This window comes from Pan paniscus, chromosome 5 (assembly GCF_029289425.2).
Source record: "Pan paniscus chromosome 5, NHGRI_mPanPan1-v2.0_pri, whole genome shotgun sequence".
NCBI classification, from domain to species: domain Eukaryota; kingdom Metazoa; phylum Chordata; class Mammalia; order Primates; family Hominidae; genus Pan; species Pan paniscus.
In genome coordinates, this window is record NC_073254.2 from 47694121 (window position 1) to 47832172 (window position 138052).

Genomic DNA, 138052 nt, shown 5'->3' on the forward strand with positions numbered 1-138052 from the left:
GGAACACCCACCTGCCATGACACCAGGCCTCATATGTGGAGAGGAATGAGATGAACACAGTGGGGAGGCAGGGAATCAGAGCCCCTGTGGCTGCATCACCACCCCCAATCTGCAGCGCTCTATGAGGGTGGCAGGGCAGTCTCTGAGACAGACTTCCTCCACCTGTGGGAGGCATAACAGAGCAGAGATCCACCCACTCCCAGCCAGGGTGACCTTCAGAGCAACCATAAGGGGTAGCTCGAGTGTCTCGCCTGAACCCACTCAAAGCTGGAATGGCCAGGTCCACTTCATTCTAGACCAAAGTGCCAAGTCCTGAGGGAGCTCCTAAGCCAGGAAGTTTTCTCTGGAGAAGAATCCATACTTCTCAGGGTCTTAAAAAATTTTGTTTTTTATATAAATAAGAGGTCCTGGGGCACTTTTCCATCTCCTGTCCTCCATCGGAGAAATTTCACTAGGCTGTCTCAGACGTGCTGTTGTCATGGATGGATTAGACTCCTTGGGACTTTCTTGAAGGGTCATTTTAAAGAGATAGCTTAGGCTGGGCATGATGGCTCATGGCTGTAATTCCAACACTGGGAAGCCAAGGTAGGTGGATTACTTGAGGCCAGGAGTTCAAGACCAGCCTGACCAAACCTGGCAAAACCCTGGCTATACAAAAAACACAAAAATTAGCAAGGCGTGGTGGCCCATGCCTGTAATCCCAGCTACTCAGGAGGTTAAGGCATGAGAATCAGTTGAACCTGGGAGGCGGAGTTTGCAGTGGCCGAGATCACGCCACTGCACTCCAGCCTGGGCGACAGAGTGAACCTCTATCTCAAAACAGAACAAAGAAAGAAAAAAATGCCCTTAAGAGTTCTTTTATAAAAATAAAAATAGAAAAAAAATGGATAACTTAATTTCCAGAGATCTCCATGACAACCCCCTACCATCAAATCCTAGTCCCCCAACTAATCCCACCCAACCCCCAGAGGCTACTGGGTTCTTCCTGCCTCAGTTGTTCACACTACATCCGGCACCCCTATTTGATGAGCCATCTTCCTGTGCCTACTCCTTGCTTCACCAGGCCCTGTTCTTACGAGTTTACTGTTACTCTTCATGTTACAGGGTAAGTGAGACCTTATTCTTGTATTAACTTGCCCCAGAGTATACTCTTTGGAACTCGGCAATATTTCTCCCTATGATGTACCAAGGAGGTTGATTACTGACACATGCTAGAAGAAATTAAATACCCTTAGTGGTCAAAGGGTTACTTGAGAGACTGCTAATCATTTCCACCCTTTCGGGAAATGTGTATGGAGTCTACCATGTGTCAGGAGTTGTTCTGGGACCTGGGTATCATAGTCATGTGGCATGGCCCCTGCCTTCGAAGGATTTGATGTAGGGGCGGTTTAGAATGAGCATCTCAATATTGAATCCAGCACCTAGTCCTATCCATTTTATCTGCTCTAATATATCTCAAGTCTGTCCACTCGCTTTCATCCCTCCACATCCCTGAGCTAGCCACCATGTGGACCATGTGGCCTTCTCTGAGTCATTGCGGTAGCTGAAGAGGCTGGGAATGGCCTTCTCTACAGTATGACACACACCTAAGAGGGATCCTTTAAAAATGCAAATCTGATTGTTTCAGTCAGCCTCCTTAAACCTATTCAGTGGTTTTCCATTGATCTTAGGTTAAAGACCCAAGTCCTTAACCTGACCTCTAAGGCCCTGCAAGGGGTGGCCCCTCCTCTCCAGCCTCATCTCCCACCACTCCCCCTCACTCGTGTGCTCCAGTTGCTGTCCACCTTGTGCTTCCTCCTGCACAGAGTCTCCAGGGAGGCTGGACCCTCTGTGGAAAGGCTCCTTCCTCTGTTCCTCTCCTCTTAGCTCCTCTTGATTCTTCAGGCCTCACCTTCTCAACAGCCTCAGGGAAGGCTTCCTGACCTTCTTTTCAGGGTCAAATTCCCCTGTTATGAGCGCTCACACTAAGGTGTACCTTTCCTCAGAGGCACTTGGCCCTGTTGGAGTTCTACATTTGTTGATGATTATGTACAGATTGATGTCTGTCTGCCCCATTGAATGTAAGCTCCCTGAGGGCAGGGACTATGACTGCAGATGCTCACTCTTGCCACTCCCTGGACCTAGCACTGGATACTTTATAAATAGTGGTTGAATAGATGCATTCATGGCAGGATCTGGGCAGGAGGCTAGATATTTCAGGATTTCAGAGGTGATGAATTAAGGCCATGATTCTCCCTCCTGTAGCTGCAGCCCAAGAATCCCATGTGCTATTACCTAACACTGTTACTTCCTCCTTAATTCCTGGCATCATTCAGCTCCACAGCCCTGCCTTCATCCCAGGCTCCCTCCATCTTGCCTGTGAGACCCTCTCCCTCTTTAACTTTTTAGTTCCCCTTTCTGGTTTTGCCTCATTGACTTCAGAAGCCAGCATGGAATAATGTCACAAGACCCAGGATCCAGAACTGGAGGCCAGGTGCAGTGGCTCACTGCTAAAATCCCAGAATTTTGGGAGGCCAAGGCAAGAGGATTGCTTGAGCTCAGAAGTTCAAGACCAGCCTGGGCAACATAGTGAGACCTCGTCTCTACAAAATATTTTTTCAACTTTTATTTTAAGTTCCGGAGTACAAGTGCAGGATGTGCAGGTTTGTTACATAGGTGAACATGTGCTATGATGGTTTGCTGCACCTGTCAACCCATCACCTAGGTATTAAACCCGGTATCCATTAGCTATTCTTCCTGATGCTCTCCCTCCTGCCACTTCCCCTTCTGACAGACTTCAGTGGGTTATTGTTCCCCCCACCCACATGTGTCCAGGTGTTTTCATCGTTCAGCTCCCACTTATAAGTGAGAACATGTGGTGTTTGGTTTTCTGTTCCTGTGTTAGTTTGCTGAAGATGGTGGCTTCCAGTTCCATCCACATCCCTGTAAAGGACATGATCTCATTCCCTTTTATGGCTGCATAGTATTCCATGGTGTACGCATACTACATTTTCTTTTCTTTTTTCTTTTTTCTTTTTTTTAAGGTGGTGTCTTGCTCTGTCACCCAGGCTGGAGAGCAGTGGCACAATCTCGGCTCACTGCAACCTCTGCCTCCTGGGTTCAACGATTCTTCTGCCTCAGCCTCCCAAGTAGCTGGGACTATAGGCGAGTGCCACCACGCCCTGTTAATTTTTGTATTTTTAGTAGAGACAGGATTTCACCATGTTGGCTAGGCTGGTCGTGAACTTCTGACCTTGTGATCTGCCCACCTCGGCCTCCCAAAGTTCTGGGATTACAGGCATGAGCCACCGTGCCTGGCATTTTTTTTTTTTTTTTTTTGAGATAGAGTCTCACTCTCTCACCCAGGCTGGAGCGCATTGGCACAATCTCAGCTCACTGCAACCTCTGCCTCCCGGGTTCAAGAAATTCTCCTGCCTCAGCCTCCTGAGTAGCTAGGATTACAGGCATTTGCCACCACACCTGGCTAATTTTTTTGTATTTTTAGTAGAGACGGGGTTTCACTATGTTGGTCAGGCTGGTCTCGAACTCCTGATCCACCTGCCTCAGGCTTCCAAAGTGCTGGGATTACAAGTGTGAGCCACCACGCCTGGCTGCATACTACATTTTCTTTATCTAGTCTTTCATTGATGGGCATTTGGGTTGACTCCATGTCTTTGCTATTGTGAATAGTGCTGTAGTGAACTACAAAATATTTAAAAATTAGCCAGGTGTGGTGGCTTGTGCCTGTAGTCCCAGCTACTTGGGAGGCTAAGGTGGTAAGGTTCGTTGAACCTGGGAGTTTGAGGCTGTAGTGCTCTATGATTGAGGCTGTGAATAACCACTGTATAGTGAGAACCTGTCTATTTCTTTTTTAATCTTTTTAATCTAGCTAACTAGGAATAGAAAGTAACTTCCAAAGTCAAGACAAGGATACCAGTTTTTACTGTTTCTATTCACCTTTCTGCCAAGAAGTCTGAAGTGACACAAGAAGAGAAAGAAGAAATAAAGCCATCACTATACATAGACTATTACTATACATAGATTGCTTACTATACAAAGAAAATTCACAAGAACCTACCAACTATTAGAAATAACAATTTCCTTGCCGGGGGCAAGAAGAATACACAAACATCAATACCTTACACCACAGCAATAAACAGATAAAAGATTTCATTTTAGGCCAGGCATCGTGGCTCACGCCTGTAATCCCAGCTCTTCGGGAGGCCAAGGCAGGCGGATCATGAGGTCAGCAGATCGAGACCGTCCTGGCTAATACAGTGAAACCCCGTCTCTACTAAAAATACAAAAAATTAGCTGGGCGAGTTGGCAGGCACCTGTAGTCCCAGCAACTGGGGAGGTTGAGGAAGGAGAATGGTGTGAACTCAGTAGGCAGAGCTTGCAGTGAGCTGAGATTGCGCCACTGCACTCCAGCCTGGGCGACAGAGCGAGACTCCGTCTCAAAAAAAAAAAAAAAAAAGAAAATACCATTTGTCATAACAAAAATCATAAGATACTTAGGAATAAATATAACAAAGTCTGTGTATGATATTTATGGAGAAAATTATAAAGTTTTATTAGAGAACATAAAGAAGATATAAAAGAATAGGAAGAGATCCCCTACTCACAAAGACGGAAGTTTGATATAAAGCTGATAATTTTTCTCAAATCTAAAAATTCAGTACAGTTCTAAGCAAAACTCCTATCAGATATTTTATGGAACTTGACAGACTGTTCTTAAAATTTTTTTTTTCTTTTTTTTTTGAGACGGAGTCTCACTCTGTTGCCCAGGCTGGAATGCAATGGCACGATCTCGGCTCACTGCAAGCTCCACTTCCCAGGTTCAAGTGATTCTCCTGGCTCAGCCTCCTGAGTAGCTGGGATTACAGGTGCGCACCACCACGCCCGGCTAATTTTTTTGTATTTTTAGTAGAGACGGGGTTTCACCATGTTGGTCAGGCTGGTCTCGAATTCCTGACCTCGTGATCTGCCCGCCTCGGCCTCCTCAAGTGCTGGGATTATAGGCATGAGCCACCACACCCGGCCTTAAAATTCTTATGGAAGAGTAAATGGCCAAGAAAAAACAAAACTTGAAGCAGAAGAATATGAGATCCCTTGCCTAACCATATGTCACAAGTTTACTGGTTGAAACCTAGAGTGATTAAAACAGTCTAGTCCTGGTATATGCACACATAAATAGACCACAGTACAGAACAAAACTTTTTTGAATCAGATCCTAATAGGGTTTGGATCTGTGTCCCTCCCCCTCCAAATCTCATGTCGAATTGTAATCCCCTTTGTTGGAGATGGGGTCTGGTGGGAGGTGATTGGATCATGGAGATGGATTTCCCACTGGGTGCAGTTCTCATGATAGTAAGTTATCATGAGACCCGGTTGTTTAAAAGTGTGTGGAGGCCAGGTGCAGTGGCTCTTGCCTATAATCCCAGCACTTTGGGAGGCTGAGGCAGGAGGATCACTTGAGCTCAGGAGGTCAAGACCAGCCTGGACAACATGCTGAGACATCATCTCTACAAAAATACAAAAATAGTAGCCGAGCATGGTGATGCATGCCTGTGGTCCCAGCTACTCAGAAGGCTGAGGTGGGAGGATCACTTGAGCCCAGAGGGTGGAGGTTACAGTGAACTGAGATTGTGCCACTGCATTCCAGCCTGGGTAACAGAGCAAGACTCTGTCTCAAAAAAAAAAAAAGTGTGTGGCACCTCTTCCCTCTCTTCCTCCTGCTCCAGCCACGTAAGACATGCCTGCTTCCCTTTCACCTTCCACCATGATTGTAAGTTTCCTGAGGCCTCCCCAGCCATGCTTCCTATACAGCCTGTGAAACTATGAGCCAATTAAACTTTATAAATTACCTGATTTCAGGTATTTATCTATAGCAGTGCAAGAATGGACTAATACAGACCCTCAAAGATATGAGACTTGGCATATAATGGAGGTGACATAAATCAGTGGGAAAGTTCAATGGTTTTGAGTTAACTGGCTATCCAAACAAACACACAAAAAATAAATTCTACATTACATCCTACCCAGAAGTAAATTTCAGGTAGCTAGAGTAAAAAGCAAAACTGAAAACTATTCAAAGAAAATATAAGATCACATATTGATGATATCAGAATAGAGAAGGATTTCTTATACAAAATTTTAAAAGTACAAAAGTACAAGCAGTTAACAAAATGAAGAACACTATATGATTATATCAATAGATGGGGGAAAGGCGTTTGACAAAATTTAACATCCTTTCATGATACAAATTCTTAGCAAATTAGGTATAGAAAAAGTGTATCTCAACACAATAAAGCCCATATATGACAAACCCACAGCTAACATCATACATAATCATGAAAAGTTAAAAGATTTTCCTCTAAGATCAGGAACAAGACAAGGATAACCATTCTCACCATTTCTATTCAATATAGTACTAGAAGTTCTAGTCAGAACAGATAGGCAAGAGAAAGAAATACAAGACATCCAAATTGGTCAATGTTGACCAGGTTGGCCTCGAACGCATAGCCTTGCCTCCCTGTGCACCAGGACAGCTGGCTTGAGCCACTGATGCTCCCTAGGCATCCAAATTGGAAAGAAAGAAGTTAAATTGTCACTTTGTAGATGACATGATCTTATATAGAGAAATCCCTAAAGATACCACCAAAAACACTATTAGAACTAATAAATTCAGTAAAGTTGCAGGATACAAAATCAATATTCAAAAGTCAGTAGCATTACTGTATACTAATAATGCACCAACCAAAAAAGAAATCAAGAAAGCAATCACATTTATAATAGCATCAAAAATATATATTTAGGAATAAATTTAATCAAAGAGGTGAGAAATCTGTACACTGAAAACCATAAAGCCTTGAAGAAAGAAATTAAAGACACAAATAAATGGAAAGATATTCCATGTTAATGGATTGGAAAGATTAATATTGTTAAAATGTCCACACTACCCCAAACTGTAGATTCCATCCAACCTCTATCAAAATTCCAATGACATTTTCACAGAAATAGAAAAAAAATCCTAAGATTCATATGGAACCACAAAAGACAAGGACCAAAATGGCCAAAGCAATCTTGAACAAAAGGAACAAAGCTAGAGCCATCACACTACCTAATTTCAGAAGCTGCCACAAAGCTATACTAATAAAAACAGCATGGTTCTGGAACAAAAACAGACATGTAAGACCAGAATAGAGGCCAAAAATAAATCCACACATTTTATGGCCAACTGATCCTTTACAAATATGCCAAGAACATACAATGGGGAAAGGACAGTCTCCTCAATAAACAGTCCTTGGGAAACTGGATATCCACATGTAGAAGAATAAAATTTGACCGTATCTCACCTCATATACAAAAATCAACTCAGGCCAGGCATAGTGGCTCACATCTGTAATCCCAGCACTTTGGGAGGCTAAGGCCAATGGGTTACTTGAGGCCAGGAGTTCGAAACCAGCCTGGCCAACATGGTGAAACCTACCAAAAACACAAAAACTAGCTAGGGGTGGTGGCACACACCTATAGTCCCAGCTACTCAGGAGGCTAAGGCACAAGAATTACTTGAATCTGAGAAGCAGAGGTTGCCAAGACCACGCCACTGCACTCCAGCCTGAAGGACAGAGAGAGACTGTCTCCAAAAAAAAAAAAAAAAAAAAACAAAACTACTCAAAATGAATTAAAGACTTAAACATAAGATCTGAAATGGCTGGGTGCGGTGGCTCACACCTATAATCCCAGCACTTTGGGAGGCCAAGGCAGGTGGATCATGAGGTCAAGAGATTGAGACCATCCTGGCCAACATGGTGAAGCCCCATCTCTACTAAAAATACAAAAATCAGCTGGGTGTGGTGGTGCACACCTGTAGTCCCAGCCACTCAGGAGGCTGAGGCAGGAGAATTGCTTTTCTCCTATATTTTCTTCTAGTATTTTTACAATTTCAGATCTTTTTTTTGAGATGGAGTCTCGCTCTGTTGCTGGGCTGGAGTGCAGTGGTGCGATCTTGGCTTCTTGACATTGGTCTGGGCAATAATTTTTTTGGACAAATGAGATTGCATCAAATGAAAGCTTCTGAACAGCAAAGGAAACAATCAACAGACAACCTATGGAAAGGGACAAAATATTTGTAAACCATACATCTGATAAGGGGTGAATATTTTTATAAGAAACTTAATAGCAAGAGTTGTTGAAAACCAAAAATCTGATTTTTTTCTTTAAGTTGGGGTCTCACCCTGTTGCTCAGGCTGGAATACAGTGCCGCAATAATAACTCACTGCAGCCTTCAACTCCCAGGCTCAAGCAATCCTCCCACCTCAGCTTCCCAAGTAGCTGGGACCACAGGCACACTCCACCGTGCCCTGCTAATTTTTAAAATTTTTTTGTAGAGACAGGGTTTCCCTATGTTGCCCAGATTTATCTTGAACTCCTAGGCTCAAGTGATCCTCCTGCCTTGGCCTCCCAAAGTGCTGGGATTACAGACATAAGCCACTGCATCCAGCCAAAAATCTGATTTTACAATGGGCAAATGATCTGAAAAAACATTCCTCAAAAGAAGACACATAAATGGCCAACAGGTATATGAAAAACAAATGCTCAATATTACTAATTATCAAAGAAATGAACATTTAAACCACAGTGAGATATCACCTCATACCTGCTAAGATGGCTCTGATAAAAAAAATAAAAATAAACCAAGAGATTACAAGTGGTGGCAAGGATGTGGAGAAAAAGGAACCCTCACAAACTGTTGGTAGGAATGTAAATTTGTACACCTATTTTGGAAAACAGAATGGAGCTTCCTCAAAAAATTAAAACTACCATGTGATCCAGTAGTTCCATTATCAGGTATATTTCGAAAGAAATGAACTCAGTATGTTGAAGAGATATCTGTATTCCCATGTTCACTGCACCATTATTCACAATAGCCAAGACATGGAATCAACCTAAGTGTCCATCAATGAATAAATAGAGAGATTATGGAACATATACACAATGGAATACTATTCAGTCTTTAAAAAGAAGGAAATTCTGTCATCTGTGACAACATGGATAAAACTAGAGGATAGTATGCTAAATGAAATAAACCAGGCACAGAAAGACAAATACCATGATTTCATTTACATGTGGAACCTAAAGAGTCAAACTCAGCCAGGCATGGTGGCACGTGCCTGTAGTCCCAACTACTCGGGAGGCTGAGGCAGGAGGATCTCTTGAATCCAAGAGTTTGAGGTTGCAGTGAGCTGTGATCAGACCTCTGGACTCCAACCCAGACAACAGAGTGAGACCCTGTCTCAAAATAAATAAAAAATAAATAAATAAAATAAAATTGCAGAAGCAGAGAATAGAATGGTGGCTGCACAGGGGCTAGGGGGCGGGGGGCGGGTGTGGGCAGGGATTGGAGAGCTTTAGTCAAAGGATACAAAATTTCAGTTAGGTAGAATAAATTCAGGAGATCTATTGTATAACATGATGACTAGAGTTAATAACAATGTATTGTATACTTGAAAATTGCTGGCCAGCTGCAGTGGCTTATGTCTGTAATCCCAGCACTTTGGGAGGCTGAGGTGGGTGGATCGCTTGAGACCAGTTCGACACCAGCTTGGGCAACATGGTGAGACCCCATCTCTAAAAAAAATACAAAAATTAGCTGGGCGCAGTGGCTCATGCCTGTAATCCTAGCATTTTGGGATGCCGATTGCTTGATTGCTTGACCCCAAGAATTCAAGACTAGCCTAGGTAACATAGTGAGACCCTGTCTCTACAAAAAATTGAAAAAATTAGCAGGATGTGGTGGCACGTGCCAGTAGTCCCAGCTACTTGGGAGGCTGAGAAGAGAAAATCACTTGAGCCTGGGAGGTCCAGGCTGCAGTGAGCTATAATCTTGCCACTGCACTCTAGCCTGGGCGACAGAGCAAGATCCTGTCTCGAAAAAAAAATAAAAATAAAAATAATTGCTAGGAGAGTACATTTCAAATATCACGTTTAAAATGATAGTATGTGAGATAACAGATACAGTAATTACTCTAGCCATTACACACACACACACACACATATATACACACATCATGTTGTTACACCATAGATACAATTTTTATTTGTCGACTATAAATAAATGCACAAGCAATAAAGGAAAATATTGACACATATGACCACATTAAAACATTTTTAAGCTTTTATAAGAAATCACGTAGGCCGGGCGCGATGGCTCAAGCCTGTAATCCCAGCACTTTGGGAGGCCGAGGCGGGTGGATCACAAGGTCAGGAGATTGAGACCATCCTGGCCAACATGGTGAAACCCCGTCTCTACCAAAAATACAAAAAAATTAGCCGGACGTGGTAGTGGGTGCCTGTAGTCCCAGCTACTCGGGAGGCTTAGGTAGGAGAATGGCGTGAACCCATGAGGCGGAGCTTGCAGTGAGCCGAGATTGCGCCACTGCACTCCAGCCTGGGCGACAGAGCAGGACTCCGTCTCAAAAAAAAAAAAAAAAGAAATCACGTAAAGTAAAAGACAAGCCACAGACCTGGAGAATATTCACAATCTACATAAACAACAAAGGATTATATCCAGGATTCATAAAGAAATTGCAGATCCATATGAAAAGGACAACGCAAGAGAATATGAGCAAAAGCTGTGAATAGGCGAGTCACAAAAGAGAAACCTAATGGTCAATAAACATAAGAAAAGATGCTCAGTTTAACCAGTAACGTAGAAATGCAAATCACAGCGTGAGTTACCATTTTACACCCACAAAATCACCAAAATTAAAATTACTCTAACACTGTTGACAAAAATGTGGGACAATAGGAATGCATATATTTTGTGTTGAAGTGTAAACAGATACAACAAATTTGAAGAGAATTTTGGCACCAGTTAATGCTGAAAATGAATATTCCCTATGACCCAGCAACCTTGCTTCTAGATCTATTCCTTAGAAAAACATTTCTACACATGCACAAAAAGGCGAGGATAAAAATGGTCATTGCAGTATCAGTTAATTGTCAAGAAGAAGTGGAAATAAGCTAACTGTTGTTAAGTAAAATGGATAAATAAAGTATGGTTTGTTCTTATAATGGGATACTATACGGCAGTTAAATGAATTATAGACATATTTAGCAATGTAATGAGTAAGAAACTTGCAAAAATGGATGTTGTATGATATTATTTGTGTGAGTTTTAAAATACACAAAACAGTGGTATATGTTTAGGAAAGCAAACATATTTTTTAAAAGTGCAAAGTACGCATGGGAATAATTCCCAACAACTTTAGAATGATAATTACTACAAGGAAGGAGAGAAATGGGATGGGCGTTAACCGAATTTGTAATCCATTTTTTTTATTTTTAATTTTAAAGAAAAGTGATACAAAGCAGGCGATGCAAAGGTGAGGATTTGCTTAACTGGGTTGCTGTGATCATAAAATGAGCCAATCAATGGGACAGTGCTGAATGAAAGTTGTTGCCAGTCTCTTTAGAAGGGTACAATGATGGTGGCTGTGCAGGTGGAGAGATGTGATTTCCTGACCTATTCTCTCCTCCGCCCTGTGTTGAGTCTCACGCCTCCTATTGGACGGTATAAATTGGTATAAATCTTTTTTTTTTTTTTTTTTTTTGAGACAGAGTCTCACTGTCACTCAGGCTGGAGCGCAGTGGCATGATCTCAGCTCACTGCAACCTCCGCCTCCAGATTAAAGCGATTCTCCTGCCTCAGCCTCCTGAATAGCTGGGATCACAGGCAGCCACCACCACGTCCAGCTAATTTTTGTATTTTTAGTAGAGACGGGGTTTCACCGTGTTAGTCAGGCTGGTCTCAAACTCCTGACCTCGTGATCCGCCCGCCTTGGCCTCCCAAAGTGCTGGGAACAGGCGTGAGTGACCACGCCCGGCTGATATAAATCTTAACAGCTACATGCCCCAATTTCCTCACCTACAAAATGTGTATATTCAAAGTGCTACCTAATAGCATTGTCGTGAGAGTAAATAAGTTGTGTGAAGTGCTTTAGAACACTTACCTGGCTTAGAGTAACTGCTCTAGGCTACTGTTTTTGTTGTTGATGCTGTTATTATGGTTGTTGTTAGGTATCACCTCCAGCTGCATATAAACTCTTTTTTAATCTCAACTTCTAAAAATCTTATAAGAACCTTACTTGGCAATGAAAGTGCCCCCAAACTGAGAAGACCCAGACTCTTCCTTCAATGATCTAGATCAATTTGCACCTCAAATTCCTGTAAGGGCCAGGCAAGTAATGTGCCAAGTGCCAAGGGAAGGCTATAACAGGCTGGAGAACACCCTCCCCTCCTGGAGGGGCAGCAGCTCCTGGTCCAGCGTGGCCGCATAGGAATTCAGAGCTGGCACTGCCGTGAGAAATTGAAAATCTCAATTTTTCTGTAAAATCACTCTTTTTATTTTTCCTTTTTTTTTTTTTGGCAGGATCTCACGTTGTCACCCAGGCTGGAGTACAGTGCCATGATCCCAGTTCACTGCAGCTTTGACCTCCCAGGTCCAAACAATCCTCCCATCTCAGCCTCCCAAATAGCTGGGACTACAGGTGTGTGCTGCCACACCTGGCTAATTTTGTATCATATACATATATATATAAACATACACATACACATATGTATATATACATGTATACATATGGGTTCAAGCATTCTTCTGCTAATTTTTTGTATTTTTAGTAGACATGGGGTTTAACCATGTTGGCCAGGCTGGTCTCGAACTCCTGACCTCAAGTGATCCACCCGCCTTGGCCTCCCAAAGTGCTGGGATTACAGGCATGAGCCATTGCACCCAGCTAATTTTTTTAGTTTTTGTAGAGAGATGGTCTCACTATGTTGTCCAGGCTGGTCTCAAATTTCTGAGCTCGAGTGATCCTCCCACCTCAGCCTCCCAAAGTGCTGGAATCTCAGCCATGAGACACAGCATCTGGACAAAATATAAATGATAATTAATACACATCAATATTTTAAATCAAACACATTTAGATAAAGCTGACTTTTTGCCTGCTTTTTTTTGAAATTTTGGGCTGGGCCCAGTGGCTCACAACTGAAATCCCAGTGTTTTGGGAGGTCAAGGTGGGCAGATCGCTTGAGCCCAGTGGTTTGAGACCCCCCTGGGCAACATGGTGAAATGCCATCTCTATAAAAAATAGAAAACTTAGCCAGGCATGGTGGCACACATATGTGGCCTCAGCTACTCTGGAGGCTGAGGTAGAAGGATTGCCTGAGCCTGGGAGGTTGAGGCTGTAGTGAGCCATGATTGTGCCACTGCACTCCAGCCTGGGTGACAGAGTGAGACCCTGTCTCAAAAAATATATATATATATATATTAATTTTTATTATGGATTGCTATGGCATAAATGTTTGTGCCCCCCTAAAATTCATAAATTGAAACCTAATCCCCAATGTGGTGATATTAAGAGATGGGGCCTTTAGAAGGTGATTAGGTCATGAGGGGCCTGTCCTCATGAATGGGATTAATGCCGTTATAAAAGAAGCCCAGGCTGGGTGCGGTGGCTCATGCCTGTAATCCTAGCACTTTGGGAGGCTCAGGCGGGCTAATCATTTAAGGTCAGTAGTTCAAGACAAGCCTGGTCAACATGGAGAAACCCCATCTCTACTAAAAACACAAAAATTAGCCGGTCATGGTGGCAGGCATTTGTAATCCCAGCTATTCAGGAGGCTGAGGCAAGAGAATCACTTGAACCCTGGAGGCAGAGCTTGCAGTAAACCGAGATCACGCCACTGCATTCTAGCCTAGGTGACACAGCGAGACCCTGTCTTAAAAAAAAGAGGCCCAAAGGAGCTTGTTTGCCCCTTCCACCCGTGAAGATGCAGCAAGAAGGCGCCATCTATGAAGCAAAGTGTGCCCTCACTGGCTACCAAATCTGCTGGCACCACCTGCTTGGACCTTCTAGCCTCCAGAACTGTAAGCAGTGTTTATTATTTATAAATTGCTCAGTGTAAGGTATTTTGTTATAGCAGTCTGAATGGACTAAGACAGATAGTTTTATAAAAATTAAACTACAGTTGGCATGTTGTATCTGTAGGTCCACACCTATGGATTCAACCAACTGAAGAATAAAAATATTTTAAAAATACATATGGCCAGTCCGGGCGCGGTGGCTCACGCCTGTAATCCCAGCACTTTGGGAGGTCAAGGCGGGTGGATCACAAAGTCAGGAGATCAAGACCATCCTGGCTAACGCGGTGAAACCCCATCTCTACTAAAAATGCAAAAAAATTAGCCAGGCATGGTGGCGGGCACCTGTAATCCCAGCTACTTGGAAGGCTGAGGTAGGAGAATGGCGTGAACCTGGGAGGCAGAGTTTGCAGTGAGCTGATATCCTGCCATAGCACTCCAGCCTGGGTGACACAGCAAGACTGTCAGAAAGAAAGAAGGAAGGAAGGAAGGAAGGAAGGAAGGAAGGGAGGGAAGGAAGGAAGGAAAGAAAGAAAAAATAATACAAATAAAAAATACAGTATAACATATATTTATACAGCATTTACATTGCGATAGGCACCATAGATAACCTAGGGATGATTTAAAGTATGTGGAAGAATGTGCATAGGTTATATGCAAATACTATGCCATTTTATACAAGGGGTTTGAACATCAGTGGGGGTTTTGGAATCAATCCCTGGTGAATACTGAGGATGATTGTATTCATAATCTCGTATTCAATGTCCATCTATTACAACATAGAGAATCAATATCATACTTCACAAGAGTTATATCTAGACCTACATGTATTCAATTTTTTTTTCAATAGGCTTTTGGGGAACAGGTGGTGTTCAGTTACATGAATAAGTTATTTAGTGGTGACTTCTGAGATTTTGGTGCCCCCATCACAGGAGGAGTGTACACTGTAAATGTGTAGTTTTTTATCCCTCACCACCCCTCCCACCGCATGCATATAAATTTAACAGTAATAAGGATTGTTTAATACAGCAACATGTTCCTCAGCTATCCTTTGCAACTGTTGCAAATGCAGCACAACATACATCCATACCTCTAAAACAAAGAGAAACAAGAAAAACCTCACTCAACACTATTGGGAAATGATACTTTGTCATGCTATTTGAGAGGTAATATTTAACAAGCTGGTTAAAGTGATTTCACTTACGTGTTTCCACTGCTTAAATCCTCCCTACACTCCAAAGCAGTACATGCTTCAGAATCCAGGCAGAGGCACAACCTCAGACTTTCACAGAATTGGCTATAGTCATCTTTTGTTTCCAGGATACAGGGCAAGAGATTACAGAAGTCACCATTCCCCAGGGCTTGAACGGCGTTAATTACAAGAGCAGATGTGTAAGATTTCAGGTTGTGCTGTTCCAGCACTGACAGCAGATCAGTGACAGAGGTGCCCAGGTGTCATGTAATAAATGTGTGTGATAGGTTGTTTGTGATAGGTGAATCCCCCTAAAGTATGTGGGCCAGGGCAGGGCCCCTGTGGTTCAGATCTGAGGATGATACTGCTTCTGTGGGAAGATCAAGACTTCTGTTTCAAATATGCTAAGTTAAGCCGGGCACCGTGGCTCATGCCTGTAATCCCAGCACTTTGGGAAGCTGAGGCGGGTGGATCACCTGAGGTCAGGAGTTTGAGACCAGCCTGGCCAACATGGTGAAACCCCGTCTCTACTGAAAATACAAAAAGTTTGCCGGGTGTCGTGGCGGATGCCTGTAATCCCAGCTACTCCGGAGGCTGAGGTAGGAGAATCACTTGAACCCAGGAGGCGGAGGTTGCAGTGAGCCAAGGTCTTGCCACTGCACCCCAGCCTGGCCAACAAGAGCGAAACTCTGTCTCCCAAAAAAAAAAAAAAAAAAAAGCTAAGTTAGTAATACCTTTGGGACATCCAAGTAGGGATGCCAGGCAGGAAGGTGGTCAAATCTGGAGATTTGAGGCAAGAGATAAATTTGAGAGTAACCAGCTGATGGGAACTGAAGCCACAGGACAGGTGTGATCCCCTAGAAGGAAAGGGTAGCATAAGAAGAGGAGGGTCCAGGACCGACCTCTCATGATGAACTCCAATATGACCAGGTGATTTCAGTCAAAGGTGGAGTGAGCCAGCTGAGGGGTGGAAGAGCAGCCGATGGAGGGATGGGAGGAAGCCAGAAGAGGCCAAATCCTGGAGGCCAAAAAACGACAGTGTTTCAAGAAAGAACTGGCCAGCAATGTCAGCTACTAGTGGCAGTTCAAGTAAGAAGAAAACGAAACAATGGACTTAATGACATAAAGTTCATTGCAAAAAAACATTTGAGTAGCAGCAAGGTAGAGATAAACACCAGCCTGAAAGGGTCAAGCAGTGAGTGGAAGTGAGAGAATTTTGCCCAGTTTTTTTATTATGAAAAATTTCAAACATACAGAAAACTTGAAAATATAATACAATATTGTTTGTATGTCCATCATTTTACTTAGATTTAACAATTGTTATTTATACATATATACAAATATTTATATATTATATATATACAAACATATATATATACACACATATATATATATGGTTCTTTTTTTTTTTTTCCAAGACAGGGTCTCACTTCATCGCACAGGGTGGAGTGCAGTGACCTGATCATAGCTCATCTCAGCTTCAAACTTTTGGGCTCAAGCGATCCTCCCACCTCAGCCTCTCAAGTAACTGGGGCCACAGGTGCATGGCACCATGCCCGGCTAATTTTTAAATTTTTTGTAGAGACAGGGTATCGCCTTGTTGCCCAGCTGGTCTCAAACTGGACTCAGGTGATCCTCTTGCTTTGGCCTCCCAAAGTTCTGGGATTACAGACATGAGCCACAGTGCCAAGGCCTACATATGTCTTTGTGGGCTTGTTTTTAGTTTTTTGTTTTGAGATGGAATTTCACTCTTGTTGCCCAAGCTGGAGTGCAATGGCGCGATCTCGGCTCTACGCAACCTCCGCCTACTGGGTTCAAGCGATTCTCCTGCCTCAGACTCCCGAGTAGCTGTGATTACAGGCATGCGCCACCACGCCAAGCTAATTTTGTATTTTTACTATAGATGGGGTTTCTCCATGTTGGTCAGGCAGGTCTTGAACTTCCGACCTCAGGTGATCCGCCTGCCTCAGCCTCCCAAAGTGCTCGGATTGATTACGGGCATGAGCCACTGTGCCCGGCCCTTTTTTTTTTTTAAACATAGAAATTGTTGAGTGACTACTAAAACATTCTTGGACCATATGAAAATATAGGAAAGCATGTGCTTCACACCTAAGTACCTCAGCATGCATCTCCCAAAAATAAGGAGATTCCATAACCACAATACGTAATCACAGCTAAGAAAATAATGATCATGGCCAGGCACGGTGGCTCACACCTGTAATCCCAGCATTTTGGGAGGCTGAGGCAGGAGCATCACAAGGTCAACAGATTGAGACCATCCTGGCCAATATGGTGAAACCCCGTCTCTACTAAAAATACAAAAATTAGCCGGGCGTGGTGGTTCATACCTATAATCCCAGCTACTTGGGAGGCTGAGGCAGGAGAATTGCTTGAACCCAGTAGGGACAGGTTGCAGTGAGCTGAGATTGCGCCACTGACCTCCAGCCTGGTGACAGAGCAAGACTCAGTCTCAAAAAAAAAACAAAACAAAATTAGAAAATAACGATCATTTCTTCACTTCATCTGATAGCAGAATATACTCAAATATTCCCCAGTTAGCCTCAAAATGTCTTATATATATATATTTATATATATATATCTTTCTTTTTAATTTCTTTCCTTCCTTTCTTCTCTTTTTCCTTCCTTCCTTCCTTCCTCTCTCTCTCTCCTCCCTTTCCTTCCTTCCTTTCCTTCTTTCTTTTTTGACTGGGTCTCACTGTCACCCAGGCTAGAGTGCAGCAGTGCAATCACAGCTCACTACAACCTCCACCTCCCAGGGTCAAGTGATCCTCCCACCTCAGCCTCCTAAGTAGCTGGAACTACTATTTAGGTGTGACCCACCACACCTGACTAATTTTTGTATTTTTTTTTTGTAAAGACAGGGGTTTTCTCTGTTGCCCAGGTGGGTCTTGAACTCCTGAGCTTAAGTAATCCACCTGCCTTGAACTCCTGAGCTCAAGCAAAGTGCTAGAATTACAGGCGTGAGCCACTGCATCCAGCCTATGCATATATTTCAAATCAGGATCAAATCAAGGTACATGCGCTGCATGCATTGTGTTCCTCTTGGAGGGGTGTGGATCTGGTGACAGATGGTTGAGGGAGCTCACCTCTGATGACTTTCGTTTTCTCTGTGACATAAGAGGGAGGTCATCAAGTGAGCATGAGGTGAGAGACAGAAGAGCCTCAGAGGTTCAAGGACCAGGGAGGTTTAACGTAGCCATTGACCAGAGTGATGTGGTTGGGCCACTAAACAATTCTGGGAGCCTCCTTAGAGTTCATGATCATGAGCGAGGAGTGGGAACCATTTCCTGATTGTGTGATTTCCCCCACCACCACCAACAGTTCTTGGCTATCAGAGTAAAATCCTGAAGAAAACAGATCACTGGGCTCATCCAGGGTTGGGGTTTTGCCACTTGGGTACAAAGGATGAAAATACAGAGGGGAAGGGGAGTTGGCGATATTGTCCAGAGAGGTGTTGAAATGAAGGGTTGTGGAGTTGAGCTGAATAGGGAGGGGCTCATAAGCTGGAAGAAGGAAGGCATCATTGATCCGAAGGTCCTAGGAGACTGAAAATTGGTTGCGAGGAGGGCAGACAGACTGATGGACAGACGGTTAGGAGGTGGGGGCCAAGAGCAGGCTGCTTGACTGATTCTCAAGGAGGGGCTCTTTCAGGTGATAAGGTCCAGGGTATGACAATGAGAATGTGTGGCCGAGTTGGAGAGGAGAAGATTCTTGGGGATTAAGTGGCCAGGTTATTGAGAGGTCAAGTAGGGAATGGATCCTCCAGGTGGACAATGAAGTCTCCCAGAGGGAGGACTCAATGCAAAGACAGACGGTCAGCTGGGCCAGCGTTCCCCTGAGTGAGGTGGAGGGGTCTGGCAGACAGTAGCAGTGAGAAAGGAAGAGGAAAGTTTAGCCTAATTGCAGTGCCTGGAAGGCCGCGGGTTATTTTAAGCTAGAGTTGGGGGCTGGGGGAGGAGTAGTCCGGAGGCAGCAGTCTGAAGCCAGGAGAGCACCCTCAGCTGTAAGAAAATCAACAGCTCTCATTTCAGAAGCCTGCAAAGGAGGTAGTGCCCTCAAGGGAGAGTTAAATTTCACTTAACGCCAGGAAGTGGAGGGAATGCTCCAAGGAGAAGCTAAGGGTATGAGGGGGGCTGCAGTTTATTAGAGGGCACAGGCAGGTTAGGGAGGGGGAAAGTGGAGGGCTGAGTCAGAGCCAGAAGGTACAGAGTGTCATGGAGACACAGTGCAATAGAGTAGGTGGGCTTGGGAGTTTATGTTTTCACTATGAAATGATAAAAACAAGGACAGGAGGCAGGCTGGATTTCACCCAGTTAGTTTCTTGGAAGCTGTAAAAAGTGGCATTTAAGAATGTAGCCTTGGCCAGGCACGATGGCTTATGCCTGTATCCCAGCACTTTGGAAGGCCAAGGCAGGCGGATCGCTTGAGGTCAGGAGTTTGAGACCAGCATGGCCAATATGGTGAAGCCCCGTCGCTATTAAAAATAGAAAAAACAGCCAGGAGTGGTGGCAGGTGCCTGTAATCCCAGCTACTCGAGAGGCTGAGGCAGAAGAATTGCTTGAACCCGGGAGGCGGAGGTTCCAGTGAGCCAAGATCACGCCACTGCACCACTCCAGCCTGGGGGACAGAGCAAGACTCGTCTCATTAAAAAAAAAAAAAAAAAAGAATGTAGCTTCAGGCGGGGTGCAATAGCTCACGCCTCTAATCCCAGCACTTTGGGAGGCCAGGAGTACAAGACCAGCCTAGCAAACATGGTGAAACCCCATCTCTACTAAAAAAATACAAACATTAGCCAGGTGTGGTGGTATGCACCTGTAATCCCAGCTACTTGGGAAGCTTAGGTAGGAGGATGACTTGAGCCCAGAAGGTGGAGGTTGCAGTGAGCCAAGATGGTGCCACCACACTCCAGCCTGAGCAACAAAGCCAGACCCTGTCTCAAAAAAAAAAAAAAAGAAAAGAAAAGAAAGAAAAGGAAGGAAGGAAGGAAGGAGAGAGAGAGAAAGAAAGAAAAGATAAAGAAATAAAGAATGAAAGAAAGGCAGGCAAGAAAGTGGCTTCTAAAGCAGAACTGGCTGCATTCCAATTCCAGCTTTGTCATGCACTAACTGTCCTGTCTATAACCTTGGCAAGGTCTCTGGGCATCAATTTCCTCTCTGTAAAATGGGGATAACACTAGTACCCACCTCATAGGGTTGCTGTGACAATTCAAAGATGCAATGTGTTAAATGTTGATATGGTTTGGATCTGTGTCCCCACCAAATCTCATGTAGTTCCAGTGTTGGAGGTGGAGCCTGGTGAGAGGTGGTTGGATTATGGGAGTGGATTCTCACGAATGGTTTAGCACCATCCTCCTGGTGCTGTTCTCATGATAGAGAGTTCTGGCAAGCTCTGGTTGTTTAAAAGTGTGCCGCACCTCCTCCCTCTCTCTCTTGGCTCCTGCCATGTGAGAAGGCTCGCTCCTCCTTTGCCTTCTGCCATAATTGTAAGTTTCTCGAGAGAAGGCAAGCAGACGCCAGAATCATGCTTCCTGTACAGCCCACAGAACCATGAGCCAATTAAACCTCTTTTTTTGTGAGATAGGGTCTTGCTCTGTCGCCCAGGCAGTGGCGCAATCACAGCTCACTGTAGCCTCTACCTTCTGGTCTGAAGCAATTCTCCCACCTCAGCTCCCCAAGTAGCTAGAACCACAAGCACATGCCACCATACCCAGCTAAGTTTTGAATTTTTTATAGAGACGGGTTTTTGCCATGTTGCCCAGGCTGGTCTCAAACTCTTGAGCTCAACTGATTGACCCTCCGGCCTCAGCCTCCCAAAGTGCTGCTAGGATTACAAGCATGAGCCACTGTGCCCAGCAAACATCTTTTCTTTTTTTTTTTTTCCGAGACGGAGTCTTGCTCTGTTACCCAGGCTGGAGTGCAGTGGCATGATCTTGGCTCACTGCAACCTCTGCCTCCCCGGATCAAGTGATTCTCCTGCTTCAGCCTCCCAAGTAGCTGGGATTACAGGTGCCGGCCACCACGCCTGGCTAATTTTTGTTTTCTTAGTAGAGATGGGGTTTCACCATATTGGCCAGGCTGGTCTCAAACTCCTGACCTCAAGTGATCCACCTGCCTCAGCCACCCAAAGTGCTGGGACTACAGGCATGAGCCACCGCGCCCGGCAACCTCTTTTCTTTATAAGTTACCCAGTTTCAGGTATTTCTTTATATCAGTGCGAGAAGGGACTAATGCAAATGTTTACAACAGTGCGCAAATATTTATAACAGTGCTTGGGCTGTCACCTCAGACACACTTGGTGGAGCCTTGCAGGCCCAGCAGAGTAGCCTCTTTGATTACCTGAACCCTGCCCCTGGCTAGGTAGGAAACATGAAGTGGATGATAATGATGACTTGATGAGCAGTTGTGAATGCATAAATTATATGGAGACACTAAGGACTGCAACAGACAAGAAGATCTCAGTGACAAACGGGTTATTTAGGGCAGCAGCCAACTGACTCCCACAATGAGTGGGATCTGGACAAGAAGGCGTGGTTTCCCAAGGCCACTGAACGTTTCAGCCAAGTGTGGCTTTTCTAATGGTGGGGCATCTAGCTCTCCTGCAAATGTACAAAATGTCAATGCTAGGAATGCAGAATTTCTGCAAAGAAAACCCCCCAAACCCACTGATCCTAAAAACAGGGGAGATAAAAGAAAAATGGAATGAGGATAATTTCATGTTGAAGAAGACAGAAATACAAATGTCTATATATCTGGTTTGCCTCCAGGAGAAATCCTCAGAAGACTTCAAAGTCAAGCTTTATGAAGATGATCAAAGAAATCTTAAAGGAGATGCGCTTTGCTGTTACTTGAAGAGGGAATCTGTGGGTCTTCCATTAAAGCTTTTGGATGAAAATGAAATTGGAGGCTGTAGGCCAGGTGCGGTGGCTCACGCCTGTAATCCAAGCACTTTGGGAAGCTGAGGCAGGTGGATCACCTGAGGCCAGGAGTTCGAGACCAGCCTGGCCAACATGGCAAAACACCGTCCCTACTAAAAATACAAACATTAGCCGGGCATGGTGGTGCATACCTGTAGTTCCAGCTACTCAGGAGGCTGAGGCAGCAGAATCACTTGAACCCTGGAGGCAGAGGCTGCAGTGAGCTGAGATCATGTCATTGCACTCCAGCCTGGGCAACAAGAGTGAAATTCCATCTCAAAAAAAAAAAAAAAAAAAAGAGGTTACAAGAAGAAGCTGTCACTACAACAAAAGCAGTTGGTCTGGGGATCTGCAAGGGAGCTGGGCCATCCAGAAGGTACCATAAGCAAGTTGTCATAATCAAACATATGTTTCATCCTATGGATATTTTTGGTTGTTTTGTTTGTTTTCTGAGCTAAGGTCTCACTATTGCTCAGGCTGGAGTGCAGTGGCATGATCACAGCTCACTGTGCAGCCTCAACCTCCTGGGCTCAAGGAATCCTCCTATCTCAGCTTCCCAAGTAGCTGGGACCACAGGTGTACACCACCATTCCTGGCTAATTTTTTAAAAAAAATTTTTGTAGGCCGGGCATGGTGGCTCACACCTGTAATCCCAGCACTTTGGGAGGCTGGGGCGGGTAGATCACGAGGTCAGGAGTTTGAGACCAGCCTGGCCAACGTGGTAAAACCCTGTCTCTACTAAAAATACAAAAATTAGCTGGGCATGGTGGTGGATGCCTGCAATCCCAGCTACTCGGGAGCTGAGGCAGAGAGTCGCTTGAACCCTGGAGGCGGAGTTTGCAGCGAGCCGAGATTGCACCACTGCACTCCAGCCTGGGCGACAGAGTGAGATTCCGTCTCAAAAAAAAAAAAATTTTTTTTGTAGAGAAGGTGTCTCACCATGTTTCCCAGGCCGGTCTTGAACTCCTGGGCTCAAGAGATCTGCCCCTTGGCCTCCCAAGGTGTTGTAATCATAGGCATGGGTCACTGCACCCGGCCTATCCTATGGATTTTAAGGATGATGGGTTGGTGCTAAATGAGCTCAGAGAACTTTCAGTGCTCAACATTGAGACCAATGAGGAATCTTTTGTTTGACAGACTCATGGATGGTGTGGACTCTGTGTTCTGGAGGAATGCAGAGGAAACGGATTATTATATTCAAGTCCTCCATGGAAGGTGGTTTGTTGACCCAGACATGGAATAAGATTACAGACTATTAGGTTCAGGGGACCTCAGGAAAAAGGAGGAAAATCTAAGGGGATGGGAGGCTTTCCTCAGTGCCTGTGAGGCCAACAGACACTTTCAATCTCCAATGTGTCTATGCTTCAGAAAGAGCAAGATGTTGGCTGTCCTTTCACTCTCTACCAGCTGAAATGTGGTCTCTTCCCATTATCTGCCATTCTGACCACTCTTCCCAAGTCACAGACACTTCTCAGATGCCAAACCCAAAAGGCATGGCTGAATTCATTTGCATCAACTCAGGCAATGAATTTGGGAGGAGAGTTCGCTTGTCAGAATGTAAGAACGTCACATTTTGCAGTTGGTAATGTGGAGTCTAGGGACCCTTGGAATCACTTCCCTAGCTGATCGCCAGCACACCCTCTTTCATTCATTCAATCACACTTTAGCTTAGGTGCAGCTGGGAAGGGACTTTGCGGATGTAATTAAAGTCACAAATTGGTTTATCTTGAGGTAATCCAAAGGGAGACTGTGCAGGAGAGGTCTGACTCAATCACATCCAAAGCCTTCAGTGGTGGCTGGAGAGGAGAAAACACATTTCTGCACTTAGGAACCTCCTTTCTCACCTCAATTCTAGCAGCTCAGATGAGGTGTCAGCTCCCTGCAGGCCCTGGATGAGTCCGTGGGGCCACAGAAAAAAGAACTGCAGAAAACTCAGGAATAAAAATGGAGACAGTGACACTTCCAAGTAAAACTACTAGAAGTCTTCAGAAAGTAAGGCAAAAAAAGGAAACTTGAGGACCAGAGAAGCTGCCAGGCCAGTTCATTAAGCCTTGGCTTGACCAGGAAATCCAGTGTTTTCTTGAAGGATGGAAAATCTGGAGATGAAGAATGGGAATCATGTACTGTCAAACGCAGTTGCCAAGGGGTTCAAGCCCAGGGGTGTGAAGAAGAGCTGAGACCTGCCTAGAGATGCCAAGATTGCAGGGCTCATCCTGGACTATTAATGAGACCATCCAGAGGCCAAGGAGCTTACAGGGCTCACCTTTGGGGATACTGGCCCAGCAGCGCTGCAGATCCCACCCTGAGTAGAGTGACATGAGAACTGGGCTGTGGGAGTTGAGGAGAAAAGGAAGTCTCAAAGGCTCTGTGTGTGTGTGTGTGTGTGTGTGTGTGTGTGTGTGTGTGTGTGTAAACTGGAAATGGTTAAACTCCCCTGTGTGCAGTGGCATACCAAGCAGGGTGGAGTGGGGGGAGGAGGCTACACTGCAAGGGATATTTTGTCACTAACATTTTTTTATAATTGCTGGTGCGCAGTATCAATAAAAAGTTGGCTTTAGGCTGGGCGCAGTGGCTCACACCTGTAATCCTAGCACTTTGGGTGGATGAGGTGGGCAGATCACCTGAGGTCAGGAGTTCAAGACCAGCCTGGCCAACGTGGTAAAACCCCGTCTCTACTAAAAACACAAAAATTAGCCTGGCATGGTGGTGTGTGCCTGTAATGCCAGCTACCTGGGAGGCTGAGGCAGGAGAATCACTGGAACCCGGGAGGCAGAGGCTGCAGTGAGCCAAGATGGTACCACTGCACTCCAGCCTGGGCCAAAGAGTCAGACTCCATCTGAAAAAAAAAAAAAAAAAAGTTGGTTTTAGAATTATTTTTAAATTCTCCACAGACAATACACCTTCTTATTACCTGCACCTGGAAAAACCATCCCCACTCCCTGCCCATGGTAAGCTGCAGCCTGTGTGTCCTATGTGGGTAAACAGTCCAGCTCTACCAGATTGTAAATGGGGTTGGGGGGTCGGGGCAGAGGGCATGGCGAGTAAGGATTATTTTTCGCATAATAACAGTTTTATGCAGCATGGTTTTGTACAAGAGAAGTGTTTTCTAAATATTTGGCAAATAAATGAATAATTGAATTTGAGTAATAATGAAGAAAATATGAGCAGAAATTTTACAAGCAGACCTTTAGTTTAAACAGGAAGAAAGCAAGCCAGGCATGGTGGCTCATGCCTGTAATCCCAGCACTTTGGGAGGCTGAGGTGGGTGGATCACCTGATGTCAGGAGTTCAAGACCAGCCTGGCCAACATGGTGAAACCCTATTTCTACTAAATATACAAAAAAATAGCTGGGCATGGTGGTGGATGCCTGCAATCCCACCTACTTGGGAGGCTGAGGCAGGAGAATCACTTGAACCCGGGAGGCGGAGGTTGCAGTGAGCCAAGATTGTGCCACTGCACTCCAGCCTGGGTGACAGGGCAAGACTCCGTCTCAAAAAAAAAAAAAAAAAAAAAAAAAAGAAGAAGAAGAAGGCATTCCTAATTACCCTGGTTGTAAGATAATACAAAACAGGAAATGACAGCATCATTAGAGATTTAAGGTTTCTTAACTTTTTACGTCTAGGACAGGTTTTGGAAGTCTGGTGAAGTCTGTGGAGTGTCAGAATAATCTTCAACTGCATAAAGTAAAATAAATGGGATTACAAAGGAAAACAATCATATTGAAGTACAGTTGTCAAAATGAAACAAAATGTGTAAGAAGAAGATCTAGTGGTGAGTCTAACCACTACCACTAACTACAAAGTAACCATGAGCATACATGACATTTTGAAATTTCTGCAACTACTGGAAGATGACACAAATGTGTAAATTCTATTAACAACAGTCACATGTACTACAAATACCGGTGTAGGTTTATTGCCTACATTTATCATTGGAGAAAATGCTAAATTTCAGTTAGAGATTAGTGAAAATGAAATGTAATTTTCTCCTATCTTTGTTTGCCCTTTGGGATCCTGGATGAAGAGCCCTGCATTACACTGGGCACAGTGGCTCATGCCTGCAATCCCAGCTACTAAGGAGGCTGAGGTAGGAGGATCGCTGGAGCCTAGGAAGTTGAGGCTACAGTGAGCCATGATCGTGCCACTCACTGCACTCCAGCCTCGGCAATAGAGCGAAACCCAGAAAGAAGAAAGAAAAGAAAAGAAAAGAGAGAGAGAAGGAAGGAAGGAAGGAGAAAGAAAGAGAAGAAAGAAGAAAGGAGAGAGGGAGGGAAGGAGGGAGGAAGGAAGGAAGGAAAGAAGGAAAGAAGGAAGGAAGGAAAGAAGGAAAGAAGGAAAGAAAAGAATGAAAGGCCAGGCATGGCAGCTTACTCCTGTAATCCCAGCACTTTGGGAGGCCAAGGCAGGTGGATCACCTGAGGTTGGGAGTTTGAGACGAGCCTGACCAACAAGGAGAAACCCCATCTCTACTAAAAATACAAAATTAGCTGGGCATGGTGGCGCATGCCTGTAATCCCAGCTACTCGGGAGGCTGAGGCACGAGAATTGCTTGGCCCAGGGAGGTGGCAGTTGTGGTGAGCTGAGATCGTGCCATTGCACTCTAGCCTGGGCAACAAGAGTGAAACTCCGTCTCAAAAAAAAAAAAAGAAAGAAAGAAAAGAAAAGAAAAGAAAAGAAAGAAAGAAAGAAAGAAAGAAAGAAAGAAAGAAAGAAAGAAAATAGCTCTGCATGAGAGCCAGTGATGTCTCAGAGTGGGAAGGAAGCCAGGTCAACATGTTGCCCCTACCAACAAGCCCTTAGGTTGACAGGAGGTGCCTCTCCCAGCTTTACATTCAGAGCCAACCTCCCCAGGAGGCTCTTTTCCATCCTAAGCCTTGTTTCAGGGATCAGGGAGTGGCAACTCTCCACATGCCTGCATGCTTCCATCTGAACCACTGTTGAAGGCTCTTCTACTATTCAAAGCCCCTAAGGATGTAACATTTGGAGAAAATATGCTAAAAAGACCTGGTACTCAGAGACAATTTTCTCCAAATGTTTGAATGGGAGCATCAAATGAGTCCCCAGCCTTGGAGGTTGGGTTCGTCTGGGGAGGAAAACTAATTGTCCTTTCAGCTCAGCTATATCATCATTCCCAAGGCAGACGTTCAGAAGATTCTTTTCTAGTTCATAGGGAAAATGACACTTAATCCTATGAGAGCCCCAAAGGCAGAGGACATGGGATGTGGTATCAGGAACCTGGAAGACATGCTTTTGCAATGGGGTACACAGCACTTAAGTGAGGGAAACCACCAGGAAGTGGTACTGGCCCTGGAATTCCCTTCATGTCACACAGGGACAGAGAGGAAACTAACAATTTCTAAGGACTTATTCCATACCAGGGGCTGCACATTCTGTGTCTTATATCTATTACAGACTGTTTCTTCATAAGGCAGGTGATTTGTTTTTCTTTTCTTCTTTTCTTTCTTTCTTTCTTTCTTTTTTTTTTTTTTTTTTTTTTTTGAGACAGGGTCTCCCTCTGTCACCTGGGCTGGAGTCTAGTGGTGCCATCTCGGCTCACTGCAACCTCTGCCTCCCCAAGCAATCCTCCTGCCTCTCAGCCTCCGGAGTAGCTGGGATTACTGGCATGCACCACCACACCCAGCTAATTTTTGTATTTTTGGTAGAGACAGAGTTTCGCCATGTTGCTCAGGCTAGTCTCGAACTCCTGTGCTCAAGTGATCTGCCCACCTCAGCCTCCCAAAGTGCTAGGATTACAGGCATGGACCACCATGCCCTGCCTGTTTTGTGATCTGCCCGCCTCGGCCTCCCAAAGTGCTGGGATTACAGGCATGAGCCACCACGCCTGGCTAGTGCCTGTATGTGTGTATGTATACATACATACATATATATATATATATATTTTTTTTTTTTTTTTTGAGACAGAATCTTGCTCTTTTGCCCAGACTGGAGTGAAATGGTGTGATCTTGGCTCACTGCCAACTTCTGCCCCCTGAGTTCAAGCAATTCTCCTGCCTCAGCCTCCCAAGTAGTTGGGATTACAGGCACCTGCCACCATGCCTGGCTAATTTTTGTATTTTTAGTAGGGACAGGGTTTTGCCATGTTGGCCAGGCTGGTCTCAAATTCCTGACCTCAGGTGATCCACCTGCCTCAGCCTCCCAAGTAGTTGGGATTACAGGCGCCTGCCACCATGCCTGGCTAATTTTTTTATTTTTAGTAGAGACACGGTTTTGCCATGTTGGCCAGGCTGGTCTCAAATTCCTGACCTCAGGTGATCCACCTGCCTCAGCCTCCCAAAGTGCTAGGATTACAGGCGTGAGCCACCGCACCCAGCCTTTTCATATTATATATATACTTTTTTTTTTTGAGACAGAGTTTCGCTCTTGTTGCCCAGGCTGGAGTGCAATGGCGCAATCTTGGCTCACCACAACCTCCTCTGGGTTAGGGCAATTCTCCTGCCTCAGCCTCTCGAGTAGCTGAGATTACAGGTATGTGCCACCATGCCTAGCTGATTTTTTATATTTTTAGTAGAGATGGGGTTTCTCCATGTTGGTCAGGCTGGTCTTGAACTCCAAAACCGCAGGTGATCCGCCCACCTCAGCCTCCCAAAGTGCTGGGATTACAGGCGTGAGCCACCGCGCAGGGCCTCTTTTCATATATTTTTAACTAAATTAATAAAACAGCTGGGGCAGTGGCTCATGCCTGTAATTCCAACACTTTGGGAGGCCGAGGTAGGAGATCACTTGAGCTCAGGAGTTCAAGACCAGCCTGGGCAACATGGTGAAACCTCATTTACCAAAAAATACAAAAATTAGCCAGGTGTGGTGGCACATGACTGTAGTCCCAGCTATCCCAGAGGCTGAGGTGGGAGGATTGCTTAAATTCATGAGGTCGAGGCTGCAGTAAACTGTGATCATGCCACTGCATTCCAGCCTGGGTAACTGAGCAAGACTCTGTCTCAAAAAAACTAAAAATTAGGCAGGCGTGGTGGCTCATGCCTGTAATCCCAGCACTTTGGGAGGCTGAGGCGGGCAGATCACATGAGGCCAGGAGTTCGAGACCAGCCCAGCCAACATGGCAAACATGTATTTCAGTGTCTACTGAAAATACAAAAATTAGCTGGATGTGGTGGTGCGTGCCAGTAATCCCAGCTACTCAGTAGGCTAAGCCAGGGGAATCGCTTGAACCCGGGAGGCAGAGGTTGCAGTAAGCCGAGATGGTGCCTCTGCACTCCAGCCTGGGCAACAGAGCGAGACCCTGTCTCAAAAACACAAACAAATAAAGAAAACTCCAAAAAACTGAAAAGTAAATAAATAAATAAAACAAAACAAAATGTGGAAGCAGTAGCAAAGGCTTGACCTTGCTCCAAAATCACAGGTTTTTTTTAAGCTGCGTTCTTATAAACTTCCAAATGAGATGAAGATAAACTTCTGCTGAGAGGGGCATGGTCATGACTTACAGTTTGGGCAGGACAAAGTATTTTCCATCACACACACACACACACACACACACACACACTCACCTTCACACATACAGTGTTATTTCTACTAAGTTGTACTTGATTCTTCTCCAGTGGCTCTGTCTGGAGTTTATTTAATGTTACTAGTTTGCCAATGAATAGACTAAGACAATAAGCAATTTTGCTTTTATTTCTTTATTTTAAAAAACTGCTTGTTAGTCTTATGAGAAAACAAAGTGAAGAATAAAGGTAACTACTGCATGTACCACAGTAGCGAGAGAAAAAAGAGTGTCAATTAATCTAATTGATATTCAGAGGATTGCGTGGCTATTAGTGATGGAGTCGGGATTTGGGCACGTGTACATTTGTTGGATTTTGCAGCCTGGCATCTATATCCCATTTGTCTGGTGGCAGGATCCCATTTTTGCGTTGGGGCCATTATCCTCCAACATTGGGTAGTCTATGGTACTATTCCTCAAGGGACCCTCCCCTTCCTCAGATGAGTGTGAGCACCTGACCCACCCTAAGCCTATTGGAGTTCTCTCTTTTTGATCCAAAGTAGAAGCACTGACCATTGGTGTCTGCTGCCTGGATGCTGGAACTATCCTGGCTTCTGTCCTTTCCAAAGACCGCCTGTTCAGCTTTTCCTTCAGTTCTGTAAATATTTTTTCAATAATTTACTATTACTTATTAATCTGCTGCTTCTCTACAACCGGCTGCCTCCTCAGCTCCATGACTCCCAGCCTGGAGTCATAGAACAAAAGCTGAATGTGGGCACAGAAGGTTCAGCCACTGAGTGCCTATATGGTTTTGAACTCATTATTTGAAATTCAAGCTCATTACCCGAAACAGGAAGAACACCTCCTCATAAGGCTGGTATGTGAATTCAGTTAGATGAAATATGTGCTCTCCGAGATCAAGGACTTTGATTTAGTCTCTGCTGAATCCGCAGTGCCTATCACAGAACACAGAGAAGAGCTTCAATAAATGTGTTGGTTTAATGACAACTGCTTCTGAAAACACTTTGTTAACGCTAGTACGTAACATGAATAGCTGTGTCCATTATGTCCAGGGTGAAGTCAGCCAATTTCGATTCTCCTCTCCTTAAAGTTTTGTCTTGCTTTCTCTTTCTTTCCTTGAATCTTCACACTAAATCTACTTTGTTTTTTAATTTTTTAAAAAGAGATAGGGTCTCACTCTGTCACCCAGGCTGGAGTGCAGTAGTGCAATCATAGCTCACTGCAATCTCTAACTCCTGTTCTCAAGCAATCCTCCTGCCTCAGCCTCACAACTAGCTGGGACCACAGGCATGGGCCACCATGCTTGGCTTTTTGCTTTTTTTTTTTTTTTTTTTTTCTGGTAGAGATGGGTCTCCCTATGTTGCCCAGGCTAGTCTCAAACTCCTGCGCTCAAGATCCTCTGGCCTCTGCCTTCCAAAAGGATTACAGGCATGAGTCACCACCCTGGGCCTCTGACTACTTTATTTTAAAGCCCAGCCAATTTATATCTTATTATTATTATTATTATTATTTTTGAGACAGAGTCTCACTGTCACCCAGGCTGGAGTGCAGTGGCCATCTCGGCTCATTACAACCTCCGCCTCCCAGGTTCAAGCGACTCTCCTGACTCAGCCACCCTAGTAGCTGGGATTATAGGCAGGCACCACCACGCCAGGCTAATTTTTGTATTTTTAGTAGAGATGGGTTTTCGCCATGTTGGCCAGGCTGGTCTAGAACTCCTGGCCTTAAGGGATCTTCCCGCCTCGGCTTCCCAAAGTTCTGGGATCCCAGGTGTCAGCCACCTTGCCAGGCTGCTTGATATCTTAAAATCAGAAAAGCCACCCATCTTAAGTGGAGGGTAGGTGGGTCCATATTTACAGGAATGGAAGAAAGGAGGATGTTCCCTCTCTTTTGTCCACGTTCAGCAGCTCTGAAATTAATGCCAAGGCGAGCAAACGCCCGCCCCCCACCCCCTGCCGCCCTCGCCTTATGCCGAGACTTTGCTGTTGAACACGAAGTAAACGTTTCCCAGAAAGCCCAGTTTAAGAAACAATTCAGGGCGAGGTGAGGGCACAAAGGTAGAGAAATAAGGGGAAATGATATTTCTTTAAAGAACAGAGATCCCTGAATAGCACCGGGGGCCGTTACAGCCCATGAGGACATCTCCGAGTCCTTCTATATGACACTAGGGACCCCCGTGCCATATACAGACACTGTTCTCAGAGATTAGAAGGGGGAAAGAGGATATTGCCACAGTTCTGTCCTTCGAAATGATTCCAGATGCTTCTGAGTCTGTGAGGCCCCTGTGTCCGTCATCAGCAAAACAAGTGAGGGAGAAGTTTGAGGAGTGATGACCCTAGCAGTTATGGGTTTAAGCCTGGGAATCTTAAGCCACAGAGCAGAGGATTTGGGGGCTGAAGAAAAAGACCCTCCGCAGCTTCAGCGCGAAGAGGGCGGCGGGGGCCGGGGTGGTGGGGGTGGAACCTCGCCGCCTTCCGAAGCAGGAGTAAGCTGCAGAGGCTGCGCGGGGGTTTGAGCGGAGCGAGAACAGCTCCTTCCCTTGATCATGCTGCCCTCCGGAGGTCAGTTTAGGTACCGCCGCTCCCTTTCACGCTGTTTTGTCTCTTCATTGTCTGTTCTGGATCATCCTGTCCAGAGAGACCGTTGGGTCAGAGGGTTCCTGTGGACCCCTGGGGCGAGCTTAATGTCCCCGAAAACTGCGTGCTTCAGTATCACTTGAATGCCCACCGGGTTCCAGAATCACGAGTCTCCAGAGCTGTCCCTTCGCCCCACGGCTCACATTCCAGGTCTGCCCCTCAGTGACTTCTGCAACAACACGCGCTTCTCGATCAGCTCTGAGGATTTGGGTTCTGCGACGGACAGGGGAAGGAAAGAAGGAAGGCTGTGAAGAACCGTGGTGCCTGCCTGCACAGCCCTCCTCGCGTGCGAGCATTAGTTGGCTAAAGTCGCCTGTCTCGACAGTCTCCCCTGCGGGGTATCTGGGGACCCTTTCTTTGGGAATCCACGCTCTTTGTCAGAGTAGCCAATGCCTCTCCTGTCCAAAATCTCATACCCTTGGCCCTTCTCCCGTCCTCGCGCTGAGGCTGGAGTCAGGTCAAATGTCAGAACATCTGGATGTCCCAAGAGTGACACCTGAGAGTGGGTGGGCAAGAAACCAGTAGCGGGAAGGGAAAGTGGAGGAGCAGAGGATTCCCGGGGCCGGCGTCTGGGGTGAGCTCGCGGCCCCTCAGAGCCTGGCACATCGCCGCCTGGCATCCGGCAGGCGTGAGGGAACGCATAGCGCAGCGAGTCAGGCGGGGTAAACCCGGAGCAACGCGGAGGCGGTGAGCTGGGCAAGGGCGAGGTCAGTTAAGGACGCAGTTCTGGCCCCGCCCTCAAGGCACGCCTGGCCAATCAGGAATCGCTGATTCACCAAGCCTCTCCTCCTGCGCTCGCCCTCTTCTGCACTTCGGTCTCAGGCGCAAACACGTTCAAAGTCGCTAGGCCAAAGCGCTGAGATACGGTTTCCCAAGCCAATTAGAGAGCGGCTCTCGGATATGGGGCGGAACCCTGAAAAGGCGAGAGCTGAGATGCCGCTCCGTTCTGCGTTACCACACCGCCCCCCAGCGTCCGCCAATTAGGAGAGCCCGGAGCCGGATCCACTCTCAGCCTCAGGAAGCAGCAGCCTCCGCTCCGCGGCGGGTGTGCTCGGCAGTCACAGACCCACTCAGGACACCTCCCGTTGCCGACGGGCTAGACCTGCATCCGAAGGGCCTAAGCGGGGAGTAACCGCTTTCTTTCCACCACTCTCCAGGGACCTGGGGAGGGAATGTTTAGGCCGTAGGGGTGGAGGACACAGGAAACATCCCCAAATTACCATTTTTCCTTAACTGCGCCTCTCTTCTTAGGCCTTAAAGGGGTCCCCGTGTCTCTCCAGTCTAGAGCCTAAGTTCAAACGAGGCGTATAGGCGAGGACAGCAGGAAGGCTCCAAGTCAAACAAATGGATGGTACGAATTTCGCCTGGTCTAGCCCTGCCCCAACGGTGTGGGTGTGGGTTGGGTGCTGCAGCCCCCGAGCAAGGGGCTGTCACAGCCACAACCAGAGGAGCTATGGAGCTGCTACGGAGGAGGGATTCCAGAGTCAGCTTGGGCTTGTCCCAAGGGAGCCCTCGGGACAGTGTCTGGGGCTGCGCGGCCTGGTTCTCAGCCCTTGCAGCATCTGCTATTTTAGCCAGGGGCCACCTTCCTCCAATGGCCTGGGAGTAGCTAGAGGTTAGAGGTTACACCCACCAGAAGGGATGTAAGCCCAGGAAGCAGTCAGAAAGGAAAGGTCATTCTAGAGATGGGGCCACCTGAAAAACCTTCAGGAGGAAGGAGAAAGGAAATGGGATAAGTGTCATGTCATATTAAATATTTATTTTCTGCAGACTGACTTCGGAGTAATTCTTGAGCCAGGAGGGGAGAGGTTAGTGTTCAAATTGCTGAGATCTTAGGTCAAAAAGCTACAGAAAAGAAATCACTTTGAAAAACACAATGACTCAGAGGCAGTCACCCCTTGCCAGCAATTCCAAGAGCTGAGGAGGCTTCATGCCTCAGGACATGGTGACTAGTTGAGTGAACCAGAGATTGAGGCAGTGGTTTTTACAGGGGAAGAAACAAGCCTTGGGTGTATGGGAGCAGGAAAGGAGGGTGACAGACTGGTGAAATGATAAAGGCCATTTTGGAAGCCCACAGGGAAGTGGTCTTGGGAAACCTGAAGACACTGGGATATTCAGAAGGCCAAGGGGATCCAGCTTATCCTGTTGGGCAAGGTGCTGGGAGTGAAGGCAGGTAAGCCATGTCAAGGGCCTGGGAAGCAAGGGGAAAACTGGAAGGGGGACCCCAGGTGAAGAAGGGTATGGAATGGGGTGCAGAAGTCCATGGAGATGACCGGCAGATCTCAGGGCGGTTTCTGGCACATCAGAAGTTGGGCTTATGCTTCTTGAGCTCCACCATAAGGTGGTGAATGTTGATGAGCTCAGCCCGGGCAGGGAGGGCTCGGAGCTGCGGCTGGGACAGCACCCGGTGGAAGCGATGATAGAGCTGGATCAGCTGGGTCAGCGCTCCCTGGTCAAAGAAAGTCATTGAGGGATCAAACCGTAAAATGGTGCTAATAGTGATGATTAAGAATCAGGTTAGGCGGCCAGGCGCAGTGGCTCACACTTGTAATCCCAGCACTGTGGGAGGCCATGGCGGGCAGATCACGAGGTCAGGAATTCGAGACCAGCCTGGCCAACACAGTGAAACCCCATCTCTACTACAAGTACGAAAATTAGCTGGTTGTGGTGGCAGGCGCCTGTAATCCCAGCTACTTGGGAGGCTGAGGCAGGAAAATCACTTGAACCTGGGAGGCAGAGGTTGCAGTGAGCCGAGATTGTGCCACTGCACTCCAGCCTGGACAACAGAGCTAGACTCTGTCTCAAAAAAAAAACAAAACAAACAAAAAAAAGAATCAGGTTAGGGCTCATACAGAACTTTGGGCACAGCTAATAACTGAAGACCAAGGGTCACTTAGATGATGCTGAGCCCAGCAAAAAGATGGGGAAAATAATTAATAATGGGGGATCTGAGTGGGGCCTGGGACTTGCAGGTCACCTGAATGATACTGGTGCCATTTCTGAAGTTGGTGAAACTCCGCATTACATCCTGACTCAGAGATTCCACTGATGATTTCCAGGAACTACCAAAGCCACGGATCAGCTGAGTTACCCGGGCTAATAGCAGGAGGAAACAGTGTCAGAGAGGGATCTGGCTGATCTTCAACTCCACTAAGTTCTCCCCAAGGTATAGCCATCCTTATCATCAAACCCTCTTTTCTGGTATTCTCTCAATCCAGTCTTTCATACTCTATTCCCCCACCATGTAATCTGCATCCTTTCATTTTTCTTTTCCACTTCCCTTACCACTGATCCCATCATTACCATATTTTCCTCATACCTTCTTCCCCTCGAAGTCGCTCAGCCTGTCCACGCTCAATCAAAGCCTCAGCCTCCTTCACAAATGCCACTAAACCCCCAAAAGGGGGAGACAGCAACTCTTCAATGAATTCCTGGAAAGACACAAACACATATACACAGGTGTCCTGGTGTCAGCAGATTTGCCCAATTCTGGCATCATGACTAATGTAGATCCATCTGAATGGCATCTTTCAGCTGCTGCAAAAGTTAAGGAAAATCCTCTATGGAGAAAAATATCCTCAATCCTAATTTTGGCCCATACAGTTCCCCTGGTTAAGATCAAACAATGAACTCAAAGATCACTAGACACAAAAGCAGGGCAGCTACCAAGAGAGTCAGCAGACACAATAAGCAATAGCTGCTGACCTTAAGAACTATCCGATACGGATAGCAGTTGTACTGTGTGCAATGTCTAAAGTTAAGGATAGGCCGGGCACAGTGGCTCACGCCTGTAATCCCAGCACTTTGGGAGGCTGAGGTGGGCAGATCACCTGAGGTCAGGAGTTCAAGACCAGCCTGGCCAACATGATGAAACCCCGTCTCTACTAAAAATACAAAAATTAGCTGGGCATGATGGTGGATGCCTATAATCCCAGCTACTCGGGAGACTGAGGCAAGAGAATCACTTGAACTTGGGAGGCGGAGGTTGCAGTGAGCAGAGATCGTGCCACTGCACTCCAGCTTGGATGACAGAGCAAGACTCCGTCTCAAAAAAAAAAAAAAAAAAAAGGATGTAAAAATGACCAATTAGTAAGAACTATTAGGAATGAACAGACTTGAAAAAAGGAAATTTTTTTAGATATGAAAAGCCAGTTTTAGAAAGTCAACAGATTAACAAGAATTATACAATGAATTAGAATTTATAACTGAAGAAAGGACTCAGAATGTAGCAGAGACAGAAGATGGAAAATTTTGAGATAGTAGGAGATACAGAAATCTAATTAATGTATCTAGGCACTGAAATTGATGGCTACTAACATCACAAAGAGAGCCAAGAAGACATTATGCGCTTCCTGATGGAAATACATACCACTACCTCTCAAATATCCCTGTAGAAAAAAAAAAACTAATTTAAATCTGACCAAGCCTTTCCATCTAATTACACACTATGAGAAATACACCAGACAGAGGAAGTTTGGCCACACCATGGAATGCAGTCAGCAAAATCTAAACTGTACATCATTCTAGATGACAAATGACTCAATAACTCAGTTTCTTCCAAAAATAAATTGCAGAGGAGATGGAAGGGAAATCTATAGACTAAAAAAAGACACATATATGGACTTTATATGGATCCTGATTTGAACCATAAAAATCATTTATGAAGGCCAGGCACAGTGGCTCATGCCTGTAATCCCAGCATTTTGGGAGGCTGAGGTGGGTAGATCACCTGAGGTCAGGAGTTTGAGACCAGCCTGGCCAACATGGTGAAATCCTGTCTCTACTAAAAATACAAAAATTAGCTGGGCGTGGTGGTGGGTGTCTATAATCCCAGCTACTCAGGAGACTAAGGCAGGAGAATTGCTTGAACCCGGGAGGCAGATGTTGGAGTGTGCCAAGATCGGGCCATTGCACTCCAGCCTGGAGGCAACAAGAGTGAAACTCTGTCTCAAAAAAAAAAAAAAAAAAAAAATCACTTATGAAATAACTGGGGAAATCTGAAGTTATTTTAAATAAGATAATTTTTTTAAGTGTGATAATGTATTGTAGTTTTTAAAACCATCTGTTACCAGGTGTGGTGGCACACACCTGTAGTCCCAGTTACTTAGGAGGCTGAGGTGGGAGGATCACTTGAGCCCAGGAGTTCGAGGCTGCAGGGAGTTATATCACGCTACTGCACTCCAGCCTGGGCACTACAGCAAGGCCCTATCTCAAAAATAATTTTCTTAATAAAAATAACATTCTGATACAGATGAAGTGATAATATTCATCTGTATATGTATAAGATTTAATTCAAAGTAACTGGGGGACACAGAAGGAGGATAAGCAATAGGTGTTGGTATAGATGAAACAAAACTGTCCGTGAACTGCTATACACTGAATATCACTGATGATGCCTGGGGGTTCACTATGCTTTTCTAATAGCATATTGAAATTTCCCATAATAAAATGTTAATTTTTGTTTAATGTAAAAGGGAGATTCAAACAAAAAAACTCAGAAAAGCAAACAACCCAGACAGAAAGATCTGGTAAGAAGAAAGTGAAATTATTATTCCATTTAAAAATAAATTATTAATACTAAAATTAGCCAGGTGTGGTGGTGCATGCCTGTAATCCCAGCTACTCAGGGAGACTGAGGCAGAAGAATCACTTGAACCGGGAGGCAGAGGTTGTAGTGAGCCAAGATCATGTCACTGCACTCCAGCCTGGGCGACAGAGCAGCAACTTGTCTCAATAAATAAATAAATAAATAAATAAATAAATAAATAATTGTATCTTTTCTATTCTTCCCTCAAAATATTCACTTATATCCACTGAGGGTGTCAAATAACTAATATGCTGCAAGGAAGGATCTTTCTATAATCAAGGCATCTTTGTGATGTGATTTTGGACAGAGATTAAATAACCAAATTCAACCTATTACAGTTGCCCAAATGCAGTCTCACACACACATATACAAACAATAATGTAGCAGTATACGGTGGGGCACAGGGAGTAGACTTGCCAAAGAAAAGTTGAACTAACAGTGATGACCCCTGCTAGGCAGGAGCCATAAATTATATAATGTGTTGTAAGCATGATATATACACCTGATTTTGAAGACTTCATCTTAGAATAAATTTTAAGTATATCTTTTTTTCTTTTTTTTTTTTTCGGAAACAGGGTCTTGCTCTGTCACCCACGCTGGAGTGCAGCGGCACAATCACAGCTCACTACAACCTCAACTTTCCTGGCTCAGTGATTATCCCACCTCAGCCTCCTGAGTAGCTGGGACTAACAGGCATGTGCCAACATGTCCCACTCATTTCTTTTTTATTTTTTGTAGAGATGGGGTTTCACCATGTTGTCCAGGCTAGTCTCAAACTCCTGGGCTCAAGCGATCCTCCCTGCCTTGGCCTGTGCTGGGATTACAGGTGTGAGCCACCGTGCTGGCCTCAGTACTATTTTTTATTGATTATATGTTGAAATAATAATCTTTTGGATGTAGTGGTTTAAAAAATTATTTCATCTGTTTCTCCTTACTTTTTAATGTAGCTTCTAGAAAATTTAAAATTATTTAAGTGGCTCACATTTGTTTCTCCTTTTTAATGTGGCTTCTAGAAAATTTAAAATTATTTAAGTGGCTCACATTTGTTTCTCCTTTTTAATGTAGCTTCTAGAAAATTTAAAATTATTTAAGTGGCTCACATTTGTTTCTCCTTACTTTTTAATGTGGCTTCTAGAAAATTTAAAATTATTTAAGTGGCTCACATTTGTGGCATGCATTATATTCCTATAGGAGTACTGGTCTGGACTTAGATGAACTTTAAGCTTTCTGTAACGCAAAAGAGAACATCTTGATAGCAGAGGAGTGACCAGAGGAAACAGTGCACTGGGCTTTAACAATCTTTCCTACGTAGTATGAAGCAGCAGCTGACCAAAAAGGACCAGAAGCATTGATGGCAGCTGGCGAGTCTCTATACCTGGCAAATCCAGTGACAAATCCCAGCTGCTCTCAGCAGAAACAACTGGTTTAAGTGCATCTTTGTGGGTGCCTTAATCTCCTGCAATGATCCCGCCTCAGCCTCCCAAGCAGCTAGAACTACAGGTGCATGCCACTACGCCTGGCTTTTTTTTTTTTTTTTTTTTTTTTTTTTAAAGAAATGGGGTCTTAGCCGGGCATGGTGGCTCACACCTGTAATCCCAGCACTTTGGGAGGCCAAGGCGGGCAGATCACGAGGTCAGATCAAGACCATCCTGGCTAACATGGTGAAACCCCCCGTCTCTACTAAAAATACAAAAAATTAGCCGGGCATGGTGCTGGGCACCTGTAGTCTCAGCTACTCGGGAGGCTGAGGCAGGAAGAATGGCATGAACCTGGGAGGCGGAGCTTGCAGTGAGCTGAGATCGCACCACTGCACCACTCCAGCCTGGGAGACAGAGGGAGACTCTGTCTAAAAAAAAAAAAAAAAAAGAAAAAGAAATGGAGTCTCACTATGTTGCCCAGGCTGATCCCCTCAAACTCCTGGGCTCAAGAGATTCTCCCATCTCAGCATCCCAAAGTGCTGGGATTACAGGCATGAGCCACAGCGCCAGCAACAATTCTTTCAAAATCAGGAATATGAAAAGGGTTCTCACTATCACCTTTCTGTTCAACTTCTAAACATCATCCTGGGAGTGTTAGCCAGTAGAATAAGAAATCAAAAACATAAGACGTTAAAGACAAAAGACTAGAAAAGATTTATTTATTCCTAGTAGAACTAAACATACGTATTATACCCACCTAAAAATATGGCAAACGACTTACAGTGTCTTTGTGCTGAAGATTTTAAAAGGTTATCAAAAGACATTAAAAGACTATCTTAAAAATTGGAGGAGGCAGCCAGGTGGAGTGGCTCACATCTGTAATCCCAGTTTAGTGAGACACTACAAAAAATTAAATTTTTAAATTTTGTATTCTCTACAGAAAAAAAAAAAAAGCCAAGTGTGGTGCTGTGTGCCTCTAGTCCTAGCTACTCGGGAGGCTGAGACAAGAGAAGCACTTGAACCCAGGAATTCAAGGCTGCAGTGAGCTATGATTGTGCCACTGCACTCCAACCTGAGTGACAGAGCAAAACCTGTCTCAAAAAAAAAAAAAAAAAAAAAAGGATAGGGAGCCCATGATCATGATCATGGATAGGAAGTTTCAATATCATAAAGTATCAGTTCTTCCAAATTAATCTGTAGACAATGTAATTCTAATCAAAATCCTTAAAGCCTTTTTAAAATGTGAAAACTTTTCGAGACCAGCCTAGCCAACACGGTGAAACCCCATCTCTACTAAAAATACAAAAATTAGCTGGGTATGGTGGCACATGCCTGTAATCCTAGCTACTCAGGAGGCTGAGGCAGGAGAATCACTTGAACCCAGGAGGCAGAGGTTGCAGTGCGCTGAGATTGTGGCCCTGCACTCCAGCCTGGGTGACAAGAGTGAGACTCTGTCTAAAAAAAAAAAAAAAAAAAAAAGAAAAGATTTTCTATAAATGGTTCTGGGCCAACCATCCACATAAAAAAAAGAAATAGATCCCTACCTCACATCACACACAAAAATTAATTCCAAGTAAATTTGAGACTTAAAGGTAACAAAAAAAATTCTCTCTATATATTTGTTTATTCTTTAATTTTATTATTATTTTTTGAGACAGGGTCTCACTCTGTTGCCCAGGCTGGAGTGCAGCAGCACAAACAGGGCTCACTGCAGCCTCGACCTCCCAGGCTCAAGTGATCCTCCCACCTCAGCTACCTGAGTAGCAGAGACTACAGGTGTGTGCCACTATGCTTGGCTAATATATTTTTTTAATTTTTTGTAGAGATGAGGTCTCACTATACTGCCTAGGCTGGTCTCAAACTCCTGGCTTCAAGCAATCTTCCTGCCTTGGCCTCCCAAAGTGCTGGAATTACAGGCTTTAGCCACTGCACCTGGCCAAAATTCTACAATATTAAGAAGAAAATGTAGCATAATATTTTTCTGGCCTTGGAGTAATAAGGAATTTCTTTTTTTTTTTTTTTAAACGGAGTCTCATCTATCACCAGTCTGGAGTGCAGTGGCATGATCTTGGCTCACTGCATCCTCCACCTCCCTGGTTCAAGTGATTCTCCTGCCTCAGCCTCATGAGTAGCTGGGACTACAGGTACACATCACCACGCCCAGCTAATTTTTTTGTATTTTTAGTAGAAACGAGGTTTCACCATGTTGGCCAGGATGGTCTTGATCCCGTGACCTCATAATCCACCCGCCTCGGCCTCCCAAAGTACTGGGATTACAGGCGTGAGCCATCACACCCAGCCCAGGAATTTCTTAAACAGGACAAAAATAATCAGACGTGGTAGATGGTGGCTGTAAGCCCAGCACTTTGAGAGGCTGATGCGGGAGGATCACTTGAGGCCAGGAGTTTGAGACCAGCCTGGGCAACATAGTGAGACTCTGTCTCTACAAAACAACAACAACAACAAAAATTAGCTGGGCATATGGCACACACCTGTAGTCCCAGTTACCTGGGAGGCTGAGGGAGGAGGGTTGCCTGAGCCCAGGAGGTTGAGGCTACAGTGAGCCATGATCACACTACTGCATTCCAGCTTGGGTGACAGAGCAAGACTGTTACTAAAAACAAAGACATAAAAATGAAGGACAGATAAATTCAATCATATTAAAATTACAAATTTCTTTCATCAAAAAGCAACATTAAAAAAACAAAGGCTGGACGCTGTGGCTCATGCCTGTAATCCCAGCATTTTGGGAGGCTGAGGCGGATGGATCACCTGAGGTCAGGCGTTCAAGACTGGCCTGGCCAACATGGCAAAACCCATCTCTACTAAATATACAAAAATTAGCCAGGCGTGGTAGCACGCGCCTGTAATCCCAGCTACTCAGGAGGCTGAGAAAGGATAAGTGCTTGAACCCGGGAGGCGGAGGTGCAGTGAGCTGAGATCACGCCATTGCACTCCAGCCTCGGCAACATGAGTGAAACTCCGTCTCAAAAAAAAAAAAAAAGGTGCAAGGATCTCTTGAGCCCAGGAGCCTGGGCAACACAGAAAGACCCTCATCTCACCAAAAAAAAAAAAAAAAAAAAAAAAAGTAAAAAGATACATACTAAAAGATAATCTGTAACCTATGTATAATCAACAAGATTAGTATGTAGAAGATGCAAAGAACTCTTATAAATAAAAAATACTAGCAGACTTATTTTTTTCTTTATTTTTTGAGAGAGTCACGCTCTGTAACTGAGGCTGGAGTGCAGTGGCATAATCTTGGCTCACTGCAACCTCCGCCTCCCAGGTTCAGCGCCCCTGAGGAGCTGGGACTACAGGCATGCGCCACTATGCCTGGTTAATTTTTGTACTTCTAGTAGAGACAGGGTTCTGCCATGCTGGCCAGGCTGGTCTTGAATTACTGGCCTCAACTGATCCATCCGCCTCAGCCTCCCAAAGTGCTGGGATTACAGGTGTACACCCTGCCCAGCCACAAGCCGATTTTTAAAAGGTCAAATGCTATGACAGCCATTTTACATGAAAAAAAAAAATTGTATAGTTGTGGTGACGCTCCTCACACAGAGCACCAGCTTCAGGGAGTCTGTCCCTTGCAGACCCCTGACCCGGCAACGGATGAATGAGGTACACTGACATGCAGATACTCTGCTTTGCCAGTCCAGCTTAGTGTGTCCAGGCTGTTTACAGACTCCCTGAAGAGTACTGTAAACAGTTGCAATGGCGGCCCTGACCAGCTAGTGAGACTCGCATTTATTCAGTAAAGATTAATTGACAAAGACTTGAGTCAACACCACTACGGGGTAACTGACATTGTGGACTTCCTGAGTAGTAAGCAGTTAAGCACCTGCGGTACATCAAAGGTTAGTCTTAAGACCATATGAGTAAACAAGCTACCTAGATAACTTCCCCACATTCCTTTGTTATTACTCTAATTTATTTAACTAAAGGTAAAGATCAGGTCGCCTTCAACCATATCTATTACCGAAGTTATGCAAACTCTTAGGCCTTCCAAGAGGGTTTGTGGCTATCGTAACTAATATTTTTCCCACCAGCCTGACTGAACCCCTACATATAGTTACTAAACATTTGAAATGATGCTCAATGTTATTAGTAATCAGGAAATTACAAATAAAACTCACTGAAATACAGGTTGAGTATCCCTAATCCAATAATCTGAAATCCAAAATGCTCCAAAATCCGGAATTTTTTGAGTATCAACATGATGCTCAAAGGTAATGCTCTTTGGAGCATTTCAGATTTCAGATTTTCAGACTACAGATGCTAACCAGTAAAAATAATGCAAGGAATCCAAAATCCAAAAAAAATCAAAATCTGAAACATTTCTGATCCCGAGCATCTTTAGCAGCATCCTTGGTCTCTAAAAAAAAAAAGAAAAAAAATGGCAAAGACCTGATAATACCACATGTTGGAGAAAATGTGGCTCAGTAGGAATTCTTACATATTGCTGGTGAGAAGGAACTACTTAGGAAAACAATTTATCATTGTCTCATAAAGATTAATACTGCATATCTTATAAGCAGCAAGACTACTGTCCTAGGTTTATACCCAAGAGAAACTTTTGATGAAGATAATCAATATCTATGTGTGCTAAAAGACATGATTATTCATAAAACAATGCTCACAGAAGCAAGAAACTGGAAACAATCCATTTATAGAATATGTTTAATCACACAAGTCATATATGGCAGTGAAAAGGAATGAGCTATAGCCATATGCAATAACATGACAATATTAGAAAAATCATGCATGAAAAAAATCCTGTGATTCTGGGGTTTTTTGTTTTGTTTTGCTGTTTGAGACAGGGTCTTGCTCTGTTGCCAAGGGTAGACTACAATGGCATGATCATGGCTCGCTGTAACCTCGAACTCCTGGATTTCAAAGTGGTCCTCTCGCCTTTGTCTCCCAAATAGCTAGAACTACAGGTGCATACCACCATGCCTGGCTTTTTTTTTTTCTTTTTAGCCTTGCTGTTTTCTTGCCTTGTCTCATCAGTGTTTATATCATTAAAAAATAAAACAACCCAGTGCAGTGGCTGTTTTGTTTTTTAATGATATAAACACTCACAAACACACCACACAATCCAAGAAGTAGCAGCTTGGCAAAAGTCACCATCAAACTATGAAATCCTACTGAAACCATCCCTGTGCTTCTCGTGCACAGGTACTCGTTGATCTATTGCATTTATTGTGTTCTTGCTTTTTTCCCCCTTTTTTTGTGTGTGTTCTTGCTGTTAAAAGTAAAGCTATATATATACCAAAACAAAAATTCGTTGTTTTCCAGTGTCATTAAAAACAGAATCTAGGCCGGGTGCAGTGGCTCATGCCTGTAATCCCAGCACTTTGGGAGGCTGAGGCGGGTGAATCACCTGAGGTCAGGAGTTTTAAGACCAGCCGGGCCAACATGGTGAAACCCCATCTCTACTAAAAATACAAAAATTAGCTGGACATGGTGGCACGTGCCTGCAGTCCCAGCTACTCAGAGGCTGAGGCAGGAGAATCACTTAACCTGGGAGGCGGACGTTGCAGTGAGCTGAGATCGTATCGCTGCACTCCAGTGTGGGAGTCAGAGTGAGACTCCGTCTTTAAAAAAAAAAAGAATCATAAGATTTTTCACTTGAGGGCAGTAATTCAAGACCAGCCCAGGCAACAGTTGTCTTTTGTAAAGACAACTGTCTTTACAAAATTAAAAAATTAGCTGGCACACACCTACAGTAAACTCATTTTTGATAAAAGTGCCAAGAACATACACTGGGGAAAAGATAGTCTCTTGGTCAGGCACGGCAGCTCACGCCTGTAATCCCAGCACTTGGGAGGCCAAGGTGGGAGGATCACTTGAAGTCAGGAGTTCAAGACAAGCCTGGCTAACATGGTGAAATCCCGTCTCTACTAAAAACACAAAAACTTGCCCGGCGTGGTGGCAGGCATCAGTAATCCCAACTATTCAGGAGGCTGAGGCAGGAGAATCACTTGAACCAAGGAGGCAGAGGTTGCAGTGAGCCAATACTGCACCACTGCACTCCAGCCTAGGTGACAGAGCAAGACTCCGTCTGAAAAAAAAAAAAAAAGAGAGATAGTCTCTTCAATAAATGGTGCTGGGAAAACTGGCTATCCATTACACAGAAGAATGAAACTATACCCCTATCTCTCGCCACATATGAAAACCAAATCAAATGGATTAAAGACTTAAATCTAAGACCAAATTATGAAACTACTACAAGAAAACACTGGGGAAAATCTCCAAGACACGGGTCTGGGCAAAAATTTCTTGAGCCATACCCCACAAGCACAGGCAACCAAAGCAAAAATGGCCAAATGGGATCACGTCAAGTTACAAAGCTTCTGCACAGCTGGGCACGGTGGCTCACGCCTGTAATCCCAGCACTTTGGGAGACAGAGCTGGGCAGATCACCTGAGGTCAGGAGTTTGAGACCAGCCTGACCAACATGGTGAAACCCCATCTCTACTAAAAATACAAAATTAGCCAGGCATGGTGGCACATGCCTGTAATCACAGCTACTCAGGAGGCTGAGGCAGGAAAATTGCTTGAACCTGGGAGGCGGAGGTTGTGGTAAGCTGAGATCGCACCATCGCACTCCAGCCTGGACAACAAGAACAAAACTCCATCTCAAAAAAAAAAAAAAAAAAAAAAAAAAAAAAAGCTTCTGCACAGCTAAAGAAACAATAAAGTGAAGAGACAAAGAATATTTGCAAATCCCATCTGCCAAGGGATTAATAACCAGAATATATAAGGGGCTCAAACAACTCTACATGACAAAGTCTAATAATCCTATTAAAAAATGGGCAAAAGATTTGAATAGATATTTTTCAAAAGAATACAAATGGCAAACAGACATATATGAAAAGGGGCTCACCATCACTATTATCAGAGAAATACAAATCAAAACTACAATGAGATCTCATCTCACTCCAGTCAGAATGGCTTTTATCCAAAAGATAGGCAATAACAATGCTGGCAAGGATGCGGAGAAAAGGGAACCCTTATACACTGTTGGTGGGAATGTAAATTAGTACAAACACTTTGGAGAACAGTTTGAAGGTTGCTCAAAAAACTAAAAGTAGAGCTACCATATGATTCAGCAATCCCACTGCTGGGTATATACCCAAAAGAAAGGAAATCAGTACATTGAAGAGATATCTGCACTCCCACGTTTGTTGCAGTATTGTTCACAATAGCTAAGATTTGGAAGCAACCTAAGTGTCCATCAACAGATGAATGGGTAAAGAAAATGTGGGATATATACACAATGGAGTACTACTCAGCCATAAAAAAGAATGAGACTCATTTGCAACAACATGCATAGAATTGGAAATCATTATATTAAGTGAAATAAGCCAGGCACAGAAAGACAAACGTCATGTGTTCTCACTGATTTGTGGAATCTAAAAATCAAAACAATTGAACTCATGTACTCATGTACGAAGAGAGTAGAAGGATGGCTACCAGAGGCTGGGAAGGCTAGTGGAAGGCTGGGGAGAAGGTGGGGATGATTAATGGGTACAAACAAAAATAGGAAGAATAAATAAGACCTACTATTTGACAGCACAACAGGGTGACTATAGTCAATTATAACTTAATTGTACATTTTAAAATAACTTAGAGTGTAATCGGATTGTTTATAACACAAAGGATAAATGCTTGAGAGGATAGATAAAGAAAAAAATAAAATTCATTCTAAAAATAAAAAATTAGCTAGGCGTGGTGGCTCGCACCTGTGGTCCCAGCTACCCAGGGGGCTAAGGTGGAAGGATCACTTAAGCCCAGGCTGTTGAGGCTGCAGTGAGCCATGTTCATGCCACTGCACTCCAGCCTGGGTGACAGAGTGACACTTTGCCTCAAAAAAAAAAAAAAAAAAAAAACCAAAGACAAAATAAAATAAAATAGACCAATAATGACAGTATGTTGTGAATCAAGAGTTACAGTAATTCCGCATACCTGAGGTCCATTATGCCACTCCCTACACACACACACACACACACACACAGAGCTGAAAACAGCACACAAGGCTGTCTCTTCCCTTTTCCCCACACCCCTACCTGTGTCCGAGCATTGAGCAGCTGCTGGAAGCTCTCAACCTCTTTGCTGTCATCTGTAGCCCGCTCCTAAGGGAAGACAAAGGGAAATGTCTAGTTTGGGGAAAGCAGTCCTTCACTTCAGGATGTCCCCTTCATTCCACACTTATTGTACTAAGCTGGACACTGTGCCAGACTCCAAGAGTAAAACACTGAACAAGACAGGCATCATCTCTGCCCTCACAGAGCTAACAGCAGTGAGGGAAACCGAATTTTCTGGGTAGGAAGGCAAGGAGAAGGAGCACCTATTACCATCAGCACACCCAGCATCATGTCATAGTTGTTGATCAGAAACACAAGCTGCTCCTTCCTTGAGGAGAACTCAGCTGCCACTCGGAGGACAAAATTCTCCACCTCCACCTGAAAAGGCAGAGAGGAAGAGGTGACACCAGAAAGCAAGGTCATCTGGGCCCCATCTGGCTCCTCCTCAGACTCCACCCACTGGCAGCAGCCCTGCTGCTGGGAAGTGTCTCCTGTCTGACCCTCACCTGCAGCTGTCCCAGCAATTGCATGGTCCGTTCATTAGGAATTGTCTGGTTGATGCTGACAAGAGCGGAGGAGAACTCTGCATAGCGGCGTGTGATCTAGGAGAGAGTGGGAAGGAAAATCACACCCACCTCCTGGCCCAACCAACACAACCTCCCAACTTCCTTAGCCAACCCACCTCCATGTGATGTGACTCTACCTTCAGTCCCTCCTACCCACAGTGCACCACTCACCATGAGTTTTACCACGCTCCCAGAACACCTGCTCATAGCGTGGCCCATGACACAACTGTGACCTTGGCCAACCCCCACAATGATGCTTAGAGCCCTGCCTTTCAAGAACCCTTTGTTACCCTTGCCCTCCCTCACATAGTGGGGCCGAGTATCCAACCCCCCTAGGCGCTGGGGGTCAGTGCTTCGGACGCTCTGAACATTCATCTCCAGGATCAGTTCAAACCGTGGCCATAGCAAGGCAAGCACCTGTTCCCAGTACCTGTAGGCTTAATCAGAATCAGAGGTCAGCCAGCAAGGAATGTTGGAGGGGGATGGGAGGGAGTGGGGCATCATTCAGTTTAATGGTCAATAGCTAGTTGTGGGGGTTGGGGGGCAGTGGTTGGAGAAAGGTGAGTCAAAAAGCAGCAGTACTGCCTCTGGAGCAAATGAATGGGAATAAAGGTTGATGATACCAGGTCAGTAGGAGTCTAAGGTCAGGGCAGAGTCATGCAAGACCAAGAGAGTTCGTGGCCTGTTGGGCATCAAGGACCAGAATTCAGTGACCTGTCCAGGGCAGGAACATCCCTCTTTGCTGCAATGTTACGGAACCGGAGAACAATGTGGATACAGAGAAAAACAGCAATGGCATCGTAGCAGTCAGCTAGATAGGAATCCAGGTGTTTCTGTGTGATTGGGGAACAAACAGAGGATTAAAAGAGAATGTCAGTTTGTTGTCCTCAGTGACTATGAACAAATGCATTTGTTTCTTTGGGGATGATGCACTGGACAGGACAGAAGGGAGAGACGTAAAATGGAACTGCCCCCTGCTTTCCTGTCCAGGATCTACGTTTTTGGCTTTTTTTTTGTTTTTTGAGATAGAGTTTCACTCTTGCCACCCAAGCTGGAATGCAGTGGCACAATCTCGGCTCACTGCAACCTCTGCCTGCCTCCCAGGTTCAAGCAATTCTCCTGCCTCAGCCTCCTGAGTAGCTGGAATTATAGGCGCCTGCCACCACGCCCGACTAATTTTTGTATTTTAGTAGAGATGGGGTTTCATCATGTTGGTCAAGCTGGTCTCGAACTCCTGACCTCAGGCGATCCGCCCACCTCAGCCTCCTAAAGTGCTGGGATTACAGGTGTGAGCCACTGCACCCGGTGTTTTCGGCTTTAGAGACAGGTTGTTGTTTTGTCACCTAGGCTGGATTGTAATGGTACAATCATAGTTCACTGCAGCCTCAAACATCTGGGCTCAAGTGATGTTCCCACCTCAGCCTGCCAAGCAACTGGGACCATGGGTGTGTACTACCATGCCTGGTTAAGTTTATTTTTAAATTTTTTTGTAGAGACAAGGTCTTGCCGCATTGCCCAGGCTGGTCTCGAACTCCTGGCCTCAAGCAATCTTCCTGCCTTGGTCTCCCAAAGTACTGGGATTGCAGGCATAAGCCACTGCACCTGGCCGCACCAGGATCTATGATCACAAGCCTATCACAGCAGAGTTCAGGGCTGAGCTTGGGTCAGGGGTTTGAGCACCAAGATTTGGGGGACCCTCAGTTTTCACGTGCTATTGCCTGATTGTGGGTCAGCAGTAGGGGTAGTCTCAGGGACCCTAAGCACTGAGGATTTCATGGGGGAGTAACACTGTGACAAGTCTAAGTAACAAGTTTTTTTTTTGAGATGGAGTCTCGCTCTGTCACCCAGGCTGGAGTGCAATGGCGCAATCTTGGCTCACTGCAATCTCCTCCTCCCAGGTTCAAGCAATCCTCCTGCCTCAGCCTCCCGAGTAGCTGGGATCACAGGCCACGCACACCTGGCTAATTTTTGTATTGTTAGTAGAGACAGGGTTTCATCATGTTGGTCAGGCTGGTCTCGAACTCCTGACCTTGTGATCCTCCCGCCTCAGCCTCCCAAAGTGCTGGGATTACAGGCGTAAGCCACTGCACCTGGCTATTTTTTTTTTTTTTTTTTGAGACAGGTCTCACTCTGGAGTGCATGGCTCACTGCAGCCTTGACCTCCTGGGCTCAAGCAATCCTTCCACCTCAGCATCTCTAGTAGCTGCGACCACAGGCACACATCAACACACACCGGGCTAATTTTTCATTTTTTGTAGAGATGAGGTTGTTGCCCAGGCTGGTCTCAAACTCCTGAGCTCAGGCAATCCTACTGCCTTGGACTCCCAAAGTGCTGGGATTATGGGTGTGCACTACCACGCCCAGCCAAGGCTTAGACATTTTAGAATGAGGCGATCCTGATTTCAGTTCTACCAGAGTCATGACCCCACTATGCTGCTGATGAAGACTGGGGACAAAGGTGTTGAACAGTACAGGAAACAGGAGTCTTACCAGGGTCATGCTGAGTGTACGGCCCATGACAGCATGGAACAGGTCGTGTGCAGCTGGGCCAGACACAACAAAAAATTCACAGATGAAAAGGTATTCGCGGCAGGAATTGTCTAGGAGGGCGTAGTGCTGGCTGCGGAAGAGGGCCTCAAATGGATACTGGGAGAGGAGGAGTAAAGAAGAAAAACAGAAGGGATGGACCCCAACACTGACTTCCCATGGATATGGCTGGAAAATCAGTAAACCTGAGTAATAAGAGCTAGGCAGACCCTTCGCATCTATCTAGGTCCAGGCTGTCTAAGAGCAAGCTGAATGGGCACTGAAAAGGTGGGGGAACATAGGGGTACAAAAAGGGCCTACACCCACCTGCTGTTGCTACTCCTGCATCCACCTCAACACCTGCCTCTGACTGTCATTCCCCTCATCCAGTCTCTCCCCTCTGCATGCCCTTAAGTCAATGGTTCCCAGCTCTTTTCACATCACAGCAGGCTGGAGTGATTGGAGAAGGCCACTCCCAAGTCTAAGGGGATTAAGACAGGGCCTGCAGGTTGGGAAGCTCTGCCCTGAGGTCTGGCCTTCTCTCCCCACCGTGCTCAGAGCCTCTTTCGTGACTGAAGCTTGTTCCTCCTCATACCCTCTGCTCTCCGCGCTGCGCTGTGTGAGGCACCAGGATGGGGGCCTCAAGTTCAGTGGGGGAGATGACAGAGCCGCGGGTTCCTAGGGTGAAAATGGTGTTCCTGCTGCGGAGCGATGGCTTTGAGAAGAATCGTAAGATGGGTCAGAGTCAGGGAAAACAATGAGACCATAACTGGGCCCAAAGACTCACTATCTGTGGGGACCCCAGACAGGCAGACGTGGCCTAGCCAGCCCTCTTTCCCAGTACTAGGGCCCCACGTGCTGACATCTGTGAATGGGCTTCAGGGTGTCTCTCCCTCCCTTGCAATCATATGCAAAACTATGTGTCAAAATAATGTGTGCATCTTTCTGGGGAGGGAGGCTATAGCTTTCATCACATTCTAAAAGGTTTCAGTCCCATAGGAAAAGGTAAGGAGCAGTGCATCGGTGGCTGGAGTCGAAAGTCCTCCCACTCTCAAGGCCTGGCATGAGGGTTCCCCAGTACTAGGATATCTTTCTTTGCTGTATCTTCCACACCCATTAGATCATCTTTCTCAGCGACTTCCTCATACTAAGGAAAGAGAAAAGAGAACTGATAACCGTCTCTTCCCACAACACAATAAAATATTCCTTGCCCAGGGATGTCCCCTCCTCCCAGTCCATGTGCCCAGGAATACCTCTCCCTCCTGACCTTACCTGCACCTTCATGAGCCGCCCCAGGTAAGAGCGGTAGTAAGACAGGTAAATCTTGCTCAGCGTCTCCACATATTCATCCCTGATCTCCTTTGCTGTTGCTCGTTCATTGCCCAGCAGAAACTGATAGAAGAACCTAGGGGGTCAGGAACATGTCAGTCTACCTGTCTCCCAAGAAACCAGATGCCCACACTAGGCTGCTCAAAAGCTCAAAGGCCATCCCATGCACTTCCTTGGGGTTGTGACCTGTACTTCAGCAGGGCCGTCTGGGGGATCTGATAGTTGGTCATGGGTTTCCTGAAGGAATAAATCTTCTGGAGGATAAACTCTCGGATCTTCGTCACTGCCTAGATGTGGGGAACCAAACACAGGGCATGAAGCTGCAACCCTTTTGCTGTATGAGAGGAACTGGGGGAAGCAACAAATGGTAAACATAGGCAGAAGGGTGGTGAATATCTCTTTGGTATTTCTCAAGATTTTCAGGGAAACCCAGAGAGGCAAGAATGGGGCTGCCCAGAAAAGGCATGGTGAAGTTCTTGGAGACAGGCTACAGTGAGCTCTGCCAAGGAAATCCATAGTGAAGATCTTGGGAAGGCTGCTTCCAGTAGCCTCCAGGGTATCCATCCCTACTTCCCACCTTGACCCGGAGCCGATCGAGCACGCCTCTGACATCTGCGCAGGCTGCTGTGCCTCTAGCTTCCTGCTCTCTGACTGCGGCTGCCTTGGCATCCAGCTCCTGTAGCTGCTCCAAGAACCTGGGCTCTGTCACTGGAGCCTCCAGAATTGCCCTGGTTAGCAGGGAGGGGTGGGATGAGTTACAAGGGAGACCCAGACATCCCTAAACCAGACCCAGACCACACTCCTTACCTCCAGCCCCTGTCATCTCTACCACCTTGCATTGTACCATATAGTCAGGACACATGTACAAAGTTTTCTATTCCTGGACCTCCCCACTATACACCTGATCTTACATCATTCTTAATCTTAATCTTTGATGCCTAATGCATACCTAAAGAAATGGTGGTTAACCTGGCTACTAATTTCTAAAAAGCACTTAACCTGGAGCCAGGAGACCCATATGGTAAATAGGGTGGGTCACCCCAGCCCATCCACCTGCTATGGACATTATAACCCTTCAAACTGGTAACTCACGTGACCAGAGCAGAAGGCACCACCAGACCATCAACAAGCTCCCCAAGTTTCCCCCGAACTGCCTGGCGATTTCGAAGTCGAATGTTCATGGCTCCTGACTGTTCCTGCAGTGTCCGGATCTCAGAGCTGATGGAGCTGAGGTCACTCTGAAAAGCTCCCAACATCTGCTCCATTCGCTGTAGGGAGGGTAGATGTTGCTGGAGTGCTATAGGGTTTGTAGGGGATAAGTGGGCCACCAAAGACTCTTGGTGAAGTCTTCAGTATTTATCAGTCCTTGAGGGTGGCAGATGATGAGACACCCCAGATTATCAGGAAATAACATTAAATATGGCAGTAATAACAAAAAAGGCTCCTGAAGTCATCTTGAAAATGACCCTAACCTGTCCCCATCTTGAGGCTGATGACCTAAAAATGGCACCAGAGTCCATGATCTGGTTCAGAGTAGCTATTAGGGGTCACAGATCATGATTACTAACCTCCAGGACAGCATCACAGGCTGTGATCTGGTTGTGTAGAGATGCTATATTCTCACTCTCTTGAATATCTGATCCACAAAAAGTCAAGGGGCCTCATGGTGAAGATGGGAGATCCTCAGATTTGTAGTACCTCTCCAATTTCTCTTTGAAGTGATAGAAACCTCAGAGATGTTGACCCCAGCTGGGACATCTGTACCACACGCCACAAAATCCCCATGTCAATAGCACCACCCCTTCCCTCTGCTGGAGGATACAATCCCGAATGGATTTCTGTTCAATCTGCTGTAGCTCCAGCTCAACTTGCTTTGAATAGTGACGGAGATCTACACCCTGGGAGAACATAAAGATGACAGGTCAGAAGGAAGTCTCAGTAAAGGGACACTGTAACAGAATCAGTGAAGGACTAAAGGGTCAGATACCAGGCTGATACAACAAAAGCAAGAGACTGTTGTTTTTCCTTTTGGGGTAGAATAGATAGAAGGGCAGATTAGTACAGGGGAAAGCCTCACCGTTTTAAGAGCTTCCTTTACTAACTCATCCTCCAGATTTGCCTGAATGTGAACTGGAAATAGAAGTTTATCATAAGGGTCCAGCTCCACAGCTCCCTCTCCCCACATTGAGTATCTGCACACCAATCCCTACCTTATTCCTTCCAGCCCCCATGCCTCTCAGATTACAGGTACTGCACCCACCCCATGCCATTGCTTACCATCCACTTCATCCAGGATGAATTCATCAGAAGTGATATCCAACTCCCCAAGTTGCAGTGGTTCCTGGAGCCCAGGACCACCCGCCTGGAAAGGGATAAGTTAATGGGAGTAGGGTGCGGTGAAAGACAGAAAGAAAAAATATAATTGGATATCCCCAGTCTTTCAAGTGAGAAGGAGCTGCTTTTACTGGGAGCCACAGGTACTGCTTTGAAAAATTCTAAGAGTCTCACGTTGTACCCACTCTCCTATTTTGTGCTGATGGGTAAGGAATACGACAAGGAGTGAGACGATCCAGTGAGACAGTGGAGGTAGCCCAGCATGGTGGTGGGCTCCTTGTAGTCCCAACTGCTTAGAAGCTGAGACGGGAAGATTGTTTGAGGAGATCAGGAGTTCAAGGTCAACCTGGGTAACACAGGGAAACCCGTCTCAAGAAAAATAAAAAAGGTAAAAGACAAGACAGTGCAGTGGAGGCCGGGCGCCGTGGCTCACGCCTGTAATTCCAGCACTTTGGGAGGCCGAGGTGGGAAGATCACGAGGTCAGGAGATCGAGACCATCCTGGCTAACACAGTGAAACCCCGTCTCTACTAAAAAATACAAAAAATTAGCCGGGCGTGGTGGCGGGCGCCTGTAGTCCCAGCTACTCGGGAGGTTGAGGCAGGAGAATGGCGTGAACCCGGAAGGTGGAGCTTGCAGTGAGCCAAGATCGCGCCACTGCACTCCAGCATGGGCGACAGAGCAAGACTCCGTCTCAAAAAAAAAAAAAAAAGGGCAGTGGAGATGACCGAATGAGGAAAGCTAGGAATTGCAGAGGATAGAGCAGAACTTGCACTTAAATTTAAGACCCTCAGACTCCTGCCATCTTGGGTGTTCTATCACACCTCTGGGGAACCCCAGGCTTTCTAGAAATGTCAAAACACATAGTGTTTACCTGCATGCCAGGTGCAATCTTACACATATTCATCTAATCCTAACGACGATGTATACAATAGGTTCTATCTTCCTCACCTTATAGGTGTGAGAAATGATGGCACAGAGAAGCTGGTTAACTTGCCCAAGGGCACACAGCGTGTAAGTGGCAGAGATAGAACTCAGGCAGTCTGGCTCCAGAGGCCATGTTCTTAACCTTTACACTATACTACTTCGTGACTCTACCCCAAAATGTGGAGTGAAGTTGAAATTTTGTGCCCCAGAACATGAGTTTCAGCCACTAGGGTCCCGCTCAGGGTCGGGTCTGATCACAGGGAAGGGTACGGGGAGCCAAACAGGTAATATCACGGGTAGCAGCCAAGTTCCCACCCTTGTGCCTAAACCCAGCTCAGGTCTTTCTGAAGCTAGGAGCACCGGAACTACGGAGGAGAAACAGCTCCGCGCTCTCACCAGCGGGCCCTCTTCCTCCTCCATATCTGAGGTCCCAGCCCGCAACACCAGTTCCCGGGCGGCAGCCGCCATGGTCGCAGCGGCGGCCATTCCCCGCAGCCTCACTTCCGGCAACTGTCAGTCCCGGCGAGTCCGTTCCCCGGAGTGGAGCTACAAGTCCCAAAGGGTCTTCCTCAGCGCGAAATCGTTCCCAGATATTTGAGTTAAGTTGTTTACTCCAGCTGTCCCCTTTCAGCTCTAACCACTTCACCCAACTGCAAATGGAAATATGGAAGTCTGAAACACAAACTAGCCCCGGAACCTTCGCTGTTCTCATACCTATGAACCTTACGAACTGTAAAGAAAGGCGCACCGGAAGTTGTGGTACCCAAGCCATACTCTCATAAATCCAGCCAGGTCGCGCTGAAACAGTTTCCGGAAGCACTTCTCCTAGATCGCACCGCCTCTTCCTCCTGGAAGCTATATAATGATATCGCGTCACTTCCGCTCTCTCTTCCACAGGAGGCCTACACGCCGCCGCTTGTGCTGCAGCCATGGTAAGACTGGAATCCGTGCCGTGATCCAGCGACATCGCAGCTCGGGCAAGGAAAGCCGGCTGTCAGGGTTCTGGAAACGTCCTGTCCTGAGGGCCTGCGACTTTCTGTATGGAGCCTTGGATCGCGTCCCTGGAAAGGGACACCAAAGATTTCCAATTCCGGAGAGCGGGCCCGAGGAAGGGTCACTGCTCGGGCGCACGAAAGCTGTCTAAGGCTTGGGCGTATATGGGGAACTCTGGCTTTTGCCACGCACTTTTGGGAATGGGCAGGAGACCTGCTTCCTCTCTCCAGAGGTTGCATTTTCCCAAGCTTGAACGCTTCATGTGCCTACTCTGCAGGACTGAGGAGTTTGCTCTGTGGTGTGAAAACCTAAGGAATGGGGGGCGGGTGTCTTGCCACTTGTGTGACAGGCTTAACCTTTTTGTATGAAGTTCGTTTGCCTTATCGGCCTTACTGTTTTACTGTGTCTGATTTCTTCCCCCGTACTTTTTCAACTAGTCTCTAGTGATCCCTGAAAAGTTCCAGCATATTTTGCGAGTACTCAACACCAACATCGATGGGCGGCGGAAAATAGCCTTTGCCATCACTGCCATTAAGGTAAGTGAAGTAGGGTAAGGAATAGGGAATGTAAATGAGAATTGGGTTGTGAAGACATAAGCAAAAATGAAGCAAGGTTGGGGAGACTTGAGTCTCATCCAGATCACCTTGACTGCTGGATTAAGAAAAGAAAGTGGTTTAGGGAGAGACTGACCCCTTTAGCATTTACCACAGAAAATAAGTGATTAAAGCCAAGAGAGTGGTCTAAGGTCAAGCCAAAACATTTCACCTGGGGAAGTGGGGAGGAGGTATGGTTGCTCACCCGAATTCGTTAAGATTTTCCTGAACCACGAGCTTGTGAGATTTCTTCTAGATTCGGTTTCTTTACCCATCCCACCATCATAACAGCAACCCTTCCTGCGAAATTTATATTCCCTGAGAATTGGAGGATTATTGGGCATCTTGAGGAATAAGTAGAAATACCAACAGATAAAAAGTGTGAAGAAGCCTGTAGATGGAGGGTGGAAGAAGTCTGAGTGGGACATTTACTCAGATGCCATAATTGACACTCCTTTCCTGTCGAAGTGTGAAGGAGTACATCCATCTTTCTTTGGCTTTTAAGAATCGAATCAATGAATGCAAGAATATTATTTCACTTGAGTATTTCTCTCCACAAACCTAATGAATTCCTGGCTTTCTAGATACATAACGTTCTTTTTTTTCCCTTAAGTCAGAATGTGTAGTTAGTTGTGGAAATAGCCTACCAGTATGTGTCCATGCGTGCAGGGCTAGGCCTGTCTTCTCGGCTTCTGTTGCATGGTAGGTACTTAGGCGACGTTAGGGAATGGATAGTAGTAGGGATACTGTTGGCTCTGTTGAGGAATTCGTAGAGGGAAATTCCTTCTGTTGGGTGCTCTGTGAAACTAATAAGGCAGTGTGAAATACTGTACTTATTTCAGAGACCGGCTGTGAGGCTTAAGTAGAGGTGCAGCATTCATAAGTGTAATAGAGAATAACCTTCATGGATGTATCTAACTAAAAATTCGAAATCTTATTTCATCTATCTCTCTTCCCACACCCATTTTGAAGTAAATCTTTTCACTTGTAAACATATAATTAAATTTGAGGCTTAGTGCAGTGGCTCACTTGGAGGCTGAAGTGGGCGGATCCCCTGAGGTCAGGAGTTCGAGACCAGCCTGGTCAACATGGTGAAACCTCATCACTTAATTAATAAATAAATTTGAAAGACCCTGCTCTCTTCTGAATCAACCTAATAATTTGACCCTTGGTCATGTTTATTTATTCCGAGACAGAGTCTCACCCCGTCACCCAGGCCGGAGTGCAATGGTGCAATCTTATTTCACTGCAACCTCAGCCTCCCAAGTAGCTGAGATTACAGGCACACGCCCAGCTAATTTTTGTATTTTTAGAAGAGATGGGGTTTCACCATGTTGGTCAGACTGGTCTTAAACTTCTGACCTCAGGTGATCCACCCACCTCAGCCTCCCAAAGTGCTGGGATTATAGGCGTGAGCCACTGCACCCAGCCACATTTATTTTTTGAGACTGTCGCCCAGGCTGGAGTGGCGGAATCACTGTTCACTGCAGCCTCGACCTCCAGGGCTCAAGTCAATCCTCCTACCTCAACTTTCCAAGTAGTTGGGGCTACAGGTGTGCACCACCACATCTGGCTAATCTGGATCTTGCTGTGTTGTCCAGGCTGGTCTTGAACTCCTGGGCTCAGTGATCCTCCAGCCTCAGCCTCCTAAAGTGCTGGGATTACAGGCATACAGGCATGAGCCACGGTGAAGCCAACCCTTGATCTCTTTCTTGCAGATAGGAACTGCCATTTGTTTTAGTTTCCTGGAGCCTACTGTAACAAGTTCATATAAACTAAGCAGAAAATTACTCTTGGCGCTGGAGGCACTTAAGAATCCTACCTTGCCTCTTCCTGTCTTCTGGTGGTTGTCAGTAATCCTTAGTGTTCCTTGGCTTGTAGCTGCATTACTCCAATCTGTTGCTGTCATCTCATGGTCCTCTTCGTGTGTCTCTCATGATTTGTCATTGGATCTAGAGCCCACCCTAATCAAAAATATAACGTCATTTTACCTAATTATTTCCGTAACGACCTTATTTCCAAATAGGGCCACATTCTGAGGTTCTAGTTGGACAAAATGAGGGGCAGGGCTCACTATTCAGTTCCTCCTTCACTCTCCAAATCACTTTGGTTCATGAGTTCAGATGGCATGGGTGCTAGTGCTGGTGTTGATGTGATGCTACCAATGTAAGCATTAGTTTCTTTTTATAATAACTTGGACAGTCAGTTCTGGGCACTGACAAAATTGAGTTTGTGATCTTGGAATACTTTGATTATGGGGATACAGTGATTTGCCTAAATAATTGTGACCCTTAGAGATTCTGAGGAACTGACAGCCCAATACCTTAACCAAAGCCTGTAACTCATAAGACCCTGGTTTACTGCATCAGCTTGGAGTGGCAGGCCCCTTGTTCTCCTAAATGCAAGAATCAGAAGGCACTTAGTGACAACTACATATGCTGAGCAATGGGGGGGAAAAAAGATACTGCCTGCTTTCAAAGGGTTGTCTGTAATACTAAATTCTGTGTTCATGATTCAGTCATACCCCTGAACAAAGTTACTTTTTTCTTTTTTTGAGACGGGGTCTCACTGTCGCCCAGGTTAGAGTGTGGTTGCGTGATCTTGGCTTGCTGCAACCTCCACCTCCCAGGTTCAAGCTATTCTGCTGCAGCCTCCCAAGTAGCTGGGATTACAGGCACCTGCCACCATGCTCAGCTACTTTTCTTGTATTTTTAGTAGAGACAGGGTTTCACCATGTTGGCCAGGCTGGTTTTGAACTTCTGCCCTCAATGTCATCTGCCCACTTGGGCCTCCCAAAGTGCTGGGATTACAGGCGTGAGCCACTGCGACCGGCCCAAAGTTAACCTTCTGTCGAACGGTTTATATCTGGAAAGGTGGGTGAGGAAAGGGTGACCTAGGGGATTGCAAAATAGATTATTGCAGATCCTACCTTTGTGAGCTTTTTGAATGAGGCTATAAAGGAATTTAAAAATCAGATTCAACACTAATTCCGAAACCCCTCACTTCATTCAGGGTGTGGGCCGAAGATATGCTCATGTGGTGTTGAGGAAAGCAGACATTGACCTCACCAAGAGGGCGGGAGAACTCACTGAGGATGAGGTGAGGACAAGGAAGGGGGCTGGGGGTGGGGTCAGCCTCAGAAAGGGGGCCATCTAGATCTGACCTTGGTCTGCCTGCCAGGTGGAACGTGTGATCACCATTATGCAGAATCCACGCCAGTACAAGATCCCAGACTGGTTCTTGAACAGACAGAAGGATGTAAAGGATGGGAAATACAGCCAGGTGTGTACTGAAATGAGGGCAGGATTAGAGGAAGGGTGGAGGGTCCTAACAGAATTGGGCATAGGAGGTCAGGGGATAAAACATCCCTTGCCCCCTCCTCTGAATCCAGGTCCTAGCCAATGGTCTGGACAACAAGCTCCGTGAAGACCTGGAGCGACTGAAGAAGATTCGGGCCCATAGAGGGCTGCGTCACTTCTGGGGGTGAGTGGGGGGTCTCATCTCCCTGCCTACCTCGACTCAGCATTCCTCCTACTCGCTCTTCTTTTTCCCCAACCTTTTGTTTCTGCTGTGCATGACCTGTGACCCTTCTCTTTTTACCTGCAGCCTTCGTGTCCGAGGCCAGCACACCAAGACCACTGGCCGCCGTGGCCGCACCGTGGGTGTGTCCAAGAAGAAATAAGTCTGTAGGCCTTGTCTGTTAATAAATAGTTTATATACCTATGGCTTCCTGTCCTTTCTGTCCATTCTAATAGGGAATGTTAAAGTGCTGGGTCCTTTTTCCATTTAGAGCTGCCCTACTCAGTTGCCACACAGTGCTATTAGTTTTAGCAGTGGTGATGCTGCAGACCCCCCAGTCTCCCTATATGTAGCTAGTGATGTCCCTCTCTGTAAAGAGAAATGTGAGGGGAAAACAGTTCAGCCTTGAGGGGCTGACCCAGACCAGTTTAGAGACCAACACCCTGGGGTTGGTGTGCAGCATCATTGTGGAGTGGGTTAGCTGAGCCTAGCTAGTTGCAGTTAAGGTGAGTTTGCAGGTCTTCGGTTTTTTTGTTTTTGTTTTTGTTTTTTTTAAGGGGTCATCTAGTCATAAGGGAAAATCCTTCGGGCTGTGACCGAAGCAACAAAGGCAAAAACGCGGACGTTGGTTATGAAGGGTGTGGTCTCCCTGGTGGAGTACGTGGGTGGGTTGGGATGGGGAGCGGCTGGACAGACCGGTCTCACTCCGTTTGGTGCCACTCCACCCGCCCGGGTTTCCTCGCCCTGCCGCGCTGCTCCGACGCCGCTTCCGGCGGGGATGGGAGCGCGCAACGCGGAAGCGGGCGGCAGACCGGCCGCCGGGGCGAGGCGGGGGAGGGGCCGTGAGTGCCGCAGTCGGCCAGCCATGGAGCGGAGCTTGCTGGCGGCGAGGCCGCGGCGACAAGGTAGCCACCCCCGCAGCATGCCTCGACCGCGGTCCGCAGCTGCACCGCCTCTCCCCGCCCCCCAGGGTGCGCTGGTCCCGGTCGCGCGCTCCGTCCTCCGCATCCCGGGCGTGGTCGGTTAAGTCCCCGGCCGTGACCCAGGCCCGGGGAGCTAGTCTCCGCCCTTCGCTCTTACGGATCCCCTCGGAGTACGCCGCACCATGCAGCTCAGGCTCTTCCGGCGCCTCCTTCTCGCCGCTTTGCTGCTGGTGATCGTCTGGACCCTCTTCGGGCCTTCGGGGCTGGGGGAGGAGCTGCTGAGCCTCTCACTAGCCTCCCTGCTCCCAGCCCCCGCCTCACCGGGGCCGCCCCTGGCCCTGCCCCGCCTCTTGATCCCCAACCAGGAAGCTTGCAGTGGTCCCGGGGCCCCTCCCTTCCTGCTCATCCTGGTGTGCACGGCTCCGGAGAACCTGAACCAGAGAAACGCCATTCGGGCTTCGTGGGGCGGGCTGCGCGAGGCCCGGGGGCTCAGGGTACAGACGCTATTCTTGCTGGGAGAGCCGAACGCACAGCACCCCGTGTGGGGTTCCCAGGGGAGTGACCTGGCCTCGGAGTCAGCAGCCCAGGGGGATATCTTGCAGGCCGCCTTCCAGGACTCCTACCGCAACCTCACCCTAAAGACCCTCAGCGGGCTGAACTGGGCTGAGAAACACTGCCCCATGGCCCGATACGTCCTCAAGACGGACGATGATGTGTATGTCAACGTCCCTGAACTGGTATCAGAGCTGGTCTTGCGAGGGGGCCGTTGGGGGCAATGGGAGAGAAGCACGGAACCCCAGAGAGAGGCTGAGCAGGAAGGAGGCCAGGTTTTGCACAGCGAGGAAGTGCCTCTTCTGTACCTGGGCCGGGTGCACTGGCGCGTGAACCCCTCTCGGACACCGGGGGGCAGGCACCGCGTATCAGAGGAGCAGTGGCCTCACACCTGGGGCCCCTTTCCACCCTATGCCTCAGGCACGGGGTATGTGCTGTCAGCGTCTGCTGTGCAGCTCATTCTCAAGGTGGCCAGCCGGGCACCCCTTCTCCCATTAGAGGATGTCTTTGTGGGGGTAAGTGCCCGACGAGGAGGCCTCGCCCCAACACAGTGTGTCAAGCTGGCTGGTGCCACCCACTACCCGCTAGACCGGTGCTGCTATGGGAAATTCCTGCTGACGTCCCACAGGCTGGACCCCTGGAAGATGCAGGAAGCCTGGAAGCTGGTGGGTGGCTCTGACGGGGAAAGGACTGCGCCCTTTTGCTCCTGGTTCCAGGGAGTCCTGGGCATCCTGCGGTGTCGAGCAATAGCCTGGCTTCAGAGCTGAGAGTGCCTGGGGCCACAGGAAAGGCAGGAACAGGACCTTCTCTCTCCCAGGCCCAACGCAGGGGCCCTCACTGGCTGCAGCTGATCTGTTTCCTTATACCAGATCCTCAGTCTCACTAAAGACAGCGATATGGGAGACACCCAGGGGCCTGGCCCGCCAGCCCAAAAGATGGTCATCGGGAAGAGAAAAAGAAAAAAATGCTGCAGTTGTTCTCTCAAGCTAGGGCAGAAGAGGGGTGTCAAGCTCCTCAATAAACTTGTCTCCACTTCTTCGAGTGCAGTGTGGTCTTCACCAGGACCCCCAGAACACCACAAACCTGGAGAGCCCAGAGGCTGCCAGACCCTGCTGCATGGGAAGGACATCTCCAGGGACATGGGAGAGAGGACAGCCTCTCTGAGGAGGAAGGCCCCTAAAAGGCAAAGCTAAGGCCACAGCAGCAACAAGGTATGGGGTGGGGGTAGAGGCAGGACACTGACCCCTCCGATCCTAGAATGGCCTCATGCTTGGCAAGGGGGAGGGGAACAGGTCCACAAGATGATCCAGACACATTATCCAAAAAATCGCTTTCCTCTTTAATACCAACCCACCCCAGGAGACAGCTGTCCACCCCCAGTTGGGGAAGGGGCCACACTGCCCCCACCTCCTTGTTCCAGGGAACACTCATTTCCCTACAGGTGATCTTGGGGAGAGACTGTTCCCAGGCAACCCTGGAGTCTGGCTCAGCGCACAAATCTGTCCAGGGCAGATGGCCGGGCCCCCGTGGGCTTGGCCTTCGCCTCCTTATGATGCTGCTGCTGAAGGCTCTGCCGGACCTTGTCCTGGGGACCGGAGACGGGGAGGACACAGGCACAGAGTGAGAAGTGGCAGGCTGACAAGGGCAGAGGCACAAGCAGGAGGGTGCAGCCTGTGGAAGGCCCGGCCCATCCCAATGCTCATTTACCCTGTGTTCCTCATCCATGACCTTCCTCTTCCTCTTCACCAGGCTTGCCGTGGAGCTGCGGCCCTTCTGCTTTGGCTTTGGCTGGAAGGGAGCCTTAGCCTGCGGGTCATAGCCCTGAGGGAGGGGACAGGAGTGATATCTGTTACAGCCTCGGAGTCAGGGAACTGGCAGCACCCACCTGCTGGCCGCACTTCTGGGGACAAGCCATGGTGGGGAGAGGATGTGTGGGAGAAGATGGGCCTGGGCATTCAGGGGCCTGCTCCATACCAGCCTCTCTATCTGCTCCTTCTTTCCCTGCTCCAGGGAGATGACATCCACCTCGGCCAGGGCTCGTGGGTCCAGACAAATAAGCTCTGCAGGTACCTGGGGGTGTCACAGAGGGACAGGACTCAGCAAGGAGCCACAGGAGGGTAGCACCAAAAAGAGAAGCCAGGGAGGCTGCTGAACCCCTCTACCCAAGACCCCCAGCATGAGACATCAGGAGAGCTTTCTCTACCTCCAACCCCAAACCACACCTTCCCCAGCAGCAGGGGCCTCACTCTCTGCAGCAGGGGAACCTCACCTCCAACAGGGGCAATCTCACCCTCTCCAGCAGGGGGGAACCTGACCCTCTCCAGGAGAGGGAATTTCACCCTCTCCAGCAGAGGGAAACCTGACCCTCTCCAGCAGGGGGAATCTCACCCTCTCCAGCAGAGGGAAACCTGACCCTCTCCAGCAGGGGGAATCTCACCCTCTCCAGCAGAGGGAAACCTGACCCTCTCCAGCAGGGGGAATCTCACCCTCTCCAGCAGAGGGAAACCTGACCCCGTCCAGGAGAGGGGAATCTCACCCTCTCCAGGAAGAGGAAACCTTACCTTCTCCAGCAGAGGGGAACCTGACCTTCTCCAGCAGGGGGGAACCTGACCTTCTCCAGAAAGGAGGAACCTCACCCTCTCCAGGACGGGGGAACCTGACCCTCTCCAGCAGTGGGGGGAATCTCACCCTCTCCAGCAGGGGGGCCTCACCTTCTCTAGCAGGGCCTTCACCTCCCACTCCTGGCGCTGCTTCCGGCTTCTGTATGGATTACTCTCCAGGCCATCGAAGTTGGGCTCACTGGCCCCTGAAGGGAGGGAGGGAGAAGCATGGAGCCATAAGGAAGAACCTCAGTCCAACAGCTCCAGCCCAACTAAGCCCCCAGTTCCTGGATGTCTCTGGCCCAAACTTCCACCCAGAGTTCATTCACTTCAAGCCCCATCCCCTGGCCCACTCACCAGGGACCAGCATGCTGGTGATGCCCCCAGTGTGCCCCACCCCCAGCACATCTTCAAAGGGGCAGAACTGAAGGCCATGCACAGGGCCTGAGAGCCGGTGGGTGAGGTAGGGCTGTTCAAGGGAGGGTGGGCTGGCCTTGCCCTGCCCTGCCCAGATGTTGACAACGTCACCCATTCCCGCCACCAGCAGTCCCCTCTGGGAGAAGGCCAGGTGCCCTGCTCCATGGGGCAGGGTCCGAGTGCTCAGAGGCTGGTACGTCCCTCGCAAGTCAAAGATCTTCAGCTGGTGGTCTAGGCCAGAGGTGGCCATGTACCTGGTGAGAGAAGAGGGATCAATTAATATGTCAGTAAATGGGTTTACCAAGCAAGCTGTGGCCAAGTCCAGGCATCAAGTCTGGCTGGGGAGAAAAAGATTAACAGTAATAACCACTGCCATCACCCTGAACACTCCGCAGGCATCCTCTCAGTTAAGCTGCACACAACTCTTACTATTTTTATTTCCCTTTAAGAGGTGAGGAAACTGAAGCTCAGGGAAAGGAAAGCTAGGTCAGTGAATGGTCAGGCCTGTCTCTTTAGCATCTGCCTCTAACCTGCTAACACCACACAGCCCTCTCAAGACACAGGCGTCAAAAGGAACACCCACACGACAGGCTGCACCTAAATGTGATGTCCCCCTGTACACACATGCAGCACACAGCCCAGCAAGGGGAAGGAGCATGTGCAGTGGTCAGAAAGGCTTCATGGGAAAGGTGGGATTTGAGCCATTCTAGATAATTCTCAAAAAATTACAGGAAGTAGATACACAGCAGGTTCAAATGCATTAACACCAGAGTGTTGAGACTGAGAGGGAAGCAGAGGTTTGTCAGCAGGATTGGTGGGAAACATGGTCAGGAAAATCAGGAGCAGACAATTTGTGAGGTTTCTTTAAAGTCAGACTGAGGACCCACAGCTCATGATCCCAACATTGCTCTCTGGCAGTGACAAATCACCAAGTGAAGGCTCCAAGGACTTGAGAAGACCTACTCAGGGAAGTGGGGAAGTAATGCACTGGAGGCCCTTGCCCTGCCCCTCTGTGTGCTTTCCCTGGAAGGAAGGAGGGAAGGTTGGTGACCAAATCCTCTCCAGGAATCATGTACTGCATAAGTTGTTTACTTTCAGAAGTTGGAGTTCCTTTTCTTTTTTTGAGACAGGGTCTCACTCTGTTGCCCAAGCTGGAGTGCAGTGGCATGACCCTGGCTCACTGCAGCCTCTGCCTCCCTGGTTCAAGTGATTCTCGTGCCTCAGCCTCCCAAGTAGCTGGGATTACAGGCATGTGCCACCACCGCTAATTTTTAGTAGAGCCAGGGTTTCGCCATGTTGACCACGCTGGTCTTGAACTCCTGGCCTCAAATGACCTGCCCACCTTGGCCTCCCAGAGTGCTGGGATTACAGGTGAGGTTGGAGTTTCTATGTTCAAGTTGTTCCTTAGAGAGGGAAGCTGAAGGGGGACCAGCCAGGTAGGGGATGTATGTTTGCCAAGAGGCCAAGGACTCTCTTTTTTGCCTTGGCTGTGAACCCAGGAGAAAGGAACTGAAGAGTTCTTATGAGTAGAGACTTGCACAGTGATGGAGCCCAAGAGAGGACCAGCTGGATACTTCCGACAAGATAATCAGCGCCCTGACTTTACCAAAGAGAAAGGCCATCAGTGCAAACCAGGAATTACCGAGCGCTCCTGGAACACAGGGTCACATCCTTTGGTGAACTAACAACTCAAGGATGCATGCTGGCTCTTCTCCCCTCCACACACCCATCTATGGGACCCCTGGGTAAAGACCAGCCCAGTGCCAAATGGGAGTCTACTGTACTACTAAACTTGCAAGCAGCAGTTCGGCTTTGAGAAGTCAACGCAATCCAATCATAATACAAGCTACCAGAACACCTCTTAAGAAAGATGGTCAGCCTCATCACTGGAGCCCCCGTGGCCTGACAAGCTCCTGAGGAGGACCAGAGAAAAGCAGGGATGGGCTGAAGATCACAAGGACCAGAGCTGTTCAGCATCAAGGTGTTGATTAAACTTCAGGCCTCAGCGAACTAGTGATTAAGCCCTAAGCACAGGAGTGGCTGACCCAGGTAGCCCACGGAGGGCAAGCTACAGCTTTGGCCCAGTGGCCCAGAGAGGGCAGAAACCCTTGGGCAGGCCTTCTGACTCTCCTAGAGCCCCGCTGGTATAGATATGGAGTAAAAAGGGCAGAACCAAATCACTCGTTCACAAAGATACAATTACAAAGGCCAGACACGGTGGCTCACGCCTATAATCCCAGCACTTTGGGAGGACAGGCGGGTGGATCACAAGGTCAGGAGTTCAAGACCAGCCTGGCCAACATGGTGAAATTCCATCTCTACTAAAAATACAAAAATTAGCCGGGTGTGGTGGCACACACCTGTAGTCCCAGCTTCTCAGGAGGCTGAGGCAGGAGAATCGCTTGAACCCAGGAGGTGGAGGTTGCAGTGAGCCGAGACCACACCATTGCACTCCAGCCTGGGTGACAGAGTGAGACTCCGTCTCAAAAAAAAAGATACAATTATGCAAAAACAGGGAGCGGGTGGTGGGGGGGGTGGTCCCAGCATCCTGGAGACTTTGAATAAGCTGGTGGCCAAGCTGGATGTGGTGGCTCATAGTAATTACTCTGTAATCCCAGTACTTTGGGAGGTTGAGGTAGGAGGACCGCTTGAGCCCAGGAGTTCAAGACAAGAGACCAGTCTGGGCTACATGGTGAAACCCCATCTCTACAAAAAATAGAAAAATTATCCAGGTGTGGTGGTGTGTACCTGAGTCAAATTCTGGGTGACAGGAAAATTCTGGGAGATGAGAGCAGGTCAAGAGAAACTTTAGGAGGCGGTGACCTATCCAGTGATGGACACATTGAGTCTGGGATGACAGAGGATAACTGTGTAGAAACTAATGGCATCACCTGAGCTAGGCGTGGTGGCTCGTGCCTGTAATCCCAGCACTTTGGGAGGCCGAGGTGGGCGGATCACCTGAGGTCAGGAGTTTGAGACCAGCCAAGCCAACATGGCAAAACCCCATCTCTACTAAAAATACAAAAATTAGCTGCATGCAGTGGCATGCACTTGTACTCCCAGCTACTCGGAGGCTGAGGCAGAACAATCACTTGAGCCTAGGAGGCGGAGGTTGTAATGAACCGAGATCGCGCCACTGCACTACAGCCTGGGTGACAGATCAAGACTCCGTCTCGAAAAATAGTAATAAAATAAATAAATGCATCACCTGGCCAGTCATTCTCAAAAACCATAGCCATGGCCGGGTGCAGTGGCTCACGCCTGTAATCCCAACACTTGCACTTTGGGAGGCCGAAGCAGGTGGATCACGATGTCAGGAGTTCAAGACCAGCCTGGCCAAGATGGTGAAACCCCATCTCTACTAAACATTAAAAAATTAACTGGGCGTGGTTTGTGGGCGCCTGTAATCCCAGCTACTCAGGAGGCTGAGGCAGGAGAATCGCTTGAACCCCGGGGTGCAGAGGTTGTGGTGAGCTGAGATTGTGCCACTGCACTCCAGCCTGGGTGACAGATCAAGACTCTGTCTCAAAAAAAAAAATAGCCACAAGTTTTTATACCTAAAGGATAACTGGAGCACCACACCAGGGCAGGCTCAACGATTCATCCTTTTATCTCCAGAACCTCAGCGCAGAGCCCTGCCCACAGCAGGTGCCCAGTGAATACCTGATGACAAAAGGAACCAGAGGAAAATACAAATCAGACAGAAAAGCTGTGGAAAATGCAGATACTCCCTCAGGAACAGCAGAAATCCAAAGCAGACACCACCTCCACCCCTCACATCAGCCAGACCTGGAGAGAACGATCATCTTGAATGACAATGATGAACACAGCGCTCCCTATTTTGCTAAGCGCTGTGCTAAACTATATGCCTTAACTCATCTTAATGTCTACAACAGCTTATATGAGGGCTTTAAACCAAGGCTTGGTAAACTACTGCCCATGGGCCAAACCTGGCCCATCATCTAGTTCTGTATAGCCCACAAGCCAAGAATGGTTTTTACATTTTTAAGTGGTTGAAAAAAAATCAAAAGAATATTTTGAGACTGTGAAAACTGTATGAAATTCAAATTCCAATATCCACAAATAAAGTTTTATTGGAACGGGGCCACACTATTTACTTACACTGTGGCTGCTTTTGCTCTACAACACACAGCCGAGTGGTCACGACAGCGACTACAGCATCCTGATTTGCACTGCTGCTTTGTACACTACAAGTCACAGTGACACAGTCGTTAAGTGCTTCACAGCATTTCAAGCACCTCACATATCATCTATCATTACCTAACTGTGTGAAAAGATGTTTTCAAAGATGAAATACTTGCAATCTCTACAGATCAGCATGAACATGAATATCTACAGTCAAATTTGACCATTTGGAACACTAACTTTGTACATCAATTAGGCAAAATGTTAACCTCAAAAAGAGAAATTCAGTTCTTCCCATTAGTAGATCTGTATTACACAAATATCATATTTGATTATTATTATTTTTTTTTTCTGAGACTGGGTCTCACTCTGTTGCCCATGCTAGAGTGCAGTGGCATGATCACAGCTCACTGCGGCCTTAACCTCCTGGGCTGAGGTGGGAGGATCACCTCAGCCTCCTGAGTAGCTGGGACTACAGGCATGCACCACCACACCCGGCTAATTTTTCTATCTTTTGTAGAGACAGAGTTTTGCCATGTCACCCAGGCTTGTTTCGAACTTCTGGGCTCAAGTGATCTGCCCACCTCAGCCTACCAAACTGTTAAGATTACAGGCATGAGCCACTGTGTCCAGTCTCGTATTATGTTTTGTTTGTTTGTTTGTTTTTGAGACGGAGTTTTGCTCTTGTTGCCCAGGTTGGAGTGCAATGGCGCAATCTTGGCTCACTGCAACCTCTGCCTCCCAGGTTCAAGCAATTCTCCTGCCTCAGCCTCCCAAGTTGCTGGGATTACAGGCCCCCGCCACGACACCCGGCTAATTTTGTGGATTTTTAGTAGAGACAGAGTTTCGCCATGTTGGCCAGGCTGGTCTCAAACTCCTGACCTCAGGCGATCCACCCGCCTTGGCCTCCAAAGTGCTGGGATTACAGGCGTGAGCCACTGCACCTGGCCATATTACGTTTAATTTTATAACTTAAAAATGTGTGGGCCAGGCACAGTGGCTCACGCCTGTAATCCCAACACTTTGGGAGGCCGAGGCGGGCAGATCACCTGAGGTCAGGAGTTCAAGACCAGCCTGGCCAACATAGTAAAACCCCGTCTCTACAAAAAAATACAAAATTAGCTGGGCATGATGGCAGGTGCCTGTAATCCCAGCTACTTGGGAGACTGAGGCAGGAGAATCGCTTGAATCTGGGAGGCGGAGGTTGCAGTGAGCCGAGATCACGCCACTGCACTCCAACCTGGGAGACAGAGCAAGACTACGTCTCTCTCAAAAGATTAAAAAAAAAAAAAGGTCAGGCGCAGTGACTCACGCCTATAATCCCAGCACTTTGGGAGGCTGAGGCGGGCAGATCACTTGAGGTCAGGAATTCGAGACCAGCCTGAACAACATGCTGAAATCCTGTCTCTACTAAAAATACAAAAATTAGCCAGGCGTTGTAGTAGGCGCCTGTAGTCCCAGATACTCGGGAGGCCAAGGCAGGAGAATCACTGAGAGGTGGAGGTTGCAGTGAGCTGAGATTGCGCCATTGCACTCCAGCCTGGGTGTCAGAGCGAGACTCCATCTCAAAAAAAAAAGTTGTGATAATTTGTTTTCTCTTGGTATTTAAATGCCTACATGGTACCCTTTGATTTTACCTCTTATCAGCAAATCATAAAATATTTACTATCTGACTCTTTACAGAAAAAGTTTGTGGACCCTTGAAATGGACACTCATATTTCCATTTTCGGGGTCAGGAAATTGTGGCACACAGAGGTTATGAAATATGCCTATACTTGCAAGGCCCATCCGTGGTAACACTGCGATTTAAACCTGGGCATCCTGGCTTTAGACTCTGTGCTCCTAAAGCACATTGCCTTCCACACCTTTCTGCCCACCTATGACTCCTAACACCTCACCCCACCAGTGACTTACGTGCCTGTAGAATCTACTGCCACAGCCCGGACCCCACCACGATGACAGAGAATCTTTGCCAGTGGCTCCTTCATAGCTGGACTCCATAAAGACACAGTACCTGGAAGAGAAGAAGAACCAAAGTTGCTAATACACACCTAAGCCTGAGGTTACTAAACATGGGAAAGATGGGAACTCAAGACCAAGAGATAACAAAAAAGGGAAATAAAAGGGTAACTAAGGGACTCATGAAGTACAAATATAGAAGAAAAGCAAGTCAGGATGGTCAGAGTCAAAACTAAGCCAGGTACTGACCATTGCTGTGTCCGAGATGGATGACGGCATTGTAAGGGTTCTGACTCATAACATCGAGCCGCCCAGCTCGAGCATTCAGAGCTGCCACAATCTTCCCCACTGACACATCCAGGTAGGTTAGAAACCCTGTTTCTGACTGAGAGAGAAAGACAGAGAGAATGACCCAGTCCTGATTGCCCTCTGTATTCCCTCTGCTGGGGTCCTAAAGGAGAGGTGGTCATCCCAAGGGCTTCCACCCAGTTCCTGAGCTCCATGGCCACTCACAGCTGTAGCCAGGAGGAAGTGGAAGGGCAGGAACTCAAGCCGTGTTACTCGGTCACAGCGGCGGATACAGTGGAGCTCAATGCCCTGATTGTCATAGATGTGGAGCCAGCGGTTCTGAGCAACAGCAAGCAGTGCCTCAGAATGGAGAAACCTGGGGGAGAGGAAGAGTGGTTCAATTGGGAAATGAGGTCACAGGCTATCATTCAATCAGGAATGGACTATCTCACCCCAACTGACCACTGACAGTGAGGCCACTGACCGGATGTCCCGCACCGCCTCCATGACGTTGATCTCGCACATAAGCTTCTTTGTTACCCAATCAAGGGCAGCCACATGACCTCGGCGCCCTCCAAAAGCCAGGTGTCTGTTGGAGGTGAGGGGCAGGCAGGGTGTTAAGGCAGGGGACCACCGACTCATACAACTTGAGGTCTGCCCCATGCCAGCCCCATCTCTCCAGGCGGGCAGACACATGTTGCTGTAGGTGCTTACCCTCACACCCAAGCAAATCGAAGGACCCTCCCCTCATCAGCAACCCAAACATACACTGGGAATGGCTGAAGTGGTTAAGGAAACACATCTTAGTTCAAGAGTCACTAGAATTCAACCTTACCTTCCAGTTCGAGAGTAGTTTAGTCTGTAGGGTCCAAACTGCCGCAGATTCAAGTCAAAGTGCTGGGAAAGAGAAGAGTGAAAAAAAAGAGTGCCCTGCAGTAACGCCTTCTTCTAGCCCCCATTCCTCTATTGTCCTGCACCACCAATCAATCCCTTGGCTCCTTTACCTCCTCAGGCTCACCTTGGCTGCACTTGCAATGTCCACAGCCTCCACAATGTCAGCCTGGCATATCTTTGCTGTGTCTTCCCCATCCTCCCCTTCCAGAAACCTGAAAGCAAGGGTTAGGATGGCAGTAAAGCTTCCCAATATGAAGCAAGTATACCAACATAAAAACGAGAAAAGACAGCCCCATAAGGCAGGGAATGGGGGTCCAGATTAGGGCCCACTCACCCAGGTTCTTCAGCAAGGAGCAGCTCAGAACGAGCAGCTTTGATACTTGTTTCCTCTTCCTCAGCTTCAGCCACCTCAAGTCGGCTTCGAGTTTTGGCTTTAGAATGTAGTAGCTATAACATTGTTGGTGGGGAGGAGTAGCAGAAGAACCACAGGATAAGTGGGGTCACAGGAGAGCTACCTGTCCCAGCCTCCATCCAACTCACCCAGACACTCCCTGCCTCCAGCACTTCCCAACTCTCCGGCTGGACCTCACCTTTCGGGATTTGTCAATGCGACAGAACTTCTGGACCACTTCCACAGGGACGGGGGCGGGGCCTGGGAATGGATCTTGGGCCTAGGGGAAAGGAGGACGCAATTAGTAGACAGCCTTGGATTGACCCCAACCCTCTCACTCTCAAGGCACGAGGCGACCTGCCTCGCCACCCATCAGGTCCCACGCTCACCCCGGACAAGCCGCTCTGGGACTCCGGGTTCTTCCATTCTCGGGGTTTCTTCGGGACCTGAGGCTTCTTAGAGATCCGAGACTTCTTTAAGATGTGAGCATTTTTTGGTCTCTGAGGACGGAGCTCCCGATTCTTCTTGTTACGAGGAGGCCCTGGAGAGGCTCCGGCTGTGGTCGGAACGGTCTCTTCCTCCCAGTATCGCCGCGGTTTCTACAGGCACATCAGGAACTCCGCACTCACGCCCCGCCCCCCGACCCCACAGCTAAAAACTTCCTTTCCCACCCAGGGAGGCCTCTACCTTTCTCTTGGTCTGAAGTTTGTCTTTCTTGGGCGGGACATCCTTGCCCGGCTTGGGGGCTGTCTCCATCTCGCCCACCCGAAAGGCGATCCACGTGCAAAACTCTTCTCAGAGGCCACACAGTCGGCTTGAAAACTCCCGGAAGCCCTCTGTCCTTCATCCAATCAGCAGCGTACCAGGTATGAAGCTCTCCAGGTGCCATCTTGAGTGAGGGCACGCTCTCCTTAGAGGGGCGGAACAGTTTTTGGCACCTTATCGCGAGCGGCAGCTTATGCAAGAGTGACTTAAAAAAGAAAGGCCGGTCCGGGGCCAGGGGCTAAGTAGCGGTGCGGTTTCTTTTTCTGGATTAGTTTCCCCATCTTGCCTAAAAATGTCCTAGTCTAGTCTTTTTAGCAGAACTCCACTCCCTAAACATGTCAGAACTACACTTCCCATCAAGGGTCAGAAAGAAACTTCCGGCACAGTCTTTTCCCAGCATTCCTTGTTTACTTCCGGGTTTATTACTACTGAAGGAAGAACGTGAGTAGGTTAGGATTTCGGTTGAGAGGCTTGGGGTCTTGCGTTTCGCCCACCATCTCCTGGGGACAGGGTGGAGTCGATATCCGGGACGGGGGGGAGGTTGCGGTGCCCCTCAGGGCTACCTCTCAAGAGTGCTATCATTTCCGCAGGCCAGATCAGAAAAGGGAGCTCAGGTACCTTCCAGAGAGTGAGACCCAGCGCCCTTGTCTCGCACCCAGTAGGCTTTCATCCCCGCCATGACGGAGCTGATCCAGAAGAAGCTACAGGGAGAAGTGGAGAAATATCAACAGCTACAGAAGGGTAAGGGAACAGGGTGGGTATGGCCTCGCCCAATGCACTTACAACCCAAAGCCATTACCGAGATAAGGTTTGTTGCCCCATCTGGGCCCTCGCGTGCAGAGACTTCCCCGCCTCAGTCTCAGTACTCTTCCCTATTCACTCACCCGCTGCCCCCATCCTTTTCTGCTTCCTCAGATCCATATCCACCTGACTAGGATTGTGGGGATAGGTGGCACATTTGATGTTTCTAAATTGCCTTTCCTCTCATCCCCAGACTTAAGTAAATCCATGTCGGGGAGGCAGAAACTTGAAGCACAACTAACAGAAAATAATATCGTGAAAGAGGTGAGGGACTGGGATTTGTGGGGCGAGGAGGGACCTGTACTAGCCATGGTTCTGATCACATATGTCCCATCCCTCCATCAGGAACTGGCCCTGCTGGATGGGTCCAACGTGGTCTTTAAACTTCTGGGTCCGGTGCTAGTCAAACAGGAGCTGGGGGAGGCTCGGGCCACAGTAGGGAAGAGGCTGGACTATATCACAGCTGAAATGTGAGTTTTTATTCCACCACCGTGTGCTGCACCCTGTGATGCAAGTGAACCATTGGAGTAGAGGTGTTGAACCGTTGCAGAACAGCTCTCCATAGTGGCCCCTAGTCCTCCAGTTCCTCCAACCCTTTCCTTCCCTTTTAACCCCCCTTCTTCTCCCTCCCCTGGATCTCAAGTTTTCCACCTATCTCTTTCTTGCGTTTAGCACTCTCCATAGTAAGTCCTACTAATTTCTCCCTTTCTGCTTGTCTCCCTTGTCTCTCCTTAGTAAGCGATACGAATCCCAGCTCCGGGATCTTGAGCGGCAGTCAGAGCAACAGAGGGAGACCCTTGCTCAGCTGCAGCAGGAGTTCCAGCGGGCCCAGGCAGCAAAGGCAGGGGCTCCTGGCAAGGCCTGACCCCATGGTGGGGGGAGGGGAGGGGAGGGGAGGGAATGAGGCAGCTCTAGGATCTATACTGTAGCTAATAAAATGTAAAAACACCTGGCTCTGTTTCCTGACCAGGCACTTCTGTCATATCCCCACAGCCCCTTCCACCTTAACACACACCACCTGTATTACCCCCTCAGGTTCAAACTCTTGAACTTGGAATCTCTTTGTGGCACAGTGTTCTTTCTTGAAAGTGAAATCCTAAATGTCTTCAAACCTACTTCTTGCCTGTATATACAACCCTTAACTCTCCCTCATCTTGGTTGGCATGATTCTTTTGGAAGGGCATTTGCAACATACCATATTGCTAGGAATGTCGGTTTAATTGAAAAAGAATACACAGTTCTCTAACCTGAGGCCCCAGGATGAAATGTGGTTACCCTCCTTCCCAGCAGCCCTGGCATCTCTATTAGTACTTTTCAGCCTCTGTCTTCCTAGAATTTGCTTGAATGTAGCTTAAACGGACTTAAAATCCCAGCACATAATGCTTTATGGTATTATAAGTCCTCCCAAGTTTATATGTTGTCCATAAAGTTGTTCTGCCATTTCCTTGTCCTAAAATTGTTTTATACACATTTGCAGCAAGGGACCAGTGGTAGAGAGGTTACTGGAGAGAAATTGTTCTGAGGAAACTTTTTTCACCAATACCTCATTTTTTGCTCTGTTCATGGGGACAGAAAACATTGTGCCCCTTCCTGTTCCATGGCATCTACCTTCAGCCAATTCCCCACCCCCACTCATAGCAGCCAGTTCATATGTACTGCAAGGACAGGGGAGTAGAATTCAGGTAGTGTTTTGGTTTATTATCTTAGTGTTGTCACAGTGATAGAAACCCCCAGAGTGGGAAGAAGAGCTCCTGCGAGGACCTACTTTTTGCCATTCCCCTCTGCCCTGGGGCTCAGAGCCTTGAAGCCTTTGCTTGGCCCTTGCATGTTAGGATATGGCCAAGAATCAGAAACTGATGCGTTTTTCCAGCACTACCTGTGTGCTGCACTCATGGAAGGTGGGAAGCTATACACAGGTATCCAACTTGGTTATCAGACACCAGTTCCCACAGGGCTGGATTTCTCAGCTGTCTGGTAAACCAGTGGCACTTCACTGCCCCAGGGTGGCTGGCTACCTTTCTGAATTTCTGTCTCAATGGGATATAACTGCCACCATTCAGGATGGCTACCCACATCTGGTATGAACACCATGACTTCTGTAAGCCAACGGGGCTTCCTCCTCAGAACAGTGCCCGTGCAATCTTCCTCCCTGTGGCCTTGATCCTGGGAAAGGAGCCCCCTCCTCCCTCACTCGGAGGAGTTCCTGAGGCAGACGGGCCACTGGTGACACCAGGTGTAGCAGTAGAGGACCTTCGCCGCTGCCGCAGGAGGAAATCGTGTGAAGCTCCATCCATGGCGTAGAATACATTAGCCGAGGCTGGGATAGTCAGCTCTGAAGGTTCAGGGGATGGATGTAAAGCACACACACATATGTTCCCCCCACAGCCGCCCAGATGTGGAAGTACTCCACTCTCCTCCCGAGTCTGCCTTTCCCTCATGGCCTCTGACCTCGCTCCCCTGGTAGCAGCTGTACCAGCTCATACTCTGAAGCCACTGCAGAGTCACGATTGTTTTTCTTAAGGACACGACTGATGACACTTGGAGCCTTGTCCTGGCTTGTCACCTGGCAGAACAGGAGACCAAAAGAGCAATCAATCAGCCATGATTTCCCATCCTTCTACCCTCAGCCACTGAACCCAACCACAAAATGTTACTTGTGTCCAAGGCTTTAAAATGAACAGGAAAACCCAATATGGTGGCTTCCTATACCCCATAAGCCAGCCCACATGGTGCCCAGTGAAACAGAGCTGCTTCCCTGTGGGGAAACTGCTGTTGATTCTGAAATTTTAACACGGCCACCAAAAGTTTAAGGTGTAGCAACTAATGCAAAATAGCCATCAAAATAAAACAAATTTCAGCTTCTATTGAAGACTAGAGTTTAGAAGATAAAATTAAAAATAAAACATAACTGCCAAAACCAAAGGTCAAAATTAAAACTACATTCAATTCCATTTGGCTGCCCAAACCTCAGACAACATTTATAGTCCAACAAGACACCATCCTTCACCCCAACTCCATCCCAAGGCTCCCTCACCAAAATGCTCTTATAGACACTGCCATCTTCCCCTAACTCCATCTGGACTCGGATGATACGGCAATCAGAGGCCCCTGGCCCAGATCCCCCTCCCCCATATCCAGTCCCCCCGGAGGCCTCTTCTGCACCCCCACTCAGCGGGGAGCCACAGGAGGCTGAGCGGCGGTGACCTCGAGAAGGCCTAGGGGAGGAGGCTGGTGGGGAGAGGTGGCTGGGGTCAGCTGGACTGTGCAGGGATGGACTGCTTTCCAAGGCAGAGTCTAGTGACGAGACAGATGGCCACTTCATGTGCTAGGAACAAACAACATGGGACTGGCATGAAGGCAGGGAGGTTTAAGGAAGAAACATTTACAGAGTGAGGGTCAGCGTCAAGGTCAGAGTCAGGAGCAGAGCTCACCTGGGCCAGCCGAGTCAGCAGAGGAGCAGGAGTTGTAGGCGCCTCATCTCCCCCAATACTGGGCCGGTCACAGGACACAAGCGGGGTAGGGACCCCAACAGAGCCCAAAACCCTGCAGTGGCAGGAGATTGGGAGGATCAGAGAAAAGTGGAAGTCCCAAGAAACCACCCCCCAGCCAGTGAATCTCTCACTCTGTCCACTGCGAGATGACCAATGTTGGCCGAAGCACCCGTGGGGCAGGAGGGTCACTGGAACCAGGTGGCTCCACCTCACAGGATACACGATGGCTGGGTTAGGGGGGCAATAGGCAGAGCTCAGGACATGACACCAATCCCCCACACCTGGCCAGAACCCTGGAGTCCCAACCTCACCCGCCAGTCACCTCTGAGCCTCTGTCAGTGGCCGGAGCCCCTGTAGCCACCTCTGGATATCATGGTCAGGTTGGAGGTTATAGCCACGACATTCATTCTGGAGCCGTCGCAACTCAGAAAGGACTGCAAACTCCTGGGAAGGAGCCCTCAAACTGCAGGAGCCAAAACTCAGGGACCCCTGACTTTTCCCCCTCCCCTTCCTGGAACATGGATAGGGAAGTCCAGCATCCAGCCCAGACACTCCGCTCACCTTCCTCCGCTTGTCAAAATTGATGTATCCATTCTGCGAGGAAAATGGGGACGGGGTGAAAGTTCCAACCCTACCTTCCAGGCCACAGAGAGAGAATATCCCCTCTCTTAAACACACACAGCCACATCCAACTTACAACCACTTCCCTCCAGCCTCTCTGACTCTTTGATCCCTCCCTGCCTTCCTCCTCAATCTGTCATGGCCTAAGCACTCCACTTGACCCTTTAAATTGAATTTCTCAGGTAGACAACGAGTCTGCTTTGCAGATGAGAGGACTGGATAGTATCCAATTCGACAGGATTCCTTATCCAGAGAGGATAAGGAACTTGTCCAAGGTCTCAGTATTTGTTTATTTAACAAACTCTAGCAATAGAGCAGGAGCCCATCACAAAACCTAGATGTGCTTACGTTTCAGGCACGTTCTAAGCACTTGACAAATACAAATTCATTTAACCCTTATAACAGATCAATGTAGATGCTATTTCTAGTTTCCCATTTACAGATCACTGAGGCGACTTGGCACAGAAACAGATCTGGCTCTGTCCCACACTCAGCTATTTGTGCCTTACAGCCCCTTGCAAGGGGCGGGGGGGTCTGTCCGACCCTGCAGCCCACTTGTTACATCATTGCAATGACACACACACACACCACTGACCTCCAACTCATCCTTGGAGGCTGCATCCAGCATCACAAGGTCCTTCAGGAAGGTGCCAAGGTATGGGACCACACCCTGAAGTCAGGGGTCAGGGTCAGAAGTGCCTGCCATTGACGTGAGGGCCCTCCATCCCTCCGCACTTGCCCTCCTCATTGCCTCAGAGAACAGATTTCATTCTCCTCACCCCTCTGTGCCTCCCTTACCCATCCTTCAGGCTGCTCCCCCAAAACATACTCCTCACCCCTTCATAATCACCACCCCCAAGCCCACCACCCCGCTAGTCACTCACCCCACCCCGGGAGCCAGACCTCGGGGCCTTCTTGGAGTGTGGCTCCAGAGAAGACTGCAGCTTCACCTCCTGGTGGTGACAAAATAAAAGAGACATGGGGGAGCAGTAGGGAACAAGGAGAGGTGGGAATGCCACAAACCAGGCTCTCACCTGCATGAGCAGCTCCCGACTCTGGGAATAATTATCCTCCTCGGAGAAAATCTGGCAGAGGCTGGAAAAGACTCTGAGGCTGTCCCTGGGGAAGGGAGAAAAGTGGCCCTGAGGACAGGCCTGGCTCTGTCACCCCCTCTTCCCCGCCTTCTGAGGAACCCCCACCCCAGTCCAATGCCTCAGCCTCCGCACCTGGTTGCTTCCCCCCAGGCTGCCCGAAGCCTGTGGATGGGGCTGGACTGCAGGGCTGACACCACGGCATAAACTGAAGAGAAGTTTCGGAGCAGCCGGCACTCCTGTGGGGGTCAAAGAGGAGAGCTAAGGCTATGGGAGGCCTCTCCATTCCATGGCCGCCAACCGTAGGGCAATCTTCTCTCTCACCTCTGCCACGCGGATCCACTTCTCCAGGAGCCGGGCCCTCTGTGGGGGACGGAGTGGCCGTATGGTCACCTCCCCAAGTCCCTCTCCAGTGGAAGTAGCCCCCAGGACAGAACTAACCACTGCCCCTGCCACCTTGTTGAACTGTGTGACAGTAGCTCGGACAGATGGGCAGAGGTGAGAATGTCCTGGCCGGTCTCTGTGACCCCACAGGCCTCCCAGGCACTGAGAGGGGATCAAATTGAGAAAAAGCTCCTGGAGGGTAGAGGTCAGAGGTTAAAGTTCATAGTCAAGTGAGGTCAGCCTTCCAATATCAGGGATCTGAGGATCTCAGGTGGCCAAGGGACCAGAGGGGCACAGGGTTTGAAGGGTAACGACCAAAGGGAAAAGGGGAGAATCAAAATGGTAGGTGGAGGAGGCTAGGAGCTGGATCAGGAAGGGGTGGAAGCAAGGAAAGGATCTGGAGTCAAGGAGAGGTTAGTAAGGGGTCAGGGGGCATAGGGGCCAGAGGTCAGGGTCTCACCGCATCTAGCAGGGTCAGCTGTTCGGCCAAGTGGTCAGCGAGGAACACCAGGACATCCGTGGGGTCAGCAGGGGGATCGCCGGGGAGGGCCAGGGGCTTAGGAAGGTCGGGGGCCTGGGGGTCCACCCGGGACCGGAGATTGCGGATGAGGTCAGCGCTGCCCCCCCCAACACCCTTCCCTGCTGCATACCCTGTCTGAAGTAAGAAGCTCTCAAGCCGGTCAAGCTGACCCTTGGCCTCAGAGCCAAAATCCTCAGGGTGAGAGGCCAGCCAGGTTGACAGTACAGAGATGGCTACCCTGGGAGAAGGGAATCAGCCAAGGGTGAGAGGTAAAGCTGCAGCCTGGGCAGAGGGGACTGTGAGATTAAGAACCAGGGGTCACTCACTCTGTTGTCCTCTCTAGTTCGTCGGTAGGATGAGATTCAAGGGCTTCCAGCCTGAGGGGGAGAAGAGGATCTATCTGTCCATTTTTCCCAAACCCTCAGTGGCTTTGACTATTTTGGTGGGATGTTGCGGCTTTAGGAAATCTGGGCAGATACTCCACTACCCTGCGTCCCTTATGACTCTGACCTGTCAGCCATAAGCCCTAGCAAGGCAGGCGTGGAGGTGAAGGCCCGGTGGGTAGCCAGGAAGGCTGACATGAAGGTCACATCAGTCCCTGATGTCCGGGTATCCAGTAGGTGTCTGACCAGGGCCTCCAGAGTGCCAGCTCGGAGCCGTCGGGAGGAACGTGGGGGAGGCATAGGGACCTGGAGAACACAGAGAGATGATCGCCAACCCTTTCTCCCACTCTGCACCTAGATTTCTGAGGACAATCCCAGACCCAGGAGATGTTCCAGACTCATTTTTCTGATATTCAGAGAGGGCAAAAGTCTTGGCCTATGTCACACAGCAGAGTCCAGGACTCCAGAACTCCAACCTAGCACTCTGGCCAGAAAGTCAGCCAGAGGAAGGAAAACTGGGAATGAAGAGTCAGAGGTGAGAAGCTAAAGTCATGATCTCACCAAGGGATCAAGAGGTCGATATTGGCGGCTTGTGACGGTAAACACGGCACCATCCTCCTCCTCATCCCAGACGGACACAGGGGCCTGGAGGAGCAAGGAAGGGGAAGTCAGACAGTTCCACACCACCCCCCATTGCCCTCAGCCTTCACCCCAGGCCCTGCTCCTCCCTCTGTACCCCTCACCTGTGGTGGCAGGGCATAGTACCAGCGAGTGCGAGGAAGGGTTGGGGGAGCTGGTGACCCCAGGTCTCCCCTACTGGGGCCCAGACAGCCCCACCCCAGCCGCCTCAGGGCCCCGGTGGAGTCGAAGGGGCTGCAGTGGAGGCGTGGATGGAGTACAGGAATTCTGATCCTGGAGACCCCCAAAGCCCCTTCTCCCCAGAGCTGAACCCACACACGACAAAGAAGCAGGGTACAAAGGGCAGGAGAGGGAAGCGAGAGGCAGCAAGCCAGAGGCAGCGACTAGGGGTAGCTGAAACCTCAGTCCAGGCACTGCCGCATGCCCCGCCCCTCCCGGCCAAGGACTATACCAGCCCAGAGAATTAGTCTTTTTCAGGACCCTTTCACCCTGGTCCCTCGGGTAGCGCCTCCACTATCTCAGCCCTAAGGGACCCCCGAAGGTAGCAGCTCCAATCCCAGTACAGAAAGGAAAAGGGGAAGTGGGATGATGGGGGGTTGGGGGCGGTAGACTCAGAGAGTCACGTGGCCCCAGCCCCTCCCCCGACCGATCCCGAAAAACCAGCCCTGCCAGTCAACCTGCCCTCACCTAGGATCTGGACCTAGGAGTTTAGGGCCTCGGGGCCCCAAATCCAAATTCTGGCCCCTCCTGAGGCCCGAAATCCTGCTCCTGGCCACCACCATTAATCCCTAATGAAAACAGATGACCACTCTCTACCCACCCTAGGATCTTTCCTCCAGGTCCCAGAACCGTGGCTTCCCGGCCTCTACCCAGGACCGGGGCGGGGCGGGGGGGGGCGGGGGGAAGGGGGAGAGAGGGAAGGAGGGGTCACGAAATCTGAGGGTTCCCTCCCCAATCCCAGAGTCAGAGGAGCTGGTTACTGTGGAAACAAACCCCTCCCCGCCAAACAAAAACAAGGAGGGAGACAGGGACCAAGACACCACTGCTCAGAGAGGTAGGCACACTCAGGCAGGCAGAGGTGGAGGGCCAGAGACCCGCAGGGACAGCCAGCCAGAAGTTCCAGGCAGGAACAGGGCAGGTTCCTGCGGGCAGGTCCTGAGTCACACTGACAGAGAACCACAGAGACGCCAGGACTCCCCGCAGCAGAGAAACGGGCCGACACCCAGGGAGGCGCGAGAATAACTGAGGCAAGGAGGAGGAGATGTAGGGACCCAGAGACAAGAGAAAAGTGGAGACTTCAGAAATACATACGCCCCCTACCTCCCACCACCCGCGTCTCACCTCTTCTTCTTCCTCCTCCTCTTCCTCCTGCCCCCCGCCCACGACCAGGCCACCTGGGCCCCCACCCTCTTCGGGGTCCCGGCTTCGGAAGCTGCTCAGTACGACTCCCCCGGGGGGGCTCGTGTCCAAAAGCAGCCGCAGGGGCCGCGGGAGCATGGCCGAGTGAAGGAATCAGCGGGGTCGGGCCATGGGGGCGCCTGGGGAGAGACGGGGTGGGGTGGGGGTGGAGAGTCAGGCAGGCGCGGGGGAACCGGGCAGGGAAGGGACGTGGGTGGGTGTCAAGAAGACCGGAAGGGAGTTCTGCAGGAAGGTTGGGGGAGGGGGCAACAGAAGGGTGGAATAGGGGGGCCCTTGGTGCAGTTGGGGAAGGAGGAGGTCACGAGTACGGGGACGCGCAGGGTGCTCAGGCTCTGACCTGCTCGGGAGGGGTGGGGGCAGCGTGGGTCCTGAGCCGCTGTTGCCGTCGGTCTCCGGCCCCGGACCGAGTCCCCTCCCCGGCTTTTCCGTACCCCCTTGAACCCCCCCGCCGGGCTCCTGGGCCCTCCCGCCCTTTCCGCTCCCCCCCGCGTCCGCCCGCTCCGAGAGCAGGAGCCAAAAGGGGAAGGAAGTGAGGACAGGAGCCAGGGCCGCGGACTAGGGGAGCGCTGGACGCTCAGGGACCAGGACCCAGGCGCCCGAGTCCCCAGCTCCACTGTCCTCCGCCTCTACACTCGGGGATTCTGGAGACCACGTCGCCCCGCACTGAACTGGAATAAAGATTCCAGTCTCCAGCCCCTGGGGGAAGGCAGGAGCAGAATTTGACATTCCCTTCCCCAACAATAACACGGCTAAAACTCCCGCGGGAAGCGTTTCAGGCGGAGAGAGAGCCGGTCACTCCATCCCCACGGGATTACCCTCCCTACCACAACCCATGAATGTAGCTGACCGAAATCCCGGCCGGGTTTTCCGAAGGGCCCTCGATTCCCGCCCCCTCGGCAGGGGGCGGGGCAGGAAGCAGCCACATCCGGTTCCAGATTCGGCTCTCAGAGGCTTCCGGCGCCGAGACCGAGATCCCCGTCGGCTCGGTGTATCCTCGCCGGTGGAGTACCCTCTGCTTGAGCGCATCTCATGCGCCAGTAGTGGCGCCCGCCCCGAACGGTGTCGACGGGGCGTTCTCTGAGCGGTTCAGGGTCACTGGAAGGGACCAGAGGTGATTGGAATATTCATTGAGCTTGGAAAGGGGTTGGAATGACAGAACCGTTAGGAAGCACTGGAATACAGCTTTATTCCTACACGATTAGACCCGTTACCCCGTCGGTCTGGCCGACCGTCCTGACTCGGAGATCCCTGAGCTGCGCCGCCGCTTCCTTCGTCAACATCCAGCAGCTACTTGATGAGCGCCCTCCAGTGGGCCTTAGGTCCCTATGCCGGCGCGGGGTTACAGCAGTGGACAGACAGGCCGGTCCCTGTCCTCGAGGAGCCCATGATCCGCGGGGAGACAGGCATTTAACGACGACTCACACGATCACTTAAATACAACTGTGGTGAACCGCACAAGAGGGACGCGCGGCGGTCTGCGGGGAATGACGAGGCCCGCCGACCTCGTCTGCGACCCAGGGAGGGCAAGGGTGGACCAGGCAAACGGAACAGAGGACTGGGACCTGGAGGTGGGCGGGAGGCGTTTGGTTCACTGGAGGAAAGGAATAGCCCTGTGTGTGATGAGCATTGAGAGGAGGGCTGGCGAGCACCATCTAGGGCTGGAGAACTAGGCAGTGGCTCCAGCGCGGGGCGGTGGGGGGGACAAGTGAGCCAAGGCAAGAAGAATGGATTTGGCCCTAGAGTACGGGTTCTCCAAATGTAACCTCGGCCCTACAGATCGCTGAGACTATGTCAGGGGGTTTGTGAGATTTTATAACAAAATTAAGATGTTAGTACAATATCGTGTTTCGCCGCCGGGCGCGGTGGCTCACGCCTGTAATCCCAGCACTTTGGGAGGCCGAAGCGGGCAGATCACAAGGTCAGGAGATCGAGACCATCCTGGCTAACACGGTGAAACCCCGTCTCTACTAAAAACACAAAAAGTTAGCCGGGCGTGGTGGCGGGCCCCTGTAGTCCCAGCTACTCGGGAAGCTGAGGCAGGAGAATGGCGTGAACCCGGGAGGCGGAGCGTGCCGTGAGCCGAGATCGTGCCACTGCACTCCAGCCTGGGCAACAGAGCGAGACTCTGTCTCAAAAAAAAAGAAAAAAAGAAAGATATTATTTGCAGCTGGGCGCGGTGGCTCACGCCGGTAATCCCAATACTTTGGGAGGCCGAGGCGGGCGGATCACCAGGTTAGGAGATCGAGACCATCCTGGCTATCACGGTGAAACCCCGTCTCTACTAAAAAATACAAAATATTAGCCAGGCATGGTGGAGGACGCCTGTAGTCCCAGCTACTTGGGAGGCTGAGGCAGGAGAATGGCGTGAACCCGAGAGACGGAGCTTGCAGTGAGCCGAGATCGCGCCACTGCACTCCAGCCTGGGCGACAGAGCGAGACTCCGTCTCAAAAAAAAAAAAAAAGTTTTTTGCCTTCTTCATTCTATAAGTGTACAGTGGAGTTTTTCAGAAGCTACATGATATGTATTGACACCATGGTTCCCACAATGAATAGAATGTGTGCCTATGTATTCTCGTGTTTTAAATTTTTCTCACTTTTAAGTTCTAGTACCATAAATATTGATAGCTATAACCCACATACCCAAAAGCTTTTTGGGGTCCTTGATGATTTTTAAGAGGTCCTGAGAGAAAAAATTTTGAGAACCACTGTCCTAGAGCTCCAAGAAGGTGAATGCCATAAGATGTGTGTTTTTTAAAAAAGCATTTCTCGGGCCTGGTGTGGTGGCTAACGCCTGTAATCCCAGCACTTTGGGAGGCTGAGGCAGGCAGATCACCTGAGGTCAGGAATTCAAGACCAGCCTGGCCAACATGGTGAAACCCCGTCTCTACTAAAAATACAAAAATTCACTGGGTGTGGTGGCATGTGCCTGTAATCCCAGCTACTCCGGAGGCTGAAGCCACAGAATTGCTTGAACCCAGGAGGCGGAGGTTGCAGTAAGCCAAGATCATGCCACTGCACTGCAGCCTAGGCGAAAGAGTGAGACTCCGTCTCAAAAAAAAAAAGAAAAAAGAAAAAAAGAAAAATTCTCCCTTGTATAAGTGAAAGAAAAAAAAAAAAGCATTCCAGCCACTCAGTGGAGAGAGATTGGAGGGATTAGGAGCAGATGATAGGGTATTATTTTAGGGAGCTACTACAGAAGCTTGGGCCAGAGATGATGGTGGCTTCCACAGGATGGCAGTGAGTGCCCTCACTCTGCTTTCTGGAAGAGAGGAAGGTGGTGAGGAATTCAGGATATTAAAAGGCAGTTGAGGTGTACGTGGTCAGTCTAGAGACATATAAACTGTCATGGGCACAGATGATGGGAGAAGGATGAGGCTAATATTTTCTGCCCTCCAGACACTGTGCTGAGTGCTGTATCTCCCGCATCTTCTTAAGGAGATACACTGTCTTCCTTAATCCTCCTAAAAGTCCTCTCAGGCTCCGCTGTCCAATATGACAGCCACCACCCACATTAGGCTATTGAGCATTTGATATGTGGCTAGTCCGAATTGAGATGTGCTGACTATTTAAAATAAACACCTGTGTTTGAATATTTAAGGTGGGAAAAGGGCTGCAATTTCTTTTCTTTTTTTTTTTTTTTGAGACAGGGTCTCACTTTGTCACCCAGGCTGGAGTACAGTGGGACAACCTTAGCTCATTGCAGCCTCACCCTCCCAGATTCAAGCGATCCTTCTGCCACAGCTCCCCAAGTAGCTGGGACTATAGCTGTGTGCCACCATGCCCAGCTAATTTGTTTTGTTTTGTTTTGTTTTGTTTTTTGAGACAGAGCCTCACTCTGTTGCCCAGGCTGGAGTGCAGTGGTGCGATCTCGGCTCACTGCAACCTCCACCTCCCAGGTTCAAGCAATTCTCCTGCCTCAGCCTCCTGAGTAGCTGAGATTACAGGTGTGCACCACCATGCCCGGCTAATTTTTCTGTATTTTTAGTAGAGACGGGGTTTCACCATGTTGGCCAGGCTGGTCTTGAACTCCTGACCTCAGGTGATCCGCCCTCCTCAGCCTCCCAAAGTGCTAGGATTACAGGCGTGAACCAACGCACCTGGCCAAGACTGTAATTTCTTTTTCTTTTCTTTTTTTTTTTTTTTTTTTGTTGAGACGAAGTTTTCCTTTTGTCACCCAGGCTGGAGTGCAATGGTGTGATCTCAGCTCACTGCAACCTCTGCCTCCCAGGTTCAAGCGATTCTCCTGCCCCAGTCTCCCGAGTAGCTGGGATTACAGGTGCCCATCACATCTGGCTAATTTTTTGTATTTTTAGTAGAGACGGGGTTTCATCATGTTGGCCAAGCTGGTCTTGAACTCCTGACCTCAGGTGATCCTCCCGCCTCGGCCTCCCGAAGTGCAGGGATTACAGGCATGAGCCATCGCACCCGGCCTGTAATTTCTTATATTGTTTACATGTTGCAATAATATTTTGGATGTACAGGTTGAGCATCGCCGATCCAAAACTCTAAAATCTGAAATGTTCCAAAACCTGAAATTTTTTTAGTGCCAACATGATGCCACAAGTGGAAAATCCCACAGCTGCCCTCATGTGATGGGTCACATATATTATTAAAAATATTGTGGTCGGGTGCAGCGGTTCACACCTGTAATCCCAACGCTTTGGGAGGCCAAGGCAGCGGGCGGATCACCTGAGGTCGGGAGTTCGAGACCAGCCTGACCAACATGGTGAAACCCCGTCTCTACTAAAAATACAAAAATTAGCCAGGCATGGTGGTGGGCGCCTGTAATCCCAACTACTCGGGAGGCTAAGGCAGGAGAATCGCTTGAACCTGGGAGGTGGAGGTTGCAGTGAGCCGAGATCGCACCATTGCACCCCAGCGTGGGCGACAGAGACTCTGTCTCAAAAAAAAAGAGAAGGAAAAAAATCTTCAGGCCATGTGTATAAGGTGTATAGGAAACATAAATGATTTCTGTGTTTAGATTTGGGTCTGATCCCAAAGATATTAAATATATGCAAATATTCCAAAGTCTGAAAAAATCCAACATCCAAAAACACTTCTGACCCAAGCATTTCAGATAAGGGACCAGAATTATTAGATTAAATAAGGTATATTATTAAGTTAATTTTACCTGTTTCTGCTTATTTTTTTAATGTGACTACTAGAGTATTTAAATTTACATATGTGGCTTGCATTATCTTTCTATTGGACAGCACTGCCTAAGTAACTTTTTAAAATCCCTACACCCAAGGAAACATATAGATTAAGTAGCATGCTCAAAGAGTCCTACAGTTAGGATATAGTGCCAGGTTTTAACCCAGATCAGTGTGAATTCCAAGCCTAGGTTCTGCCTACCACACCAGCAGCCTCCCTCCATGGGTTTTGAGATAGGATGAGGAGATAAAGTGACAAGGGAAAGATACAGAGAGGTGGAGCACTGTACCTTCTTTGAATCCTTGCAGGTGGACAGGTAGACAGCTGTGGGGAAAGATTGAGAAGGGATGGGATGCTGGAGTGGTAGAGGTGGAGGGCAGAGGGATGGGTGTCAGGCTTTTGGGAGTAGGTGGGGAAAGTCCACCAACCTCAGGTCATGGTCAGGGTAGGGCTGACACTTACCAGCCCAGCCCAGTGCCTTGAAGAGCCCGAGCAGAAGAAAGGCAGACAGGAAAAGGCCTACGCTGTCCTCAAGGGAGGGCCCTGAAAGACCTGGCAGGCAGAAGGGGTGAGAGTGAGCTCCTGTCTTCCTGGGTGCTGGCTCAGATTCCGCAGAGCTCCCAGCTCTTACCTGCTACCTCCAGGGTGACCTCAGCGCTGCGCCCTGAGGCAGGCAGGCTGGGATGGTGAATTCGACAGGCATAGCGTGCCCCATGCTGCTCAGTGGTGACTGGGGGCGGCTGCAAGTGCCCAGAGAGGCTGACAGAGCCATCGGAATGGTGGCGCAGGGCCGAGAGCCACCTCTGCCCCTCGGCCTTCTGAGAGCGGCCCCCTGGGCCACCCCGGAGTTCCCACTCCACCTCCAGGCCCCCAGAAGGGTAGAAGTGGGACACAAGGCAGAGCAATTCCGGGGGTGCCTCCCCTGGGGCGGCCCGTGCAAGGGTTGCTGGCATCAGGGACACTTTGGGGGGTTCTGGGGAAAGAGGACGAAATGAGCATAGGGAAATCAGTCCATACTGTCCTCCCTAAGAGACCCTCAGTTTGCCTGCTGGCTTCCTCAGAACTAAAGAAGGTTGGGTTTCTTCTCCTGAAATAGGGAACCCACTGTCTCTCCATTGGTGTGTCACAGAAATACCCATGTCAAAGCCCCTCAAATTTCCAGGAACCTTCTAGCCTCCCATTACCCCTCTAACTCCCAGGAACCTCTTTCTATCTCTACTTACTTGCCCAGGCACCCTCTTATCCATCATCCCTCCCCCTATTACGGTCCCCACAATCCAGTGCCCACCCTCTACCCCTGGAGACCTCTGTCCCCCAACTCACTGTACACAGCAAGCTCCAGGGTGACCTGTCCTTGCAGGTATGGCAGGTGTATGGTGGCCAGATAGGTGCCCTCCTGAAAGGGTTGAACTCTAGGCAGCCAGAAGGTCCCATTTCCGGTCCATGGGCCCCATGGCTCATCATCATCCCAAGCAGCAAATGCCACGGCCCCTTCTTGGGCTGCTGGCATCTGGCCATTCAGCCCAGGAGTTGCAGCCAGGAGCAGATGTCCCTTACCCAGGTGCTGGCGTCGCCACTCTAGCCCAAAGGGAGGGGGACCCGGAGCCAGAGATGAGGCGGCCTCGGAGGTGGGGGGCATGTAGGCAAAGCTCAAGTCCAGCAGAGCATCTTGTCCCAGTCTCACTCGAGGGGCAGGGGTGTGGGTGAGGACAGTCAGTACCACTGAGGAAGACAGGGAGATGAGGGGTTGGGAGGGGCATGAGGGAGAGAAAGAAGGAGAAAAAAAATAGAGAAATGCAGTTATTGGGGAGGGCTAAACTGCAGTTTACCCACCCCTCAGAGGACACCTTTTCTGATACTCACCATTTCCTAGCCCTCCCTGCAAACTCCTTTTGCTCTGCGACTGGGTGGCACCTAGTGTGGCTGAGGGTGAGCAGAGAGGTCTAGGGGTGGTGAGTAGGGGCAATGAGGGGGTATGGCCTTTGAAGCCTACTCTGAACACATAGCACACTCTAGCTCGGGGGACTGCAGAATCCGAGGCCACTTCTGACACAACCTGAACCACTCTATCTCCAAGCACCACCCTTGAGGAACCAGGCCTTTCTTGATTACAGGCGAAGACAATGATTGAGCCATGACTGTCAGTCTTGTGGTGCTGTACAGAATATTTACTGACTCTAGAAGGTTCCAGCTCTAGCCTAGACCTGAGCACAGACCTCTATGCTCTACTGAAGCAGTACAGTGCAGTGGCTAAGTGCCTGGAGCCTGGCTGACTGGGTTCAAATCCCCTCTGCAGCTTATTTATATGGCCTTGGGCCACTTCCTTTTTCCATGGCTCAGCTTCCTAATCTCTAAAATTAAAAGTTGATGATAATAATAGTACCTACTTCATGAGGGTGTTGTGATGGTTAAATCATTAATACCTCTTGCTACTCAAGTCTATTCAGTTCCCAATTTTAGATAACAGAGACACCTACCCATGAAGGGTGCTTACAACACTGTCTGGAACACAGTAAGTCTACATGTGTTTGCTATAGTTACACCTAACTTAGCATACCCCAAGTCAACAGCATCTCTGCAACATTCCCCACCCTGCTCCAATGCCCATCTTCCCTGTCTTTGATGAATGATCACCAAGCCCGCCAGACACTAAAAGCAAACCCTTGGAGTTACTCAGACTCATTTATTCATTCAGCAACTATTGAGCACTGAAGATGTTCAAGGTATCCTGGTAGAAGACAGAATGGTGAACAAGACAAGCAGTCCCTGCCCTCAAATTGCCTATAGTCCAATGACAGACAAACAAATTCTCAAAAATAATGTGCTATGTGCTATCCCCACCAGGACCTAACAGATCTCACATCTGTTTCCAATTTAGGTTCTCATCAATGTACGTTTAGACAATTATAACAGCCCTCCTGTCTGGTCTCCCTATTCTCAGTCTCTCCTTCAACTCCTTCTTCACACTGTAGCCAAACAAGGTGACTACAAGTCTGATCCCATCACCTACCTGTTTAAAAATCCCAAATATGGGCCAGACGCAGTGGTTCATGCCTATAATCCCAGCACTTTGGGAGGCCGAGGCGGGTGGATCACCTGAGTTCGGGAGTTTGAAACCAGCCTGACCAACATGGTGAAACCCTGTCTCTACTAAAAATATAAAATTAGCCTGGTGTGGTGGCACATGCCTGTAATCCCAGCTACTCGGGAGGCCGAGGCAGTAGAATTGCTTGAACCCGGGAAGCAGAGGTTGCAGTGGGCCGAGATTGTGCCATTGCACTCCAGCCTGGGCAATAAGAGGGAAACCCCGTTTCAAAAAAAAAAAAATCCCAAATATGGCCAGGCGTGGTGGCTCACACCTGTAATCCCAACACTTTGGTAGGCTGAGGCAGGTGGATTACCTGAGGTCAGGAGTTCAAGACCAGCCTGGCCAACATGGCAAAACCCTGTCTCTACTAAAAATACAAAAATTAGCCAGGTGTGGGGGCAGGCACCTGTAGTCCTAGCTACTTGGGAGGCTGAGGCAGAAGAATCACTTGAACCTGGGAGGTAGAGGTTGCCGTAAGCCGAAATCATGCCACTACACTCCAGCCTGGGCAACAGAGTGAGACTCCGTCTCAAAACTAAATAAATAAATAAAATAAAAATCCCAAATACCTAGGAAGTCAGCTGATAAAGGCATAGGCTGAAGCTATATGGCCTGGGTTCAATTTCTAGCCCTGCTTCTTTTTTTTTTTTTTTTTTGAGATAGAGTTTTGCTCATCACCTAGGCCAGAGTATAGTGGTGTGATCTTGGCTCACTGCAACCTCTGCCTCCCAGGTTCAAGTGAGTCTCCTGCCTCAGCCTCCTAAGTAGCTGGGATTACAGGCGTCCACAACCGTGCCCAGCTAATTTTTGTATTTTTGGTAGAGATGGGGTTTCACCATGTTGGCCAGGCTGGTCTTGAACTCCCGACCTCAGGTGATCCGCCTGCTTTGGTCTCCCAAAGTGCTGGGATTACAGGCATGAGCCACCATGCCTGGCCTCTAGCTCTGCTTCTTACACACTGTGTGTCCTTAGGCAAATTATTTAACTGGTTTGTGTCCCATATTTATCCGTATGCAATATAGGGATAATATTAAAACCTACAACCTATGGTTGTTGAGAGGAATAAGTGAGATTATGCATATAAAGTGCTTAGAACAGGGCCTGGCATATAGAAAATACTTGATAAATGTTAGCTGTTACTATTTTCATTACCTTCATCACTGTCATGGACTTGCTGGTTAACTTGGAAAAATCATTTAACCTGTATTTTCCTCACTAGTCCAAAGATCTGACCTTTGCCTATCTTTTAAAAGAATCAAGTAAAATAACAGGCTTTTTCCGGGCATGGTGGCTAACACATGTAATCCCAGCACTTTGGGAGGCTGAGGCGGGTGGATTACCTGAGGTCAGGAGTTCGAGAGCAGCCTGGCCAACATGGTGAAACCCCATCTCTACTAAAAATACAAAAAAAAAAAATTAGCAGGGCGTGGTTGTGGGTGCCTGTGATCCCATCAACTTGGGAGGCTGAGGCAGGAGAATTGCTTGAACCCAGGAGGCAGAGGTTGCAGTGAGCCAAGATCACCCCATTGCACTCCAGCATGGGTGACAAGAGTGAAACTCCGTCTCAAAAAATAAATATGTACATAATAAAAACAGGCTTTTTAGAATAACACGCCCTCCAAAAGAACTTCTGATGGTTCGCTCTCACCTACAGAACAAAGCCCAGCTTTCAAGGTATTTGAACATTCAGCCCCTAACCCACCCTTCCAGGCTTCTCCTGCACCCTACAAACCAGCCACATAGAACCCCTTTCTTGTGCCTAGTAGAAGTGGTCATCATTGGTCATCTCTTTGCTTTGGTCATGAGGTCGCTTCAGTTTACATTGTCTTTCCCATTTTCTCCCAAACATCTATCAAGCTTGTCCAACCTCCAGCCCAGGGACCACATGCAGCCAAGGACGGCTTAGAATACAGCCCGACACAAATTCATAAACTTTCTTAAAACATTATGAGATTTTTTCACATTTTCTTTTTTAGCTTATCAGCCATCGTTAGTGTTCGTATATTTTATGCATGGCCCAAGACAATTCTTCTCCCAGTGTGGCTCAGGGAAGCCAAAAGATTGGAGACCCCTGATCTAAATACTCCATGTACATTAAGGTCACTTTCACTGCTGTTTCTTCCCAGAAATGTCTAGGTCCTTCAGGTAGAAGTAATCTTTTTCTTCTTGTAATTATTTTTATGTTCTTTTTAATCCTAGCTTCTGAGGCCTATAAGGTTAAACTGTTCTCATCTTCATGGAATTGTTCAGTAGAGTAAAAACAGTATGCAATTTCACTTAGTTTGTCAAAATCCAGAAACATACTTTTGAATTGTTAAAAAAAAAAAAAAAAAGATCCACAGGCTGGGCACAGTGGCTCACGCCTGTAATCCCAGCACTTTGGGAGGCCGAGGCCAGTGGATCACCTGAGGTTGGGAGTTTGAGACCAGACTGGAGAAACCCCGTCTCTACTAAAAATACAGAATTATCCGGGCATGGTGGCACACGCCTGTAATCGCAGCTGCTTGGGAAGCTGAGGCAGGAGAATCTCTTGAACCTGGGAGGCGGAGGTTGTGGTGAGCCGAGATCATGCCATTGCACTCCAGACTGCGCAACAAGAGCAAAACTCGATCTCAAAAAAAAAAAAATCCATAGAATTAATAAACAAAACCTGGCTGGGCAGGGTGGCTCAGACTTGTAATCCCAGTACCTTGGGAGGCTGAGGTGGAAGGATCACTTGAACCCAGCAGTTTGAGACCAGCCTGGGCAACATAGCAAGACCCCATCTCTATTTAAAAGAAAAAATTAAAAAAAAATAATAAACAAGACCTAAAGGTTTTACAGTTTAACTCTTTTTTTTTTTTTTTTTTTTTTTTTTTTGGAGACAGGGTCTCACTCTGTCACCCATCAAAGGTGCAATCCTCCCAACACAGCCTCCCGAGTAGCTGGGACCATAGGTACATGCCACAACACCCAACCTTTTTTTTTTTTTTTTTTTTTTTTGAGAAAGTTTCACGCTTGTTGCCCAGGCTGGAGTGCAGTGGCATGATCTTGGCTCACTGCAACCTCCGCCTCCCAGGTTCAAGCAATTCTCTTGCCTCAGCCTTCCGAGTAGCTGGGATTACAGGCATGCACCACCATGCCTGGCTAATTTTGTATTTTTAGTACAGACGGGGTTTCTCCATGTTGGTCAGGCTGGTCTTGAACTTTCGACCTCAGGTGATCTGCCCACCTTGGCCTCCCAAAGTGCTGGGATTACAGGCATGAGCCACTGCACCCAGCATTTTTTTAATTTTTAGTAGAGACAAGGTCTGGTTATGTTGCCCAGGCTGGTCTTGAACTCCTGAGTGCAAATGATCCTCCCACCTAGACCTCCCAAAGTGCTGGAAGTACAGGCGTGAGTCACCTCACCTGACTCCATAATATTTTAAAAGAATGGTGAGAATTAAACACTATACACACAAAGTATATTAAGAAAGTATAGGCCTGGCGTGGTGGCTCATGCCTCTAATCCCAGCAATTTGGGAGGCTGAGGTGGGTGGATCACCGGAGGTCAGGAGTTCAAGACCAGCCTGGCTAACATGCCCAAACCCTGTCTCCACTAAAAATACAAAAATTAGCTGGGCGTGGTGGTGGGCGCCTGTAGTCTCAGCTACTCGGGAGGCTGAGACAGGAGAATTACTTGAACTCAGGAGGCAGAAGTTGAAATGAGCAGAGATCACACCATTGCACTCCAGCCTGGGCAACAGGGTGAGACTCTGTCTCAAAAAAAAAAAAAAAAAAAAGTATATTTGGGGCCAGTCAGCTCACACGTGTAATCCCAGCAGTTTCGGAGGCCAAGGTGGGCAGATCGATTGAGCCCAGGAGTCCAAGACCAGCCTGGGCAACCTGACAAAAACCCATCTCCACAAAAAAAATACAAAAATTAGCTGGGCATGGTGGCACATGCCTGTGGTCTCAGCTACTCAGGAGACTGAGGCACGAGGATCACTTGAGCCACGGAGGTGGAGGTTGCAGTGAGCTGAGATCATGCCACTGCTCTCCAGCCTGCACTGCACTCCAGCCTGGGCGACAGAGGGAGACCCTGTCTCAAATAAATAAATAAGCATATTTGTCAATAAACATTTAAAAATATTTGATAAGACAAGTATAAATATATATTAGCAAAATCATGAATGATCTTGGACCCTGGAGAGATTTCATTTCTAATTTTACATCAGTACAACAGCTTTCATTTTCTTAAATCCCTAATCAAGCAGAAATGCTTGAAAAGAAAGAGCACAGCAGGCCGGGTGTGGTGGCTCATGCCTGTAATCCCAGCACTTTGGAAGGCCAAGGTGGGTGGATCACCTTAGGTCAGGAGTTCAAGACCATCCTGGCCAACATGGTGAAACCTGTCTCCAATAAAAATACAAAAATTAGGTGGGCGTGGTGGCACGAGCCTGTAATCCCAGCTACTGGGGAGGCTAAGGCACAAGAATTGCTTGAACATGGGAGACGGAGGTTGCAGTGAGCCAAGATCATGCCACTGCAACTGCACTCTAGCCTGGGCAATAAGAGGGAGACTCCGTCTCAAAAATAAATAAATAAATAAATAGCAGGCAGGCGCAGTGGCTCACGCTTGTAATCCCAGCACTTCGGGAGGCGAGGCGGGAGGATCACCTGAAGTTGGGAGTTCGAGACCAGCCTTACCAACATGGAGAAACCTCATCTCTACTAAAAATACAAAATTAGCTGGGTGTGGTGGCAGGCACCTGTAATCCCAGCTACTCGGGAGGCTGAGGCAGGAGAATTGCTTGAACCAGGGAGGCGGAGGTTCCGGTGACCGTGAGATCACGCCATTGCACTCCAGCCTGGGCAACAAGAGCAAAACTCTGTCTCAAAAATAAATAAATAAATAAAATAAAAATAAATAAATAGCACAGCACCTTGCTTTGACCCTAGTTGTTTGTGAAATACAGACAATCTTACCACCCGGGCACTTCCAGGGCTCCCTCTCTGCACGTCCTTCACTTTCTACTTTACATTATGATTATCCGTGGCAAATCCGCCCAGAACCTCCTGGAGAGCAGAGTCTACATCAGATCATCTTTGTGACCCTTAAGGGCACCCAGGGCCACCCCAGAGATTCTGATTTAATCGGCCAAGCTAAGCATGGGATTGAATCAGGTTTCAGTATATTTTAGAAACCTCCAACAGTGTGGACTGAGAACTGCTGAGTCCTAACTCATTCTTGGTGCTAATAAGTATTTATTGAATCAATGGATAAATTAACACAGTGCCATCTCTTGATAGTCACAACAAGAAAAGCAGCTGGGAAATAGTATCCACATTTTACAGTCGGAAAAACAAACTCAGAAAGCAAAGACCATTCTCATCATCACCTCGGTGGAGCCAGTAGCCCTAGGAAATATTCCACCCCACCAGAGAGAGCTACTGTCTACACAAGAGCAGTGTTCCTCAGCTTCTGCCAGGGTGGGGGCTTGAGACTAAGAATGGAGGTATAGGCAGAGGTGAGGGTTTCAGCGTGGGTTTCAAGTCTGTCTCCCTGGTTCTGTGGGTAATTCTCAGGAGGGTGGAGGGAAGGGAAGGTGCAGGGCTTGGTTGGGGTTGGCCTGTCCATCGGGCTGTGTCGCTGACATAAAATCCAGATAGAAAAGCTAAGAACTCTACCGGTATTCTACCCCCGGAATACCCCGCCTCCGCTGCCAGGAGGGAGAGCTCCCAGATATCCAGGTCAGACTCTCCTCATTCTTGAATTATCTGCACAGTCCCTCCCACGTCCCAGCCTAGCAAAGCTTCTGACCCCTGGGCCTCAAACTGCAATGCACCTTTCAGTGCAATAGGAGCTATCCAATCTCCAGCCGCGTCCATCCGCCCACTCGAGCCCACCTGTTTGCGGACCACAGAGCGGCAGCACATCCCTACACGCGGCTGTCAGGCAAGGTCAACGCGCTAGAGTGCAAGAGCCTTTGCTTTGCGGATTGCCGCAGCGCCGGGTGTGGGCGCAGGTGGGGATAGAGTGCTGGGTTTTGAAAGAGTGACCCGCAAAGCTGAGGGTGCAGAGCAAGATACAGATCTGGGAAGAGCAGAGAAAAAACGCTCCTGCTTCTGAACCCCTCCCACCTCGCATCACCTGACAAGTCTCTCAAGGTCTGGTGTCGGGAAACCCCACCTCTTCAAAGCCCCGCCCTTCGAAACACCAGAAAGTAACCCCCCTGCCCGCCCCTGCTTTCCCCCTACCCCCTGCCAAGCTGCAGTTTTTTTTTTTTTTTAACTGGGTGAGGGCTAGAAGGAGCGGTAGAGATTGATTCATTCTAGCCAAACCACCTCTCTTAACAAAAAAAGGAAACTGAACCCCGATTGGCGAAATGTCTTGCTCAAGTCCATAAAGCGAGACCACCGGCTGATCTGGACCCTTAGAATCTACCCACCCTTCTCCACCTCCCCTCCCCAGCTACCTGTTGCCATGGTGATGAGAACAGGCTCCTGCTGAGGTTCTGGCTGTGGTCGCAAGAGGCTGGAGAGGCTGAGGACTGGGCTGGATATGCTGACCATCAGCCAAGCCCCATCCAGGGCCCGCGGGCAGTTCTGCGCCGGGGTCAGGCCGCTGGCCCATTTCGCAGAGGCGGGGAGAGGCACGAAGCGGCTCATCTCGCAGTGTGGTGCGGGGGCGCCCCGGGGATACCGCCTGAAGGCAGCCTGGAGGGCGCCCGCGGGGTCTGAGTGTAGAGAAGGAAGTTGCAGCTGTAGAGTCACCGCCGGGAAAGGGGCTGGAAGGGCAGCGTTCGGGGAACTTCAAATGCACAGACTACCCCGTAGTGAGACTCACTTTACAGAGGGGAAGCTGAGGCCCGAGGTCACTGCCGGATCTAAAGAGGAGGGGGTTTCGGTGGAGGCGACAGAGGTAGGGGGGCGGCGAGTCCCTAGAGACTCACCGTGTACACTGAGGTAGAGCTCAGGGTCGAGGTCCGGCCGGGGCGGCGGTTCCCCCGGTCCCTGGCGCAACAGCAGTGCACCGGGTCTCTTGGCCAGGCCCTTTCCGCTCGCATCCTCCACGAACCAACACTCGATCACCGCGGGTCCTGCCGAGACGGCGGTCGCCAGGCCTGGCGTATAGGGACGCGAGTGAGGAGCGGTTTGTATGTCTGGTGACCTGCCCCACTCCCACCCTGGCATCGGCTCCAGTGGGGCCACCTCCCTCCGCTTCCCTCTAGTTCTTGGGCGATGAGTCGCGGGGTTCGCTCACCCAAAGCCACAGCGAGGAGCAGAGACAGGGACTTCATGGCGCTGCGACCTCCTCAGCCATGAAGCCTCCTCTTCCTCCTTTCACTTTCACTTTCCTCCAAAGGGCGGCATGAGGGGCGGTGGAAATCCCCGCTCTGGTTAGGTGAAGGTGCCTGGGGAACCGGTGTTTCCCCACTGGCCAGGCAGGGACCCGGGTAGATCCTCTCCAGTTCTCACCAGGACACCCCAGCCTTACCGCGCCCTCCTGGACTACCCAGCAGCCCCGAGTTCGAGCCCTCCCCAAGCCCAGGCCCTCCCCCGCCCCCCAACTCCTGTGTGTGCTCTCCAGCATCCACTTGCCCGAAAACCATTACTCCGGCTTCCCCCTATCTGTGCCGCGTCTCCAGCAAACACACGGGTTGTCGGGAAGCCAAGTAAATGACCAATAAATATTTTAATCACTGTTAAAAAAAATAAAAACCTTGTACTCCTACGACTTACTCCCTCCTTGTCTCCACCCACTCCTCCATGAGAACCGAGTTGGGAATTTCCACGGGAAGTCGGGGGTGGCGGGGAGAGACAGGGTAGAAATAATGGGCGCATCCTTGAGAGGGGGTAGGTTCTAGGACAAGGGTGGGGCTCAAAGGCCTTGTCTCCACGACAACACAAACACAGACTTCAGGCACAGACTACAACCACCTGACCCCTGACCCTGTGACAGCAGGATGTTCAACACGCCCCCTCTCCCTCCCTCCATGTGCAATCTACTCTGTGGAGCAGGGGCTTCAGTGTACCCATCAGAGGGAAAGGAAGGGTTTAGTTCTGGAAATACCTTGGGGGGGAGGGGTTGAGTAGTAGAATGGGAGGGCGATGGTGAAACTGTGGTTCCCCTTCCAGAATATATACAAGTCCACAGAGATAAAGGAAGACAGTAAGTGTGGTGGGAGATCACCCGGGGGCCACAGCGCCCTTGCATCGTGCTCCTTATTCCCTTTCCCGAAAGCTACCCCACCCCAGTAGCCTGCCCCTTCAGTTTGCTCCTCCACCTCCACCGAAGCCCATCTCCACCTTGTGGACGCTGGGTGGGGACCAGACACGTCTGCTGGACGGGGGCGTGGCCGCACTCGCTTCGTCGCCGCTGCCCCCGCCCACTCCGGGAGACTCTCTCTTGGACGGCAAGGATGGCCCCGTGGGCGTCCCAGGCCCAGGTACGGCCCCGACCCCGCCCAGGCGGTGCCGGCGCTCACAGTGTCCTCGGTGGCGCATGAAGCTGTCTCGCCACATGAACTTCTTGGCGCAGACTCCGCACTCGTAGGGCTTGAGACCTGTGTGCGTCTTCATGTGCTCAGTCAGATGGTGCTTCATCTTGAACTTTTTGTTGCACACGGGGCAGTCAAACGGCCGCAGATTGAGGTGCATGTTCACGTGCCGGTCTCGCATGCTCTTGTGGGAGAAGGCCTTCCCACAATGGCACAGAAAGATCTTATTCCCGTCCCCACTGCCAGTCCCTCCAGGGACCCCACCAACGCTACCCGGCACACCCAGGCTCCCCACCGACGTGCCCCCCACGGTCACTGCCCCGTGTTCTGCTTGGTTCCCTGGTGGTTGGCCAGGAGCCTGTGAGGATGAGGATGAAGACGACGACGACGGGAAGACCAGGATCTGGTTGCCCTGCATGTCCAAGGGAAGGAGTGGTCGAGGAGGGTGGGAGGGGGCATAGGAAGAGGGAGTTGGCCCCCCTGAGTCATCAAGACCTGCCACAGGACCCCCACCCTCATATGGGCCAAAGTCATTGGAGGACTCACAGAAGTTGACCTGCTCCTCCCCCTTGTCTGGGGGCTCACTCAGGGTACGGACATCACTTATGCTGAGGGTAGCCTCAGGCCCTCCCCCCACTGGAACCCTGGAGCTACCCCCTAGTTCTTCATCTTCATCATCCTCACAGGTCAACACCAGATCTTCCTCCTCCTCTTCCTCCTCCAGATCTGGGTCTTGGGGAACCAGGGGTGCTGGCGCTGGGCAATTACCACCTCGCTTCACGTATACCCAGTGTTTCTGTGGCATGATGCTAGGGGGTGTGTAGGTGGGTCTCCGGAGCCCAGCCCCAGGAACCACTGCCCCCCTCCCATCCCCACCATCATCGCACAGCTCATCTGCCTCCAGCAGCAGCTTTCCAGATGTGGCCCCTCCACTGCCAACGACAGGGGCTGGGAATACAGGGCCACCTCCTCGACGCTCCCCACTGCCCACTGCAGAAGCTGCAAATGCCTCTTGGGAGGAAGATGAGAAATCAGTGGACTCCCTGGGGCTGAAGTAGTTGCTGCTGCTGGGAGATTGATTCTCACTGGCCCGGCTGGAGGCATGGGAGCGCGCAGAGCCCATGGTAGCAGGGGCCACAGTGCCCCCACTCCCGGATGGCACCCCAGCACCAGGGACAGTGACAGAGGTGGCTGCAGCAGTAGTGATGGTGGTGGTAGCTGAGGCCCGGCCTTCTCGGAGTAGTTCAGTGCACTTGTCCACAATGTGCCACATTTGGAGCACAGACCCCACTGTAAGGAAGTTGACAATGTCAGCAGCAGCCATGCTGAGGCGGCCAGTGTAAGCGGAGGCTAGGACAGTCTCAAAGGCGCCTGGGTCCATGACACTGGGCAGCGAGATGGAGGTCATGCCTTTGAGTAGGACCTGATCATGGAAGTAAGGGGAGGAGGCAGCCAGGACAGCCCGATGAGCCCGGAACTCCCGGCCCTGCACTCTGATAGATACATCGCAGAGCTGGCCCTGCAGACGCTGCTGATTGAGGGACTCCAAGAGGGCACTAGTCACCTCAGGGAAGGACACATGTACCACTGCAGCTGCTGGCAGGGGTAGTGGGGGCGGAGCCAGCGACAGCGGCAGGGGAAGTGCTGCCCCACTGGGAGACAGAGGAGATGGCTCCATGTTGTGGAGGGAGGGGATACCCCCCCAGCCACAGGAACAAAGAAAGGAGGAGGGCGGCCGGGGGGGTCTCTGGGAAGAAAAAGAGAAAAGAATAATGATAACATCTCATAACGACACAGCCCGTTACAACTCAAAAATATGTTCACACTCATTATCTGTGTAACTCCCCACAACAGTGAGGTAGGTATTCCTCTCAACCCCATTTGACAGATGAGGAAACTAAAGCTCAGAAAGATTAAGAGATTATCCAAGGTCACACAGCAAGTGGCAGGGCCAGCAAACACAGGTATCTGACAAATCCTGTGCCCTTTCCTTGGAGGTTAGAGAAATAAGGTGCTCTTAGGGGCTGGAGTGGCTTCCTTCGGAATTATACCCTATTTCCGACTTACCTGAGAGCCTGACATTCCAAAATCTACCTTTTTGGTGTTTTGCACCCACTTTTTGGGAGGGGGCAGGGCAGCTCCGCTACTGAAAACCAACGCTTGCTCCATCTCCCCTCAGGCTATGCCCCCCAAGCTCTCTCGCCGACCACGCCCCCTTTCGCCCCAGCTTCTCTAGCCCCGCCCCTTTCCAGGCCCACCCCCCGTGCCCCGCCCACTATCGGGCCTTTCGACCCCGCCCCTTGACTACCTCCGCCCACAACGGACCCCGCCCCCCCCCGCTCCGCCCCAAGCGCCACCTCGGCCTCTTCTCCCACCCGGAAGGCGCCCCCCAACCTCGCGCGTCCCCGCTTACCGGGCCGCGAGCCCCCGGGCCCCCCCCGCCCCTCACTCGGCGGCCAGAGCAGCAACCTGGGCCCCTCCCGCCGCCATCTTGCGCCGACTCCCTCCGCCCTCCGCCTCCGCTCCGCCTCCCGCCCCTCCGCCTTTAAAGGCACAGCCGGGCACCCCGCCCGTGCCGCTGGGCAATACTCGGCCGACTCGGCCACTTTGCCTTTAAAGAAACATCGCCACATTCCACCTTAAAAGATCAGGTCCCCTCCTCCGCTGGGAGCTCAGGACTTGGTTCGGCCGAAGCATTTATTCCCCTTTAAAGCTATAAGCCTGCCTTTTCCCATTGGCGATGGGTCCAGGTATCGTTCCCCAGGCTCCGCCTCTGAGCTGTGACCATTAGCTGGTTGGTGGGATCTAATAGCCCTCTTCCTAGCTCCTTACAGTCCCACTGAAGCCCCGCCCCCTTTCTCCGGGCCTGGATTGGCCAAATAACCTTGAGTCGGCCCCTCATTGGCTTTCTCACTCCTACTGCACGAAGTGAAAAAGTAAAGTGCGTTAAGGCGGCTGAAGCACTTAAAAAAAAAAAAAAAAGTACTGCCTGAACAACGTGGCGAAACCCTGTCTCTACAAAAAATACAAACAACAAAAACAAAAATTAGCCAGGCATGGTGGCACGCGCCTGTAGTCCCGGCTACTCGGGAGGCTGAGGCATTATCGCTTGAGACTGGGAGGTCCAGGCTGCAGTGAGCTGTGATCTCACCACTGCACCCTGGCCTGGGCAACACAGCGAGACAAAAAAAAAAAGGCCAGGCTAGAAAGGACAGAGTGGGACTACCCCGGGGATACTGGGCTAACCCTGAGCAAGGGGACAGCTAATGCCAATCTGTAACAGTAGAAGGACAAGAAAAAGACAGTGATACAGTAAGAAAAGAACTTTATTGTTTATTAATGTTTCTGTGTAAAACTTAAGCTTTTTTTTTTTTAAAGAAACACCACCAAAAGGGGATTAGCTTAGTCCATCCCTTCCTCAGTCATCTGCTTCCCACCTTCCTCCAAATGTTATCCCAGAACATTCTGGAGGCAGGGAGAAGGGGAGGCAGCTAATCAGAGTCTGAGAGCACGATGATCTCTTCTGGATCGCATTGTGTGGCCACACTTGTCTGCAGGGAAGTGAGAGACAAAGAGTCAAAGAGATCTGGAGTACAGGAGAAAAGAAATAGGAGGATTTAGAGGATAAAATGGGTGGGAAAAAGGAAGAGACAGGATGTGGCACCTGCAATATTCAGACAGAGCAGCTGAAACAGACAATGAAAGAGAACAAATTGTCAGAGGAAACACGCCCTCCCCTTCTTACCTTGCAAGTACCAGGCCGAGGAGGCTGTGAATGGGGGGTTTGGGACAGCCGGGCTGGAGAAGGGATGCAGAGGGAGCTGGTCACCAGGCCATGGCTGGGAGAGTCCACCCTCGTGGAGGAATCAGCAACTGGGGCCAAGGAAGCCAAGGGGGAAGGTGGGCTGGGCAGGGTACATATCTTTTTCCCATTCTTCTCATGCACTGACCTTTGCCTTTCCACATAGCTAGAAACAGAAACATAAATATGTGGAGGGGTACGGGAAGACTGAGGCTGGAGGGGGGCAGTCCAGTCTCTCCCAGCAGACTCAGTTCCCCAGTATTGCTCTCCGAAAGTCCCCTGCAATCCCTCCTTGGCTTCCCTCTTCCTCCTCCTCTTGTTATTACCTGTTTCCTAATGGCCCTGATCCTGTTTGCTTCTTCTCCTTCCGAGATTTTTTGCAGGGGGGACCAGAATCTCCCCAGTTGTGAGGAGAGACGCCTCCATTGAAGGAAGTAGAAGAGACCATGCCTGCTCCATTCTCTAAGACAGTGGTGAAGGGCTCCTCTGATTGCTTCCTGGAAGAGGAAATGTCCGTCTCCACAGAGGAAGGGGTATCCAGGGGCAAAGCTTCAATCTCTAGCTCAAAGAGCTGAGACACAGGGCTTTCTTCCTCCAGGGTCAGCTCCTCAGGCTGTTCTCCATTGCTTTCAGCATCTATGCTGGAGGGGGCCAGGGGTTCTTCTGACAGTAACGATGGTGACACTATGCGTCCTTTGTTTTGCTGCTCCCCTGAAGATCTGCTGATCTGTTTGCCAGGTTCCAGGTTCTTTTCATTGGAGATCTGTGGTGAGGACATGGGGCTCTTGTCTCCATCTTTACCTGGAAAAGAAGAAAAGGGGAGAGGGTAGCCTGAGAATGAGGGGGAAAAAATACTGCTGAGAGGACACTAGGAGGAGGAAGGGAAAGGTTTCAAACAGGTGGCTCATGCCTAACAAAACAGAAATGACAGGTGAGGAGAATGTTCTCTTGACATACCTGCTGCTGCTTCTTCCTCTTCGTCCTCCTCTTCATCATCCTCCTGACCCTCCTGCATCTGTTCCAGATCCTCCTCCTCTTCAGAATCTGTGGCCTCCTCCTCTTCTTCTTCCTCCTCCTCCTCCTCCTCCTCCTCTTCCTCATCACTCTCCTCATCGTCTTCGTCATCTGTCTCAGCTCTGGAGGCAGAAGGGCACCCCTGGGATGCCATTCCACTAGGGCCCTGGGAGACAAAGAAGTTTCTCTAAGGAATCCCTTGCCCCAGAGGGTTTGGTTCTTGCTTTCCTTCTCATGCTCCCCCATCAGTCAACCTGGACTCCCTGGTGGCCAGTGCAGGGGAAGGACAATGTCTCTCTGAAGGCTGTACCCCATCCACACCTCACCAGAATCCAAGGAGGCTTCGGGGGTGTCTGCAGAGTGGGAAGAGGTGCCTTGGAGCCGAGCTCTTCTCTTTTTTCTCTCGCCCTCCTCACTTTTGTCTTGCAACATTGCATATTTGGAGATGACCTCATCCAGCCGACTCATGGCCAAACTCCGGTTTTCCCGAAGGCGCCGGGCCAACACAGGATCTGATAGTGCAGGGTCAACGCCTACGTGGGAAGACATAAAGTCAGAGCACTCAGCCCTTGAAGGGACTAGAAGAGTAAAAACCCTAGAAAGGACTAGAGAGATGCCCCATCCGCCTCATACCTGACATATAAGGGTCACTGAGAGGCATCCCACCAACCTCCTACCTGGCCTATAGTCATCTGTGAGGTGGCAGCCAAAGTTGTAGATGAGATCGAGGTGACGTCGCTCCTGTAACCTGATGCCCACATCTCGGAAGGCATCCTGAGCCATGAGCTGGAGCTGCTGTCGGGGGAGGCCAAGGCTGTGTCGGGCAGCTGCCTTCTCTACAGCCCGAAGCACATCCCCATAGTCAGGGAAGGTATCAGGCCCTGGCTTGTTGATGAGCCGCTCAATGCGCCTGTTAACCTCTGGGTAGCGGGTGCCACGGTAGGGGATGCGCTGCTCTATGACACGGCCGGTCAGTGAAGAGCAGTCTTTCAGCTCACATAGTCGCCCAAAGAGGCGGATCAGCTTACGCTTCAACCGTGCCTCCTGCAGGTATGCGGAGTCTGGGTCATCCAATTCTGAGAGATCCAACTCCTTTTCCTGCAGCCGCCGGATCTCTGCCACATAGAGCGCCAGCAGCTGCTCCAAGCGCTGGATCTGCCGCCGGGAACCACGGGTCCTTGGAGACTGAGAGGCAGTGTTTTCAGCATTTGTGGGGTCCAAGGAGAGGTGTGTGGGAGGGTTATTCCCAGAGGGCTCATTGGAGGTGGTGGCGGCAGGGGCCAAGTTCAGCTTCTTTTTGGCTGAGTGGGCCTTGAGAACAGTGCAGAGCTCATTGATGTAGACATAGAGCTTGGCTGGCCGGCTCCGGGCCCGAGACAGGACCCTAAAGAGGATGTTGCAGAACTCCGCCGAGGCCAAAAACAGAGAGTGGGCACGTTGCTGCCGGTTATAGAGGAATGGGACCACCTCAGGGTGGTCTGCTGTCTGCATCTTACAAAGTTCAAGGAACTAGAAGGTTCAGGGGAAGAAGGAAGGGGAAAAGAGACAAGGGAGGGGGTTGAGAGAAAGGGGAGGTGGGGTTAGTGGGAAAGAAAGGACAGGAGAACCAGTCAGCCATCCCCCTCCCTGGGGTACAACAATCTTCCCCGCTAAAGCTCACCTCTTCGAACAGCTTCTCATTCTCCAGCTTGTAGCATTTCTTGCCGCCCGAACTACTGCTTCCTCTGGCCCCATGAGGCTCAGAGGAGCTAGGGGCTTCTGCCCCAGGTGAGGCCGCATTGGGGAGTGGGTGGGAGGGCCCTGGCTGAGCAGCTGCTTCATCTTCGTCATCATCATCCAGCACGATGATGCTGTTAGCGGTGGCCATAGGGGATCAAATCCCCCGGAGGGAGGAAGTGGTGGGGATTTCAGAATTCCTGCTGGAAGGGGATGGGGCCTCAGAATGAGCCCCTCCAGCATAGCCCCATCCCTTCACCTCACACATTTTCTGAACTCCTTGGGTTTCCGTAACATCCAGCCCTGACCAACACTGTCTTCACCACCTGATTTCAATAACCATTAGTTCTATATGCTTTTTGGGGCCCTTCAAGTGGTGTGGGGGGGGGGAACCACCCCCACACCTTAAGTTGCCACCTTCTGCTCCACCCCTCACGTCGATTTCCGGTCTGTTGCATTTCCCCCCTATTTCTTAGAGTTGGCAAGTTGATTCTTCCTCCCACACTGCACCCCAAATCGTCCTGACACCCCCTTGCACAGATAACACACTCCTGTGGGCGCCACCTCATGTGTTTGCCCCCTCTGCTCTCAAACAAGTCAACCCCACACCCACCCTATCCTGAATGATCACCCCAACTCCTAGACTCTCTGAGGTGAAAGAGGTTCCCTCCCAACAGTCCGTTCTCTTTTCTCCTCCTTGAATTATCTCCATATTTCACCCTCCGATGAGTCTCCTCAAACTGGGGCTTTAGGTTGAAGATATTTCACCCAAGTCCCCTCCCTTTCACCCCACCCTAATTTTCCCCATTCTCTCGGTGACCCGTAACTGATCAAAAGTCCCCCCGCACCGCGCTACGCTCTCGCGATTCCTCTTAGATCCCAACCGTGGGTCCGGCCGGTCCGGTAGATGCGCTTCCCGCCAAATCCCCCTCCCCCAGTTCAGCCCCCGGCCGCTCCACTCCCTTTCAGGGACAGGAAGGTACCACAGCTTTCCCCTCAGACTCAGCGCCCAGCTCTCCCCAATACCTCTCCCTCTATATCCCCGCCCCCGCCTCTGATCCCCGCACCGTCCGGCCCCCACCTCAGAAACCGTCTCTCGAGGCGACCCTCGCCGCAGTTCTCAGAACCTCGCATGGTTCCCTCCGCCTTCCTTCCCACTCCCACCGCAGGCCCGACTACGGACCGGAAGTCACAGAGTTTCCGCCTGCATGCAACTAAGAGCCGCCATATTGTCGTACGGAACACAGGCTTCCTGTGGCCGGAGGTGGCAGTAGGCCCGCCCCGCGAACACCTCCAGTGCGGCCCACATAGTCAGCGGTCTCTTCCAGGTCGCAGTTTGTCTCCCCGAACCCAGGCGTCCCAAAGCAGCTGGGGGCCGCCATTTTGCCGTACGGCACTGGCTACGCCCGGACTCCGGTGCGCAGCCAGTGGAGCTCTTTTCACCCGGTGCTTCTACGACTCCGCCAATCAGAAACTTCCTGCCTGGGGCCCAACCGCCGGAGAGTAGCGTGTGGGGAGGACCGAGCCTCGTTTCCAAGGAGGGGCAGGGGAACCGAACAGGGTGGATTAGGAATTGGGCTTTCCAAAGCTGTGCAGAGTTTCAGGGAAGGGCAGAAGTCTCTTAAAAGGGAAGTAAAACCTTTTCTTTCAGTTGGGCTATTGGCAAGCTATCTGGCCCTGCTTTCCTGTCCCCCAGGTTCCCATTTCCACGGCTTATTCGGCTGACCCAGCCCCTTCCCCTGCAAGGGCGGCGCGCTCCTTGCCGCTGTCCAGCAGCTGTTTCTACTGCCAGGTGCTGCGTCCCGCGATCGTTATAACACATGCGTACAAATGAGCACAACGCGCCATAAAAGTGTTATTGTTATTACTATTGTTGCTGATTTGCTTTTCAAGCTTCACCACAGAACTAATGACCAGCCAGACCGTTGGGACCTGAATGGTTCTTCTCCAGAGGGGGTCCTCGAAGGGCCGTCTGTGCTGACCAGGAGGCCGTGCTTTGTCGTGGGAGGCCTAGGGTCTGCGGATGGGCGATGATGGGGTGGGGCTTGGAGGAGAGTTTGTGCAAATTGCCGCTGCGAGGGCTGCTGTGAGGCGAAATGAGGCTCATAAAATACTTTGGGTCTCCTCCTCCTCCTCTTCGGGGAGAGGGGAAAAAAGAATGAAGGATGAAGAAACAGATTTGATACCCACCTCGTTGTGTTTAGGGAGGCTGGAGGGACTCGTGGAGGCAAGGCTGGGTCCAGAGGTGAGCTTATGAGGAAACCAGAAAGATTAACAGGGTCCCAATCGCTAAGATTCCCATTTCCACAAGTGGTGGGCATCTTGCCACTTAACTAGGGTCACAGAGCTTATTAGATCCCTAACGCTGAGTCCTAGAATCGCAAACACCCGTCCGTTGAACAATCCCACATCACTTATCTCCAGTCGTCAAAGTCTACAGCTTTCAAAATGGGGAACATAAAAACTCTCCGCGAGGACTGGAACTTGGAAGATGTAAGGGATTTAATTTCAAGAACCTCAACTTTCCCAAAATTGGTCTTCCTAAGGAAACACCTGCAGTACAGGTTCTCATTCTTCACTTCTCCTTTTACAATAGAGTCACCCTCTTAAGAAAAAAAAAAAAGAATAGTTCTCTTTTTTCCCCTCCCCCCTCAAAAGTATAGTTCTCAACCATGAAATCTCCTGGGGTAATCTTACCTGTTTAAAATAAAGGGAAATGTACCCTGTTTCTTTCACCAAGGCACCATGAATACCACCTTTTCTTTTTTTTTTTTTCCTTTCTTTTGTCTTTTTTTTTTTTTTTTAAAGGCAGGGTCGGCCGGGCGCGATGGTTCACGCCTGTAATCCCAGCACTTTGGGGGTCCGAGGTGGGCGTATCATGGGGTCAAGAGATCGAGACCATCCTGGCCAACATGGTGAAACCCCGTCTCTACTAAAAATACAAAAAAATTAGCTGGGCGTGGTGGCAGGCGCCTGTAGTTCCAGCTACTCAGGAGGCTGAGGCAGAAGAACCGCTCGAATCCGGGAGGCGGAGGTTGCAGTGAGCCGAGATCGCGTCATTGCACTCCAGCCTGGGCGACAGAGCGAGATTATCTCAAAAAAAAAAAAAAAAAAAAAAGGAAAAAAAAAAGGGTCTTGTTCTATCACCCAGGCTGGAATGCGGTGGTACGGTCATAGCTCACTGTAACCTCAAATTCCTGGGCTCAAGCCATCCTCCCACCTCAAGTAGCTAGGACTACAGGCGCACACCACCTCACCTGGCTAATTTTTTTAAAAAAAGTTTTTTGTGGAGGCTGGGCGCGGTGGCTCATGCCTGTAATCCCAGAACTTTGGGAGGCCGAGGCGGGCGGATCACCTGAGGTCAGAAGTTTGAGACCAGCCTGGCCAACATGGTGAAACCCCGTCTCTACTAAAAACACAAAAATTAGCTGGGCTTGGTGGCTCGCGCCTGTAGTCCCAGCTACTCGGGAGGCTGAGGCAGGAGAATCGCTTGAACCCGGGAGGCGGAGGTCGCAGTGAGCTGAGATCAGCCACTGCACTCCAGCCTGGCGACAGAGCAAGACTCTGTCTCAAAAAAAAAAAAAAAAAAAAGGTTTTTTATAGCGACAGGGTCTTACTGTGTTGCCCAGATGGATCTTGAGCTCCTTGCCTCAAGCAATCTTCCCACCTCAGCGTCTCAAAGTGCTGGGATTATGGGCGTGAACCGCCACTCCCAGACTACTATCTTATTAAATATTTCCTTTTAACAGTTATAAAAATGTTTACGATCGGCCAGGCACGGTGGCTCACGCCTGTAATCCCAGCACTTTGGGAGGCCGAGGCAGGAGGGTCACGAGGGCAGGAAATCGAGACCACCCTGGCTAACACGGTGAAACCCTGTCTCTACTAAAAATACCAAAAAAAAAAAAAAAAAAAAAAAATTAGCTGGGCGTGGTGGTGGGCGCCTTGTAGACCCAGCTACTCCGGAGGCTGAGGCAGGAGAATGGCGTGAACCTGGGAGGCGGAGCTTGCAGTGAGCCGAGATCGCGCCACTGCCCTCCAGCCTGGGCGACAGAGCGAGACTCCGTCTTAAAAAAAAAAAAAAAGTGTACGATCACATGTTTATAAGAACATTCTGTTCTTATAATAATTGTAACAGTAACTCCTCCAGAATAATTTTTAACAACTAGAGTCTTACAATCACAAGAAAGATATTTTTCATCTCAATTAATATACATGTATATGCAGGAAGATGTAAAAGATTGGTCAATAAAGGACTTTCAAGTATAAAAGCATAAAGTTTGTGGGGAAGTGGAGTAGTAGTAGGAGCTCAAGGAAAAAAGAGGTGATGAAAGAAAAAAAGGAATGATTCCCAACTGGTAAGAACTAATTTATACTTTTTTTTTTTTGAGATGGAGTCTTGCTCTGTCGCCCAGGCTGGAGTTCAATGGCACAATCTCTGCTTACTGCAACCTCCCACTCCCGGGTTTAAGCGATTCTCCTGCCTCAACCTCCTGAGCAGCTGGGATTACAGGCACACAACACCATGCCCAGCTAATTTTTTGTATTTTTTGTATTTTTTTTTTTTTAGTGGATATGGGTTTTTGGCATGTTGGCCAGGCTGGTCTCAAACTCCTGACCTCGTGATCCACCCAACTCAGCCTCCCAAAGTGCTGGGATTACAGGCGTGAAGCACTGTGCCCGGCCATCACTATGATATTTCAATTCCACTGGACAATAAATGGTGATCTAATTGTTTTATTTTAAAATGTGGGGCCAGGCATGGTGACTCGTGCCTGTAATCCTACCACTTTGGGAGGCCGAGGCGGGCAGATCACTTGAGGTCAGGAGTTCGAGACCAGCCTCACCAACATGAGGAAACCTCGTCTCTACTAGAGATACAAAAAATAGCCAGGCGTGATCGTGGGCGCCTGTAATCCCAGCTATTTGGGAGCTGAGGCAGGGGAATCCCTTGAATTTGGGAGGCAAAAGTTGCAGTGAGCCAAGATCACGCCACTGCACTCCAGCCTGGGTGATAGAGCAAGACTCTGTCTCAAAAAATATAAAAATAGGCCGGGCGTGGTGGCTCAAACCTGTAATCCCAGCACTTTGGGAGGCCAAGGCAGGCAGATCACCTGAGGTCAGGAGTTCGAGACCAGCCTGGCCAACATGATGAAACCCCGTCTCTACTAAAATTACAAAAAAATTAGCTGGGTGTAGTGGCGGGCGCCTGTAGTCCCAGCTATTTGGGAGGCTGAGGCAGGAGAATCGCTTGAACCCGGGAGGCAGAGGTTGCCGGGAGCCAAGATTGCACCACTACACTCCAGCATGGGCAACACAGAGAGACTGTGTCTCAAAAAAATAAATAAATAGGCCAGGTGCAGTGGCTCATGCTGTAATTCCAGCACTTTGGGAGGCCGAGGCAGGCAGATCACGAAGTCTAGGAGTTCGAGACCAGCCTGGCCAATATGGTGACACCCTGTCTCTACTAAAAATACAAAAATTAGCCGGGCGTGGTGGCTCGCGCCTTTAGTCCCAGCTACTTGGGAAGCTGAGGCAGAAGAATCGCTTGAACCCAGGAAGCGGAGATTTCAGTGAGCCGAGATGGTGCCACTGCACGCCAGCCTGGGTGACAGAGCAAGACTCTGTCTCAAAAAATAAATAAATAAATAAAATAAAATGTGGCCAGCTGTGGCTCACCGCCTATAATCCTAGCACTTTGGGAAGTTGAGGTGGGTGGATTGCTTGATCTCAGGATTACAGACCAGCCTAGGCAACATAGTGAGACCTCATCTCAATAAATCAATAAATAGGCTGGGCGCAGTGGCTCATGCCTGTAATCCCAGCACTTTGGGAGGCTGAGGTGGGCGGATCACTTGAGGTCAGGAGTTCCAGACCAGCCTTGCCAACATGGTGAAACCTCGTCTCTACTAAAAATACAAAAATTAGCTGGGCATGGTGGCACACACCTGTAGTCCCAGCTATTTGGGGGCCTGAGGCAGGAGAATCGCTAGAATCTGGGAAGTGGAGGCTGCAGTGAGCAGAGATCACTGCCACTGCACTCCAGCCTGGGCAACAGAAGGAGACTCTGTCACAAAAAAAAAAAAAAAAAAAAGAGTTCAAGACCAGCGTGGCCAACATGGTGAAATCCCCATCTCTACTAAAAATATAAAAATTAGTCAGGCATGCTGGCGCACACCTGAGGTCCCAGCTACTCAGGAGGCTGTGGCAGGAGAATTGCTTGAACCCCAGAGGCAGAGGTTGCAGTGAGCCAAGATTGCACCACTGTACTGCAGCCTGGGCGACAGAGCAAGACTCCATCTCAAAAAAAAAAAAAAAAAATTAAAAAATAAATAAAATGTGAATATTTTCAATATGCCAGAATTACATCCTTGAAACAATTTTTATTTATTTATTTTTAATTTTTAATTATTTATTTATTTTTGGAAGGAGTCTCGCTCTGTCACCCAGGCCGGAGTGCAATGGTGCGATCTCGGCTCACTGCAACTGCCTCCCGGGTTCAAGCAATTCTCCTGCCTCAGCCTCTGAGTAGCTGAGGCAGAGAATCAGGTGCCCACCAACTTTCCCGGCTAATTTTTGTATTTTTAGTAGACATGGGGTTTCACCATATTTGCCAGACTGGTCTTGAACTCCTGACTTTAGGTGATCCCCCTGCCTTGGCCTCCCAAAGTTCTGGGATTACAGGCATGAGCCACTGTGCCCGGCCACAATTTTAATTTATGATGAAAATTTTTAGATACCTACTTAAAGATATATGAAGGAGTATATACTTCTTCAAAATTATTTCCCTGAGTATAGGTGCAGAATTTAAGACTGCTGCCCTTGCCGGGCGCAGTGGCTCACACCTTTAATCCCAGCCCTTTGGGAGGCCAAGGCGGGCAGATACCTGAGGTCGGAGTTGGAGACCTGCCTGACTAACATGGAGAAACCTTGTCTCTACTAAAAATACAAAATTAGCAGGGGGCGGTGGCGCATGCCTGTAATCCCAGCTACTCAGGAGGCTGAGGCAGGGGAATCCCTTGAACCCTGGAGGCAGAGGTTGCAGTGAGCCAAGATTGTGCCATTGCACTCCAGCCTAGGTAACAAGAGCAAAACTCCATCTCAAAAAAAAAAAAAAAAAAAAAAAGACTGCTGCCCTAAGCTATCCAAGCATCTCCTCCATAGCCCCCAACACTCCCATTTCCCTCCTGTCTCCCCTCTCACCTCCTTGGTGGGGAAAGAAGATGTTTATAGGAAAGGTAGTCACAATTCCAGCTCCTCCTCCTTCTGAGGTGTCCCCAGGAGCCAGTCCCCTAACTTTGCCCATGGTAGTAACCACAGCAGCTTATAAGCAGCCTCCAGCATCAGCAGTGTCAGGAAGAGGGCCAAGAAGATAAAGAAAGCCTTGTCCAAGGCACGTCGCACGGGACCCCTGGGAGGGGAGGGACCCTGGGCAAATGCCAGGAACACATCCACCTCGTCCACATCACCTTCCTCTGCCATCCTGACTCACAGTCAGACAGCTGGCTGGATCAGGGGGCTGGGATGCAAGGCCTTGCTCAGCACTGCCAGGATTAAGGAGCATGGCCGTGGCAAGTCCTGCACCTGCCAGTCCTGACCTTAATTCCCACACCTAAGAGAAAAGAGAGAGGACCCTGTGAGCCTTCAGATCAATTATTTAAACATCCAGTGTGATGTGAAAGGTCTGGACTAAATGATCCATGAACTCTATTCAGCTTTTTCATAGTATAATTCTGTGATTTGGAAACTGAAGGCCCAACATGAAGGCATAAGCTAGAACTGCCTGTCACTCTGGGTCTCAAGTCTCAAAGACTCAAGGCTCAAAATCTTGGGCCCCAACTGATAGAGAGTGAGGAAATGGACCTACCATGCATCTGTGAGCCATGGTCAGTCAAGGATCTAAAGCCCCTTCTGGCTGGATGGTAGGGGGTGAGATGGTCTATCCTAACCAAGGCGGGTAGGAACAAGCAGTGGGGACTTGAGTTCTCACAGGAGTAGTTCTCCCCACTGGGTCTGCAGGCAGCTAAGTTTGAGATGGTATAACCCAGAACACTCTCTTCCTAACTTTTGGTCTCTGCAGTACCAAGGGAGGATTATCATTGACTGCATGAGCCCAAGGGGAGGCTTATAAAAAGACAAAGACCGTGATGGATCAGCAGGGCAAGGGTATGTGATTGGGACTTGGCTGTTGGGTTGGGGTTATTTTACTTTACTTTACTTATTTATTTACAGACGGAGTCTCGCTCTGTCTCCCAGGCTGGAGTGCAGTGGCACAATTTCGGCTCACTGCAACCTCTGTCTCCTGGGTTCAAGCAATTCTCCTTCCTCAGCCTCCCAAGCAGCTGGGACTACAGGCATGTGCCACCATGTCCGGCTAATTTTTTTGTATTTTTAGTAGAGACGGGGTTTCACCATGTTGGTCAAGCTGGTCTGGAACTCCTGACCTCAAATGATCCACCCACCTTGGCCTCCCAAAGTGCTGAGATTACAGGTGTGAGCCACTGCACCCAGCCAGGGTAATTTTAAAGAAGAGTGAAGTTTTGCCATCGATGGTCCAGGTCGCAGAGGCTACCAGTGGAGGATGTGGTTGAGGAGGTTGTAGGAGCAAGGACTGAAGACCTTTTCTTTTCTTTCTTTTTTTTTTTTTTTGACTGATTGAAGACCTTTTCTTAGGCCAGGCGTGGTGGCTCACGCCTGTAATTCCAGCACTTTGGGAGCCCGAGGCAGATGGATCAATTGAGGTCAGGAGATCAAGACCAGCCTGGCCAACATGGTGAAACCCTGTCTCTACCTAAAATACAAAAATTATCCGGGAGTGGTGGCGCATGCCTGTAATCCCAGCTACTCGGGAAGCTGATGCAGGAGAATCTCTTGAAACTGGGAGGCGGAGGTTGCCATGAGCTAAGATCATGCCACTGCAACTGCACTCCAACCTGGGTGACAGAGTGAGACTCTGTCTCAAAAAAATAAAAATAAAAAAAGAAGATGTTTTATTGACCCTGTTCCCCAGGCACTGGCCTGAAGGTTGGGTAATGAAATTGAAGCCCATCTGGAAACAAGGGATTCCCCCAAGTGAGGCTGAGGGAGGGGAGGGGGAACGGTGGAGGAAGCAGTGTGTGTAGCAGTGAACCTTATACTGGGAACCTTTGGAGCCTCCTACCTAAACTATTTCATTTTCATTTTCACCTCAATAGGAAGATCTTGTTCCTTTTTTTTTTTTTTAACCGGATCTTTTTTTTTTTTTGAGATGGAGTCTCGCCCTGTCGCCCGGGCTGGGGTGCAATGGCACGATCTCGGCTCACTGCAACCTCCGCCTCCCGGGTTCAAACCATTCTCCTGCCTCAGCCTCCCAAGTCGCTGGAATTACAGGCACGTGCCACCACGCCTGGCTAATTTTTTGTACCTTTAGTAGAGACGGGGTTTCACAGTGTAGGCCAGGCTGGTCTCGAACTCCTGACCTCGTGATCCACCCACCTCAGCCTCCCAAAGTGCTGGGATTACAGGCATAAGCCACCGCACCCGGGCTACAGGATCTTGCTCTGTCACCCAGGCTGGAGTGTAGTGGCTCAAACGTGGCCCACTGCAGCCTTGATCTCCCCAGCTCAAGCAATCCTCCCATCTTAGCCTCCTGAGTAGTTGGGACCACAGGTGTGTGTCACCACGCCTGGCTCATTTTTGAATTTTGTAGAGACAGGGTCTTGCTATGTTACCCAGGCTGGTTTTTAACTCCTGAGCTTATTAAACAATCCTTCCACCTCAGCCTCCCATCATTCTGGAATTACAAGCATAAGCCACCATGCCTAAGAATACCTTCTTTACTTGGGAAGTCAGGTCACCCCCCAAAAGAGCAGAAATGATGTTATAATGTTGTTTTGAGGGCTGGGCGCGGTGGCTCACGCCTGTAATCCCAGCACTTTGGGAGGCCGAGGTGGGCGGATCACAAGGTCAGGAGATTGAGGCCATCCTGGCAACACGGTGAAACCCCGTCTCTACTAAAAATACAAAAAATTAGGCCAGGCGCGGTGGCTCACGCCTGTAATCCCAGCACTTTGGGAGGCCGAGGCGGACAGATCATGAGGTCAGGAGATCGAGACCATCCTGGCTAACACGGTGAAACCCCGTCTCTACTAAAAATACAAAAAATTAGCCAGGTGTGATGGCGGGTGCCTGTAGTCCCAGCCACCTGGGAGGCTGAGGCAGGAGAATCACTTGAACCCAGGAGGCAGAGTTTGCAGTGAGCCAAGATCGTGCCACTGCACTCCAGATTGGGCGATAGAGTGAGACTCCGTCTCAAAAAAAAAAAAAAAAAAAAAAAAAAAAATTAGCCAGCTGTGGTGGCGGGAGCCTGTAGTCCCAACTACTCGGGAGGCTGAGGCAGGAGAATGGCGTGAACCCCAGAGGCGGAGCTTGCAGTGAGCCGAGATTGCTCCACTGCACTCCAGCCTGGGCGACAGAGCGAGACTCTGTCTCAAAAAAAAAATGTTGTTTCAAGTCATGCCGCATTGTCTTTTGCTGCAGCTGCAAAGGAGTCTCGAAAAAGTGAAAAAACCCTGGACTAGAATTTAAACTGATCACTTAGTTGTGTGAAGCTGTGGACAAGTCACATGACCTTTCTTTAGTGTTTTGTTTTGTAATAAAATCAGAAAAAGCTCTTGCCTCCCAGAATTATTCTGAGAGATAAATGAAATAAAGGTTTTTTGATGTTGTTGGTTTTTTGTAAATTATAAAGCACTATGTAAATGTAACATATTAATCTGATACCCTCACTTACATCCCAGGCAAGTGTACAATAAGGCCACACAAACACCTTTATTGTCTCTTTACATGGTAGGTTCAGCACCAACATCTTGTGTAATAAATAAACCTAGCATCTTGTTGGAATTTTTTTAATTTTGAAATAATTTTCAGCTTACAGAAAAATTTAAGAACAGTTCCAAGAACTTTGGCATGTACCTCTTTCACTCAGATTTTCCATTTGTCAACACTTGGCTGTATTTGTTCCATCTCGCTCTCAACCCCAGTATAACCATGTGTTACAGGTTGAATTGTGTCTCCTAAAAATTCATATGTTGTGCAGCCATAAAAATGAACAAGGGCTGGGCTGGGCGCAGTGTCTCATGCCTGTAATCCCAGCACTTTGGGAGACCGAGGCGGGCAGATCACAAGTTCAAGAGATCGAGACCATCCTGGTTAACACACTGAAAGCCCATCTCTACTAAAAATACAAAAAACTAGCCGGGTGTGGTGGTGGGCGCCTGTAGTCCTAGCTACTCAGGAGGCTGAGGCAGGGGAGTGGCTTGAACCCGGGAGGCGGAGGTTGTGGAGAGCTGAGATCGCACCACTGCACTCCAGCCTGGCAACAGAGCGAGTTGTTGCCAAAAAAAAAAAAGAAAAAAGAACAAGATCAGGCCAGGCGCGGTGGCTTATGCCTGTAATCCCAGAACTTTGAGAGGCCAAGGTGGGCAGATCACAAGGTCAGGAGTTTGAGACTAGCCTGGCCAACATGGCAAAAACCCATATCTACTAAAAATACAAAAATTAGCTGGGCTTGGTGGCAGGCCCCTATAATTCCAGCTAGTGACATGGGAGGCTGAGGCAGGAGAATCACTTGAACCCAGGGGGCCGAGGTTGCAGTAAGCTGTGATCTCACCATTGCACTCCAGCCCCAGTGACAGTACGAGACTCCTCTCAAAAAAAAAAAAAAAAAAAAAAAAAAAAGGTGAAGAATTCATTTGTTCGCATGTTCTCACTTACAAGTGATGATGAGAATACATGGACACACGGTGGGGAACAACACAACTGGGTCCTGTCTGGGGGAGTGGGGGAAGGAAGGGCACCAGGAAGAATAGCTAATGGATGCTGGGCTTAATACCTGGGTGATGGGATGATCTGTGCAGCAAATCACCATTGCACACGTTTACCTATGTAACAAACCTACACATCCCACACATGTACCCCTGAACTTAAAATAAAAGTCGAAGGAAAAAAATAAAATTTATATAATGAACTCCTAACTCCCAGTTCCTCAGAATGTAACCTTATTTGGAAATAAGGTTGTTGCATATGTAATTGGTTCAATGAGGTCATACTGGAGTTGAGTGGGTCTCTCACCCCCTTTATTAGAAAGGGAAGTTTGGACATAGGCTTGCGGATAGAGAGAATGACATGTGACCATGAAGGCAGAGATCAGGTTGATATGTCAAAGATTGCCAGCAGGCCAGGCGCCATGGCTCATGCCTGTAATCCCAGCACTTTGGGAGGCCAACACAGGTGGATCACCTGAGGTCAGGAGTTCGAGACCAGCCTGGCCAACATAGTGAAATCCCATCTCTACTAAAAATACAAAAAATTGGCCGAGCACAATGGCTCACGCCTGTAATCCCAGCACTTTGGGAGGCTGAGGGGGGCAGATCACGAGGTCAGGAGTTCAAGACCAGCCTGGTCAACATGGTGAAACCCTGCCTCTACTAAAAATACAAAAATTAGCAGGGCATGGTCATGGGCGCCTGTAATTCCAGCTATTCTGGAGGCAGGAGAATTGCTTGAACCTGGAGGCGGAGGTTGCAGTGAGCTGAGATCGTGTCACTGCACTCCAGCCTGGGCAACAGAGCAAGACTCTGTTTCAGAAAAAAAAAAAAATACAAAAAGTTAGCCGGGCGTGGTCGTGGGTGCCTGTAATCCCAGCTACTCAAGCGGGAGGCTGAGGCAGGAAAATTGCTTGAACCTGGGAGGCAGAGGTTGCACTGAGCCGAGATCTTGCCATTGCACTCCAGCCTGGGTGACAGAGCAAGATTCCGTCTCAAAACACACACACACACACACACACACACACACACACACACACACACACAAAAGATTGCCAGCAAACCACTGGAAACTAGTAGAAAGGCCTGGAACAGATTCTCCCTTACACCCCTCAGAAAGAACCAACCCTGCCTACACCTTGATCTCGGACTTCCAGCCTCCAGAACTGTAAGGCAATACATTTCTGCTGTTTAAGTCTCTCAGTTTGTGATACTTTGTTATGGCAGCCCTAGCAAACTAAAACACCATTCTAATCAGGAAATCAATATCACTCTTCAATTCATAGATCCCATTCAGATTTCACCAGCTGTCCCAGTAATGACTGACTCTTCTTTTTTAAATTATCTTTTTTTTTTTTTTTTTTTTTTTTGGAGACCGGTCTGTCACCCAGGCTGGAGTGCAGTGGTGCGATCTCGGTGCACTGCAACCTCCACCTTCCGGGTTCAAACAATTCTCCTGCCTCAGCCTCCCAAGTAGCTGGGACTATAGGCACACGCTGCCACAGCCAGCTAATTTTTTGTATTTTAGCAGAGACGGGGTTTCACCATGTTGTTCAGGCTGGTCTTGAACTCCTGAGCTCAGGCAATCCACCCGCCTAGGCCTCCCAAAGTGCAATTATCTTTTCTTTTAACAGCTGTTTCTTTCTTTTTTTTTTTTTTTTTGAGATGAGGTCTCACTCTGTTGCCCAGGCCAAAGTGCAGTGGTGCTATCAAGAGCTCACTGCAGCCTCAAACTCCTGGGCTCAAGTGATCCTCCCACCTGAGCCTTCCAAAGTGCTGGGACTACAGATGCGTGCCACCATACTTGGCCTATCTGTCCTTTCTAGTCCAGGATCACATACTGCATTTGACTGTCACATATCTATCTGTAGTCTCCTTCAATCCGGGAAGTTCTCAGTCTTTCCTTGTCTCTCATGAATTTGACAGTTTTGAAGAGGTCTTTCATTTCTTTCTTTTTTTTCTTTTCTTTTCTTTTTTTTTTTTAAACAGGTTCTTGCTCTGTCGCCCAGGCTAGAGTGCAGTAGCAGGATCATAGCTCACTGCAGCCCCAAATTCCTCGGCTCAAGCAATCCTCCCACCTCAGCATTCTGAGTAGCTGCGGCTACAGGTGTGTGCCAGCACATCTGGGGAATTTAAACATTATTTGTAGGCTGGGCACAGTGGCTCATGCCTGTAATCCCAGCACTTTGGGATGCCGAGGCAGGCAGATCACAAGGTCAGGAGTTTGAGACCAGCCTGGCCAGTGTGGTGAAACCCCGTCTCTACTAAAAATACAAAAAATTAGCCAGGCATGGTGGCACATGCCTGTAATCCCAGCTAGCTACACAGGAGGCTGAGGCAGGAGAATTGTGTGAAACCGGGAGGCAGAGGTTACAGTGAGCCGAGATTGTGCCAATATGCTCCACCCTGGGAGTCAGAGCAAAACTCCATCACAAGAAAAAAAAAAAAAAAAAAAGACAGGACTTTCTACTTGCTAGCCTCTCTATTGCTGGCTTTGATGATGTAAGATGCCATATTGGAGAAACCCACATGGCAAGAAACTAGGTGTGGTCTCCAAACACTAACCAACAGGGAACTGAGACCCTCAGTCAAAAAACCCTTTAGAAACTGAATCCTGCAAACAGCTATGTGAGTGAGCTTAGAAGCAGAACCTTCCCCAGTTAAGCTTTATTTTTATTTTTATTTTTATTTTTATTTTGAGACAGAGTCTTGCTCCATCACCTAGGCTAGAGTGCAATGTGCTATCTCGCCTCATTGCAACCTCCACCTCAATCGATTCTCCTGCCTCAGCCTCCCAAGTAGCTGGGATTACAGGTGCCCGCCACAACACCCAGCTAATTTTTGTATTTTTAGTAGAGACTGGGTTTCACCAGGTGGGCCAGGCTGGTCTGGAACTCCTGACCTCAGGTGATGCACCTGCCTCAGCCTTCCAAAGTGCTGGGATTACAGGCATGAGCCACCGAGCCCGGCCCTGAGCTTTCAGATGAGATCACAGGCAACTCATAGACTGCAGTCTTATGAGAGCCTCCGAAGCAGAGGATCCAGCTAAGCTGTTCCCAGATTTCTCCCCCACAGAAGCCATCAGATAACAGTGTGTTGTTTTGAGCCACCAGGTTTTGGGGTAATTTGTTACACAGCAATAGATAACTCATACACTGTGCTAGAATTGAGCACCAGATCTTCAGTAACAGATACACCCATATATTCCTTCCAAATTTATTCTTTTAACATTTATGATATGTGGGGCCTTCTGAAATGTGGGGCTCCAGGCAGGATCTCCTCTTGCTTGGATATAAGAGCAGCACTAGAATTAGTCTATCAGTCTTCACATTTTCTTGCTTGCATGCTCCTTAAAAACATTTTGGAAAATTATGTGCCATTTTGTATATATTTTTATTTGGCATCTAATTTTTTTCCTTGTTGATTTAAATAACTGCAAAGAGTATAACAAATCGGCTTGGTGCAATGGCTCACACCTGTAATCCCAGTACTTTGGGAGGCTGAGGCAGGTGGATAACGAGGTCAGGAGTTCAAGACCAGCCTGGCTAACATAGTGAAACCCTGTCTGTACTAAAAATACAAAAATTAGCTGGGCATGGTGGCGTATGCCTGTAATCCCAGCTACTCGGGAGGCTGAAGCACAAGAATTGCTTGAACCTGGGAGGCGGTGGTTGCAGTGAGCCGATATCATACCACTGCATTCCAGCCTGGGCAACAGAGCGAGACTCCATCTCAGAAAAAAAAAAGAGTGTAACAGATCTTGTGTCTTATATAAATATTGACATTGTAAAATAAAACTGTCAACTGGGCACGGTGGCTCACGCCTGTAATCCCAGCACTTTGGGAGGCCGAGGCAGGCGGATCACGAGGTCAAGGGATCGAGACCAGCCTGGCCAACATGGTGAAACCCCATCTCTACTAAAAATACAAAAATTAGCTGGGCATGGTGGCACGCGCCTGTAGTCCCAGCTAATGAGGAGGCTGAGGCAGGAGAATAGCTTGAACCCAGGAGGAGGAGGTTGCAGTGAGCTAAGATCACACCACTGCACTCCAGCCTGGCTGACAGAGCCAAACTCCATCTCAAAAAAACAAAAACAGGCTGGGCACGGTGGCTCACGCTTGTAATCACAGCACTATGGGAGGCCGAGACAGGCGGATCACGAGGTCAGGAGATCGAGACAATCCTGACTAACATGGTGAAACCCCATCTCTACTAAAAATACAAAAAAATTAGCCGGGCATAGTGGCGGGCGCCTGTAGTCCCAGCTACTCGGGAGGCTGAGGCAGAATGGCGTGAACCTGGGAGGCGGAGCTTGCAGTGAGCCAAGATCGCGCCACTGCACTCCAGCCTGGGCAACAGAGCCAGGCTCCATCTCAAAAAAACAAACAAAACAAAAACAACAACAAAAAACAAAAAACTGTCTGGCTGGGTGCAGTGGCTCACGCCTGTAATCCTAGAACTTTGGGAGGCTGAGGTGAGTGGATCACCTGAGGTCAGGAGTTCAGACCAAACTGGCCAACATAGTGAAACCTTGTCTCTACCAAAAATACAAAAATTAGCCAGGCATGGTGGCACATGCCTGTAATCCCAGCTACTCCAGGGTTCAAGCAATTCTTGTGCATCAGCCTCCCAAGTAGATGGGATTACAGGTGTGCACCACCACACACCTGGCTAATATTTTTGTATTTTTAGTAGAGATGGGGTTTCACCATGTTGGCTAGGCTGGTCTGGAACTCCTGACCTCAGGTAATCTGCTCGCCTCAGCCTCCCAAAATGCTGAGATTACAGGCATGAGCCACCACACCTGGCCACAAAATAAATAAGGAAATAAATAAATATATATATGTAAAAAATATATATGTAATATATGTAAAATATATATGTTATATATGTAAAAATATATATATATACACATATAGTTTGTTTTTGAGATGGAGTTTTGCTCTTGTTGCCCAGGCTGGAGTGCAATGGCACGATCTTGGCTCACTGCAACCTCCGCCTCCCGGGTTCAAGCGATTCTCCTGCCTCAGCCTCCTGAGTAGCTGGGAATACAAGCATACACCACCACGCCCGGATAATTTTTTATTTTTAGTAGAGATTGGGTTTCTCCATATTGGTCAGGCTGGTCTCGAACTCCTGACCTCAGGTGATCCACCCACCTCAGCCTCCCAAAGTGCTGAGATTATAGGTGTGAGCCACTGCACCCAGACCGCTCTGTCTTAAATATGAGTGCCCAGTTAAGGAACACCAGATATTTGAGGAAGACTTCAGACATGAGCAAAAACCCAAAATTAAAAGTAAAAACGACACAGCAGGCTGACTCTCTTTTCGGACTCAGCCCACCTGCACCCAGGTGAAATAAACAGCCATGTTGCTCACACAAAGCCTGTTTGGTGGTTTCTTCACACGGACGCGCATGAAATTTGGTGCCGTGACTCGGATCGGGGGACCTCCCTTGGGAGATCAATCCCCCGTCCTCCTGCTCTTTGCTCCATGAGAAAGATCCACCTACGACCTCAGGTCCTCAGACCGACCAGCCCAAGAAACATCTCACCAATTTCAAATCCGGTAAGCGGCCTCTACTCTTCTCCAACCTCCCTCACTATCCCTCAATCTCTTTCTCCTTTCAATCTTGGTGCCACACTTCAATCTCTCCCTTCTCTTAATTTCAATTCCTTTCATTTTCTGGTAGAGACAAAAGAGACATGTTTTATCCGTGAACCCAAAACTCCGGCGCCGGTCATGGACTGGGAAGGCAGCCTTCCCTTGGTGTTTAATCATTTCAGGGACGCCTCTCTGATTATACACTCACGTTTCAAGGGTGTCAGACCACGCAGGGACGCCTGCCTTGGTCCTTCACCCTTAGCGGCAAGTCCCGCTTTCCTGGGGCAGGGGCAAGTACCCCTCAACCCCTTCTCCTTCACCCTCAGTGGCAAGTCCCGCTTTCCTGGGGCAGGGGCGAGTACCCCTCAACCCCTTCTCCTTCATCCTCAGTGGCAAGTCCCGCTTTCCTGGGGCAGGGGCGAGTACCCCTCAACCCCTTCTCCTTCACCCTCAGTGGCAAGTCCCGCTTTCCTGGGGCAGGGGCAAGTACCCCTCAACCCCTTCTCCTTCACCCTCAGCGGCAAGTCCCGCTTTCCTGGGGCAGGGGCGAGTACCCCTCAACCCCTTCTCCTTCATCCTTAGCGGCAAGTCCCACTTTCCTAGGGGGCAAGAACCCCCCAATCACTTATTTCCGCACCCTGACCTCTTATTTCCATGCCCCAACCCCTTCTCTGCTTTTCTGGAGGGCAAGAACCCCCACCCCTTCTCCGTGTCTCTACTCTTTTCTCTGGGCTTGCCTCCTTCACTATGGGTAAGCTTCCACCTTCCATTCCTCCTTCTTCTCCCTTAGCCTGTGTTCTCAAAAACTTAAAACCTCTTCAACTCACACCTGACCTAAAACCTAAATGCCTTACTTTCTTCTGCAATGCCGCTTGACTCCAATACAAGCTCGACAGTAGTTCCAAATAGCTGGAAAACGGCACTTTCAATTTTTCCATCCTACAAGATCTAAATAATTCTTGTCGTAAAATGGGCAAATGGTCTGAGGTGCCTGAAGTCCAGGCATTCCTTTACACATCAGTCCCTTCCTAGTCTCTGTGCCCAGTGCAACTCGTCCCAAATCTTTCTTCTTTCCCTCCCGCCTGTCCCCTCAGTCCCAACCCCAAGTGTCACTGAGTCTTTCTGATCTTCCTTTTCTACAGACCCATCTGACCTCTCCCCTCCTCGCCAGCCCAAGCTAGGTCCCAATTCTTCCTCAGCCTCTGCTCCTGCACCCTGTAATCTTTTTATTGCCTCCCCTCCTCACACCTGGTCGGGCTTACAGTTTCATTCCGTGACTAGCCCTCCCCGACCTGCCCAGCAATTTACTCTTAAAAAGGTGGCTGGAGCCAAAGGCATAGTCAAGGTTAATGCTCCTTTTTCTTTATCCCAAATCAGATAGCGTTTAGGCTCTTTTTCATCAAATATAACCCTGAGACGCTTCACAGCCCTAGACCCTAAAAGGTCAAAAGGCAATATTATTCTCAATATACATTTTATTACCCAATCTGCTCCCGACATTAAATAAAACTCCAAAAATTAAATTCCGGCCCTCAAACCCCACAACAGAATTTAATTAACCTCACCTTCAAGGTGTACAATAATAGAAAAAGTTGCAATTCCTTGCCTCCACTGTGAGACAAACCCCAGCCACATCTCCAGCACACAAGAACTTCCAAACGCCTGAACCGCAGCAGCCAGGCGTTCCTCCAGAACCTCCTTCCCCAGGAGCTTGCTACAAGTGCCAGAAATCTGACCACCAGGCCAAGGAATGCATGCAGCCCAGGATTCCTCCTAAGCCGTGTCCCATCTGTGCGGGACCCCACTGGAAATCGGACTGTTCAACTCACCTGGCAGCCACTCCCAGAGCCCCTGGAACTCTGGCCCAAGGCTCTCTGACTGACTCCTTCTTGGCTTAGCGGCTGAAGACTGATGCTGCCCGATCGCCTCGGAAGCCCCGTAGACCATCACGGACGCCGAGCTTCCGGTAACTCTCACAGTGGAAGGTAAGCCTGTCCCCTTCTTAATCAATACGGAGGCTACCCACTTCACATTACCTTCTTTTCAAGGGCCTGTTTCCCTTGCCTCCATAACTGTTGTGGGTATTGACAGCCAGGCTTCTAAACCTCTTAAAACTCCCCCATTCTGGTGCCAACTTGGACAACACTCTTTTATGCACTCTTTTTTAGTTATTCCCACCTGCCCAGTTCCCTTATTAGGCCGAGATATTTTAACCAAATTATCTGCTTCCCTGACTATTCCTGGACTACAGCCGCATCTCATTGCCGCCCTTCTCCCCAACCCAAAGCCTCCTTCGCGTCTTCCTCTCATATCCCCCCACCTTAACCCACAAGTATGGGACATCTCTACTCCTTCCATCACCCTTACCCCGCTCAACGCCAATATCCCATCCCACAGCATGCTTTAAAAGGATTAAAGCCTGTTATCACTCGCCTGCTACAGCATGGGCTTCTAAAACCTATTAACTCTCCTTACAATTCCCCCATTTTACCTGTCCAAAAACCGGATAAGTCTTACAGATTAGTTCAGGATCTGCGTCTTATCAACCAAATTGTTTTGCCTATCCACCCTGTGGTGCCCAACCCGTACACTCTTTTGTCCTCAATACGTTCCTCCACAACTCACTATTCTGTTCTCCATCTTAAAGATGCTTTTTTCACTATTCCCCTGCACCCCTCGTCCCAGCCTCTCTTTGCTTTCACTTAGACTGACCCTGACACCCCATTAGGCTCAGCAAATTACCTGGGCTGTACTGCTGCAAAGCTTCACAGACAGCCCCCATTACTTCAATCAAGCCCAAATTTCTTCCTCATCTGTTACCTATCTCGGCGTAATTCTCATAAAAGCACACGTGCTTTCCCTGCCAATTATGTCCGACTGATCTCTGAAACCCCAGCACCTTCTACAAAACAACAATTCTTTTCCTTCCTAGGCATGGTTAGCGTGGTCGGAATTCTTACACAAGAGCCAGGACCACACCTTGTAGCCTTTCTGTTCAAACAACTTGACCTTACTGTTTTAGCCTAGCCCTCATGTCTGCGTGCAGCGGCTGCTGCTGCTTTAATACTTTTAGAGGCCCTCAAAATCACAAACTTTATCAGTCCTCCAGGCCCAAGTTGACTCTTTAGCTGCAGTTGTCCTCCAAACCCGCTGAGGCCTTGACTTACTTACTGCTGAAAAAGGAGGACTCTGCATATTCTTAAATGAGGAGTGTTGTTTTTACTTAAATCAGTCTGGCCTGGTGTATGAAAACATAAAAAAACTCAAGTATAGAGCCCAAAACTTGCCAACCAAGCAAGTAATTACACTGAACCCCCTTGGGCACTCTCTAATTGGATGTCCTGGGTCCTCCCAATTCTTAGTCCTTTAATACCCATTTTTCTCCTCCTTTTATTCAGACCTTGTATCTTCTGTTTAGCTTCTCAGTTCATCCAAAACCGTATCCAGGCCATCACCAATCATTCTATACGACAAATGTTTCTTCTAACATCCCCACAATATCACCCCTTACCACAAGACCTCCCTTCAGCTTAATCTCTCCCACTCTAGGTTCCCACGCTGCCCCAATCCCACTTGAAGCAGCCCTAATCCCACTTGAAGCAGCCCTGAGAAACATCGCCCATTTTCTCTCCATACCACCCCCCGAAAATTTTCGCCGCTCCAACACTTCAACACTATTTTGTTTTATTTGTCTTATTAATATAAGAAGGCAGGAATGTCAGGCCTCTGAGCCCAGGCCAGGCCATCGCATCCCCTGTGACTTGCACGTATACATCCAGATGGCCTGAAGTAACTGAAGATCCACAAAAGAAGTAAAAACAGCCTTAACTGATGACATTCCACCATTGTGATTTGTTCCTGCCCCACCCTAACTGATCAATGTACTTTGTAATCTCCCCCACCCTTAAGAAGGTTCTTTGTAATTCTCCCCACCCTTGAGAATGTACTTTGTGAGATCCACCCCTGCCCACCAGAGAACAACCCCCTTTGACTGTAATTTTCCATTACCTTCCCAAATCCTATAAAATGGCTCCACCCCTATCTCCCTTCGCTGACTCACTTTTCGGACTCAGCCCGCCTGCACACAGGTGAAATAAACAGCCATGTTGCTCACACAAAAAAAAAAAAAAAAAAAAAAAAACGACACAGCATTGTGCTCTTCGCCTTCCCTCGTCGTCTGGCGCAGGGCAGCCCCACTTCTGGTGTTTGGCGCTGGAATTAAACAACCACCATGTGGAGCAAAAAGGCAAGACCAAGACCACCAAAAAGCGCCCTCAGCGCACAACATCCAATGTGTTTGCCATGTTTGACCAGTCACAGATTCAGGAGTTCAAAGAGGCCTTCAACATGATTGATCAGAACAGAGATGGTTTCATCAACAAAGAAGATTTGCATGATATGCTTGTTTCCCTAGGGAAGAATCCCACCGATGCATACCTTGATGCCATAATGAATGAGGCACCAGGGCCCATCGATTTCACCATGTTCCTCACCATATTTGGTGAGAAGTTAAATGGCACAGATCCTGAAGATGTCATTGGAAATGCTTTTGCTTGCTTTGATGAAGAAGCAACAGGCATTATTCAGGAAGATTACCTGAGAGAGCTGCTGACAACCATGTGGGATCGGTTTACGGATGAGGAAGTGGATGAGCTGTACAGAGAAGCGCCTATTGACAAAAAGGGGAATTTCAATTACATCGAGTTCACATGCATCCTGAAACATGGAGCAAAAGACAAAGACGACTGAAAAGAACTTTAGCTAAAACCTTCCAACTACATTGTCTTACTCTGTTTTATTTCTCAGACACTTCCCCCATCCTCATAGAACCTGTTGCATGCAACTTAGTTTCACAGCTTTGCCTCTTTTTTTTTTTTGATGTATTTATTCCAGACCTTTCTGCCACACAGCACTTGTATAATCAGACTGAAAATGGGGATGAGGGTGTAAATTGTATTGAAAAAGAGATCATGGCCGGGCGCAGTGGCTCACGCCTGTAATCCCAGCAACTTGGGAGGCCGAGGCGGGTGGATAACCTGAGGTCAGGCGTTCAAGACCACCCTGACCAACATGGTGAAACCCCGTCTCTACTAAAAATACAAAAAGTTAGTTGGGCGTGGTGGCGGGCACCTGTAATCCCAGCTACTCAGGAGGCTGAGGCAGGAGAATCGCTTGAACCCAGGAGGCAGAAGTTGCAGTGAACCAAGATCACACCATTGCACCCCAGCCTGGGCAACAAGAGCAAAATTCAGTCAAAAAAAAAAAAAAAAAAGAAAGAAAGAAAAGAAAAGAAGGCCAGGCACGGTGGCTCACGCCTGTAATCCCAGCACTTTGGGAGGCTGAGGCGGGTGGATCACAAGGTCAGGAGATAGAGACCATCCTGGCTAACACGGTGAAACCCCGTCTCTACTAAAAATACAAAAACATTAGTCGGCCATGGTGGTGGGCGCCTGTAGTCCCAGCTACTCGGGAGGCTGAGGCAGGAGAATGGCATGAAGCCAGGAGGCAGAGCTTGCAGTGAGCCGAGATTGCGCCACTGCACTCCGGCCTGGGCGACAGAGTGAGACTCCGTCTCAAAAAAAAAAGAAAAGAAGAAAAAGAAAAAGAGATAGCAAATAAAAATCAACAAATGTGAAAAAAAAAAAAAGTAAAAACAAACATGGAGGAAAGAGACAGAAGAGGAAAACTTCATATAAACTATAATAAATTTCCACACTGATGAGAGAAAATGAGTATCAGAAGAAGAAGAAGAGTTGTAAGATCAACAGGATATGAGAAATGAAAACTTGAGCCAGGTGCAGTGGCTCACACCTGTAATCCCAGCACTTTGGGAGGCTGAGGCAGCCAGATCACTTGAGGTCAGGAGTTCAAGACCAGCCTGGCCAACATGGTGAAACCCCGTCTCTACTAAAAACACGAAAATTAGTCGGGTGTGGTCATGGGTGCCTGTAATCCCAGCTATGCAGGAGGCTGAGGCAGGAGAATCGCTTGAGCCTGGGAGGCGGTGGTTGCAGTGAGCCGAGATCGCACCACTGCACTCTAGCCTGGGTGACAGAGTGAGACTCCATCTCAAAAAAAAAAAAAGAAGAAGAAAGAAAAAAAACCTTGAACCCAATTATAAGATCTAGATTTTGGCCAGGTGCGGTAGCTCATGCCTGTAATCTCAACACTTAAGAGGCTGAGGTAGGAGGATTGCTTGAGCCCAGACATTTGAGACCAACCTGGGCAACATAGGGAGACTTGTCTCTACAAATAATTTAAAAATTATCAGGCAGGGCGCAGTGGCTCATGCCTGTAATCCCAGCACTTTGGGAGGCCAGGGCAGGCAGATCATGTGAAGTCAGGAGTTCGAGACCAGCATGACCAAAATGGTGAAACCCCATCTCTATTAAAAATACAAAAAAAATTAGCGGGGCATGGTGGCTCGCACCTGTAATCCCAGCTACTTGGGAGGCTGAGACAGGGGAATTATTTGAACCCAGCAGGTGGAAGTTGCAGTGAGCCAAGATCGCACCATTGCATTCCAGCCTGTGTGACAGAATGAGACTCTGTCTCAAGAGGGAAAAAAAAAAACATTAGCCAGGGCCGGGCGCAGTGGTTCATGCCTGTATTCCCAGCACTTTGGGATGCCAAGGTGGGCAGATCACTTGAGGTTAGGAATTCGAGACCAGCCTGACCAACATGATGAAACCCCGTCCCTACTAAAAATACCAAAAAATCAGCTGGGTGTGGTGGTGCATGCCTGTAATCCCAGTTACTCTTGAGGCTGAGGCAGGAGAATTGCTTGAACTTGGGAGATTTTGCAGTGAGCCAAGATCGGGCCACTTGCACTCCAGCCTGGGTGACAAAGCAAGACTTCCTCTCAAAAAAAAGAAATCCATGGCCGGGCGCAGTGGCTCACGCCTGTAACCCCAGCACTTTGGGAGGCCGAGATGGGTGGATCACGAGGTCAGGAGATCTAGACCATCCCGGCTAACATGGTGAAACCCCATTTCCACTAAAAATACAAAAAATTAGCCAGGCATGGTGGCGGGCACCTGTAGTCCCAGCTACTTGGGAGGCTGAGGCAAGAGAATGGCGTGAATCCGGGAGGCGGAGCTTGCAGTGAGCCGAGATTGTGCCACTGCACTCCAGCCTGGACAACAGGGAGAGACTCTGTCAAAAAAAAAAAAAAAAAAAGAAATCTCAAAAAAGAAAGAAAAATGGCCAGGCACAGTGGCTCATGCCTGTAATCCCAGCAGTTTGGGAGGCTGAGGTGGGCACATCAACTTAGGTCAGGAGTTCGAGACTAGCATGATCAACATGGTGAACCCTGTCTCTACTAAAAATACAAAATTAGCCTGACGTAGTGGCACATGCCTCTAGTCCCAGCTACTCAGGAGGCTGAGACAGGAGAATCACTTGACAGGAGGCAGAGGTTCTGGTGAGCTGAGATCACACCATTGCACTCCAACCTGGGCAACAAGAGTGAAACCCCAGTTTAAAAAAAAAAGGGAAAAAAAAGAAAAAAAAAACCACGGTAGCGTGCACCTGTGTTTCCAGCTATTCAGGAGGCTGAGGCAGGAGGATCATCTGACCTGGAGGTCAAGGCTGCAGTGAGCCATGATCACACCACTGCACTCCAGCTTGGGCAACATAGTGAGACTGTCACCAAGCCTGCAGTGCAGTGACGAGATCTTGGCTCACTGCAATCTCTGTATCTCAGGTTCAAATGATTCTCTGCCTCAGCCTCCCAAGTAGCTGGGATTTACCGGCATTTGCCACTATGCCTGGCTAGTTTTTGAATTTTTTTAGTAGAGACAGTGTTTTGCCATGTTGGCCAGGCTGGTCTGTACCTAATTTTGTATTTATACTTTTGGTTTTTTTTTTTTTTTTTGAGACGGAGTCTCATTCTGTTGCCCCGGCTGGAGTGCAGTGGTGTGATCTCAGCTCACTGCAACCTCCGCCTCCCGGGTTCAAGCGATTCTCCTGCCTCAGCCTCCTGAGTAACTGGGATTATAGGCACTCACCACCGTGCCTGGCTAATTTTTATATTTTTTTTTAGTAGAGATGGGGTTTGGCCATGTTGGCCAGGCTGGTCTCAAACTCCTGACTTCAGGTGATCTGCCCACCTCGGCCTCCCAAAGTGCTGGGATACTTTTGGTATTCTTTCTCTTAAAACAGGTCACCAAAATTGTACACGTGTCAGCCTCCCACCAACCTACATCTGCTACACTTGCAGAGATAGAGTCTATATATATAAGCATGTATTAATATATATAAGTGTATATGTATAAATGTATACATACATATAACTACATGATCACTACTCTTTTCCTTGCTTTTCCTCACTTAATACCTTGAAATCAAACAGAGAGGTGCTTCCTTCTTTTTTTTTTTCGGAGTCGGAGTCTTGTTTTGTTGCCCAGGCTAGAGTGCAGTGGCCCAATCTTGGCTCACTGCAACCTTCACCTCACAGGTTTAAGTTTTTCTTCTGCCTCAGCCTCCCAAGTAACTTGGACTACAGGCGCACACCACCATGCCTGGCTAATTTTTGTATTTTTAGTAGAGATGGGGTTTCACCATATTGGCCAGGCTGGTCTCGAACTCCTGACCTCATGATCCTTCTGACTTGGCCTCCCAAAGTGCTGAGATTACAGGCGTGAGCCACCACGCCTGGCCTCTTTTTTTTTTTTTTTAATTACACGCCTGGCCTCTTTTTTTTTTTTTTTAATTTAATTTAATGGAGATGAGGTCTCTCAATATGTTGCCCAGAGTAGTCTCAAATTCTTGGGCTCAAGTGATCCACCTACCTTGGCCTCCCAAAGTGCTGAGATTATAGGAGTGAGCCACCGCACCCGACCCCTTGTTTGTTATAGTGCTCCCTTGACTCTCAAAAATGTCCAGTGTAGGCCAGGCGTGGTGGTTCACACCTATAATCCCAGCACTTTGGGAGGCCAAGGCAGGTGGATCACTTGAGGTCAGGAGTTTAAGACTTGCCGGGCTAACATGGTAAAACCCTGTCTACAAAAAATACAAAAATTAGCTGTGCGTGGTGGTGCGCACCTGTAATCCCAGCTACTCAGGAGGCTGACTGAGGCAGGAAGACTGCTTGAACCTGGGAGGCAGAGGCGGAGGTTGTAGTGAGCTGAGATTGTGCCACCGCGCTCTAGAGCAAGACTCCATCTCAAAAAAAAAAAAATGTCTAGTGTAAATGTATGTTCTTTGAAGTAGAATTGCTAGGTCAAAGAATACGTAAATACTTGATTTGGGTAGATATTTTAAAAATGCTTTCTGTAGAAGCCGCACCAGTGTACCCTCCTTCCTGTCGGCAATGTGTGACAGTACCAGTTTCCTTTCCCCACCCCATCAGCTGAGTGTGTTATCAAACTTTTTTCTTTTTTTGAGACAGAGTCTCTCTCCATCGCTCAGCCTGGAGTGCAGTGGCATGATCTCGGCTCAATGCAACCTCCACCTCCTAGGTTCAAGCCATTCTCATGCCTCAGCCAGTAGCTGTGATTACAGGTGCATGCCACCACCAGCTGATTTCTGTATTTTTAGTAGAGACAGGGTTTTGCCATGTTTTTTTGTTTGTTTTGAGACAGGATCTTTCTCTGTTGCCCAGGCTAGAGTGCAGTGGCATGAACATGGATGGTTCACTGCAGCCTCGACCTCCTGGGTTCAAGTGATCCTTTTGTCTCAGCCTCCCAAGTAGCTGGGATTCCAGGTGGGAGCCACCATGCCCTCCTAAACTCTACCTTTTGGTGAGAGTGACTAGCCACCAAGGCACACTGTAAAGGCCTCAGATAACAGGAAGTGGTAGAGAACTGCAGCCAATCTAACACCTAGACAAATTCAAGGTGGGACCTATCAGGTACTATGCTTGTTACTTGGATGATTAAATTACCTGTACACCAAAGCCCCATGACACACACTTTACCTATATAAGGAACCTACACATGTACCCCTGAACCTAAAGTAAAAGTTAAAAAATAAAATAATATAATTCAAAGTTTGGGCTACAGAGTATAAGTGAGAGATATTCAGCTACTGGGAGTTTATAAAAGACCCACAAACATCGCACAAGAGCAAAAGTCAATTTGAACATCCACCACAGCCAGAGGAAACCAAAACCACTTCCAGTGTATGGCCGTCAGGTAAAGCATTTTGTCCCCCTCACCTCCTCTGCTTCTGGCTGTGAGGGAGAGGGTGGAGAGTCAGACACAGGAAGGCAAGAAAGAAATTCTTGAGGAAGCCAGCCACTCTGCCAGTTTCACACTGGCAGCTTCCCATGTCAAACCACTCAGTCAGAGCTGGCCGAGAGAAAAAACATAATTCAGAATGATGCTTGGAGGATTTTTTTTTTGGTTCCAAGGATTGAGCAGGTATGCTCTGTGGCCTGCCTGAGTTATCTTTCATGGGCAATGGGAGAACTAGCCCCACACGACATATTTAAAGGGGTGGGGACACTTGAGTGTGGGGGGTGCACAACAACATATTCAAGCTTATGTACGTGGCATCTGAGGTCGGGGCATGGAAAAATACTGAGGCACTGTGTGTATGTTATTTGTGCGTGAGAATGAAACTCCTTGACCCTGAAAACAGGACAGGGAGTGGAGTGTGTGGTGTGATAAGGAACGCTGAAAACAGCCTCCTGAGAATGCGGTTTGCGTGCTTTTACGAGGCCGCAGGTGTCTCACGACCCGACCTCAAAAAAGCCATCTAGTGGATGTTTGTGGTTTAACAAGCCCTTTCAATAAATACTTGGCAGACGGATGCTGGGGCGGGTTCTCTTAGAAGAAATGCCCCCCCCATTCCCCCGGCCCCACTCAGCTGGAATTGTCTAAGAACTCATTCTTGGCCTTCACTGCAAGCTATAAACTCTGCAAGTGGTGCACCCGACATGATCGCCTTGAAGTTATGCGTGAAAGGAGGAGAGCTCATCAATTTTCGGAAAATCCCGGTAAGGGACAGTCCTGACTACCATCAGGTGGACAGGACCCACGCGAAAAATACAGGGGGTTCAGTTATCATGGGTCAGGAAATGAACAAAGAATAAATTTTTTTTTTTTTTTTTTTTTTTGAGATGGAGTCTCACTCTGTCGCCCAGGCTGGAGTGCAGTAGCGTGATCCCGGCTCACTGCAACCTCCGCCTCCCTGGTTCAAGCTATTCTCCTGCCTCAGCCTCCTGAATAGCTGGGATTACAGGCGCGCGTCACCCCACAACAGGACTTAATTAACCTTGACTTCAAGGTGTACAATAATAGAGAAAAGTTACAATTACTTGCCTCTGCTGTGAGACAAAACCCAGCTGCACCTCCAGCACACGAGAACTTCAAAATGCCTAAGCCGCACATGCCTAAACCGCAGTGGTCAAGCATTCCTACAGGACCTTCTTCATCAGGATCTTGCTTCAAGTGCCAGAAATCTGGCCACTGGGCCAAGAAATGCCCGCAGCCCGGGATTCCTCCTAAGCCGTGTCCCATCTGTGCAGGACCCCACTGAAAATCAGACCGTTCCACTCGCCTCGCAGTCACTCCCAGAGCTCTGGGATCTCTGGCCCAAGACTCTCTGACTGACTCCTTCCCAGATCTTCTCAGCTTAGCGGCTGAAGACTGATGCTGTCCAATCACCTTGGAAGCCTCCCGGGCCATCACAGACACTTTGGGTAACTCTTACAGTGGAGGGTAAGTCACCCTTCTTAATCAATATGGAGGCTACCAACTCCACATTACCTTCTTTTCAAAGGCCTATTTCCTTTGCCTCCGTAACTGTTGTGGATGTTCATGGCCAGGCTTCTAAACCTCTTAAAACTCCCCCACTCTGGTGCCAACTTGGACAATATTCTTTTATGCACTCCTTTTTAGTTATCCCCACCTGCCCAGCTCCCTTATTAGGTCGAGACATTTTAACTAAATTATCTGCTTCCCTGACTAATCCTAGGCCACAGCCACACCTCGTTGCCGCCCTTTTCCCCAGTTCAAAGCCTCCTTCACATCCTTCCCTTTTATCTCCTCACCTTAATCCACAGGTATGGGACACCTCTACTCCCTCCCTGGTGACCTATCCCACGCCCATTACTATCCCATTAAAACCTAATCACCCTTACCCCGCTCAATGCCAGTATCCCATCCCACAGCATGCTTTAAAAGGATAAAATCCTGTTATCACTCACCTGTTACAGCATGGCCTTTTAAAGCCTATAAACTCTCCTTACAATTCCCCCATTTTACCTGTCCAAAAACCAGACAAGCCTTACAGGTTAGTTCAGGATCTGCGCCATATCGACCAAATTGTTTTGCCTATCCACCCTGTGGTGCCAAACCCATATACTCTCCTATCCTCAATACCTCCCTCCACAACCCATTATTCTCTTATAGATAAACCTAGCTGACCCCATAGATCCTAAATCCTTTCCCCTCTCCCCTTTCCATTCCTTAAAACACAGCTCCCACACTAGCTCTCCCTGACTCATCCCGACCCTTTTCATTACACACAGCCGAAGTGCAGGGCTGTACAGTCAGAATTCTTACACAAGGACCAGGACCGCACCCTGTAGCCTTTTTGTCCAAACAACTTGACTCACTGTTTTAGGCTGGCCATCATGTCTCCGTGCAGTGGCTGCCACTGCCCTAATACTTTTACAGGCCCTCAAAATCACAAACTATGCTCAACTCACTCTCTACAGTTCTCATAAATCTATTTTCTTCCTCACATCTAACACGTATACTTTCTGCTCCCTGGCTCCTTCAGCTGTACTCATTCTTTGTTGAGTCCCCCACAGTTACCATTGTTCCTGGCCAGGACTTCAATCCAGCCTCCCACATTATTCCTGATACCACACCTGACCCCCATGACTGTATCTCTCTGATCCACCTGACATTCACCCCATTTCCCCGTATTTCCTTCTTTCCTGTTCCTCACCCTGATCACACTTGGTTTATTGATGGTAGTTCTACCAGGCCTAATTGCCACACACCAGCAAAGGCAGGCTATGCTATAGTATCTTCCACATCTATCATTGAGGCTACTGCTCTGCCCCTCTCCACTACCTCTCGGCAAGCTGCACTCATTGCCTTAACTCGAGCCCTCACTTTTACAAAGGGACTACATGTCAATATTTATACAACTCTAAATATGCCTTCCATATCCTGCACCACCATATTGTTATATTGGCAAAAAGAGGTTTCCTCACTACGCAAGGGTCCTCTGTCATTAATGCCTCTTTAATAAAAACTCTTCTCAAGGCCGCTTTACTTCCAAAGGAAGCTGGAGTCATTTACTCCAAGGGCCATCAAAAGGCGTCAGATCCCATCGCTCAGGGCAATGCTTTTGCTGATAAGGTAGCTAAAGAAGCAGCTAGCATTCCAAATTCTGTCCCTCACGGCCAATTTTTCTCATTCTCATGGGTCACTCCCACCTACTCTCCCGCTGAAACTTCTACCTATCAGTCTCTTCCCACACAAGGCAAATGGTTCTTGGACCAAGGAAAATATCTCCTAACAGCCTCACAGGCCCATTCTATTCTGCTGTCATTTCATAACCTCTTCCATGTAAGTTACAAGCTGCTAGCCCACCTCTTAGAACCTCTCATTTCCTTTCCATCGTGGAAATCTATCCTCAAGGAAATCACTTCTTAGTGTTCCATCTGCTATTCTACTACTCCTCAGGGAGTGTTCAGGCCCCCTCCCCTCCCTACACATCAAGCTCAGGGATTTGCCCCTGCCCAGGACTGACAAATTGACTTTACTCACATGCCCCGAGTCAGGAAACTAAAATACCTCTTGGTCTGGGTAGACATTTTCACTGGATGGGTAGAGGCCTTTCCAACAGGGTCTGAGAAGGCCACTGCGGTCATTTCTTCCCTTCTGTCAGACATAATTCCTCGCTTTGGCCTTCCCACCTCTATACAGTCCAATAACAGACTGGCCTTTATTAGTCAAATCACCCAAGCAGTTTCTCAGGCTCTTGGTATTCAGTGGAACCCTCATACCCCTTACCATCCTCAATCTTCAGAAAAAGTAAAACAGACTAATAGTCTTTTAAAGACACACCTCACCAAGCTCAGCCTCCAACTTAAAAAGACTGGACAGTACTTTTGCCACTTGCCCTTCTCAGAATTCGGGCCTGTCCTCAGAATGCTGCAGGATACAGCCCATTTGAGCTCCTGTATGGATGCTCCTTTTTATTAGGCCCCAGTCTTATTCCAGACACCAGCCCAACTCGGACTGCACCCCAAAAACTTGTCATCCCTACTATCTTCTGTCTAGTCATACTCCTATTCACCATTCTCAACTACTCATAAATGCCCTGCTCTTGTTTACACTGCCGGTTTACACTGTTTCTCCAAGCCATCACAGCTGGTATCTCCTGGTGCTATCCCCAGACCGCCACTCTTAACTCCCTCTTAAAGTAAATAAATAATATTTGCTGGCAGGGCACACTCCAATACTTTCACCCTGATGAAGTCCTATTCTTTACTTTTATACTCACTCCTATTCTTGTTCCCATTCTTATGCCACCCTCTACCTCTCCCCAGCTAGCTCCACCACACTATCAATCTCATTCACTCTCTCCTAGCCGTTTCGAATCCCTCCTTATCGAACAATTGCTGAATTTGCATTTCCCTTTCTTCCTGCGCCTACACAGCTGTCCCCGCCTTACATACAGACTGGGCAACCTCTCCTGTCTTCCTACACCTCCAAACTTCCTTTAACAGCCCTCACCTTTACCTTCCTAAAGAACTTCTTTACTTTCTAGACAGGTCCAGCAAGACTTCCCCAGACATTTCACTTCAGCAAGCTGCCGCCCTCCTCCGCACTTACTTAAAAAACCTTTCTCCTTATATCAACTCTACTCCCCCCATATTTGGACCCCTCACAACACAAACTACTATTCCTGTGGCTGCTCCTTTATGTATCTCTCCGCAAAGACCCACTGGAATTCCCCTAGGTAACCTTTCACCTTCTCGATGTTCCTTTACTCTTCATCTCCGAAGCCCAACTACACACATCACTGAAACAATTGGAGCCTCCCAGCTCTGTATTACAGATAAGCCCTCTATCAATACTGGCAAACTTAAACACATTAGCAGTTATTATTGCTTAGGAA

At 48.8% G+C, this 138052-nt stretch overlaps 11 protein-coding genes across 26 annotated transcripts; 4 read left to right on the forward strand and 7 right to left on the reverse strand.

The window, feature by feature from the left end:
• Positions 1-33884: 33884 nt before the first annotated feature.
• Positions 33885-55699, reverse strand: VPS52 (VPS52 subunit of GARP complex). Of its 2 annotated transcripts, XM_003808585.5 has the most exons (20): positions 55321-55699; positions 53942-54026; positions 53742-53794; positions 53487-53562; positions 53233-53300; positions 52757-52932; positions 52242-52392; positions 51851-51951; positions 51608-51740; positions 51425-51482; positions 50931-51064; positions 50300-50455; positions 48524-48642; positions 48116-48239; positions 47750-47845; positions 47514-47621; positions 47226-47291; positions 35465-35576; positions 35123-35241; positions 33885-34594 (listed from the first exon to the last, which is right to left on the reverse strand). In XM_003808585.5, exons 1-20 carry the CDS (start codon positions 55408-55410, stop codon positions 34448-34450), a joined length of 2172 nt encoding a protein of 723 aa, XP_003808633.1. In that variant the 5' UTR covers positions 55411-55699; the 3' UTR covers positions 33885-34447. The 2 variants fall into 2 exon arrangements, with proteins under 2 accessions (XP_003808633.1, XP_034817730.1); XM_034961839.3 differs by lacking the exon at positions 53742-53794 and having other exon boundaries at positions 55321-55417.
• A 19-nt stretch (positions 55700-55718) lies between these two features.
• Positions 55719-60233, forward strand: RPS18 (ribosomal protein S18). The gene is made up of 6 exons (XM_003808586.4): positions 55719-55856; positions 56355-56453; positions 59523-59609; positions 59691-59792; positions 59902-59993; positions 60117-60233. Exons 1-6 carry the CDS (start codon positions 55854-55856, stop codon positions 60190-60192), a joined length of 459 nt encoding a protein of 152 aa, XP_003808634.1. The 5' UTR covers positions 55719-55853; the 3' UTR covers positions 60193-60233.
• A 473-nt stretch (positions 60234-60706) lies between these two features.
• Positions 60707-62540, forward strand: B3GALT4 (beta-1,3-galactosyltransferase 4). The gene has a single exon (XM_008960654.4). It carries the CDS (start codon positions 61135-61137, stop codon positions 62269-62271), a length of 1137 nt encoding a protein of 378 aa, XP_008958902.1. The 5' UTR covers positions 60707-61134; the 3' UTR covers positions 62272-62540.
• A 282-nt stretch (positions 62541-62822) lies between these two features.
• Positions 62823-73029, reverse strand: WDR46 (WD repeat domain 46). Its single transcript, XM_003808576.6, has 15 exons — positions 72888-73029; positions 72590-72799; positions 72400-72480; positions 72144-72256; positions 71934-72021; positions 71751-71812; positions 71400-71504; positions 71141-71291; positions 70877-71012; positions 70583-70682; positions 64462-64775; positions 64216-64310; positions 63479-63574; positions 63212-63325; positions 62823-63089 (listed from the first exon to the last, which is right to left on the reverse strand). The coding sequence occupies exons 1-15, from the start codon at positions 72954-72956 to the stop codon at positions 62991-62993; spliced, it is 1833 nt and encodes a 610-aa protein (XP_003808624.1). The 5' UTR covers positions 72957-73029; the 3' UTR covers positions 62823-62990.
• PFDN6 (prefoldin subunit 6) lies at positions 72929-74718 on the forward strand. Of its 3 annotated transcripts, none has more exons than XM_055113471.2 (5): positions 72929-73066; positions 73556-73706; positions 73960-74030; positions 74112-74236; positions 74502-74718. In XM_055113471.2, the coding sequence occupies exons 2-5, from the start codon at positions 73643-73645 to the stop codon at positions 74629-74631; spliced, it is 390 nt and encodes a 129-aa protein (XP_054969446.1). In that variant the 5' UTR covers positions 72929-73066; positions 73556-73642; the 3' UTR covers positions 74632-74718. The 3 variants fall into 3 exon arrangements, with proteins under 3 accessions (XP_054969446.1, XP_008958901.1, XP_008958900.1); XM_008960653.5 differs by lacking the exon at positions 72929-73066 and adding an exon at positions 73298-73406; XM_008960652.5 differs by lacking the exon at positions 72929-73066 and adding an exon at positions 73375-73414.
• A 720-nt stretch (positions 74719-75438) lies between these two features.
• On the reverse strand, positions 75439-83336 carry RGL2 (ral guanine nucleotide dissociation stimulator like 2). Of its 4 annotated transcripts, XM_003808574.5 has the most exons (18): positions 82652-83140; positions 82237-82433; positions 80818-80901; positions 80384-80562; positions 80200-80250; positions 79814-80111; positions 79294-79545; positions 79105-79208; positions 78913-78997; positions 78763-78831; positions 78474-78548; positions 77819-77851; positions 77580-77701; positions 77389-77484; positions 77198-77309; positions 76801-77091; positions 76215-76329; positions 75439-76098 (listed from the first exon to the last, which is right to left on the reverse strand). In XM_003808574.5, exons 2-18 carry the CDS (start codon positions 82390-82392, stop codon positions 75887-75889), a joined length of 2334 nt encoding a protein of 777 aa, XP_003808622.4. In that variant the 5' UTR covers positions 82393-82433; positions 82652-83140; the 3' UTR covers positions 75439-75886. The 4 variants fall into 4 exon arrangements, with proteins under 4 accessions (XP_003808622.4, XP_063460889.1, XP_003808623.4 ...); XM_063604819.1 differs by lacking the exons at positions 82237-82433; positions 82652-83140 and adding an exon at positions 83162-83336; XM_003808575.5 differs by lacking the exon at positions 82237-82433.
• Positions 83337-83475: 139 nt separating this feature from the next.
• TAPBP (TAP binding protein) lies at positions 83476-98469 on the reverse strand. Of its 6 annotated transcripts, none has more exons than XR_010112268.1 (8): positions 97785-98313; positions 97474-97644; positions 96997-97257; positions 88792-89190; positions 88100-88441; positions 87931-88020; positions 87204-87792; positions 83476-86181 (listed from the first exon to the last, which is right to left on the reverse strand). XR_010112268.1 is itself a non-coding variant. In XM_024929040.4 (8 exons), exons 1-8 carry the CDS (start codon positions 97819-97821, stop codon positions 83745-83747), a joined length of 1467 nt encoding a protein of 488 aa, XP_024784808.4. In that variant the 5' UTR covers positions 97822-98469; the 3' UTR covers positions 83476-83744. The 6 variants fall into 6 exon arrangements, 3 of the variants coding, with proteins under 3 accessions (XP_024784808.4, XP_003808626.3, XP_008958897.3); XM_024929040.4 differs by having other exon boundaries at positions 83476-83876; positions 87758-87792; positions 97785-98469; XM_003808578.6 differs by having other exon boundaries at positions 83476-85573; positions 87758-87792; positions 97785-98319.
• On the reverse strand, positions 98198-101556 carry ZBTB22 (zinc finger and BTB domain containing 22). The gene is made up of 2 exons (XM_014345318.4): positions 101435-101556; positions 98198-100768 (listed from the first exon to the last, which is right to left on the reverse strand). The coding sequence occupies exon 2, from the start codon at positions 100697-100699 to the stop codon at positions 98792-98794; it is 1908 nt and encodes a 635-aa protein (XP_014200804.3). The 5' UTR covers positions 100700-100768; positions 101435-101556; the 3' UTR covers positions 98198-98791.
• A 773-nt stretch (positions 101557-102329) lies between these two features.
• On the reverse strand, positions 102330-107332 carry DAXX (death domain associated protein). Of its 5 annotated transcripts, none has more exons than XM_008960642.5 (8): positions 106635-107332; positions 105498-105756; positions 104515-105346; positions 104159-104370; positions 103781-104003; positions 103150-103624; positions 102767-102989; positions 102330-102572 (listed from the first exon to the last, which is right to left on the reverse strand). In XM_008960642.5, exons 2-8 carry the CDS (start codon positions 105702-105704, stop codon positions 102513-102515), a joined length of 2232 nt encoding a protein of 743 aa, XP_008958890.5. In that variant the 5' UTR covers positions 105705-105756; positions 106635-107332; the 3' UTR covers positions 102330-102512. The 5 variants fall into 5 exon arrangements, with proteins under 5 accessions (XP_008958890.5, XP_034817736.3, XP_054969441.2 ...); XM_034961845.3 differs by having other exon boundaries at positions 105498-105753; positions 106635-107312; XM_055113466.2 differs by lacking the exon at positions 106635-107332 and adding an exon at positions 106167-106422.
• A 4538-nt stretch (positions 107333-111870) lies between these two features.
• On the reverse strand, positions 111871-113156 carry SMIM40 (small integral membrane protein 40). The gene has a single exon (XM_034963344.4). It carries the CDS (start codon positions 113033-113035, stop codon positions 112796-112798), a length of 240 nt encoding a protein of 79 aa, XP_034819235.2. The 5' UTR covers positions 113036-113156; the 3' UTR covers positions 111871-112795.
• A 10775-nt stretch (positions 113157-123931) lies between these two features.
• On the forward strand, positions 123932-132700 carry LOC117980785 (myosin regulatory light chain 12B-like). The gene is made up of 2 exons (XM_063605089.1): positions 123932-123949; positions 127064-132700. Exons 1-2 carry the CDS (start codon positions 123932-123934, stop codon positions 127709-127711), a joined length of 666 nt encoding a protein of 221 aa, XP_063461159.1. The 3' UTR covers positions 127712-132700.
• Positions 132701-138052: the final 5352 nt, after the last annotated feature.

Coding starts and splice junctions, on each gene's coding strand:
- VPS52 (XM_003808585.5), bottom strand. CDS start 55,410: ATGGCCGCCGCTGCGACCATGGCGGCTGCCGCCCGGGAACTGGTGTTG. Junction 54,027..55,320: donor AGGAGGAAGAGGGCCCGCTG/GTGAGAGCGCGG, acceptor ATCCCTTTCCAG/GCGGGTGGTCCTGGGCTCCA. Junction 53,563..53,741: donor TAAAGGAAGCTCTTAAAACG/GTGAGGCTTTCC, acceptor ATGTTCTCCCAG/GGTGTAGATCTCCGTCACTA.
- RPS18 (XM_003808586.4), top strand. Junction 59,610..59,690: donor GAGAACTCACTGAGGATGAG/GTGAGGACAAGG, acceptor TCTGCCTGCCAG/GTGGAACGTGTGATCACCAT. Junction 59,793..59,901: donor AGGATGGGAAATACAGCCAG/GTGTGTACTGAA, acceptor CTCTGAATCCAG/GTCCTAGCCAATGGTCTGGA.
- B3GALT4 (XM_008960654.4), top strand. CDS start 61,135: ATGCAGCTCAGGCTCTTCCGGCGCCTCCTTCTCGCCGCTTTGCTGCTG.
- WDR46 (XM_003808576.6), bottom strand. CDS start 72,956: ATGGAGACAGCCCCCAAGCCGGGCAAGGATGTCCCGCCCAAGAAAGAC. Junction 64,776..70,582: donor GCAGTAGATTCTACAGGCAC/GTAAGTCACTGG, acceptor TTCTCTCACCAG/GTACATGGCCACCTCTGGCC. Junction 63,326..63,478: donor AGGAGCAGATAGAGAGGCTG/GTATGGAGCAGG, acceptor CCCCTCCCTCAG/GGCTATGACCCGCAGGCTAA.
- PFDN6 (XM_055113471.2), top strand. CDS start 73,643: ATGACGGAGCTGATCCAGAAGAAGCTACAGGGAGAAGTGGAGAAATAT. Junction 73,707..73,959: donor ATATCAACAGCTACAGAAGG/GTAAGGGAACAG, acceptor TCTCATCCCCAG/ACTTAAGTAAATCCATGTCG. Junction 74,237..74,501: donor GACTATATCACAGCTGAAAT/GTGAGTTTTTAT, acceptor GTCTCTCCTTAG/TAAGCGATACGAATCCCAGC.
- RGL2 (XM_003808574.5), bottom strand. CDS start 82,392: ATGCTCCCGCGGCCCCTGCGGCTGCTTTTGGACACGAGCCCCCCCGGG. Junction 80,563..80,817: donor ATCGACCTCTTGATCCCTTG/GTGAGATCATGA, acceptor TGTGTTCTCCAG/GTCCCTATGCCTCCCCCACG. Junction 77,852..78,473: donor CCTCCAAGGATGAGTTGGAG/GTCAGTGGTGTG, acceptor TTTTCCTCGCAG/AATGGATACATCAATTTTGA.
- TAPBP (XM_008960649.5), bottom strand. CDS start 97,821: ATGAAGTCCCTGTCTCTGCTCCTCGCTGTGGCTTTGG. Junction 97,258..97,473: donor GCTCTACCTCAGTGTACACG/GTGAGTCTCTAG, acceptor CTCTACACTCAG/ACCCCGCGGGCGCCCTCCAG. Junction 87,793..87,930: donor CAAGGCACTGGGCTGGGCTG/GTAAGTGTCAGC, acceptor CTTTCCCCACAG/CTGTCTACCTGTCCACCTGC.
- ZBTB22 (XM_014345318.4), bottom strand. CDS start 100,699: ATGGAGCCATCTCCTCTGTCTCCCAGTGGGGCAGCACTTCCCCTGCCG.
- DAXX (XM_063604820.1), bottom strand. CDS start 105,704: ATGGCCACCGCTAACAGCATCATCGTGCTGGATGATGATGACGAAGAT. Junction 105,347..105,497: donor ATGAGAAGCTGTTCGAAGAG/GTGAGCTTTAGC, acceptor TGAACCTTCTAG/TTCCTTGAACTTTGTAAGAT. Junction 103,625..103,780: donor AGAGGAAGAAGCAGCAGCAG/GTATGTCAAGAG, acceptor CTTCTTTTCCAG/GTAAAGATGGAGACAAGAGC.
- SMIM40 (XM_034963344.4), bottom strand. CDS start 113,035: ATGGCAGAGGAAGGTGATGTGGACGAGGTGGATGTGTTCCTGGCATTT.